At 33.6% G+C, this 121,896-nt stretch overlaps 13 protein-coding genes, 1 non-coding gene and 4 pseudogenes across 25 annotated transcripts; 9 read left to right on the top strand and 9 right to left on the bottom strand.

Moving 5' to 3' along the window:
* Positions 1 to 733: 733 nt before the first annotated feature.
* On the top strand, positions 734 to 5,748 carry LOC111285736 (Pyridine nucleotide-disulfide oxidoreductase family protein). Its single transcript, XM_022875322.2, has 13 exons — positions 734 to 995; positions 1,091 to 1,195; positions 1,301 to 1,414; positions 1,509 to 1,562; positions 1,713 to 1,829; positions 2,681 to 2,790; positions 2,871 to 2,944; positions 3,397 to 3,458; positions 3,856 to 4,054; positions 4,249 to 4,309; positions 4,695 to 4,762; positions 4,929 to 5,074; positions 5,210 to 5,748. Exons 1-13 carry the CDS (start codon positions 879 to 881, stop codon positions 5,441 to 5,443), a joined length of 1,461 nt encoding a protein of 486 aa, XP_022731057.2. The 5' UTR covers positions 734 to 878; the 3' UTR covers positions 5,444 to 5,748.
* A 7,609-nt stretch (positions 5,749 to 13,357) lies between these two features.
* Positions 13,358 to 16,253, top strand: LOC111285891 (auxin-responsive protein IAA27-like). 4 transcript variants are annotated; one of them, XM_022875542.2, is made up of 5 exons: positions 13,358 to 13,995; positions 14,717 to 14,946; positions 15,146 to 15,287; positions 15,596 to 15,657; positions 15,920 to 16,253. In XM_022875542.2, the coding sequence occupies exons 1-5, from the start codon at positions 13,526 to 13,528 to the stop codon at positions 15,955 to 15,957; spliced, it is 942 nt and encodes a 313-aa protein (XP_022731277.1). In that variant the 5' UTR covers positions 13,358 to 13,525; the 3' UTR covers positions 15,958 to 16,253. The 4 variants fall into 4 exon arrangements, with proteins under 4 accessions (XP_022731277.1, XP_089619360.1, XP_089619358.1 ...); XM_089763234.1 differs by having other exon boundaries at positions 15,841 to 16,253; XM_089763232.1 differs by having other exon boundaries at positions 14,714 to 14,946.
* Positions 16,254 to 17,055: 802 nt separating this feature from the next.
* LOC111284510 (DNA-directed RNA polymerases II and IV subunit 5A-like) lies at positions 17,056 to 19,649 on the bottom strand (annotated as a pseudogene). The gene is made up of 4 exons (XR_016343284.1): positions 19,290 to 19,649; positions 18,994 to 19,173; positions 18,165 to 18,278; positions 17,056 to 17,349 (listed from the first exon to the last, which is right to left on the bottom strand). The product of XR_016343284.1 is annotated as a DNA-directed RNA polymerases II and IV subunit 5A-like (transcript).
* Positions 19,650 to 19,797: 148 nt separating this feature from the next.
* On the bottom strand, positions 19,798 to 26,506 carry LOC111284509 (polyprotein of EF-Ts, chloroplastic-like). The gene is given in 6 exon segments (XM_089763235.1): positions 19,798 to 20,080; positions 20,082 to 20,676; positions 21,002 to 21,713; positions 22,215 to 22,472; positions 23,095 to 23,176; positions 23,179 to 26,506. Coding segments are annotated over 6 exon segments (3,252 nt in total). The 5' UTR covers positions 24,742 to 26,506; the 3' UTR covers positions 19,798 to 20,038.
* A 7,397-nt stretch (positions 26,507 to 33,903) lies between these two features.
* LOC111286152 (protein SPEAR3-like) lies at positions 33,904 to 36,082 on the top strand. 2 transcript variants are annotated; one of them, XM_089763392.1, is made up of 5 exons: positions 33,904 to 34,306; positions 34,456 to 34,566; positions 35,325 to 35,395; positions 35,487 to 35,571; positions 35,685 to 36,082. In XM_089763392.1, exons 1-5 carry the CDS (start codon positions 34,100 to 34,102, stop codon positions 35,799 to 35,801), a joined length of 591 nt encoding a protein of 196 aa, XP_089619518.1. In that variant the 5' UTR covers positions 33,904 to 34,099; the 3' UTR covers positions 35,802 to 36,082. The 2 variants fall into 2 exon arrangements, with proteins under 2 accessions (XP_089619518.1, XP_022731709.2); XM_022875974.2 differs by having other exon boundaries at positions 35,484 to 35,571.
* Positions 36,083 to 39,214: 3,132 nt separating this feature from the next.
* LOC111285702 (aldehyde oxidase GLOX1-like) lies at positions 39,215 to 41,469 on the top strand. Its single transcript, XM_022875270.2, has 3 exons — positions 39,215 to 39,669; positions 39,763 to 39,923; positions 40,014 to 41,469. Exons 1-3 carry the CDS (start codon positions 39,256 to 39,258, stop codon positions 41,206 to 41,208), a joined length of 1,770 nt encoding a protein of 589 aa, XP_022731005.1. The 5' UTR covers positions 39,215 to 39,255; the 3' UTR covers positions 41,209 to 41,469.
* A 2,733-nt stretch (positions 41,470 to 44,202) lies between these two features.
* On the bottom strand, positions 44,203 to 45,241 carry LOC149518615 (uncharacterized; annotated as a pseudogene).
* Positions 45,242 to 45,370: 129 nt separating this feature from the next.
* LOC111285511 (uncharacterized) lies at positions 45,371 to 46,361 on the bottom strand. The gene is made up of 2 exons (XM_089763230.1): positions 45,766 to 46,361; positions 45,371 to 45,492 (listed from the first exon to the last, which is right to left on the bottom strand). Exon 1 carries the CDS (start codon positions 46,257 to 46,259, stop codon positions 45,780 to 45,782), a length of 480 nt encoding a protein of 159 aa, XP_089619356.1. The 5' UTR covers positions 46,260 to 46,361; the 3' UTR covers positions 45,371 to 45,492; positions 45,766 to 45,779.
* Positions 46,362 to 47,774: 1,413 nt separating this feature from the next.
* On the bottom strand, positions 47,775 to 51,672 carry LOC111286156 (putative lactoylglutathione lyase, chloroplastic). 2 transcript variants are annotated; one of them, XR_016343283.1, is made up of 9 exons: positions 51,291 to 51,640; positions 50,796 to 51,000; positions 50,535 to 50,659; positions 50,297 to 50,361; positions 49,953 to 50,165; positions 49,756 to 49,803; positions 48,770 to 48,877; positions 48,497 to 48,689; positions 47,775 to 48,192 (listed from the first exon to the last, which is right to left on the bottom strand). XR_016343283.1 is itself a non-coding variant. In XM_022875977.2 (9 exons), the coding sequence occupies exons 1-9, from the start codon at positions 51,436 to 51,438 to the stop codon at positions 48,151 to 48,153; spliced, it is 1,095 nt and encodes a 364-aa protein (XP_022731712.2). In that variant the 5' UTR covers positions 51,439 to 51,672; the 3' UTR covers positions 47,775 to 48,150. The 2 variants fall into 2 exon arrangements, 1 of the variants encoding a protein (XP_022731712.2); XM_022875977.2 differs by having other exon boundaries at positions 48,497 to 48,637; positions 51,291 to 51,672.
* Positions 51,673 to 56,139: 4,467 nt separating this feature from the next.
* Positions 56,140 to 63,458, top strand: LOC111284726 (protein phosphatase 2C and cyclic nucleotide-binding/kinase domain-containing protein). 2 transcript variants are annotated; one of them, XM_022873608.2, is made up of 15 exons: positions 56,140 to 57,609; positions 58,060 to 58,191; positions 58,272 to 58,499; positions 58,592 to 58,717; positions 59,188 to 59,250; positions 59,529 to 59,611; positions 59,982 to 60,213; positions 60,326 to 60,642; positions 60,882 to 60,945; positions 61,060 to 61,126; positions 61,412 to 61,689; positions 61,804 to 61,869; positions 62,031 to 62,152; positions 62,499 to 62,655; positions 62,738 to 63,458. In XM_022873608.2, exons 1-15 carry the CDS (start codon positions 56,566 to 56,568, stop codon positions 62,981 to 62,983), a joined length of 3,225 nt encoding a protein of 1,074 aa, XP_022729343.2. In that variant the 5' UTR covers positions 56,140 to 56,565; the 3' UTR covers positions 62,984 to 63,458. The 2 variants fall into 2 exon arrangements, with proteins under 2 accessions (XP_022729343.2, XP_022729342.2); XM_022873607.2 differs by having other exon boundaries at positions 60,882 to 60,963.
* A 1,077-nt stretch (positions 63,459 to 64,535) lies between these two features.
* Positions 64,536 to 67,014, bottom strand: LOC111285964 (E3 ubiquitin-protein ligase ATL42 pseudogene; annotated as a pseudogene). The gene has a single exon (XR_016343282.1). The product of XR_016343282.1 is annotated as an E3 ubiquitin-protein ligase ATL42 pseudogene (transcript).
* Positions 67,015 to 67,809: 795 nt separating this feature from the next.
* LOC111285793 (ninja-family protein mc410-like) lies at positions 67,810 to 71,297 on the bottom strand. Its single transcript, XM_022875396.2, has 3 exons — positions 71,171 to 71,297; positions 69,094 to 70,189; positions 67,810 to 68,576 (listed from the first exon to the last, which is right to left on the bottom strand). Exons 2-3 carry the CDS (start codon positions 70,061 to 70,063, stop codon positions 68,068 to 68,070), a joined length of 1,479 nt encoding a protein of 492 aa, XP_022731131.2. The 5' UTR covers positions 70,064 to 70,189; positions 71,171 to 71,297; the 3' UTR covers positions 67,810 to 68,067.
* Positions 71,298 to 72,198: 901 nt separating this feature from the next.
* On the bottom strand, positions 72,199 to 73,333 carry LOC111286747 (putative B3 domain-containing protein At4g03160). Its single transcript, XM_022876921.2, has one exon. It carries the CDS (start codon positions 73,267 to 73,269, stop codon positions 72,571 to 72,573), a length of 699 nt encoding a protein of 232 aa, XP_022732656.2. The 5' UTR covers positions 73,270 to 73,333; the 3' UTR covers positions 72,199 to 72,570.
* Positions 73,334 to 75,778: 2,445 nt separating this feature from the next.
* Positions 75,779 to 79,005, top strand: LOC111284633 (sugar transport protein 14-like). Of its 3 annotated transcripts, none has more exons than XM_022873414.2 (5): positions 75,779 to 76,021; positions 76,176 to 76,420; positions 77,238 to 77,560; positions 77,642 to 78,271; positions 78,376 to 79,005. In XM_022873414.2, exons 2-5 carry the CDS (start codon positions 76,279 to 76,281, stop codon positions 78,820 to 78,822), a joined length of 1,542 nt encoding a protein of 513 aa, XP_022729149.2. In that variant the 5' UTR covers positions 75,779 to 76,021; positions 76,176 to 76,278; the 3' UTR covers positions 78,823 to 79,005. The 3 variants fall into 3 exon arrangements, with proteins under 3 accessions (XP_022729149.2, XP_022729150.2, XP_022729151.2); XM_022873415.2 differs by having other exon boundaries at positions 75,784 to 75,872; XM_022873416.2 differs by lacking the exon at positions 75,779 to 76,021 and adding an exon at positions 76,022 to 76,092.
* A 175-nt stretch (positions 79,006 to 79,180) lies between these two features.
* CAF1 (RNA-binding CRS1 / YhbY (CRM) domain-containing protein) lies at positions 79,181 to 82,372 on the bottom strand. Its single transcript, XM_022873413.2, has 5 exons — positions 81,422 to 82,372; positions 81,169 to 81,296; positions 80,810 to 81,035; positions 80,585 to 80,712; positions 79,181 to 80,470 (listed from the first exon to the last, which is right to left on the bottom strand). The coding sequence occupies exons 1-5, from the start codon at positions 82,230 to 82,232 to the stop codon at positions 79,469 to 79,471; spliced, it is 2,295 nt and encodes a 764-aa protein (XP_022729148.2). The 5' UTR covers positions 82,233 to 82,372; the 3' UTR covers positions 79,181 to 79,468.
* A 2,754-nt stretch (positions 82,373 to 85,126) lies between these two features.
* LOC111285943 (uncharacterized) lies at positions 85,127 to 88,855 on the top strand. The gene is made up of 4 exons (XM_022875657.2): positions 85,127 to 86,554; positions 86,642 to 86,772; positions 87,371 to 87,719; positions 87,915 to 88,855. Exons 1-4 carry the CDS (start codon positions 85,481 to 85,483, stop codon positions 88,581 to 88,583), a joined length of 2,223 nt encoding a protein of 740 aa, XP_022731392.2. The 5' UTR covers positions 85,127 to 85,480; the 3' UTR covers positions 88,584 to 88,855.
* An 8,038-nt stretch (positions 88,856 to 96,893) lies between these two features.
* On the top strand, positions 96,894 to 98,540 carry LOC111285489 (ethylene-responsive transcription factor TINY pseudogene; annotated as a pseudogene). Its single transcript, XR_016343281.1, has one exon. The product of XR_016343281.1 is annotated as an ethylene-responsive transcription factor TINY pseudogene (transcript).
* Positions 98,541 to 113,716: 15,176 nt separating this feature from the next.
* Positions 113,717 to 113,798, top strand: TRNAS-GCU (transfer RNA serine (anticodon GCU)). The gene has a single exon. It is a non-coding gene; the product is annotated as a tRNA-Ser (tRNA).
* Positions 113,799 to 121,896: the final 8,098 nt, after the last annotated feature.

Below are 121,896 nucleotides of genomic sequence, written 5' to 3'. Positions count from 1 at the left end.
ACATTAAAATTTTATTATAATTAAAAAGTTATTCATGATTTTAATATAAAAAAAAAGGATATACATTTTAATTAATTAATCTCTAACTATTCAAATAATGATGTTACTACTTCTTTTTTTTTTTTTTGTAAGACCATACAATATCTTAACATGTGAAAGTTTCTTGTATATTATTATATTCGTGACATAAATATGTATTATTAGTCCAATTTGATACAAGATGTCATTATTTACATTTGAATCTATTTTGACTTTATATATTTAGAATTATATAATTAGAAGCTATTTTTCACCATAGGATGCATTTTCTTTTTCATTTTTAAAGAAAATATATATTAATTATGAATTCACATATATAATTTTATGCAAATTTAATTATAGTTTTGAAAGAAGTTGGAAGTGTTTTGTTAGATTATTATAAGACTAGTCAGTAGTTTTATTTATTTTAAATAATTGAAAAATATAAAAACTAAAGTTTCATAAATGGTAGTAGATTTTAATATTTGATTTGAATATTGTAAATAAAAATATTTATTATTATTTTTTATAATTAAACCTTAAGCTTTTTCTGTAATAAATTCATTGTGCGGTTTCTTTTAGAAAAAAGAAAAACCTGGACCAATTTCAGTGGGCCATGAGAGGCTGGTCTAAAACCCATAGATCCATTCAAGTTGACCCAAAATCAAAAGAAAAACCCAATTCTAACATCGGACCATCAAACCCAGGTCGGAGCTCTTTCTTTCCCCGGTCCTGATCATGAAGTTTGAAAACCTAGAGCCGTACAGCTCTCTCTCAAAACCTCACTTAAAACCTCCATTTCCATTTTCAATTTCTACTCTTTTTTTTTTTTTTTTTTTTTAAAGAAATAACAATAAAAAATGGCAATTTTTGGATCAAGAAGATTTCTGTCACGAAGCTTTTGGAGCCTTTCTCCTCATCCATTACGTGTTTGCATCGTTGGAAGCGGTCCCGCCGGCTTCTACACCGCCGAAAAGGTATTCAACTTGCTATCACTAAATTATACGCATTCTAAGTAAGCTTAATTGAATTTAATTTAGTTAATTTTTTCTGATTTGAGCTAAATCACCAGATGTTGAAGGCGCATCAAGGATCACAAGTTGACATCATCGACCGATTACCTACGCCCTATGGATTGGTACGCTCCGGCGTTGCACCTGATCATCCTGAAACTAAGGTTCGTTCTTTTTCTTTTTTCTCTAAGTGGCCCTTTTTTTGGGGGGGGGGGGGTGTAGAATAACTTTCTTATTTAAACTGAGTTTTGGTAGAATGGTTGCAACAGAATGTGATTAACCAATTCTCTCGGGTCGCGCAAAATGGGGGGTGCTCGTTTTTAGGGAATATCGCTCTTGGATCTTCCGTTTCTCTCGCGGAGCTTCGGGAGCTTTACCACGTTGTAAGATTTTAGAGTACTGAATTTTTCTTTTAGGCTGCAGCAATTAATCTTTTTTTGTTCCTTAATTTAGTGAATAGTGAATTTAATTGAGCAGGTGGTGCTGGCTTATGGCGCGGAAAGTGATAGAGTTCTAGGCATTCCAGGGGAAGTATGTTCAATGGAAATTTAGAGTTTTCTTGATACAGTTGAATGGTTAATTGTTTAATGATTTTGTGTCTCTGAGAAATTGTATTTTTTTTTTAAATGAAGCCGTAATGGTTCTTGCTCATAAACTTTTTGATGTAAATTTTTTATATAGGATCTGAAAGGGGTACATTCAGCTAGAGAGTTTGTTTGGTGGTATAATGGGCACCCTGATGGAAGAAACCTGAACCCTGACTTGAAGAGCACTGATACGGCTGTTATACTTGGTCAGGTACTTCTTTTTTTTTTATTTTTCTTTTATTAAAATTGCTATGAAGTTAGCTTGAAAGCGTTATGACAACACTTGGGCTGGTCATTTTAAGATTTTTATTCTCATTTAAGTAACAAAATTCGGGAGTAGTTATTCAAGTCCAGTTGGATAGAGTATAGTCTCAATTCACGGGGAATCAATGACACGCAAAAAGGATTTGTGAGGCATTAGTTAAGATTAAGGGCTATTGTTATAGAGGATTTGGCCAGTGGCAGATTGATTTCAAGTTTTCATCAAATGAGATTTCTGCAGTCATTCCATGTTCAGGTATGCCTTGAAGGCTTTCACTGGATATATTCAATGAAAATAATCAGAAGTTATGACTCCTATATATGCAATCATATTAATGATATGAACAGAGATCAAGATTTGGGTTAGGAAACAAATTAAATATTTTGGTAAGTTATATCCAAAACTCTCTAATAGTGACTGTTGTTCAAGGCTGCTCTAGATGTCTTATTATCTGCTGAGGATGAATTCTACGTGTAAGATTTATGCAACTTTCTAATTTTGGCTCCCTGGAAATGACTGGTTTGTTAATTTGTAAATTTTTTCTTCAACCATGAGTGAAATGAAGACTCTTTGTAGCTTCACATGTGGGCCTTCATGTCATATTTGGCAGTATTAGCATAGTGCAGTTTGAATAGTTTCGTGCTTTGCAGGGATGCCAGCTAGGCTGGTGTCTGTTCACACAGCAATGCAAATCCATTATTTTCAATGCTTTTCCATTTTGCACTGTTGTGGATGGATGTGATCCCTGATATGTGTGATAGAGTATAGATAGCTGTAGGTATGATGTATTTATTTTTCAGGGAAATGTAGCTCTTGATGTCGCTCGTATCCTTCTACGACCAACATCTGAACTGGCAACCACAGATATTGCCAGCTATGCTTTGACTGCTTTGGAGCAAAGCTTTATAAGGTTTCTTCTCATCTTCCTTTAAAGTAATTGCATAAATCTGTTAGCCATTTATCAGATCTTTAAACTGACTACTGTTACAGGAAAGTATATATGGTTGGAAGACGTGGACCAGTCCAAGCAGCTTGTACTGCAAAGGAGCTCCGGGAAGTTCTTGGTAATTCCTAAGAGTCTGGGGATGCTTTTTTATTCTTAATCACAGTATCTAGAATGTTTAAATAAGGATATGCTGTTTGGCATCCTCTTTGAATTGATGGTATTGGCACTTTTGCGTGGAGACTAAGGAATATTTGTCAATCTGAAGTTTGTTTGGGACGTGGAGTTCTTAAAGTTGTAGTTATTATTATTTTTTTTAGCCAATAAGTTGTAGCTTAGTATGACCGTTGCAGTTTTGCTGTTACCACAATGCTCCATTAACATTATTGACAGTCCATGCTGAGTAGTTTGTAATCGATCATATCATACTTATGATCATTTGCAATATGACTAATTACTGCATTCCATCTTAGGTCTAGGGATTATTAATACTTTCAGAAAATGCTGTTAGCGGAGTACAATATTGTCCTAAATCTCCAGAATTTAGAGAAGTTTTAACCCTTTTTTTGGCAGGTATTAAAGATTTATGCATTCACATAAAGGAAGCAGATTTGAAGATAACCCCAACAGATGTGGTACATCTTACCTTCTAATGCTTGCCAGTTTTTGAAACTAATGTACATCATGTTCTTTCTAACGCAAAGAATGATAATGATTGTTGGTATTTGCCATTTTTAGTTTTTTTTTTTTTTTTTTTGGGGGGGGGGGGTGGGTCTTGGGCTATGCAATGAGAGGTATCCTTTTCATCCCAGAGCCCTTCCTTCTTTCCAATGTTTGAACTTGAGGTCTCCAAGTTGAAAGTTCCTTGTTCTAAAATTTGGGTGTTCACAAGGGGACATTATTAGGTCATTTTTTTGCCACTTCTTGCATAATTATTGTAAAAAGAATATCTCCTATCCTTTTCCTTTACTTCATCATTTTTAGTTCTTTCTATTTATGTTTTCTCCATCTACGTGTTGTCCTTTTATAAAGGAAGAAATGAAAAACAGTCGTATTCACCGGAGGATTTATGATTTACTCTCTAAGGCAGCCGTTGCTGGACCTTCCGAACCTAGTTCAGGTCGACGTGAACTTCATTTTGTTTTCTACCGTCAGCCTGCTAGATTTCTAGAATCATTTGACAAAATGGGATATGTTTCTGGGGTACACCTTGAGAAGACAGCTCTAAAAGGTATCTCACTCTCTTTGGCTCTCTGTCATAATTTTTGCAGTATATATGCTTTCTAGCTCTCTCATATACAAATTTATTAACCACTCAGTATTGAGAGATCATCTTCATGGGTCTTTTCAAGGCTGTGAAAACACAACTGAAATGATTCCATTAAATAGTTTGGTAACTTGGTCCTTTGTAACTTCATTTTGTAGGTACTGGCCCTGGAAAACAGATTGCCGTGGGTACTGGACAATTTGAAGATCTTTCTTGTGGGTAATTTCTTTCTTTTTCAGTTTTTTCTCGTCCCTGGATACTTGGCTTTATCTTTTAATATACATTTCCATCTACAATGTTGATGTTTTGCTCAACTCTTTTGAGGAACTTGCTTGCGGAGATGTTTTTAGTATCTTTTATTCCACTTCCTGTTGTTCAATATTATGTGACATGTGGCTTGCTGATTGCTTGTTCAAAGGGCTAATGGTTTGGGTTAGAATGAGTAAAAGACCCTTGTTTATAGTGATATGACCTGCTTTCTCACTTAGTTAAACAACGAGTTGTGACATATTGAAGAATTTCTTCTTCCCTCTTTCGGGAACCTCAAGTTTGAATTCAAGTAAACTGGGTTATGGTACTGTGTAATAACATGTTCTTCTTGCAGGATTGTTTTAAAGAGTATTGGCTATAAATCAGTGCCGGTAGATGGTTTGCCATTTGATAATCCAAAAGGTAAAGCAAAAGAATAGCTTAAGTAGTATTATTTCCAACTTCTTTGTGCGATCAGCTATATACCTTATACAAAATTTCTGTGGCCAGCTCAAGTCTTTCTTAACAAATGTGAAGAGAAAAGAGAAAAAAGCTTGCTTACTTCTAATCTCATGCTATATTTCTCCAGGTGTGGTTCCTAATATTAAAGGTCGAGTTCTAAGTGATAATTCAGGAGATCCTACATTACTTGAGAATGGCTTGTATGTCTGTGGATGGTTGAAAAGAGGACCAACAGGCATTATTGGTACGAACCTTTACTGTGCCGAGGAAACTGTAAGTTCTCTCATGTTGCCCAAACAGATACTTTGAAGTTTGTTTTAAGGACCAGGAACAGCTTTGTTGGTTGTAATGTTTGAGCATCTTACCAAGAGGTACATGTGGTTGCTAAACGCACCATTGTAATGGTAGGTTGCAAGCGTTTCAGAAGATCTTGAACATGGAGTCTTAGCATCAACAGCCAGCTTGCCGAAACCTGGAAGAGATGGACTCCTCCAGATTCTGGACAACAGAAATGTCAGAGTTGTACAATTCAGTGCTTGGGAAAGGATTGACGAGGAAGAGAAGAGACTAGGGAGTTTGAGAAATAAACCCAGAGAAAAATTGACCACATGGGAAGAGCTACTGAAGGCTGCCTCTGAATGAATTAGCACTTTCTCTAGAAAAGCACGCATCCTTTCACGTAAACTTTTATGCCATAAGATTCATTTTGGTGAAAAGGTAAACGGAGAAATCTGTTGTGCCTTATTTAAGAAAGGAAAATAAATTCTATTGTAATTGCCCCTTGGAATTTGTTGGGCTTAAAGGGAAACCGGTTTTTCATTTTTACGTAGCCTTTTTGAAACAAAACAAAAAATGATGTGAGAGGGCAGAAAATGAAATCCCTCAACCTACAGCCATTACATTGAATTGTTAAATGAAATTTGAACTTTGAAGTTTATTCCGAATTATATATGGATTTTTCGTGTACAAAATTGTCGACTGGTCTCTTGCTTGCTGAAGGTAAGAACTTGCCATCCAGGTTAACGAGGGGTTGTTCCATGGCCAATTTGAGATGGTCCTTTATTGGACCATGTACCCAGCCACCTCTTTTCTCAAATCTAGCCCAAATTATTGGGCTATGCACTGGGTAATGTTTTCCGATATTTTTTTAAACAAAATTTTGCGCCTTCACCGATTGAAGTAATTTACAAGTTTTTTCATGGAATGGTTAAGATTTCCTTAACGTGATAAGGCCGTAAAGAAGCACGAGTCACCAGCTTCCAGTTTAATTAAATTCATTAAGTTGTTTGTTCCAATTATGCCATTTCTACTCCAAATAAGGTCATCCCGGCTCAGGCCGATGGTTCGTTATTCAGGTTGGGATGAGAGTGGTTGCCAAGGCTAAAGATGGAATATCAGTGTTAAAAGTATTGCCCGGATGGCTGTACATTTTATCAGTGGTTAAAAAAAAAAAAAAAAATCAGGGTGGGACATCCATAATCCATATCTAACAACCAAAACGTCCGGAACAATTTTAAAAATCTGCATTGCTTCTGCCAATATGGCAGCTGATTGAGATAGAGCAATTAAGGCCATCTTTGATCATTGTTTAGCGATTGAGAGAGGGGTTGAAGCCTAGATCTATTGAGAGTTTGCATTGAATTGCAGATAGAGCATGCTTTTTGTTCTTTTGATACTCTCTTGGATTATTTGAAGACACTTTTTATCTCTGCTTTTCTACTGAAATTTGCCTTTTTTCTTTTTAATCTTTTTTGGAAGAATCAATTATCTTCCAATTCATATTATCGAACCACATAACTAAGAGTAATCTTTCTTTAAGCTTCAAATGGAGGAATGATATATGGCCTCAACTCATAAGGTTGATTTTAAATGGGTTGACTTTTCTATAATATGATTAATTGGAAGTGAAAGCAGAAACGACCCTTTTTTTTTTTTTTTAGCTTTTAGTCAGATACATCTCTCCTTCCTTCCTGACTCCTACGTGTAACTGTGACATTTGCTTCACCATTTTAACAGCCAGCTAGATCCCTTCCTAATTTGGTTTTACACTAATTGGTGCTAAGACTTCTTTATTTCAAATATATTTGTCTATCAATGAGCCAAAGTCCAACTGACAATTCCTTTTGGGCAAAATAGATTGTGAACAAAGTCAAATCCCACCTATGTTTTTCAATGCCAACCACTAGCCAAAAGCCACCATCTCCAGAGTGATTAGCTGCTCAAAGTCTTCCGATATATACTATGCAGAGTTGTACACTGTTATGGATCTTATCATGAGAATTGAGAATTTAGAAGATTGAAGATTGAATTTCCAGAAACCTCAGGGCTCCTGATGTCACATCACCCTGTCACTTATTGCACCAAAAAGGATTCCAACTATATCTTCCACTAAACAGATTATTACTAAAAGCCTTAGAACTGCAAATTGAAAGAGACTTCCCTTTTTGGGAAAACAACTATAGTTTTCCTCTTCCCTCTCAATTTACTCTACCACATGGTTTTAAATTATTAGTCGGCTAAAATGTGAAACGATACACCTCCCAATATCTCATTGATTCTTAATTTTGACATTATCGTATTGTTCGTGAGTCATTTCATATATTTTACAGTTCAAATGTCAACCCAATTTTGATCTTTCTAATTCTTTTATTTTAAATACGATCATTACAGATTTTCCTGTCTGTACTATAATCTATTAAATGCAACAATCAAACAAACGTGATTCTCATATCCAATCTCAGACTCTCGATTATAGCTTCTAAATAGGCAAGTTGAATCCATTGTTCTTGTTTGTTGCTGTTGTTGGGCTCAGTGAGAAGGGGAGAAATGAGTTGACATTTTAAGCATCAGTTAACTTAAGACATTTGCATATCAAAGGAAAGGTCTCGTTTGATGTCAAACTCGGGTCATTTCTCAGCCAAGAGATTTTAGATTTCTTGATTCTGATCTGATTCTGTTGTCACAAAATGTAGCCACATATTATAAGGAAAATAGTACAGTATTTACAAGAAGCAAAACATTTTTTCCTTTCTTTTTTTTTTCCTAGTAATAATTTGATTGCCTATATATGAACAGGACCTGATAGGACATGTTTGCCTGCTTGAAATTAACTTTTTTCACGACAATGAATTACTTAACTAGAATGACTAGTAATTAAAATATTGCACTTATTAGACTGTTGGGTAATCCTCTTTTTTTTTAAAAAAAAAACTTTTTCTATATATTTACTTTACGATTGAACTTTTATGCTGAATTCTTACTGCCATTTTGTCATATAGCCAGTAGTAGCCAGTGTGATTCTACTGTCACCACCAATTATTATTTCATGATTTCTCCATGAAAGCGAGCACTGACATGTCTTTTGATCTATACTTCTGGCAACAGTATCTTAAAAAACCTTCTTTTCCTGCTTTTAAATTATAGGGTTTTGCTCTATTAATTTTTATCATAAAAGTAATAAAAGAAGCCATAAATCCATGAGATTCTTGTCCAAGACACATGCTAGCCATGGCTTGAATCTTCAATAAACCAATGCAGATGCTTACTATGTGGCCAAAATGGTTCAGAATCAGCTTGGATATTTGCAGTTATGGAGAACAGCTATCATAAGTTTTCAATCACAAAGAAAACCTTAATCAATATCTGTATCGATTGTTGTTACATGATGAGGATTCAAGCCTCCTCACTCTTAATAATTCAGATGATGCCTTTGGGGGCCCTTTGATAGAAAGCTAGTGGAAGTACGATAAAGAAACTGCAGGCTTTTGCCGTAGTCCCACTACCTAGTGGTTCTAGGATTGATGCCAAGCTCCAAGTACTCTTGTCTTCAAAAGACTCACTGTTTCAGTAAAGGGTATGAAGGGTCATTGAATGTCACAATTCTTGGATGAATTAAGGGGTACTTCTGCCTTATTTTAGTCCATGGAATTGGAACCAATTCCGAATCTTTTTCTGCATGCGACCTTTCAGGGCTGAATCTGATCTGCTTGAGAGAAACTGAAGATCAGTTCATTTCTTACTAGAATCACAGTTGCCAGCTAGAATATTAATAAAAATTGGCCTAACTATACCATAATTGGAATGGATTCTTGTGGTGATAAACTTGTTTACCCTGATAATTTTCAGCAGGGAGCATCTTGGAGGTGCAGTGATCGGTAACATATGGTGGTGGGGTTCCATGGTTCAATATATAAAAGATTTAGTGTCTGGTATGTGCAGCTGTTGTTATTATTCATAAAGGGTATGATGGTCTATTCGAGACTAAAAAAAGTTAGTGATTCCTCCCCATATATTTAATCAAATCCTGCATGGGGTCGAAGGGTCCTGTTTGAAGATTCATGTTGTCCCCTATCCCTTACCAGAAAAGTCTTTGGTCCGATTATGACAACCATTTTCACTTTCTGGAGTTGGACATTTTCTAAAGCTTCTGTTTGCTTCTTGTAGTTAGTTTTTAGGTGTTTGGACCATGATTCACTTGAAATTACGTTAAGTAACAAAGTTTCAGTAACGACTACTTTATCAGCTATTCACAGGGTTTCTTAGTTTTTCTCAAACTTAGGTCAATTTGATCAGCTTGGTCATGAGGTATGGTTTCAGGCAATGAGACACTCGACCAGAAATAGACCACCTTAATGTTCTCTTTCTGTCAGAGAAAGAAAATGATTAAAGGGATAGTAATTGCTCATGTCAACGTTTCTAGAATCTGAATATGTATTTATGTCAACGTTTACAAATTAAAAAATTCACTGAGTACAAAATTTTAAGGAATAACTTTTGGAAAAACAAGTCAAATCTTCGAATCACGTACACATAAAAAATATCATTAAAATCCAAACTTAAATCACTTTTTAATAAAATTAAGTTACAACTTCAACTTCATTCACTGCAAAGCAATAAAGATAAAAAAAAAAAGTTGTTGCGAGACTAACAGACATAGGAGTCTATAGGCTATATATAGCTTTTGGTGGGGTTCAGACTCAAAACTCTCAAAACCTTTCTCTCCTATTCATCAAACAATTTGGGATCAGTAGTTTAAACACTATGGCCATGATCTCCTTCGACTATGACTGCCATTACTGAATAATAATTGATTGAAGGGGGAAAAAATTTTATACCAGAACTAGAATCCTGGTGTGAGTGGAGGTTAAAAAGCTTTTTAGCTTATCGCATTATCCTGTTAACCACATGGTTTCCCTGTAAGAAAAAAAAAAGTCCATGCCAAAGGGACAGAGGACGCACAAAATGCCCACTACCAAAGGAAAAAAAACATTTGGTTAGGAGGGATATAGTTGAGCTTGGCCAAACACAAAAGAAAAGCATAGATGAAGGAGCCAGCCAATGGGCTCCTATTTGGTGGAAGTGGGCTGGTTCCACACCCACGCTTAACACTGCTCCCTAACCCTAACACCGGCTTGATGTAGATGTGGTCTTTTCTTTTCTTTTATCTTTCTTTTCATTATGCTGATAAGCATGGCTAATTATGGAAAGGTGGGCCCTTTGAAGGACACTTCCCAACAACGTAAAAAGTGTACGATGACAATTGGCAGTTGGCCATGGATAGGCTGGTTTTTTTTTTTTTTAAGTTTTGGGCTTTTGCAGTTGAGTTGGGAAATTTTTGTGATTTCTGACGGCAAGCTTGAAGCGTTATCGGCTGGAGGGCTGCTCTAAGTCTAAAACCTATGAATTAAGACAAGTTTTTATTATATTATAAATTAGAATTGAATTTTATTAAATTTTGTTAGTATACTTTTTTATTTTTATAAAATTTAACAGGATTGATAGAACTTTATTATTTTCAATAAGGAAATATTTTAATTTTATTGTTTTATTAAAAATTAAAGATAAATAAAAATATAATAATATTAAATAAAATAAAAGCACAATGATAAAATTTAAATATTATACGTTAATGATGATATCGTAAGAATTTCTTCCATCAATAATTTAAATGATGCATTTAATTATCAAGAGTAGCTAAGTGTTGGACAGGGAAGTAACCATCTTCAATTTGTTGTTTGATATTGCTGAACAGCTCTAAAGTTTTCTTCTTTCTTGTCTGTCTACATTGCTTTGGGACATCTTCAGATTTGTAAAAAGTAGGTTAAATTGTTTGTTTTCGAATCTGTCAAACAAAAAAAAAAAAAATCAGACAGGTACCGCAGATTTGAAGACGGTGCCAACATGAAAAACAAATCTAGATGTGGAGCCAGGAATTTATTTATTTATTTATATATTTTTACTTTTGGAAGATCTTTCTCTACTGTCATAATATCTTGGCTGTCTGATTAATATAAGTTCAAGATGTTGACAAATTCTGAGACACTGGGCGAAGTTCAAGAAAGTCCATTTACAAGCCAATAACCAAAAAAACTGCAGTAAGTGTAGTAGGCATCACAGAAAGAGAATTCACAAGTTGAAGTCCATCGATAGTCACCATTGTGCTCTCTGACCTACTCCCAACAGTTCATAAAACAATATATACAGTTCGTTTCGGTTTAATTTTGAATAAAAATTTTAATTAATGAACATTATTTTTGCTTTCTAAAATTCAAATCGAAGCCAGTTAAGTAGATATAAAAATTGAATCGATTTCTAAATTTTGAGATTTTTATTTTTTTACTTTATTTAAGTAAATTTATAAATAAACGTTATTCTCTAACAATAACAAAATACTATAAAATGCTAATAAAAACATAAAATTAAGTGTGGTTTGGATACTTTTCATTTATTTTTCATTAAAAAGCAAATATCAAACCCTTCAATTATGAACCACAAATCAAACCAAACAAGCCTTTTTATGATTCGAACCTAACACTATTATTTTTAGGTTTTTTGCTTAGTTGAAAGTGATTTCATGGTTATTTATATATAAAAAAAAAGTAATTTAATGGCTTTGCTCCATTAACTCCCGACACGATGATTAATCACATACATAACTATGTTTATAAATTTTCAATCCATGGTGGTTAGCACATGTAGTCATAGCAAAAACAATTTGCAGAGGGTAAATTACGAATCTGATTATGTTTGTGGGGACTGGATAGGTTTTTTAAGTGAAGAATATCATAGGCTCATACAAAGAGCAGGCCAGGAATAATTTGCATTCCTGGAAATAATTTATACAAAATTCAACTATAAATGGTTTTTTTTTTTTTTTTTTGGCACCAAAAAGACTTTATATCCTTGGTAGGAGGGATCAAATTATAAGGATTTTAAAATTGAGTCCTATTATACGAGGATATAATTTAATTTTAGTTTTTTTGTTAAGTTATTTAATTTATTAATTGGTTTCTAATAACGAATGTAATAATATCATATTTGTTGAAAATTGTTCGATTACATTGTAATTTTCAACTTACAATATAATGCTCATAAGAAAAAAGATTTTTGCTAAATTAAATTAAAATACTATATTTTGAAAGTAACAATTTAAATAAAAGTTCTTACAACAATAATTAAGAAATATATATATTTTAATTTTCTTAATTAAATATTACTTTTTAAATTTGCTTGAAATAAATAATTTATTTTATTCTAATTTTTAATAATGCAAAATAAATGAAGAATACTGGATAAATTTTGCAACACTAGTGTCAATTTCTCAATCCAATTTTCTTATTATACATTATTTATATGTTAATATAATTATTTTACTTATTATAAAAATTACAATATATATTTGGTTAAGTAATGAAAATTTCGAATAAAACATTTTATTTTATTTTGTTTTATTTTTGTTGAAGTGAAAAATCCAAAGATTTGCATGAGACCGACCTACATCCAAAAAAAAAAAAAAAAGAGAACATAACAAATACAAAAACAAACACAAAATATTTTTGAACAGAGTCACTTCTCTTTCACTTCCTCACCACCAAAACCTTCAAACTGCCGTTTTACCCTTTCGTTTCAGCCTCTCTCTCTTACTTTGCCAGCTTTTTTTCTTTTTCCTGCAATCCAAACACCAAATCAGCCAAAAAACCACCAAGGCCAATTTTTTTTATATTTATTACTATTATTTTTTCACTTAAAAATGTGAGCAGTTTTGGCCGCTTAAAGAGTAACACTTCACAACAAAAGCAAACAGCCTCGTCCTTTCCTTTTCTTTGATTCCGTGCGGTTTTCCTCTTTCGATCCTCTCATCCAAACGCTGTCTGAAATAGGGGTGCACTTTAACTAAACCCTTGACACGTCAGATTAATGACGGTGCACGTTAGTACAGCCGGCGCATTTTCATTAGCTTATAATTTATTACAATTAATTTTTTAAAATGGGTCATTATTGGAAAGTTTGCCGGAAGGAGACTTTCTGTGACGTTGTCGGAAGTGGTTCCTCATATAAAAGCCGTTTTATATAAAATTTAAAAGTGCACAACTTAAACAAAGAAAGCAAGTCTTTTTCTTTTTTAAGAAAGTACAAATAAACAGTTCCAATTCAACTGGATTTTTACTTCACTTTATTACAGTGTAGAGACTAGAGAGCAAAGTAGATTTTTTTTTTTTTTGAGGAATATTTTTTGTGTTATTATAATTTATATAGAAACAAAAGAGAGTATCTACTATATACCCGAAGGCCAAAAGCTTACAAGAAGCCCTTTTTTTTTTCTTTGCTTCATGATCTAACCTCCAATCTTTCTCTCAGTTACTCTAAAGAAAACAAAAGTTTTTTTTCCCTTGTTTTTGTTTTGTAGTTGATCTCTTTCTTTTACTTCTTGATGTTCTCTTTTTGATGTCTAAGCCCATAGAGCATGATTACATAGGCTTGTCAGAGCCGCAGCTTCCTTCAATGGAGAAAAGCTCTGATACTAATAACAAAAAGAATGCTTTACACTTAAAAGCTACTGAGTTGAGACTTGGGTTACCCGGGTCCGAGTCACCAGAGTGGGATGATCATGACCATAACGTGCTTTCACTGAAGACTTTTGTTTCAGGGGCAAAAAGGGGTTTTTCTGATGCACTCGATGGTGGCGGCAAATGGGTTTTTTCTGGGGGGAGTGGAGGAGGATCTGAAGGTTTGTTTTCTCCTAGAAGTAGCGGTAACAATAATGGAGGAAAGGGTCTTTCCGGGTCGGATTCAGGTTTGGGTGGTCCGGTTTTGAAGGATGGAGCAACTCAGAAGCCAGTGGTGGTTCAGGAGAAGAAGCCTCAGGCTGCTAGTGGTGCGGGTCATGGGAATGGGAATATTGCCCCTGCGTCAAAGTAAACTTACTGCTTCTTTTTCTTTTATTTTTTAGAGGACAAAATCTACTCTTCTTTGGTAGAAGGAGAAAATAAATGCTGTTGGTAGAAAGTTTTTGACCTTTTTTCTCCCCTGGATTTAGTTCCTTTTATTATTATTTTTTTGGTTGCTGGATTGTTGAATTTGGTGGGCTTTCTTTGACCGCTTTTTTTTGGGGTTGGTGGAGAAGATCTTAGGAAAAATGAAACTGTGATTATCGGTTTCTGTAAAGGAAAAATTAAAGAAAATTATCTTAATCGGAAAAAAGTTGATAACAACATTTTCTGGGGTAAGCAGTGGAATAAGGCCAAAAAAAAAAAAAGTGAACTCTGAAGAATTAGTTCTTTCATAATCTAGATGCTTTAGCAATTTTGAAACTTTTGATTGGTAGTATAAATCAATGGTGTTGTAACTTGTAAATATTAAGAATCATTGTAAGGTTGATCTCAAACAATTGAGTTGCTTCATTTTCTCGTTCTTTCTCATTTGTTACTTATGATTTGCTTGCGAATTGAATTTCTTCATGTTGGTTTTTACCTGCTTCATATTTTTGTACTGTTTAAACTTGTCTCCTCTGTACTTCTAATACAAGAATATATTTGTTAAGTACCATGCTTTTCTGGTGTCATAATTTCAAGTCATGTACTCTTTTGGTCTTCAATAAGAAATTTAATCCCTTATCTTCCTATTCATATTTAGCAGGGCGCAAGTAGTTGGATGGCCACCAATTCGCTCTTTCAGGAAGAATACAATGGCTTCTCATCCTCCAAAGAAGGATGATGATGCCGAAGCCAAGTTGGGATCAGGATGTCTGTATGTCAAAGTTCGTATGGATGGTGCTCCATACCTGAGGAAAGTTGATCTCAAAATCTATGGCAGCTATAAAGAACTCTCCTCGGCACTTGAAAAGATGTTCAGCTGCTTCACGATTGGTAATTTTCCTTTCTAACCCATCCCGTATGTTTTTTTTCTTCAAATTGTTTTTAATAACCCTTTTGTCTTAGTTATGTGAAAATCTACATGCATGCTTGAAAGGATCTGAATGTGATTGTAACGATGCATTAAATTGAAATGGCATGTGCACACCTGCAGGAATGAGTCTAATTTGTGGTTTCTAATCGACTGGTTCAGGTCAGTGTGGTTCTCATGGAGCTCCTAGCAGGGATGGGTTGAGTGAGAGTCGATTAATTGATCTCCTGCATGGCTCTGAATATGTACTCACGTATGAAGATAAAGATGGTGACTGGATGCTGGTCGGTGATGTTCCCTGGGAGTAAGATGATTTGCAACTCATGTTAAATAGCAAATGAAGGAAAATTGATTGGGTGAATTGAAAATCAGTCAAGCTTTTTTGTATCAGATTTTTTCATGGAAAATTATTGATTGAAATTTGAAAGTAATTATAGAAATATCTTAAGTTAGTTTTAAATCTTTGATTCGCTGATTTTATCCAAGCACTGTCTTCTCAATCATATAGTGGTGTTTTAACTAAATGCTTCATATTTCAATATTGATAAATGTTCCCAGAATATAAGAGAAGCAAGAACATTCCACTAATATAAGTATCCCACTCTGTTGCAGGATGTTTACTGACTCTTGTAAGAGGTTGAGGATCATGAAGAGTTCAGAGGCTATCGGTCTAGGTATGCTATAATATGATTTACATTTCTGTGGGGTTATCAAAAGGTTTAACCAATAAATTCCACTATGTTCTTGTTGGTTTCGGTTGCCTAGTCATGGAAAGCAAAATGGCCACCATTTTTATATGCACGTATGGAACGTTTGTTGACAATGAGATGTCCTGAAAATTTTGTATTGATTGTCAGAAATCCTGTTCCTTTGGTTACATGATGGTGATTAATGCTGGAACAAGCAATCATTAAACACATGTTTTGCATTTTGCAGCCCCTAGGGCTATGGAGAAGTGCAAAAATTGTACCTAGACGATTTGATGTTGCTATAGGTACAGAGGAGAAGATGGAAGTTGCTACCATCTGAATGTTAAAAGCTTTTTACTGTTCCCAAAACTGCGTCTTCTGTTTCCTGCTAAATATGTTTCTAAGCATTGAAGACTTATGTACTTTATAAGAGCTTAGATAAAAAAAAAAAAAAAGACTCCTAGTAGGCAAGATTTACTATTTGAGACATTTCCAAGTCTATAGGTTTGTTTCCTCCTTCGCGTTTATGTCATGTATTTGATTGTTGTCTCTTCTGAAGGCTACTTTGTTTCATATGTAAATGGTTTGCTCTCTCTCTCTCTCTCTCACACACACACACACACACAACAAAAGAGGGAAATTTTCTGATAATATTCATTTGATAAGTTGTCAATTGTAGAAGTTGACCAAGTTAAAAAGTTAAAAAGTTAATGTTAAAAGCTTGGTAGAAACATAGATTTAATGATAAAAAGTTAATAAAATTAGAAAAAGCATGTCGTCAAAAGAGGTCAGATGTAGTTTCTCTCTTTACTTACAATGTGTCTTGGGAAATTGCGGTTTGGTTTGGTTTTGTTTGGTTTGATTTCGTGTGTTTGGGATCTCTGACGTTCTTTAACAATTGATTGGAACGCTCTTCTTCTCCACCTCAACTATGCGTAAGAAAATGCAGAAAAATGGGGAAGCTCCACTTCCATTCCTTATCAACAATAACATCAATGAAGGCGATCACTGCCGTTTGCATGAACTGAATCGTTTACCACGGTGGCTAATGCTACACTAAATCAATAGTTGTTCGTTTGTGACAGAAAAATACTCCATCCATGGCGATAGGCCAATTCAAGAACATAGCAGTGAACTGAGCACAAAAATCATCCATTCCTTCATCTTTCATTGACCTACAAGCTTGAAGAACCCGGTTGGCAATTGTGCCAAGAGGTTCAAATTCATTCATGTTACCAAAAAAAGAATTCTTTTTTGAGGAATTTCAATGAAAATTGACAATTCTAAAATGATAGTCATTTGGTTTTAACGGAAACAAGAATAGAATACACAGGAACTGGAACACAAAGAAACGGCTAAAAGAGATGAAACTAATATCACAAGTGAACAAAACCCAGAATTGCATTCAAACTAATTCACTCTAGCATCACAGTTGTCTTCATGCCCTAACTACAAAATCAATTGGGTTTTGAGACCACCGTCCAATTTCATAGGAGTAGTTGTGCCTTTGATTAAATGCTGCTATCCAGGTCTAAATAAAGTAGGGGAATGCTACAGGAAACATGTTCAAAGAACATATCTATAGGTGACATAACGACCAGCAGTCTCACTAGGCCGGATTATCTTCACCACTTGCCCACGCTTCAGCCCATAGTATCTTGCGATTGGATCACTCGCCTGGATACGAGGCAGCAATCAAACCATCCCAAAAACATAAATGATCAGAAACTGGTGGGATTAAGGAATGCGTGCGCAAAACTGACACCCCAAGCTTGCATAAGAACAATGGCTGTCTTTTTCAAATAGTGATAGATTTTCATTTCCCTTCAAATTAAGCAAAAAAAAAAAAAAATGAAAACCACCACAACACATGTCCATCAAAAACACAAAAGCTAGCCTTAAAACAGCATCTTCTATGAACCGATATCTAAAGAATCGCATTGTCCTTGTACACACTTGTAGCTTGAAATTATCAAGACACTATTGTATAAACTAGCCTAATAGTCATTAAAAAATTTTAGTCCTAGAAATGTCTCTTTGCATCTAGGGAAACCATGGTAGAGAGCAAGTCAGCGATCTCAATTGACAAATATACACTGAACTTTAACAGGCACAGGTTTGCTCAAAGCTCTTTAGAATTTGTCTAAGTCACTGGTTTAATTTTACTATGCTCCAGTCATTTATCATGGAAAGTTTCTACGGTAACCCAGTCCTACATCAGTTCACTTTTGGCACTTGGCCAACCAACTCAACACATGTAAACAAATCGTGCTCCTATTAGGCAGCTCATGTTCCAAGTTGAGTTGCAATGATTCTACAAAGCAAGATTTTTGTAGCTGGTGGTTCTATACTTAATTAACGTTCACAGAACATATTATATGAAGTAACCTTGCAAAAGAACAAATATCATATAGGCAAACAAAGACTTGTGCAAACACCTTACAATACTTGAATCTATCAATATATAGTTATTAAAGTTACTGAATACTGACCTGCGTTTCCTTTACAGCATATCTTTGCAGCAAAGTCTTTTTCTCCTCATTAGCAAGCACCTGATGCTCAGGAACAAGAGAACGATCTTTTACATTGACCAGGAGCTCTGATTCCTACACTAACGAAGATCAAAATAAGAATCACAAGAAGATTAAAAAAAAATGCACGTGTGATATTTGGAGAAGCAGATTTCAAGAATAGGAACGTCCGAATCCCCACTTGCATTCGAATTGATTTTGTGCCAAAAACATGACTTACATCAACTGCTGTCTTTATGATACCGAAAAAAGATTTTATAAAAGCAACATCTTAGAGGCTAAGCAAGGCCTAATTGTTAATTTGTTTGACCACCATTCAATCATCCTGTACACAAATCCATACAGTTCAACAAACTACATAGAAAATTGGGTATCAGGAATTCCAAAAAAAAGGCCCTACGACATTTAATTACATGTCATTGGAAAAAAGTTGAATAAGTCAATAAAAAATAAGATAAAAAAACAACCTTAAAACATCAATGCTTCAGTATCACATTGCTATAATAGGACTGCACTTTTCTCTGATGTTTCATCTGGTGATCCTATCCATTCAGTCTATCCGTTACACCAACCTTTATTATAGTTTTTGGCTATCATATTGCAAAGCTAAGGAAAGTAGACTTAATTAGATAAATCGTTGGCCTCAAAGCTTTTCATAATAGAAGAATATACACCAAGAATCACATTGAGAGCAATTGGTTAGTGCAGGTCCTTGATTAAGAATACTATCAGTAAGCATGATGACAGCTTAAGTCGAATCCACATATCAATAAAAAGCAATAAATTTAACCTGGAAAACTTCCAAATGGAATTTTGAAGAAATTTCATTAATACAAGTCCGAGCAAAGGGAGTCAAATTCTGTTGCACAACCAATATAGCTCAGAACACATTCTCCGATTTCATGCAGTTGGTATACGTCTTCATTGTCTTGACACCGACCTTGGCTTCATCAGGAAAGAAAACATAGATCTAGCACACAAACATTTAAAAACCCGTAAATTAATAAACAAATGAAGACCAAAATACATAAGCAACAACAAGTTTGCTATAAATTCAAAAGCAATTGAGAAGTATTTAGGGGAAACCTGATCAGAGTTGTCATTTCGCTTGGTTTTATTGATAACAAAGATCATCCCTTTTCATGTTTTCGCCGTATTTGGAAATGAATTGTTCTTTGGACATGTTAATCTCAAAGTCTCCGACAAAATAACCTCTGTCTTTCAACATCTGCAAAACAATCTTTCGGATTCGAAACAACCTCTTGATTCATCGTCAGATAGAGCCATTTTTCGCTCCCTACTAGTCCCAACATTGGATTAATTGAAGTTAACTGAGAACAAAAATGAAACTCTAATTCTTAAAAGGGCAAGTAAATATAAAAGCAAATTACCGGCGAAAGAGATCAGATACAGCAAGAGCAAGAAAAGCAGAATCCCTTCTGTTCCGGATTAACTCGGCTGTTATTTATTTGTCGACTCAGCGATTTTTCCCCGAACTATGATTTTTATTTGATTTGATTTTTGATAAAAATGTTAGTATTTTTTAAAATTATTAATTTACCTTTGAACCTGACATTACCTTGTATTCATCTTAATTTGAGACAGTAAAATCTCTATAAATCAATATCTAAATTAGAGAAACTGAGCCCAAATCTGACTTGGGGTTGTCAATGATGTAACAATCATATGGATTCTCAAAGTCAAATCGTTGGACATAATCTCTGTGAATAGCTTTGGGGGCCATTTAAAGTGAAACTCGCTTAATCATATTAAAAAAAAAAAAGGATCAGGTTATCGTCTCGTCCAAAATTAGCTCCAAATGCTTCCCACTGATATCATGCTTCAGTTCCTGTTTTAGTGTCTTCAATTGTCTCTCTCTCCAAGCGTAAATCGAACAAACCTTCGGACTTCTATGTTCTCTCCAAGTGCTGCAACAGTTTGCTTTACCAAGTCTTTAACGAACACACCGTCATCCTTAATGAACGGCTGTTCCAAAAGGGCAAGCTCTCCAAGCCTTTTTGAGACCCTCCCTTGAACCATTTTCTCCCTAATGTTCTCTGGTTTTGATGCAACATCTTCCCTCTGCTTCTCAAGCTCTTTTTCTTTACTCACAATGCTTTCTGGAATGTCTTCAATGCATACAAACTGCACCTCTGGACAGGCCACAACTTGCATTGCCAGGTCATCCACCAACTCCTTGAATTTTTCGCTTCTACCAACAAAGTCGGTCTCACAGTTCACTTCAATTAGTACTCCAATCCGAGAGTCATGAATGTAAGAGCCGATTCTACCTTCAGCAGCAAGCCGGCTGGATTTCTTGTCAGCAGTTGAAAGGCCCTTCTTTCTATGGTATTCCTGAGCCTTCTCAAGATCGCCTCCAGTTTCAGACAGAGCTTTCTTGCAGTCCATCATTCCAGCTCCTGTTTCTTCACGTAGCTGTTTAACAAGTGCAGCAGAGACTGCTACTGTCGGTCTGCAAAAGAGAAATGAGTGAATATAAACCATGAAAAATTATTGGAATAGAAAAAAGGGCTACATTTCTTTTCTACAAGTATTTCTAGCACACGTGCAAAAGGCCATCCAAGTGAACAAACACAAACAAAAATGGAAAATTTTGGCATTGTCCGATTAACAACTGATTTTCTTTCTCAAACCTACTGCCTAATCTACCAAACATATATACACACTCAAAAGAGCTGTGTTTACTACATAAATACTTCAGAAATTTAAAAGTATACACAGTGTTGACCATAATGATGTTGTATTAGTAAAAAATGAGAGCCATGGAAAACAGCCACTTCTTATCAGTTTCCTTGGCTTCCGCTGAAGCCGATTGCTCTTTTCCATCAGTAGAAACAGGTTTTGCCGCAGTTTGGGCAGCCACTTCAGCAGCAAAATCCTGGCTTTTCTTCTCCAGTCCCTCTCCAAGATTGAACCTCACAAATCTTTTCACTTTTATATTTTCTCCAATGGTTGCAATAGTCTGCTTTACCCAATCTTTCACCACCACCTTATCATTCTTAATGTAGGGCTGCTCGAGTAAAGCCAACTCCTCAAGCCTCTTCCTTATCCATCCTTCAACAATCTTTGATCTAATCTGCTCTGGTTTTGATAAGAGATCTTCCTTTTGCATCTCTAATTCTCTTTCATTGTTTACAATCTCATCAGGAATATCTTCTGGAACAAGATATTGTACTTGAGAGCAAGCAGCAATCTGCATGGCTAGATCGTCAACAAGCTCCTTAAAAATGTCGCCCCGGGAGACAAAATCTGTCTCACAGTTAACGTCTACTAGGACACCAATCCTGCTATCATGAATGTAAAAGCCTATTCTTCCTTCAGCTGTGACTCGACTGGCTTTTTTATCTGCACTTGCCAACCCTTTCTTGCGAAGAAACTCCTGAGCTTTAACAATGTACCCTCCAGTCTCTGAGAGCACTTTCTTGCAATCCATCATTCCTGCTCCTGTTTCTTCACGGAGCTGCTTTACAAGAGCTGGTGATATGGTTGCTGCTTTTCATGCATATGAATCAATAAATAGAGGAACAAAAAATAAATGTCTTAAAAATGTAAATATCTCATAAAAACACAATTAATATCATGAATGTTTCAATACACACACACATTATCCAAATTGAATGTCCACATTTGGCTCGGCATAATATTTTATTAAAATTGTTTGACTTTAAGGGTTTTATATTTAAATTTTTTGTGACATTGATGTTTAATAGTTTTTAATGTCAAAAGGTTATTAAAAAAAAAACACAAAAGGGGGAATGTAGAATAAGAGTTTTAGTGGTTCAAAGATAAAAAGAGGGCATAGTTTCGAAACAACTCAAGATGGAAGAGTGAACATTCAATTTGAGACGGAGGGAGTATATCCATATTGAAAAGCACAGACAAACAACAAATTTAGCAGCTTTAAAGTGTCCTTTCAGGATTAGAGCTCAATTCAAAAGTTTGTAAGATGCATTTAATGGGAAGAACTGCCAAAATAGATGAAGTATAAACCTTTAGTCACATTTTCCTTACGGGTAGAGCCATTTGAATCAGTAACCTCATCATTCTTTTGAGGAGCAGGTTCTGCCTCTTCAACTTCTGAAATGGAAGGAATTTCACCCTTACAAGCTGGTGTCTCTATATGCACTTCATCCTTGGTATCCTCAACTTGATTCTCTGCTTCTTCAATTGCTTCACTTCCTGAAGACTTTATCTGATCATCAGCTGATTCTAGAGATGGATCAGAACTTACATTGTTTTCCACTGTATCTGCACAAAATCGGCAATAAGAAATACGTAGATCTGAAACAGAGTGAATAAAAATAACATATCCTCATTTTCTCTAATTCTTTTCACAAAAGAACTGTTGCTTAGTTAGGGATGACAACTTTTATAGCATAATGGAACTCCAAAAAAGAAAAACTAGTCATTCTATTAAATTAAAAACTGTACTTCTCAAACATTGATAAAAGAAAGAAGGAAATGAACAAATGGAATTGAATATGCCTCAACTCTCGAGGGGTTCAAGAAAAAAAATGGTACATTATGAAAAAGGTTGTATTCATTCTATAACTACTCATTTAATAGAACCTCGAGCTGTATCCCTCTTATAAATTATCTCTTGCCAACAAACATAGGCTAACAGTCTGAAAATTAGATTTTTAGCCTTCATCAATATTGCACAAATCAGACAGCAATGCCTTGTATGTGTGTATGTGTGTGTGTGTATTTATAAGTGTTTGGATAATTAGTAATGCCATGTATATTATATGCATATTATACACAGAATCACAGATATTCTGTTTCCAATCATAATTTTGGTGCAGACTTATGAACATATGGTATGAGTTTCTCACAAAATAGGTTTGCTAGCAGTGTCATGGATATTTACCTTCAGCAACTTTGGAATCAGGAATATCTGGTTGTACACCTGTGCTGGCAACACTGCTATTTTCATCAGGAATAGCTCCAAGCCTCCAACTTCATCTTGAACTGATGCAGGAGGAGTTATATCCTCAGCTAGGGGTGTTTCTACTTGTTCTACTTGTTCATTAGGAATAGCACCAGTTTCTTCATCTTGAACTGATGCAGTAGAAGAAGTTTTATCCTCAGCTAGGGTTGTTTCCACTTGTACTTCATCTTTTGCCGTGGAATCTTCACCAACTACTGAATTTTCTGAAGTCATAACTTGATCAAGTATCTCTCCAGATGATGCAGCTGTTTCATCACTTTCCACCACATCTACTAAAGGAACTTCTACACTACTTTCAGGAGACAAAACTTCAAAACTCTCCTCTGTTTCCTTGTCCTTATCAGCAATATCAGCTACTGTATCTATTTGCTTTTCAACCATTTCATCTAGAGCAGTAGAGACGGTGGTCGTCTCCTCATCAATACTTGTTGGGTAAACCTCTATTTTCTCTGACTTTTCTCTCTGATCCAAAAATGCAGCAATCTCCTTGTTCTTATGGAAAGCCAGCACAAAGGGATTTGTTGCAGCATGCACCACACCTTGGCTGAGCTGTGAGTCCAACTTGTCATGAGCCTCATCTTTCTTCATCGTCAAGGTTACTTGTCTCCTTTTGATGTGCAACACACGGACTTTGACTTCTTGGCCAACCTGCAGTGATGAATCTCCCATACTCATAAGTCCATCATCAGATTCTTCTGATGTAGGCAAGAATCCTTCTTCCCCCTCAGGAAGAGAGATGAAAGCACCAGACCTAGTTAAATTCTTCACCGTCCCCTCTATGTCTTGTCCCTTGACAAATTTTGAGCTTTTCACCTCCTCCTTTCTCTGGCTGGACCTTGAAGAATTCTTCCTGGCAGGCCTTGCCCTATCAGAAGTGGCAGGACCATCTTTCCGTGGCTGGTGCTTACTAGCATCATCATTTTCACGAATGGAAAGAGATATCCTCCCACTCTCAGTGTTTACTTCAACCAACCGCACCTTCACCTCTAGCCCAACAGAAACAACACTTGCAACATCCTTAACAAAGCTATCACTCAACCAGGAAACATGCACCAGTCCATCTGTGAAAGCTCCCAAATCAACAAAAGCACCAAATGGTTGGATCAATCTTACTTTCCCAGTAAACATTGCACCAGGAATAAGCTCCTCATTCTTAACAGGTGGCATCTCACTTTTTCTAACAGGCCTTGTTTGTTTGGACTAAGTTGGAGCAGGAATGGAATCTTTGCTTGTAGAATTTTCGCTTGTTTCAGATTCCATTTGAATTTCTGAGCCTCCACTTGAAACTTCTACCACAGGTGAATCAGATTCCTCCACTGGTACATCAGTCCCTGTGGCTGATATATAGATTCCAGGTTTGCTATGTAAAGCACACCCTGTTCTGTATTGTGGAAATGATGTAACACAGGTTGACAGAGGTATGATAAATCTTTGTAAGGGTGAAGCATATCTTGTGTGTTTCCTTGATGAACTGCATCTTGTTAAACTAGTGTTCTTCCTTACTGAAAAGGCAGCTCTGGGAATGAGTGTAATGCTGCTAATAGAACATGGGATCACGGGAGTCATGTTGACTTGAGTGGCAAAAGTTAAAGTACAGTCTACAATAAAATAAGTGTTCCATCAGTATTTTCACCTGCAAGAACAAGAATGATGTGCTCAAACACAAAAATTTCCCCTCAGTTTTTTGTAAGGCATGAGATGTCCAAGCACCAATCTTGCTAAAACCAAATGGTTAATATCTTCTATAAATGTAGAAAGCATCAGTAATTTAATTCAGCAAACAGAAATTTCAATAACAGGCATTATTCTGGTGATTAAATTTGTTAAACAAATCAAATTTTCATGTTCAACTAAAGGCATGATATGCTGGGCATACAATGTTGCAAGTGTGTATTAGCTGTTTTGCAGAAAATACATTAGTTCCTGAAAATTAAGAGAGGTAGAGTTGGCGGATAATCATGTTTTTTTTAGATATTTCACAAATCATTGAAAGTTCAAAATGCCAATTACCTTTGACAAACAGATTCTCAATTAGGCATCTTCTCTGTTTATTTGGCCAAAATCATAAATTTAAAACCACAACAGAAGCAACTTAGCATCTTTCATCTAAGCGTTCTGGCAGCTGGGAAAAATCTCTCTTTTCAACAACAAACTAGACTTATATCCCATAACTTTGGGGTCGGTTGTATAAAAGGCCAAAAAAGGAATCATGTCATAGTTTTGAATCTTCTTGCGCCACTCATTTCTATCAAAAACAGCATTTTCATCTACTTCCTTAACCCTCATGTCATTTCATGTTACTTACATCTATGTCTTTTGAGGTCTACCTCTAGAAGTTTTGGTCTCTCCTAAATCTAGAAGCTCATTTCTTCTATTTGGTGCACTAATAGGCCTACATTTCACATGTTCAAACTAAGAAAATAACATCAACTACAAAGAGAGAGAAATTCGACAAATTTTCTTTTAAATGGGATCTCAAAGCAAGAAACAATAACCAAATTATAACATTTTGCAATTAAACAACATTGTATGAACTAGCAAACGCACTTACCCTATAGGAAAGCACTAATCAATGAGCAATTCTTATAAAGTGCATTATGAACCAAAAAAACACTTATGATGAAAATAAACCAAATCCTGCTTAACAGAATGGAAGAGTTCCTCATCAGTATCCACTTCGTTCACTGTTTTTTCACTTTCTGGATAAATGGTTTTTTTTTTTTAACTTTTTGTTGTCATGTCACTGTTACATTAATAGGATTTCACTCCAAAACTAAAACCCAACATTTCCCTTCCAATTCAACAAACAAGCAAAGCAAATTCATTACCAGAATACCACAAAAACTCAAACTTGCCATGACTCCTGCCACAGAGAACCAAAGCAGAGGAAAAAAAAAAAAACCAACAACAACCCACATTAGAAAGTCGCAGAAAAACAAAAAGCAACTTCAAAACCAATGACACATTGGCTTATAATCAAGCAAAAATTCTACATTTCTGAGAGCTAAAGCTTTCTGGGAATAAGTTTCAGAATGAACTAAACAGTTAAGTATCAGAAAAACCCAAGGTACTGTTTGGTGATAGAACTTATTCATCATCAAAAGAAGAAGATAGGGAAACGAAAGGTGGGGCTTTAAATCCTTTATCTTTGGTTTCAGTCATGGATAGAAAAAACCAAAAACACGATGAATATTATGGTCTCGGCTCTTGAACAATTTTTTTTTTTCTCAGCCTTCAGTTTTTGATTGGCTGAAAAGTAAAAAGCCAAGCTGGTTAAGATGGAGTTACATTTATGGGGCGCTGGGGCCTACATTTTTTAGTGGGCCAAAGACAAAACCCAAAAGCTTTTCTATTAGATTCTGAATTGGTTTGGACCTCAATTTATTATTATTTTTTTAGAGAGAATTGGACCTCTACTTCAGTTTCAGATGCTTTGCTTTTTCTCTTGGGCTATTTCCATCAAACTCACAGTCGTATATATATATATATATATGTATATATGCCCAATCAATTAAAAATTCAGTATTTGACAATATGTGATGCCTTGCATTATAATATGTATGAAATCAGAATCTCTTCATGTACTTTTGATGAGTTTTTAGAAAAGAAAAGAAAATTGTCTGGTATGGATAAGAGTAATACTATTTTTACATTCAATTAAGGAATACATGGGTGGCAGAATCATATATATTTGAATCTCTCTTTCATCAAAAAAGAAAAGAAAAAGTGTATCTTAAGATGTGAAATAGTGGTAAAAATTGTATTGCTCTCATATTAACTCTACCCATTACTATTATCTTGTCATTTCCTTTCAAGTTCACCACAGAAAGAGGGAATTTGGTTCAGTAAATTTGTATCAACTTTTCCAAGGGCAAGGAACAAGATAGAGAAATTGTAATTAGCTTTTGTTTTAAGCAATGATATTGTTGTGGCTAGAAATTGATTATACGAATCACATCAAAAGCAAGATCTGCATACAGTTCATGGCGGAAATTCTTTAGAATCTATTAGCACTATCAAATTAAATGCTCACAGTAGTTACCAACAACAAGCATGACCACGAGAAATAAGAGACATGAAAAAGGCCAGCTGACTGTTGATTTAATTTCTTCAGAAATGTCAGTTCAAAACAACATCAACCCTTTTGTTTTCAGTACCTGTGTTCATTCGATCTGCCTTATGTCAGTCAGGCCAATCCTTAAATATATGGCCTAGCTAGGTTACAAACTGATGGACATTTTCCACATCTTCCACCTTTTTAACAGTGATGACAATGGCAATATTAAAAAAGAGAGTTAATGCTAACACTTTCTTGACTAACTAATATTATTTTTGTGAAGGATTTAAAACCCTTTGTGTTATCTAACACATTTATTAAAAAAAAATGGTGAAGAATATGCAAAGGTGGAAGTTGATCAACTCATAAAAGGTAGATAAATATTATTTGTTATTTGCTCACATGCATGCATGCAAGCTAGCTAGCTTTTTGCACCTTAAAAACAGGTGTTGGCCAGCAGAAACCAAATTCCTAACAGATTCATCATTCAAGTATAATAAACTAATAATGGGAGCATGGGCAGAAACCATAAACAATATTTCACCCCTAGGAGGCTGGAGGAGGAATGACCTCATACCTTGCATAACACTATTGCTGCAATTACATCATATAAAATTTCAAGTTTTGCTGAACAAGGAAAGTTAATAAATAGGGCTGATACTCCTTTTATTCCCAATGCTAGAAGGCTGATCGGTTTTATATAATTCTACCCATGTGGGAAGGTGACAAATTGTGGCTCATATTTTATCAAAACTGCCTTCATTGTTCTGATCATCTTAATTCTAGTTAAAGGCTTTGTAAACAGAAAAAAAAAATCCCTTTAAAAGCTAATAATGCTAATCTAAATATTAACATTTTTCTCCCAATAAAAACAACAATAAGAACATATCTATTTAGATCTTCACATGTGCTGGTAGAAACTTGAATATTCACCCTGCCTTTTTTCAAATTTTTATTATGAGAACTTGAAAATGTGATTAAAAGAAAGGCTAAGGTGGACTAAGAGTAAAATACTTCATCCATTTATTATCTGATTAAACCAGCTTGTTTATGTTTAGGCACTATGTATATAATTAACCACACTAATTGACAGTCAAGGAAAAAACCCAAGTTTTTTCACAAAAATATTGACTTGTTTTCCAGAAACTAATTAGATGCCTATACTTGAATAAGTAAAACAAAGCTAAAAAGGCTAGTTGGATACATCTGCACTTTAAAATTTTATATCAAAGCTATCAAAATATATGTGGTGCTAAACTCTTTTCAATATAATAATTAAAACTCACAATTGAGTATAAATAATGTGTATTAATCTTTTTTGAAGTATTATTTCTTAACATAGCTGATTGACAATGCAAATTTATTTTTATAATGGAAGAATGATCATTACAAGGAAACAGTATTTATTGGAATTTTAAACCAAGAGATTTGGGTAATCCTTCTGGATTTCTGAATCAAACAACATCAGAAAACCATATCCAAGATAGATCATATAGGAGCATTGGGGATGTTGGTTTATGAATGGTATTTTCAATTATACAGGGAGACAATGAGGACCGAATGGGGCCCTTGAAAAGGGTTTTCTTTCTTCCCCCCACCAATAGGCTGCCATGCATCCAAAGAAGCTAGGTGTTGAATTTCTGCAGCATCTGCCACACTTGGGTCAGGATCTCTCCATGCAGTTTCCAAGGTACCCCCATTTTCCAGTTGTGCCAGCCAACACCATCACCTTAATTATACAATTCTTATAAGAGGCTTGTTGCATTTAAAAAATATGCCAAAAAATCTTCCACCTAAGTTAACCATGGATTTAAGGATTACTTTTCCTTGGCTCAGCTCTTTGCAAAACTGATTAAAGAGATCTAGCCAGGTATAAGGTTTATAAACTCAATCATGCAACTTCATTTTTTCAAAAATTAAAAAAGCATGAGATCTTGGCCACTACCTAAAGCATTTCGCTATATATTTTTGTTAAAAAGCACATGATCGATCCACCAAACCATAAGCTGTACAATTGGTTAAATATAATATAGCATTCTACAAATGCAAATATTGTGGATAATTTCTAATTTATGCATAATTGCAGTAGCTGGCATTGTACATAGCTAGGAATCTTAACAAGGGGAAATAAATTTAAATATATAAATATATATATATATATACCGATGAGTATTAAGGTATGGTATCCGTGTGATATTAATTATATAGAAATCAGACTCTCTCAATTAACTCTATCAAATGTACATGGAAAAAGAATATTGTGGATACTCAGCATTAAAAATATATAGCATTATCAATTTCTTAATATGGCTATATATCTGATGAAGCTCAAAGGTACATAAACCTTAGTATCGGTGAACCTCAACACCTTTATTTGCTACAAGATCAAACCTCAAGGAGAAAATTAATTTGTAACACATTAAAGACATTCTCTACATTTCAAGAATTGAGTTCAGATTTTGTTACTGATACATTATAGTTTATATGAAATTTAATCCATGAGGTATGGTTTGATATATCAGAATATACATTTCATATTAATATCTTTATCTTGATGCTACATAGCTTGCAGCTCTTTTGGAGCCAATACTTTGATTGGAGGAAATAAAAATAGAAATTCTAAACTTCCCAGAAGTTACGTACTTAAAGTTACAATTTCCTACTTTTTTGCAATGAACAACTGATCATCAATATCTCATAAAGGGGCTAACTTTTCATTTTCAACATATATATATATATATGTGTTTTTTTTTAAAAGACTGAAAAGTTAAGAACAACAGATGTTTTATTATAAATATGGTACATATATCTTTCTGTGAAATAATAGGGCATGCATGATATTTTCCTTTTAGTGTCAAAGAAAATGCGTCTGTATGCACTTTTTCGAATGGCAATTGAAAACCCATCTGCATTAATAAACGACGTCCAAATACATTGTTGTAAACAATACAGTTTAAATAAAAAAAAGTTCAATTATATATATACACTAATTGAAAGTATGGAGCACATGTATATCATAGTCGCTGATGTTGGATCAATCTTTTTTCCTAGAATCTTAGAATATTCTTTTCTGCACATATGATTTATATATACCCTAAAAGCTGAGATATAAGACTCTAAACTAGAACAGCATTTGGAACAAGTCCCCGTGTACCATTTGAGAATCTCATGTATATAAAATGGGATTGAGGCTAGCTGAGGTGTGATTAATTTGATGATGGTGGGGGATGCTTCTTTGGCTTTATAACTTGGCTCATCTCTAATAATGACAATAATAAAAAAAAGAACTATACAAACAGACAGAGCGATTTGCTAGGGATTATATTTGGTTCGCAAATCGTGTGAAGTAATTGCAAACTGTAAGGGTTTTGCATGTGCCCACAAATCTATAGTAGATATGATATTCTCTACATCTCTCCCCACTACACTTTGTCTTTGTTTTTTCTTTTATTTTTATCATTGCTCTAACTCCATCACTCATCAAATCACACCAAATCAACATATATAATCCCCTGTTTTATTCTCTCTTTTACATTCTTAATTCTGTGTTTATCACTACCATTTTATTTATCATTAATATTGTTAAAATTATATGATTATATGGATTATATAATAATTATTACAATGCGGTTTCAAATATTAAGCCATCCCCCAATAACAAAAATATATTATGGCTTAGATTAAGATATTCACTCATATGTCAGTTGCATGTTTACTTCCTCATTACAATTTAGCCTATAGCAAGTATTATATATATATATATATATATGGTTTATTATGATTGTTGACTTAGACTAATTGTGGTTTAAAGGAAATCCTTGCGTCAGCATCGAACGATTCCACGTGGCAAAATCTCGTGAATCCATGGCCAGTTAGAAGTCACATTGTTTTGAAACGGAAAAACCTTTTTGTTTTTTTTTTTTGTCTGAATCATGTGATTCACGACATGGAATTAAATAAGTATAGTCGAAAATGATAATATACCAATTATATATCTTATTAAGCAAGGCAGCAATATTTTTCACAGGGTTTTGCATCAAAGCTATAGCATCGGTAATCCAATAAAATTTAAATTATTTATGGACCTTATGCAGAGACCACTAGAATAACAAATTCGGAAAACAAAGCAAGTGTTGGATTTATGTGGTACGTGTTTTTTAACCAAAATTTTAGGATGTTTCATTAATAATAATCTCTAAATGACTCATTTGTTACAAACATCTTAGGGCAAAAAAAAAAAAAAAAGTCATGGGGAGATGCTCAATTGTTAGTTTTATATAATTAACAAACCTTTGGATTGGGATTCATAATTTGACCTATGATTCCACGCCCCTATTTGATTTATACTTGTAAAACTCAATAACAAAACTTATCTTCTTAATTAATATAATATATTTTAATAAAATCTCTTACATCGATGGATGGCGTAACATCTCCTTCGTTCAATTTATCTACACTCGAACATTTAGTTCAATAACTAATATATAATCTCTTTATTAAAGCTAGGTTTAGAGTTGGAAGGATTTGTGATAATCAGTTTTAAAAAGCCTATATAGCTAAACTCTTAAAGTCTCCAAAGCTGTGATGAGTTTAAACTGTGGGTATTATTATAAGAACTTTTCCTGGTGATGCCTGATCACCTAAACTGATTATATTTTAGTGGGGGAAAAACAAGGTTTTGCCTGCATTTACCCAGCAAATGCCATAGTTTGGGAGAGATTTATTGGGGGGGTTTTTGGTAATTGCAACAGTTCACATGTGTATATAAGAAAATCGGAAGATTCTCACTTTCCACCACACACACAACTCATAAAATATGACCCACAAATCATGCGTTAAACAGCTCAATTAGATTTGGTCCCCTTTTGCCCTATTCTAATTAACATCATATCTTTTGGTCAAATTGGCCTCAATATTTACAATTAATTATTATTTTCACAAATTTATTTTATTAATTTTTTTCAACAAGGAAAAACTAGCAGTGCTTGATTTTTTTTTTTTTTTTGAGAGTTTGAACTCTTTTGAGAAATAATATATTTTACATTAAAGGCCCTTTTATTGAAAACATTCAAAACAAAATTTCGAGATTGATACCAACTTTGGATATAATCCCAAGAATATATATCTTCAATTTCTCCTCAGAGAATCCCTGTTAAGCAGCAAACATGATTTCTAGAATCTATAATTAAATGTCATTTGGTCCAACTTTATATTAATTTTTCCCCTAAACTTTTATTTTTATAGTTTCCTTTGCTTAATAGATTTTTTTTTTTACATTTAAGAATTTTTTTTTATGACAAATTAACATATCCATTTACAAGGGATTTTTTTATTTAGAAAATTTTTACAACGAAAAATTTTAAAAATTACAATTAAAAAAATTAAAAATAATTAAAAAGACAGTCTAGTTAAAGATTTTCACATGTATCAAATTCAAAAAAAAACTTTTTTTTTTATTTTTAAAAGAAGATATCGAATCTTTAAAAAAAAAAAAAGTTTTGCACTCCCAAAAGAAGATAAGATATAAATCAAATCTAAAATTCTTACATGAAGAACAAACAAATAAACAAATGAAATTTATGTTCAAGTAAATACCTTTTCTGCCTTAACTTAGAAAAAATTCTATCAAAATTTCTTATTAACAAAAAAAAAAAAAAAGGAAATTCTATCCTTACCTGCTTCTTTAGGAGCGTGGCATGCACTCTTGTAGCATCGGTGAAGTTGAACTTTGAAGCTGTCAAGTATTTCAACGTACTGCAATTAAGCGTAGGGTTAGAATTTTATTTTATTTTATTTTTTTTGGCTAACGCAAGGTTGAACGAGCCAATCGCTTTCAGGTTTAAGGTAGCGTCTAATATTATATACTATTAAACATATTATGATTTGTATTAAAAATATTTTTTGATAATTAAAAATGAGTCAATTGTAAAAGTTAAGGGAGCAGTTACGAATGAAAATTATGGCTTGAAGGTAAAATGATCGAATAATAAAATAATTATGTGTTATTCACAAAGATATCCTTAATTAATAAAATTTTCTCTGTATTTATGTGTATCTAAACAACTAAAATTAAATTTCATAAATAAAAAGTTTAACACAAATAAAATATTATAAGTAATTATATACGAAATTAAAATACAAATAAGGAATAAAAATATCTAACTCAAGGGTTTACAGATCTTTGAAGATGTTTTGAATTTTCAAAATAAAAATGAATTCAGTGCTGATAAAAAAGTGTTCTAAAATTTTTTTTATACAACTTAATATTAATTTACTTGAATAATAATGAAAATAACTTATTTTTCTTTCAAACATTATGTCCTTTTAGATATTTTAAATTTTCATAACAAATTTTCACAATAATACTAAACACTCAAAAGTATTAAATCACAGGTTTTCATAGCAATTTTTTTAAATAAAAAATTTTTCAATGGCAACAATAATGCTCAACTAACTTTAAACCTTCAAAACCAATTTAAAATTACCAATAATTTAAAGATTTTTTTTGTATTTGAAGTAATAAAAAATTAGAAAAGTATTTGAAAAAACAGGCAAAAGAGAAGTAGTGGAAAAAAAGGAGCATAAAATCTATGTATATATAAAGATATATCTCTAATAAATCTGTACAAAATCTGGTCCAGCGATGCAATAATTACTTAGGTCCAAAACAGCTTAAAAAGGGCCAGTGGAGATCTCTGATTCCTCAGGAGTTCTCTCTCTCCTTTGCCAGAAAGTTTGCCGCAAGGAGAAAGCTTGGGATTTGCAAAGCTAAACTGTATCTGTCATCTCTTCTTAACCTCTTTGTTGTTGTTGTTATTGTTTCTGTCTCTTTCTTTGACATATATTATCATCAATACAAAAGAGAAGATGGGTAGCAGCTATTTTGGAGAACCAAACATGGGAAATGAAAGAGGAGGATCCTCGTCGTCTTCAAGAAAAGGGAAGAAGAGTAATCCAGACAAGCCTAAGCAACCCCAGAGAGGGCTCGGAGTTGCTCAATTGGAGAAGATCAGATTACATGGACAAATGGGTTCTAGCTACCATCCTTCACCTTACCCTGGAAATTTGAACCAGGTAATTCACTTTTCACTCTTTTTCCCTCTCTTTTTGGCCTTCCCTAACCCTTTTTTGGGTTTTTTGTCCTGTATCAGACTATCTGTGTGAAGTTCTTTTTTATCTGTGTGAGGAATTTGATGAAGAAACAAATGTTTGTGGACATGCAGGAAGACATGAGAGTGCAGACAGCTTATTCATCTATGGCATCATCATCTTTTTCATATTCATCAACCTCATCAACTTCCTCAGCTTCTTATGGTTTCCACCCCAGCATGATGGTAGGTGAAACCTGTGCCCTCTTTGTTGTCTCAAAGAGTAGTACCATAAAATTCCTTTTTTTTTTTTTTTTTTTGCATTCAAAAAATTGATGGGTCATTAATTTTGTGCACCTTTGACATGATTTTCTGTCACCCATTTGCAACTGCTGTAGCCTAATAAATGATGAGCTATGTACTATATATTGTACTGCATCTTATAGAGGTGAAAACATGGCAGAACATTTTTGGTGGATATTGCATTATATATGTTTTTCATCATCATCATCATGATAACAGCATCCAAGTTTTGATGTATATACAATTTCTTTCTGATATTTATAATCAAAATGCTCTTGTTTATGGATATATGTCCTTTGAAGTTGCTAATAATTTTGCTTACTTCTTGGTGCTAACCCTAGATACTAATTTTCCCCAAAAAACTAAATCTTCACTTACTTCCTATTGTCATCCTCAGTATTATTAATTATACGTAAATGAGAGCAAGAAGAAAGGAAACTAAATTCGGTTCGGTTTAATTTTTTTTCGATTTTTCATCTTTTGATCTAAAATTCAATCTAAATTTAATATATACATTTAATATCTAAACTTAATTTAAACCAAATAACAAAAAAACCAATTCGAATCAAACCGAATACTACAATTTTGAATCGATTTTCAGATTTCTTAATTTTTTTTCTCACCCCTATGTATTAGTAATTCTCTATATAATCTTGAATTGTAAATTTCTAAAACAATTAAATTTACATGATATGTTACAGATGGGGCTTGGGGAATATGATCAAAGAGCAAACATCAGATATGGTGATTCCCAACTTATTACAACAGCAAGGTGCATATATTTAACTTTCCAGTTTCTTCTTAAAAGAATGCCCTTTTGGAGCACATTAGATTTCGATTATGTTTCCAATTATTTGCAGCAGTAGGAACTCCGGCAGTGGCATCTTAGAGAGTCAACATTTGGCACAACCAAACATGACCAGACAGCTTCTAGACCTACATGTTGAGGTTGCCATTCACATCCTTATGTAATTAATTGTTGAAATGAATGCTTTATGGTATGTCAAGATTCTGTTTTGTATTGAATTTATTTTTTTTTTCCTTTTCCTATATGCTTATAGGATTCACAACCAACTAAGAGCAAGAAACACCGGAGCAACTCATTGGGATCCGGCAGTCAGAATTCAGAATCAAGTGACACACAAGAGCTAGATTTGGAGCTCAGACTGTCATTGTAATCAATAATTTTTCTGCCACTTAGTTGCTTGGAATGCATTATGCTTCCTACCTTAGAATTTTAGAATTGTAAGCTCGAGATAAGCAGTTGGCCTTGCAATTTACATGCAACTTGAGCAAGTTGATGAACTTGTTGAATTTCATTTGAAAGGAATCTTGTGTAACGAAAGGCAGATTGACTTGCTGCATGAGATATAGTGAAAATTTGATCTCTTGTTCATGAATTTTCAAACAAATGAGGATTAAAGTTATAATTCTCACAAATTTCAACTATTTTTAAGGCTAGCGGTCAGATCTAACAGTAGCAACTTCTTGAAATTAAATTAAATCCCATAACTAGTCCTGTTATTACTTTATTAAAGAAGGTAAAAGGAAAATTAAGAATAAAACATGTCAAGGGAACTGTGGTCAATAGCCAAGTACGTACCAAGTGGGGATTAAAGCTTCTCAAATTAGATAAAAGTGATCATCATGGACAACTTTGGATGTCTTTCGAATCATTTTCTTCAAATTGATGAACTTACTATGTGGCATTGTTGCAAGCAACCGACCTCATCGTCAATTAGGTGCTTTTGCCTTTAGACCATGAAAATGAAACTAAAACCAAACCACTAAAAAAGGGTTTTGTCAGACAAGAGAAAAACATATCTTTCTTCACTTAAATAAAAGCGGTAGGAAATACTATAGCTGGGAATTTATGAGGAGCCAATTAATTGGTATGCAAGAACTCGCACTTGGCAAACAAAAGAAACGTATACTTAATTTTTCTTTGTATGGAGAAATATAATTAATTTGAATCTCATTGTCATAAAACTATGATTATGATTATATCTATGAATTTTGAGATTTTATATATAGGTGGTATAATTTACTGAGTAATTGACAGACTAAGGAAAAAGGTGAACAAGTTTACCCTAGGGAATCGATACTTTCAATGTTATGCAATAAGCAATTTTTTGCTTTGCTTGTGGCTCCCAGCTGCATTAAAAGTTTTAGTTTGGTTTTGGTTTGGAATCTTAGTTTGATTATTATATGATTTATGTATGTGCTTTGAACAATGAAATCTTTATCACATAAAGAGAGTTCTAACCATAAAAAAAAAAAAAAAAGATTAATTTTGAAACATTTAAAAAATGAAAAATTAACAAAACAAATGAGACGGAAGAAATATATATTTTATCTTTTATGATATGTGTCAAATCTTTAGCAATGCCCACAAAGAGATACGTGGCTCTATTGTTTGAGAGGTTCAGTACGCATTAGTGGAGTAATTTATATTCTTTATTTGAAGTCTGTAGACTAAAGAAGTATCCTTTTTAGTTTGGAGGGTGAGTTTTCGATCGTAAAGTTGCCTAGTTATTTCCTAGATTCAAGGCAAACTCATCACTTCTTGCATGATTTTCATCGCTTTTCCTCTTGAATTATGGCATAGAAAAGTAGCTAAACCCAGTTAGACTTCCCAGCTTGGTAAAGATTACATGGTTAATTTTGGCAATCGAGTACCATAAAATATAGGGGTTATCAAGTCCTAATGTTGCATTTAATGTTTATATATAGATGCCTCTTTTCCATGTTTCATGTGCCTGTAAATCATGTACAAATTAATTCTAATGCTTACATTAGCTATAAAATGATGACTTTATCAAGCCTAGATATAAAAACCCTAGAAAATTAGCTAGGGTTTCTGTATCTTTCTTTGTTTCTTTAATTTTCCCTTCTTTTTTGCTGAGTCGAAACGTAGGATTATGTACTCCTATGAAAACAAGTGACCTTGACGTGTTTTGTCTGCTCTCACTATACATAAAGTTGCCTACTTTAATATGCAAGCGTAAAAGCTATGAATATACCCCCAGAAAACAGCTCTGTTGATATGTCAAATCATGGAAAAGATACACAATCAGCCATCAAAGACCAGAAAAGCTTATGCTCAATATTACTTATGGGTAATATCAGATCATTCATTTGAACCAAATCACTATCTTGATGGGGTTAATTTTATCTTATCTTGCCAGCAATCCAAGGTGATTGTAGTTAAATTGTACAAAATTAAAATTATCACTAATGACAATTAAAGCGAAGAGATTGGACGAAAGGACAGATATATGTATCTAGGTGTTTTGGCATGGCTTCGGCTTGGATAAAGCGCAAGCGCAGTTGCCCACTTTTTTCATCATGAAAGAGAGAGAATTAACCAAAGATTTGTTGATTATAGTAGCCAATTACACTTCTTCCTTAAAAGTGAAACACGAGAGAATTAATTTACAATAAATTCCTTTCCCAATCAAGAAATTAAACAGGACATCTTTGCGAAATGAACCTTTCCCAAACAGGAAGCAGCAGGGATATGTGTCCCTCTAGGTGAACAAGAAAGGACCCGATTTCATTGCAAAGCCAATATAAATCCTCCACTATTTGTTTTTCAATTTTATGATTTCTTGTCATTAGTCTTTTTCACTTTACCGTAAAGAGAGCGTGATATCCTAAAAGTCCAATGGTCATTATTGCAAAAGCGAAAAGAAATTAGAGTGCCCATCAAACTTTTTTCATTAAAATTAGTTAATTTGTAAGAATTGGCTTATGAATATTTTTGCTGTTGGGATTAGTTTCAATAATTCCAAGTCTTACAAAGAGAATTAGAGCTTGTGCAATGTACTAAGTTGCTACAAAAATTGTTGGTCCTATACATACATAGTTTCCTGTAAATCCTGTCTTTCCTCATAGTTTTCAACCCTTTTGCCAGCTGAGGAATTAATGGATTAGCTGCCAATATTAATTCTTCCTGCTTTAAGAGGGGGCTAATTGGTTTTCGCTTGGTTTGCCATATATCAGAAACTTTCTAACACATTGGGAAAAGTGGTTCCTGGGCGTTAAATAACAATAATAATATCAATAACGTTCCTGCTATGTAAAGGCCTTAGATCAAAGTGAATGAAAATCAGTCAAGTTCAATTGTGAATTCAACAATTCTAGGAATCCCTTATGTAGGTTGAGAAAAACTGCATAACCACACAGTAGAAATTAATTTAAGTCCCCAATAAACAGAGAGGCTTGCCCAATAAAACCCCAAAAACCTCTCAACAAATTGTTAGCATTAGTTGGTATGTTTAAGTGTTCTAAATATGTGAACTGTTATTTTAATTAACCCCTGAAATAAGTATATGACCTGTTCAACTCTTTCCCAAATTAGGCTTCTCCAGGGCAACCATTGAAATGATAAGGTGTTCCTATAATTAGCTAAGCTAGCTCCTTATTTGTGGTTCCTGATCTAAACAAGGAGACAACGGAGATTGTCCGAGATTGACTGAAACATTTTGGAAAATTAAAGTCATGGATTAGAAAGATGCGGAGAGGAATGAGGGGACAGGAATTTGTAAGCAAGAAAATATATAAAGGAGGAAGGAGCCTGTATAGAGACGCCACAGCAGGGATTCGAAAAGGTAAATAAATTCTACAATCATGACGATGTTATGGAGAGGCTTGTGTATTCTACCTCTCCTTTTTGTCTCAGGGAACTGTCAATTTTTGTTCCCCTTTCTCCATCAGTTGGATAACCCTGTAGGCAACGTCCGCAAGGTTGGTGTCTCTGCTGACAAAATAAAGAAGAAAGGCAACGCAAATGGTAATGCTGCTGTGACTAATTACAAGGGCAAGTGGGAGATATTTACTAAAAACTCCGGCGTCTCTGCCATGCACTTGATCTTACTTCCCAAGATTGACCAGGCTTTGATGTTTGACGCCACGGTTTGGCAGATGTCAAAACTAAAGTTGCCTAGCCCGCCTTGCCGACACATCGAGGGAACCAATGAGGAAGACTGCTTTTGCCATTCGGTTCTCTTGGACATTGAGACAGCAAAGATTAGGCCACTCAGGGTACATTTAATTAGCTCTTAATGCTTTCCTATTTTTTCATAAATTTATGGTTCCTTCGATAAAATGGTTTTTTTAACATTTTTCTTGTAACAGTTGAAATATGACACTTGGTGTTCATCTGGTGCCCTTGATGTAAATGGACGGTTGGTGAGCACTGGAGGTTATAATAATGGGTCAGATACTGTCAGGATTCTCAACTTATGTCCTACCTGTGATTGGCAAGAATATCCTGGTGCACTTGGAAATGGAAGATGGTATTTAACTTAAATTGTACATTAATTTTTTTTTGTTTTGATGTCTTTTCGAAGTTGAATCTGAGCTGTTTTTGTGCATTGCCATTGAAGGTATGCAACACAGGTAACCTTAGGAGATGGTAGATTCATGGTTTTTGGTGGTCGTAACTTCCCAACATACGAATTCGTTCCACCAGAAGGGCAACGCAATGCCAAAAACCAAGTTTTCCCTTTCAAATTCCTGGCAGAAACCCACGATGCGGTGGAGAACAACTTGTACCCTTTTGTCTATCTCTCAACTGATGGAAACCTCTTCATCTTTGCCAACAACCGTTCCATTCTGCTCAATCCAAACACGCAGCAAATCATCCACGAGTTCCCAGTTCTCCCAGGCGGTGCCCGCAACTATCCAGCGTCGGGAAGTTCTTGTCTCCTCCCGATTACACTTCAACCTGACGAAACACGTAAACTCATCCCTGCTGAGGTCTTGATATGTGGCGGTGCATCACACGAGGCATTTGCACTGGCAGATTTAAAGCGCCCGAAAACGTTTCTCCCAGCCAACAAAGACTGTGCCCGCATAGATATCACCAAGAGGAATGGAAAATGGAAGATCTCAACTATGCCATCTGCTCGTCTTATGGGAGACGCCGTTGTTCTTCCAACAGGAGATGTGCTTCTCATCAACGGTGCCCAGAGTGGTTCTGCAGGATGGGACGATGCAAGGGACCCAAATTTCACCCCTGTCTTGTATCGTGTGAGGGGAGGAGGTGGTTCCAAGTTTACAGAGCTTAAACCTTCACAAATTCCCCGTATGTACCACTCATCGTTCGCACTTCTTCCTGATGGAAAAATCCTCATAGCTGGTAGCAACTCAAACGCGGGATACGTAGAAAACTCTCTCTTCCCCACTGAGGTCCGTGTAGAAAAATTCTCGCCACATTACTTTGATCCAATGTTGAAAAAGTTTAGGGCAGAGATCATACTTGAAAAGTCCGCCAATCAGATAAATTATGGAAAGAGATTCGTGGTGCAAATACGTGATGCTGATAAGGCCCTGGATGAGCAGAATCTCCAAGTAAATATTTACTATCCGGCTTTTACAACACATGGTATCTCCATGAATCAGAGGCTGGTTCAATTGGGAATTGTTCAAGTGATCAAAAACGTTGCCCCAAGAACCCACAACATCGTTCTTCAAGCTCCCATCCACAGCAACATTGCTCCTCCTGGTTATTACATGCTCTTCGTGAATTTTAATGGGGTGCCTTGCCGCCGTGCCATGTGGGTTCAGCTGCTCCCGTAGGTCACATTCTCATCGTTTCAAGCTCCAGTTTACCGAAGATTTCAACAAAAGAAATAGGCTGATGAAGAATGGAACGCCTCACCAACTAATTTACTACTCTAAATTTATTGATTTTATGTAAATTATGAGTCGTAAGTTGTCCACATTTTGTTATAGCCAAGTGTAGTACAGGTTGTTGAAATCATATAATGTGGACAATTTTTCTTTTGTGTGTGTGTGTGTGTGTTTCGGTACTTCTCAATCTAAATTCTTTAATTATTTTTTTGGGGCATTTTCTACAATTGACATAAGACTATATGTTGGTTTGCTCAAACATCCACGTCGCCAAGCAATTAGAATTTTAAGGGAGGACGGCAGACAAGTGTTGCAACGGAAAATGAAAAGCTGATGACATTAATTAATATTTAAGATTGTCAATAGGCGTGCACGACTAACTTTCGTCTAAGATTCCCAATCGGTCTGAATTTTTTATTAAAGTCGAAACCAAGAAGAAGAGAGACAATGTTGGAATTCTAAGTCATGTTTTTCACTCAACAAAACCAGCCGCTATCTGGTTTGGCCCTTGATTATTTCCAATATTAGTGGCATGCACGACGTTTCATTTCTCTCCCTACTCCCTTCGCCTACCAACTGACCTTAATTAATTCACTTTATGCTTAATGATGTTGTGGGTTTAGGGCTAAAGTCTCAACATTAATATATTTCTGATAAACATCTAAATTAAAAGTAAGTTCATAAATTACTAGGAAGCCAACAAATACGCGCTCGATTTCTCATTTTAGTTTGTGCCCTTTGCGACTAAATTCACATTGGTTTTTCTTTTGGACATAAATTCTCTTGTAGGTTTGTCAAATTTGACTGAATCTTGGTTAAAAAATGACAATTTTGCAATACAAATGGCCAATGGGGAAATACTTCTCCTGCAAATCCTTATGTGACTTTGTCAAAAGTTATAACTTAGTAGCATCTTTTCTTGTAATTAAAATACCCCAAAAATACAAGTTTAAAAAAGTCGTATAAGATTTCACCAAATGATAACATATTCCTTCTCTTTGCTCTCAAATAATTTTATAGGAGGGTCAAAAACGATGACAAGTTCAACATATTTCAAATGTTGATTAAAAAATTATAATACAATGTTCATCTTAGTAAGGCACGTTTGCTGAAACAGGCTATATAAAGCCATCGAGAATAATGGACAAAAGCATCCTTTTTCAACGATATTGGTTGACAAATACGGACAGAGCCAGCTTCTCCATTGCAGTTGAAAATGGCAAGTTTACAAGCTTTCTTGTTGGCTCTTTTCATTACTGCAGTTGCACTTAATCAAAGTTTAGTTGAAGCAAACTTTTCCAAGAGCATGTACATTAATTGGGGTTCTTATCATTCAACTGTTTCAGGCAATGGTGACGACCTTCAACTTGTGTTGGATCAAACTTCAGGTAAACCTATTGTCCGACTTGCGGTAAATTTATTTCTTCCTATTTCCATTAAAAGATTCATATGCTAAAGACAAACAAACAATACTAAACTGAAACATATTGTTCACTCTTTTGACATTACAATGCTGCCATTGAGTTTTAGGTTCTGCTGCTAAATCAAAGAGGGCATTCTTAGTTGGAAGCATTGAAATGCTAATCAAGTTGGTACCAGGAAACTCAGCTGGAACAGTCACAGCCTACAATGTAAGTGCAACAATGCAAAGCTAACATGTCTAAATCAAATAAAATAGTACACCGTAGCCATCACATTAATTTGATTATTGTCAGCAAAGCTTCTATATTCAGTTGTCTTTTATCCTGTTAAAACAAGTCAAAAATGAATTCCTCGAAGAAACCACATTCAACAAGATCAAGAGTTGGTAATAAGCATTCAAGTTGAAAGCAACTTAATTGCAACTAAATGCCTTGAAGTAAAAATATTCATTCACCGAATCAATGACCACATAGATGGAATTAAACCTTAAGTATATAGGTCTTTAATTAAAGCACAACTCAGGAACTATAAAGAACAGAAGAAATTTTCATAATGAAGAACATAACATTGTAATGTTTCATTCTTAAATAAATAAACATAGCTGTCATCTACTGGGGACAAGCATGACGAGATCGACTTCGAGTTCTTTGGTAATGTTTCTGGATAACCATATATTGTTCACACAAACATCTACACACAAGGGAATGGAATCAGAGAACAGCAATTCTACCCGTGGTTTGACCCAACTGCTGACTTCCACAACTACACCATTCACTGGAATCCCACCGAAGTCGTGTGAGTTAACTCCCCTTCAATTATACTAGATTATCATGTGCCTTATCTCCAAATATGTTCATTAGAAATCTCGTTCAAGCAGATAGCAAATGCATGCTACTTTTCTTCTATTACTAATTTTTCAGTGAATTACAAGACAACAACAACGTACGATTAAAAATCTTAATGCATTTCACTGTTCTCATGAAACTAACCAAAACGTACATGATGGTTTTAGGTGGTACATCGACAACCTGCCTATTCGTCTTTTCAGAAACTACGAGAAGGAAGGCATTGCTTTCCCCAACAAGCAAGGAATGAGGGTACAAGCCAGTTTATGGAATGCGGACAATTGGGCAACAAGAGGTGGACTCGTCAAGATTGACTGGAGCAGTGCACCTTTCATTGCCAGATTACGAGGGTTTAGGGCAAGAGCTAGCAAGTGGGATGGACCAGTGAGTATCAATCAATGTGCCTCCAGATCCCCAGCTAACTGGTGGGCTTCCCCTACTTACAGCCAGTTGAGCAGTAGCAAGATGGGTCAAATGAAGTGGGTCAGAGATAACTTCATGATCTAGGACTACTGCAAAGATACTAAACGATTCAATGGACAGATGCCTCCGGAATGTTTTAAACAGCAGTTCTACGTCCCCAGATGATCAGAAACCAACCTATATGAAGACAACTTGAAAAAGTTTCTAAAGGGTTGGAAATTCTGAAATCCCATTTCTTTTCCGAAAATAATTATGTTTGATTGAGTAAATGTTGTCTGGTTTATTGTGTTTCAATTGTATTGCATTTTCTTCATCAAAATGAAACATAATACATGTATCGAAGAGAACAATAACTTCATGTTTCCAACTAAATACAATAACTGAACATGAACTTTTTAAAAGTTATTACAGTCTTACAGAGAATAAAATGCAAAGCACATGCAGATCATGTGATACAAAGCCAAACACCCAAAACAATAAAACCCGTACCCAATAGAGCATGACCAACCGGGGTCTCCTCACCCAGGAGGATTTGGCAGCAAACGTCGTCGCATTGGTGACGGCGACCGCGAACGAAATTGGGGCCTGGCTTAAGATAGCGAAAAAGGTGGCGGACGCGGAAAGGTTGATGAAGAAAGGAAGCGAGTATTGCCAAAAGAAAACGAGGGCTAGTCAATTGGATCATGAATTTAGGAGCTTTCGGCCGAGTTTCTGAGGTGGGTTGACTGGGGGTGGAATGGATTTGAGAGATTGGGCCTAGAGGACCGTGCCCCAGCGCATTGCGGCTTTGGTGGCGTCCCAAATTAGGTCCATTGCCAACATTTTCTCCACTTATCGATCATTGTTTCTGATCTTGGGTTGGGCGGGGCTTTTGCGCCTAAAATGCACCAAAAATAAAGAAGTCTTGTAAGAAGCTGACTCCAATGCACGATAAAACGTCTTCGTTTTTGTTGTAAGAATGAATGACTTTTGTTTAAGTGGACTCCTACGTGAAAAGTTTGAATAATATTTAGGTAACCAAAGGTTGATAAAGTTAAAATTGTAATTTAAGGGTTATCATTTTTTTTTATCAATATATATACAAGGCATAAAAGAGGATATTTACAAATCCAGCAAAAAGATAAGAAAAATAATAATGTTATTAGTTAAATAATATTTTAAATCGGACAAAACCGAATTTAAACTTGAAAAACTTTATGCAAGGCTGGGCCCGACTCGGATGAAACCCAATCCTTCCGACCCTTTGACCGGTTTAGGAGATATAAAGTATAGAAATATGAGAAAACCATATCAATTCTATGCAACTGTCATCCACGTAAATGTGTTGGGTAAAAGTAGAAAGTAAGATGAAATCGACAATAATTAATGGTTAAAAACTTACAAAAATGGGGTTAACTCAAATGATAAAGAAATATATATCTTTTTTAAGAACTATTTTCTGTGCTTTAAAATTTTGAAATGCATGGTAGCATCTGTGTTATTAATTTCATGTTGATTTTGGCAGATATTTTATCCTCATAACCGTCGGCTTCGTTTACACCTGCTGGCACCACAAAAAAAAAAAAAGGGTTTTTAGTTATGTTTATTCTTTAAGAACGTAGTTAATTGTAAATTTATTGCTCTTTTAAGTTTTATATGCACATTATATACTCATTCATTTCTTTGAGTTGTTTTTTAGCCTATTGAAATGCGAGCGGATATCAAGAAACAGGGAAGAGATAAAAAGTATTACGAAAATATTATCATTTTCAAGACATTTCTTTGAGATTTTGAATCATGGAAGACAAAATTAACATTAATGGGTTTAGCATACCAGAAATGATATAGCTAACATCCATTTCTGCTTAACTCTTTCAGAACAGTCACGACTTTGGCCAACACAATCCCTGGTTCCATGCCGTCAGCTCCAACCATTCCTGCCAATTGTTTGAGTTTCTTCCTTGTTCCCTCGTCATGGAACAGATTATTCAGGCACTGCTCATCGTCTGAAACATCACTAACTTCATCTCTTTGAAAACAAAACAATGATTCAGCATCAGATTTCACATCATCAGAGACATATTCTTTAAACCCCATCGAGTCATCATTCAAAGTATCCAGATCAATCAAGGATTTGGTTCTCTTATCAGCTCTAGTATTTTCAAGAGCATCAATAGCCTCACGCTTCAAACGATCAAAGTTGATATAATGGCCTTGCGGTCTGGAGCAAAAGGCTGTGATGAAACGGTTGGAACGGTCAAAGATAAGGTATTGCTGCTTTTCGCTTGAGCAAAACTTTCTATCATCAGACTGTTTTCTAGCTGCCATCGGAGTTTTCTACCCTCTACTGAGCACTGATTTAGAAAAATATGGAAGAAGATGGTTTTTAAAATAATTAGGACGAATGTCTTTGAATTTGCCTTAAAGAAATAACGTTACAAAGTCTGGCAGGAAATTAGTAGTTAAAACTCTAGCTTGAAACTGAAAAAGTTTAAATGAAATTATGATAAAATTGAACAAGGCTGAAGTTTCGGGGTTTAAATGGTACATATGTTGGAGTCATTAAGGGCCTAAAGAGGTTTAAATAAAAAACCAATTGCTTATCAAAATATTCCTCTTACAAGAGATAAATCCAAAATTGGAAGAACAGAGATATCTGCCAAAAAAAAAAAAGTCCATAATTTTATTTATCCAAATAATCCAATAGACTCCCTTCAATTGTCTAATAAAAAAGTATACAACTGATAAGCTTGTATGCATTATATTCTTGCATCTCTGAATTTACGCAGGGAGCATGGATGGTTCGGGACTAGTGTCAGAACACTTCAAACATATACATGGACGAGGTGATGTAATATGAACACTAATTAAATTTAAAGTAAAGTGATTATATTTAGTGTATAAAATTCGATAAGATAAGATAACATAAAATTATAAATTAAATTAAATTAAATTAAATTATCTATCTTATGTTATATTTGGTGTGTACAAAAATTAAAAATAGATAATATAAAATTATAAATTAAATTAAATTATATCATTTTGTGTTATATTTGATGTGTGTAAAAATTAAAAATAAAATAAAATATTATTTTACTATTTATTATATTTGTTATGAGCAAGATTAAGATTAGGATATGTTGATATTTTTCATTGGTCAAATTTTTTCTTTATATATTAATTTGATTTTTATGTAATCACAAGTGATATAATTTGTCAACTATTTTTTTTTAGAGATCATCTATCAATTAATTCAAAGTACTCAAATACCTTTTTAATTGATAAATTCTTTCAACAATTTTAACTTAAAAAATACTCATAATAAACAAATAAATACATCAAATAAATAATAAATAAATATAAATTCAAATAAAATTATATATTATTTTATATTAAAAAATTATTAAAAAGCTTATAGCTTAGAGTTTTAAAAATATCAAAGTTTTAATTAAAAAATTATAAATTATAAATTAGCAAAGTTGGAAAGTTTGAGAAATAAAGAGTATTTTTTCCTCGGAAATAAATGAGTTTTTTGTATAGATGAAGAGTAAATAAAACTTAGAGAGTGGAAAATATTTTCAAATATTTAATAATTTTAAATTTTAAATTTAAGGGTAAAATAAAAATATTCATTATTTAAAATTTTTTATAAATTATCTAATTGTATGGATTGAAAACAATCCCCTATTTTTTCAAAGAATGAAGTTATTTTATTGATATATGATATCTAATTCTTTTAATAATTCAATCTTTTTATTTAAGTGTATAACAAAAATATGATAAGATAATTAGTATCTTATTTTTCAACTAATCTTATATACCGTATCCACTATGTATTAGATTTCAGTGACAAATGTTTTGATAAAGTTTTCCTTGAGACGCAAAAACTTAAGAATCAACAACCTTAAACACAAAACATTGCAAACATATTTATCACGGTACATTTTGCATGCTTACATTCATCTCCTAACAGATAGCTGAATCAAACACTAGTGTTCTGTGATAAACAATATTTTGTTGAAACAAAAAGTGAAAGATAACCAAACATCTCAAGATTTCTTCACTTCCGCTGAGCTAATGGCCATGCGATTGTCACTATAAAAGATTTATCTACAAAATGGAATTCGCCGCATCCTCATGGGGAATTTCTTCCATAAATCCTTTCAGCTCAGATTTGGATTTCAGTGTGAAAAGGATAGTATTAGAATGTGCCCAAAACTCACTCCAACTCCTTGAGGAAATCAATACTATCAACAAAAACCTGCAGAAATTAAAGAGCAAAGTGAGTCAATTATGAAACAGAACACGAAACACAAGTTGACTCCTAATCCTCAGCAGAAACAACTAAAGAAAAAAATGATGCATTCATTAAAAACAGAAAATTTTCTCCATAAAGCTAATAAAACTCATGTTGGATCAATGCACATGAATGAGCAAACATTCTTGATAAACTTTTTTTTTATTTGAGATATTGGTGATATAGTTGAATGATAAACAATTAAAAAGTAAAAATTTTCAGCTCTCAGATGACAAGCATCAATGTATAAAAGCTTCGAAAGGCATACCGTCTTCCAACCATCAGGATCTAAGCATGCAGTGATCTTGGTGTTAATACCAGGTAAAGGTCCAGGTTCCCGGGTAACTTTTCCACCGAAAAGCTTAACTACCTCTGCAGTTTTATAAACATCATCTGTGCCGATTGCAATCTGCAGGGATGCAAGCAATATGCCTTTACTTTGTTCCCATGTGTAAGATACACTGCATGCAGTTACATTTAGCAAACAAAACAAGAAAATCATTTCAACATTAAAGTGAAAAGAAAGCAGAAATATTTCTACCTGAGCATAGCCATTTCCTTTCTCATAATCAGTGACTCCATAGTTGTACGTCAACTCAAGCACAGCATTTTTATCTTCAGGCCCATAGCCCATCATGGCTATTGTATACTAAAAGGAAAAATTATAAACTAAGTCAGTGCATATATCTGACATACCAATTACTAGAAGGTTCACAAGAATACTTTCATCAATCAAACTAAGCAAAACAAAGAAACAAAGAGCATGAAGACAGCAATTAAGGACACACAAGAAAGCACACATACAAACACAGTATATGCATGTGTCCTTTGCAGCCCTTTAACAACCCCCACCCCTTCATTCTTCTCCGACATTTGTTTCTCTTTTCACTTTTCTTCCCAGAATACACATTTTAACTGGTTCTATCTGCCATATGGAATAGAGGTGATGCAGGACAGCTTATGGGGCTAGGATTTTATGATAACAATAATTTGAAATTCTTAAGAAAAATGAATAAAGAAAAGAAAAACAGAAAAGAAAAGACAACCTACGCTTCACACCTAGAGTTTCTTGATTGCTTCATAACCAAGAAGAAAGATAACCTAAGCATCATATCTAGGGTTGATTGCATCACACAATCTGAATAACAATAATGCTAAAACATTCTCATAATCATAATCTGCCTTTTAAAAGAAAAAGTACATTGTTTTTATATAGGCTACTAGCCTATTACCAACCTTAATCCTAAAAAAGAACTAGAACTCCTATCTAATGTAGGACTTTAGGAAAACTTTTAATAGAAGACTCATGAACTTAACTTAAAAACAAACAAAACCTAATAGAATAAGAAAGCAAACTAAGATACAAAACCCTAATGTAAATGTAAAATACCGAATATAACCCTAAATCTATAAAATTACAATTAAGCCCCATAAATACAAAAAGAGTAATAAAATAAAACCTTAAGTAAGCTAATCGTACTCTGGATCAGCTTACTAGGGTTCTGAATCAAGGGGATAGTTTTTTACCTTGTACTCTGGATTATCTCGTGTGCGAAGAAGCTCCATACCAAAGGCCTGTAACAAAAGGAGATGCAGATTAAGACCTACCACGACTTAAAACATAGTAACCCACCCCCAACCCCCCCCCAAAAAAGGGCAAATCCATGTAAAAGACTGTAAATAGCATCAGATATCATTGCCCAATGTTCTCCACCAACTCTCACCTTCTCATAAAAATTTATGGAGCGATCAAGATCCCCGATACGAAGCATTACTTGGCACAAAGGTTCAGGGGTAGGCCCCCTTTCAATTAGTTCAAACTTGTAACCGTCAGGATCCTCAACAAATGCAATTACAGTAGTACCACCTTTCACTGGACCAGGTTCTCTGGTTACTTTTCCACCCTTGGCCTTTATAAGTTCCACGGTCTTGGCAACCTAATCCATGGAGCACATAAGCATTCAGCTTTGAAAAGCAGAACCTAGCAGTTCTAAGATACATAACAGTATCATTTTGTTAAAAATGGAAAAATGTAATGCAATTTCTGGAAGCCAAAGTTCGAGCTTACATCCTCAACAGCTATCCCAAAGTGACCAAATGCAGTTCCAATGTCATACTTGTCAACTCCATAATCTGGTAGCACCATTCAAGGAAAATGAATATCCATGGGACCACAGCTGAGCTCATATATAATGTCTACTCTAATATTCACATGTGGGAATGAAATTTTTCATAAATAGCTAATTACTTACGACATTCAGATTTATCATAGTTTAGAAAAGCAAAAGAGTAGTCCAATAGCTTACTGTAAGTGAGTTCAATAACAAAGTGAGAATCTTCAGGCCCATATCCAAGAAAGGCATTTGTGTATCTCTCCTCTGGTATGTCCCGTTTCCTCAACAGCTTCATTCCCAGGCACTCAGTATAGAATCTGCAACCACCATACATTCGAGTTAAGTTCAAAGATTTCAACCACAAGATTGTTTAAAAAGAATAGATGTGTGCGCAATCCATTCAAGAGATTAACAAATGAAACAAAAACAAGAACATATCTTGAAATGACATACTTGATGGTTCGGTCTAAATCCCCAACTCGATAAACAACATGAAACATTCTTCTTTTGTCCTTTTTAACCCACTCTAAGGCAGTTTCCTGGGCAGCTGCCGTGCTTGCCTGTACCACATTTCTGACCAGAGGCATACCTGCCCTGCTTCTCTCAGCTCTCAACAGCTTGGAAGCTTTCATACCAAAGAATTGCAAATGTGGAACAGCTGGATAAAATTTCAAAAAACATATATTTATATCAAATCCATCAAAGTCATTTCTTTCACTCCATAAAATTCAGCAGAATCTCTAGATATTGTTAAGTTCCTTAAAAACACTCCAAAATGAATTCCAGTAGTTCAACCAAATTGCCCGTTTCAATCTAATTCTTCGATCGGCAATTAAATTCGTATTTAACTAAAGAAACTAGTACAATAAAAGTAAGTAAATTATAGGGCATACAAGGGAAATAAATTCATAAAAAAAAAAAAGAAATAAACGGTGGTTACTGACTTACTGCTGCCAAGATACGAGAAAAGGAGGCGTCGAGGAAGGTGAAGCGGAGAAAGGGAAAGGCCAAAACGCGTAGTAGCAACGTCATCGGAGAATCTAAACAACGAGAGCGCAGGCCGTATTGAGGACGCCATGGGAATTATCCTCACCATCTTCGTGAATTTCTATCTCTCTCTATATAATACTAATTGCTTTTTTTTTTTTAAATAATAGTAATAGAAATCTAAAGCAGTGGTCTGTCTCCTCTGAACGTTGAGTCTGTGATGTTTGTAACGGCCGTCTGTGACTGTATCTCTAGCGTCTCTCTCTGTGTCTTTCTCTCTTTGTCTGTGCAGTAAGACAGGTTGTGAATTTGCGATGATATAAGTTTTGTTCATCTTTAAGATGTGAAAAACAGTCATAATTAAATTTAAAAAAAGAAAAATGCAAAATGCAAAATATTAAAAAAAGGAATAAATAAAAGAAAACACAGCTATTGGACGTGAATGCGTGATGGCTGATGTTCTTTTGATTCCAAAAAAGCCGTACGATTGGATGGGGTCTAAAACAATAATTTTTCCCTTTTAAGAGTTAATAATAATAATTGAACAAATAAGCATGGTGAAAATTGGAAGAGGAAGAGCCCAATAAAAGAACTCATGAAATATGAGAGTAGTCGGCCCATGTCATGGACATAGCCCGTCTTTTACTCCATATTTAGCCCTAACGGTTGGACAAAATAAGCTGGCCCAACAAGACTATATAAACTTAATCCAAATTTAGATTAATTTGATTTAAAAAAAATTGAAGAGACAGCTTGGTAGCTCCTACAAATAATAATCATGCTAATAGAATCGTAATTAAAGAATTTTATTTTTTTATTTGAGATTATAAAAATTTAAATTTTAATCATTAAATTGAAAGATAAAATATTTTATTAATAAATCACATAATTATTAGCAATTAAATGATCTTATTATATATATCTTTAATATAAAATTCTAATCAAAATACTAACATTGTAGGGATATTCTTTTTCTAGGATGTAATAGTAGCCATTTCTTTATTTTCAAAGCAATGATGATAATATTACCAACACTTAATACAGCATCAAGAAGGGCCACAATCATATATTTCAATTTATGTTACACTAAAATAAAACACAAAGCACTAAACCCGAATATCCCAAACAAGTCAACAATTTGTCTAATACATGTCTTAACTCTAACGTTACACTTTCCACTCAAAATCCAATAAATTTTTATGCTAAGAATCCTTAAAACTGTTCGAAGGCACAAAGTTTTCGGCAGTTTTGATAATATCCTGACTGTATCTGGACATTTTGTTCATTGCTTAAAAGGCCCCACACCGAGTTCACCTAGCCAGTGGCTACCCAACCTATATAATGTTTGTTAAGGCCCCCACTTTGTAAGAGGGGCCAATTAACTAATCAAAGGTTCAAATAATGAGGGTTCATCCCACGCTGGTGAGCTGACGGGTGGGCGGTGCAATGCAAAATATATATATATATATACAATAATAATGCAGACATTTGGTGAATTGTTGTGGTTGGTTTTTGCCTAAAAGATGATGTGACATGGCCAACAGAGAAACCCAAAGCTGGGTAGGTGGGACTGTGGGAGAGGCTAGAGAAAAAAAAAAAAAAAAGCTAAAGGAGGCGTTCCTTTGTTTTTCTTGCTTGTTTTTTATTTTTTATTTTATTTTTTTGTGGTTGTCGATGACATGCTGTGGCTTACTCCTTTTTGATGGAGAAATTAAGCAACTTGGCTGACTTGGATTTTGTTGTTGTCAAATTATTGAGGCAGTTAGCTACTTACTTTTCCATAATAACTAATGAAAGATTTCCTTTTGCTTGTGAAAATTCTTCATTCATTGGAGGATATGAGTTATGTTTGAAAATGATAACTATTTTGTGAAAGCCTTGATAGTTGGCAGGACCAAAACAATAATAATGATCGGATTATAATTGAAGGGTGAAATTTTACAAGTTTATAAAATATTAATTTTTATTTTTTTATTTTTAATACACCAAATCATCAAATAAAAAAAATAAAACTTCTTATGTCACATAAATATTATTTTAATTTGATTTTTCAATATATTTTTATAAAAATCGAGCTTAATAAAATATTTAAAATATTAATAATTAAAATAAAAAAAATTAACTACATAAAAATTATATAGTACTAATTATTTTCTGTCATCTTTTTTTTATTCCTTTATTATTGATTAATTAATTAATTTAAAAATGCTCAAATAAATTTCAATAACTTCTCCTATTCTTTTGACCTTGACCTAAAAAAACAGGTGAAAAAAAAACTTTTTATGACACAACGTCTTGCTTTATCTTTGCAACTACTACTAGTGGTAGCTTCTTTGACTCTTTCACTCTCGCCAACTGAGATCACCATCCAAAATGTTATACTGTTGCAACCTAATTGAAAAGTCACTGTTTATTTTTCTTACGGAACAAATTGAAGGAAAATGTAGAAAATCTTGACTCCCACAAACCTCATTTCTGATTAGACCATCAAATCTTTTCTTAACCAACCCATCTAATCAACCAACCTTTTTCTTTCTCTTTTGGAGATTGATCGAGTGAAGGAAAAAACGACCACGTCAGGAACCAAACTCCCAGACCAAACAGGTTAGAGTATGGTTCAGTCGGAAACTCTTTTTCTGGGTCAGGTCTGGGGACATCAGATTGAGATAACGAGGGACCACTCTCGAAAGAAAAAAAGGGGCTTGTGATAATTATCCAACGTGGGTAGCGTTCTCAATCGCTTTGCCACTTCCACGACTGACGCCTGTGCTCGAACCAAATCCGTGATTGTTCCATGGAAGGGAGGATTCAGGTCCAGGTCACACAGATTTGGAGGAATTTAAAGTTTTTCAACTTTAAACTCCCCCATCAAAAGTATAAGTAATAAAAGTAAATGTACACTTGTTTCATTTTTTTCTCCTTGAAAGAGATGGAGAAATTTGCTTGTTTTTTTTTTTACTTTAACAAAAAGGGCTACGACAGTAGAGTTTTGTTGTGGAATAGTTGATGGTTACTGCACCTGCTTAAAGATTTTGGCTCCCTCGTTTGGTCTGTGTCGTGGGATGGTGGCCAATGGGTCTTTTTGTACATGATATGTCTCCAAATTAAAAATTAAAATATAAAATTTTGTGTGTACAAATGTGTGTATGTTTTTTTTTCATACTATTATGATGTAAATATGCTATAAAAAAATTATTTCGAAAAATATTTTAAGTGATAAAAAATTTTATCACTCTTTTACATGAGACTTGGATTCTCCCCAAGATAATAATTTAATCATGCCAATGATCTAAAATTATCACTGCATCAAAATTTCAAATTACAATCAAATACAATAATTTAATTAATGTAAATAAATCACTTGGAAATTTTAAACATAATCATCTATTTCAAAATCCATTAATTAGTGTTCATACGCTGTAATTAACAAAAAAAGTAAGCAAATTTCATCCAAAATTATTAGAGGTACTAAAAATTTTCCTTTTAATGCAAACATAATGTTGGATAGCTCTTCCATGGCTTAAATTTAAAATCTAAATTATTGGACTAGATATTTTCAACTACTCGATGAGTTATACCGACTTACGAAACATTCTAAAGGAAACCCATTGAAAATTTTCCACTTTGCATACTTCTATTATTGTCCTCAATTGTGAAAAGACTTGCCAAATAGAGTAAGACTCGGTATAATTCAGTAGGATGATAATGTTATTATTAGAAACTTTGCTCATTGTCCCCATTTCACCATTTTTTTCAACCAATGTTCAAAAAAAAAGTGAAAAAACTTTTTTACCATTATATCCATCATGCTTTTTTTTTTTTTTTTTTTTTTTCTAGTTGAAAACTATTACATATCAAAATAATTAACATCACTAACTCGAAACATTTTATTTTTCATAATTTAAAAATATAATGTAAACAAAATAGTGATTTTTTTTAATAAAAGAATATTACTTATGATTTATAAGTATTACTCACAATATCAATTGTTTAATTATTTATATATATTTATATGTTAATATATTTATAATTGTAAAATTCAATGAGGGATGTAGCATATAAAATTTTTTTCATGTATATTAAAAACATTAATTTATATATATAAACTCCATAATCTCTTGGAGTTTAAAATTTTCATCTCAGTGTATAAATATGAATTATAAATTTACAACATATTTTTTTTACAGTAAAAATATAAATACATTTTTACACACCATGTTAATTTTTTAAAATTTTAATATTAAAAAGATGATATATGTATTTTTTATTATATTAATATTTTTAATAAATATGTATTATCTTTTAAATTTTATTTGTAAAATTTAAATTTTCATTAATAATAAATGAAATATTTTTTTATAAAAATATAGCGAACACATTTTCTTTAATTAAAATTTAATACACTTCATAAGAATATATTTTACATAAAAAAGCAAAAGACAGAAAAGATCACACGCTCTCTGTTAATAGCATAGTTACAACCTACAAAGCCTAGGACAAAACAAGCGCGTGAACACACCCACAGCCGCAGAAAGAGCCGTTCTGAGCTTTGTGACACTGTCGTTTGGTCCAACTAGGCGCATTACGCACCCCTAACTTTAAGCTCCACCTCCCTGTGTACCTTACGCACTACGCGCTTTTTAATCTCGTTACGCTAACATACGCTCTGTCATCTGGGTTAGACGGTGAGTGTCTTTCGAGTAATGAAATGAACTGAAAACTGAGTCTCTCTCATTTTTGTTCTCTATTTTTTGACTTTTTCACTGTTCTATATTTATATAATAATTTAATAATATTTTAAAACTTTTTTATAGTAATTTTTTGTGTCAATGCTTCGCTTTTTTTTAATTTTTTCTCTGGAACGGTTTCTCAGAACAGTAGATCGCGAATTTTCTCTATTTTTTCTTCTAATTTCATTTCAGTTACAAAATTCCGAAAATTCTTTCAAAAAGGAACGTCAAATCCGTTAAATTTTATCTAGTTCAAATCTCTTTCTCCCTTTTCCTTCTAATTAGAAGCCGCCATTTACTGCGTAGTCTGAGGAGATTGAAACAAAATCACAAAATTCAAAATCCTTCGCATTTTCGAAAATTATCTCCGTTTTTTTTTTTGGGGGGGGTGGATTTCGACGCAAAGAATCGAATGTCCATTTTCCAAACAGCGATGAAATGAAATATTTGGAGATTTCGGAACCTATTTTCATCTCCAACTCTTGTTTTTAAAACAGTTGAGAGTGATGGGCTGCGTCTACTCGAGAGCTTGCATCGGCGAGATTTGCGTGCCGAGAGATGCAAGAATCAAAGAACCGCAAAGCGCAAGACCAAACGCGGCAGAGATTGCCGTTTTCTCGCCCGCATCTTCAAACGAAGACGAAGAAAACAGAGACCAAATCCACTCTCAGTTAAGCTTGAACCGAGCCGGTGACCCGGAGCTTGGCATCACCCGCCTCTCTAGGGTTTCGGCGCAGTTCCTTCCACCGGACGGCTCCCGAAACGTTAACGTTCCGTCAGGCAATTACGAGCTTAAGTATTCTTACTTATCTCAGAGAGGTTATTATCCAGATGCTCTAGATAAAGCTAATCAAGACAGTTTTTGTGTCCACACTCCGTTTGGAACAAATCCCGATGATCATTTCTTCGGCGTTTTCGATGGCCACGGTGAATTCGGAGCTCAATGTTCGCAATTTGTGAAAAGAAAATTATGCGAAAATTTATTAAGAAATAATAAATTCCACGTTGACGCCATCGAAGCTTGCCATGCCGCGTATTTGACGACGAACACACAGCTACACGCCGATAACTTGGATGATAGCATGAGCGGAACGACGGCTATAACGGTTTTAGTTCGTGGTCGGACGATATACGTGGCGAATTCTGGTGATTCAAGAGCGGTTATAGCGGAAAAAAGAGGGAAAGAAATCGTAGCCGTTGATTTGTCGATTGATCAGACGCCGTTTCGAGTTGATGAGCTGGAGAGAGTGAAGCTCTGTGGAGCGAGAGTGCTTACATTGGATCAAATTGAAGGGTTGAAGAATCCGGATGTGCAGTGTTGGGGAACGGAGGAAGGCGATGATGGTGATCCTCCGAGGCTTTGGGTGCCGAATGGGATGTATCCTGGAACGGCTTTTACGAGGAGTATTGGGGACTCGATTGCTGAGACAATTGGTGTTGTGGCGAATCCGGAGATAGTTGTGTTGGAGCTTACTGAAGATCATCCTTTCTTTGTGCTTGCTAGTGATGGGGTTTTCGAGTTCCTTTCTAGTCAAACTGTGGTTGATATGGTACGTTAAGGAATCATTTGAATATATGAAATGCTAATTATTAGTAAATAAACTGAAGCTTAGTTGTTGCTGTGATTACATGTTTGGGTACTAGTTATATTGTTGGTAGATTACTTGATATTCGGTTGAACTGGGATGACTACTTAGGAGCTGTCATTCTGTAGATACAGTTTAGATACGAGAAATTTGTATTCATTGATTATACAAATCAGGAAAACACTTTACTGAAGTACACTCCTTGAATTTCTGTTTGTAAAAGGTTTGATTCTTTCTTATCTTTTGTCACTTGTATGTCTATATATACATAATGGTATTTCTTAATTATTTTCATCATCTTTCTATGTAGATTGTTTTATCTGTTCTTATCCTTAGATGTACAATTTGCTGCCAAATTTTAAAATTTCCATATTCTTTTCTTTCTCTATCAGTAATTGTCTTTAATATTTTCAGGTTGCAAAATACAATGATCCTCGTGATGCTTGTGCTGCAATTGTAGCTGAATCTTATCGACTTTGGCTTCAGTATGAAACTCGTACTGATGATATTACTGTCATTGTTGTGCATATTAATGGACTAGTTAGTGTAAGTGAGCAAGCTTTTTGCAACAGATGCATTTCTTGTCTTTTCATTGTTATTTACTTCTCATTGGTTTTTCCCCTTAGGCTGATGGTGAATCAGCTAAACCTTCTACTATTTTACGGCCTCCTGTTCCTCAAGTGTTAGAGGGGACAGGATCAGAATCTCCTTCAACCTTTAGCTGGAGCTCTAGGAACCACCGAGCAAGGCATGACTTATCACGGGCTCGTCTTCGTGCTATTGAGAGTTCATTGGAGAATGGACAAGTTTGGGTTCCACCACCTCCAGCTCACAGGAAAACTTGGGAAGAAGAAGTAAGCCTTCTATTATATTCTATTAGTTTTAGATACATTAAAGGGTTTCCTCTCATGACCATGCTAAGCTGTTCTGTATTTATGTCTTACAGGCACATATAGAGCGGGCATTACATGACCATTTCCTCTTCAGAAAACTAACTGATATGCAGTGTCATGTTTTATTGGATTGCATGCAAAGAGTTGAGGTTCAACCAGGGGATATTGTGGTTAAACAGGTTAGTTATTCAATTTGCACCTTAATTTCATTTATTGCTACTATATCATGTAACTCTGATGTTCTCTAACTGCATGAGCAAATGTCTGGAAACGATTTTACTGCTTCGTTGCTGTCCTATAATTATTAATAACGCAAGCAAAGATGCCACTGTGGTAGTGATGAGTAGCATATTTAATGCTTGAAGCACTTGCCAGCAGTAAATGCCATGAATAAGGTACTGATAGTCAAAATTATTAGGTGTTTAAGGTCAAGGATTTGCTTCCTGCACATAAGAATGCTTTCTGGGTGCCAGTTTTGGTTTGAAATTGAGGTTTTCTTTCACAAAGCTGAACCCTGGTTCAACTACCTTGGCTTCACATGCAAGGAATGAAGGAGCTGATGTAAAATACAAGTTGGAGATGGAGATTTGACATTGTTAAATAGAAGTTAGGAGTTAGGACCCTCCCTAATTCTTGTTATATTTTGCAGGGTGGTGAAGGTGACTGCTTCTATGTTGTTGGAAGTGGAGAATTCGAGGTCTTCGCAACCCAGGTTTGCTTGTTTTGATCCTTATATATATATATTTATTTATTTTACATGTTATTTATGTTAAACCTTTCAAAGCTCTTGAGGACCCAAGCTTGTTTTATGAGATTTAAACTTACTTTTCAGTTCAAATGTGTACGTTACTTGTTGTGGCTCGAAGCTCAATCTAGTCATGTTCTAATTCTCTGTTATCACTTTTATGTGTTATTGATGAGTTCTTAGTTCATATATAATTGTTTATTTTCTGTGAGATTTAAGTTTTTCACCAGAAACTATACTGGCAGGAAGATAAAAATGGAGAGGTGCCTAGGGTTTTGCAGCGGTATACGGCTGAGAAGTTATCATCGTTTGGGGAGCTGGCACTGATGTATGTGTTGTTCTTTTTTCTTTCTCATCTCATAGTAAATAAAGAACTCTTTAATTCTATTTTTTGAAGTTGACAATTTGTTTTGCTTAGTGAAAATTGAAATGCACATTTAAAAATCTGGTAGAGAATTGATGCTGAGTAGCAAACTAAAATTAGAGTACATGTTACTGCCATTTATATGGAGTAGTAACAAAGCACTAATTTTCTAAATTTTCTTAATGCCAATCATTCTCTATTTGGGTGAATATTTAGATTTTCTTAGATACTTGTGAAATCTGTTGGTTTCTTGAGAGTCAGGATATTTTACCGCTCTTTCTGCCTAAAAATGTGGTACAACTTTCCCTGATAATGTTGTTCTGTTGCTATACAGGTACAATAAGCCTCTCCAGGCCTCTGTGCGTGCTGTGACAAGTGGAACTCTTTGGGCCCTAAAACGAGAAGATTTTCGTGGAATTTTGATGTCTGAGTTTTCTAATTTGTCATCCTTGAAGTTGCTTCGCTCTGTAGATCTTCTATCGAGGTTGACAATCTTACAGCTGAGTCATGTTGCAGAGTCTCTTTCTGAAGTTTCCTTCGCCAATGGGCAGGCCATAGTTAACAGGGTAGATGTTTCTCGTTCCTATATCATTTTTCCCTTTCTCTGTATTATTTTTTTATAGTGTACACTTTTTGGTTCGCATTCTTGCATCTTATATTTCTCTTGCATATCTGCAGAATGAAGGCCTCTCTGCATTGTACGTTATCCAGAAGGGCCAAGTGAGGATTACTTTTGGTATGGATTTGTTAAGCAATCCTAATGTCCACAGTCTCAAGTCTGATAACCCCAAAGAGGATGATGATCGACAAACCAGCAAAGAATTGTCTGTTGAAAAGACAGAAGGGAGCTATTTTGGGGAATGGGCCCTTCTTGGTGAAGAGATGGGTTCCTTAAGTGCAGTTGCTGTGGGTGATGTCACGTGTGCTATTTTGACGAAGGAGAAGTTTGATTCAGTCGTTGGTCCTTTGACAAAGCTTTCCCAGGATGATCAGAGGTATGTCTTTGTCTCATGCGCTCAAAGTTGCATCCCTTTTTTCCTCCTTTTTTTTTTCTTGTTAGGATGTGTTCCATTTTATATTTCACATCATCCTTCCATTTTAGATTCTGTATGTAAGCTTTTAGACTTCTCTACCTGGAAAATAATGGATTTTTTTAATTCTTTTTGTTCTCGTTTGAATGTTTAATTCTATCATTGAGAATGATATTGTTGTTTTTGTTGCCATTTTGGGCTAGAGAATATTCTCCAGATGTGCTCAAAGATTCTGTCAAGGAAATTGATATTTCAGCTTTTGCTAAAGTTAGCCTCTCTCAATTGGTTAGAAATGCTTAGTTCTGCCTCTTCCTTGTTAATATTTGCAAAATGTTATCAGCTAGAGACCTATCTCTGAAACTCAGCTAATGTCATATGCAGGAGTGGAGAACATGTTTATATTCCACTGACTGTAGTGAGATTGGGCTTGTACTTCTAAGAGACTCAGGTTGGTTCTTTCTTGTATGTCTCTGTATTTATTTTTACTCAGCAATGGTAATTTTAAGATTTGCCTTTCCCTTCTATAACAAATATAGGTATAAACGTTAATTGACATGTGATATTTAAACTGCTTTGCATGCTAAAATGAAGAAACAGGTTTAGGCATGTCAGGTGCAATATGAGATTTTAGGGAAATAAGCCTGTTAGGTGCTATGTGGTGATTTTAAGGGAAGTTTGTCATGGATCAAAAACTGATGAAATATTCCTTTGTGCAAAATTGATTGTTTACCAGAAATTTTGCTTAGTTTGAAGAGGTTTTCAAAGCAGAAGGTCAGAAAACTAGGAAAAGCAGCACAAGTTTTAAAGGAGAAGGAACTGATGAAGAGTATGAGTTCTGCAGCTTGTGTGCCAAAGGTGCTGTGCACTTGTGCTGATCAAGTGTATGCTGGAATTTTATTGAATACATGCCTTGCCTGCCCTTTGGCTTCAATACTTCACACCCCTCTAGATGAACAATCGGCACAGTTCTGTGCTGCCTCTGTTGTTACTGCCTTAGAAGATCTACATGAGGTCAGATTTCTACAAGCAGTCATTTTCTTACACTTCATTTCCTCAATTCTTTATGCATCTGTTATTTATTATAGTTTGTCTTTTTCAACATCCATATTTCATTTTGAATTTCAGAATGGTGTCCTTTACAGAGGTGTATCTCCAGATGTTATAATGTTGGACAAAACAGGCCATTTACAGGTTGGTGCCATTATTTGTTGAATTTTACATTTTGTTTACATGTATATTTAAACTGATATTATTTTATATATGATCAAAAGTTTCCCCTCTTTTTACTCATGAAGGGTGCCTAATCACATGATCTAAGCTTAATTATTTTGTTTTGTTATGCTGCTTTATAGCTAGTCGACTTCAGATTTGGGAAGAAGTTATCTAGTGAGAGAACATTTACAATTTGCGGAATGGCAGACTCTTTAGCACCAGAGGTGGTTCAGGGAAAGGGCCATGGTCTTCCTGCTGACTGGTAAAATGCATCCTATTCTCCTTTCTTCTGTTTTGTCATAAACCTTGTCATGCTTTATTTAGCATTTAAAGGAACATAATTGAATAATTTGAAATTGCAACATTGCTAGCTTGCTAAAGAACCTGACCATTAGTGTTTTCTTAGCGCATTAGAAATGTGTTAACACCAAGGGAATGTTTTTGTTGGCTTACTGAAGGACATGATATTTTGGTGAGGCGGTGGGTCTTAATTTACTATTTCTTACCAATGGGGTTAAATACTAAAATGTTCTGTGCAGTTTAATGCATCCTTCTTCCTCTCTGCCCTCTTCTATGGCATTATGTCTTTCCAACTGTTTAACTTGCAGGTGGGCACTGGGAGTCCTGATCTATTTCTTGCTGCAAGGTGAAATGCCATTTGGATCATGGAGAGAAAGCGAGCTTGATACATTTGCAAAGATTGCAAAAGGACAGTTTATTCTTTCGCAAAATTTAAGCCCTGAAGCAGTTGATCTAATCACTAAGGTTTCTCTATTACCATTACTTCTTAAATACCTCATTAAAACCATAGAATCCCTCACATGTTTGCATTAAAATAACTTTTCAGTTACTTGAAGTTGATGAAAATATAAGACTGGGATTCCATGGTTCCACTTCTGTGAAAAGTCATCCATGGTTTGACGGTGTTGACTGGAAAGGGATCAAAGATTGGAGTTTTCCTGTTCCTCACGAGTTAACTTCCCGTATAGCTCAACATTCGGAAATACATTCTGATGATTGCCCTGTTGCTGTTAGTTCCCCAGCTCAAGATATAGCAGAGCTCAATGTTCCGGAGTGGCTTGATGAATGGTAGAAGAATGATCTATATGGTTTTCCATCATTCTACTTTTTGCCAATGGTTTGGTAGTGGAGTTCCATTCCACGTGGTAAGATTGACTACTGGATTATCGGAAACTGGACAGAGAAATCATTGCAGGCATTAGATTGCTCATAATTCTGTGATTTTTTTGATGCCATTAATTCATAGTAGCATTGGAAGAAACACCTCAATTAGGTGATTGTGCTGTGTTGCCAAATTAGCGATCTAACCAATTCAGTGGATAGCTCAGTTGATAGGTTTTTGAATTTTAAAATCTTCAATTTTTTACATATTTCCCACTTTTGTAAATATGTAAATGAGGGCTCCCTGTGATTCAAGATTTCCACCTTTCTTGCGAGTGGCAGTCGATAGTTAATTGATTGGCTTTGGCCGTTTGGGTCATCATAGATGTATGGCACGTTATGATATGTTATTTGATATAAAGTGGGGATTGTTTTGCATGAAACAACTGGATTTCAAATAAATAAACATCAATGGTGGAATACCTTTGCAAGCAATATGAATTAGAGAGGTCAATCATACAGCAGAGATGCAGTATCTATGGTGTTCAAATGACCCACTGCCTCGAATATTTTCAAACGAGCAGTGATGCGCTCAGGTTGGTTTGGTATCTGAGTGGCTTCATCTGGTCAAGGAGTTATGGACAAAGAAAAACAGATAAGCTGGTTTAGTTTGGTACTAAATGTGATTGATTTTATTATATCAAGTGGTAGAGAAAAATGTGCCATTGAAATAAATAGCATGGAACCTTCAAAGATGCCATAGATTCAGCAAAGCAGGACAAGGAGGGAGTCAACTCTTACTGCTGCAGATCAAGTGTTTTTTAAGTAGATACTAGCTCTTGAGCCAGCGATTTAGACAGGCAAACAATACCAAAAAAGGGACTGAATCTGAGAAGACGCCGCCAATATAGATTTTTTTTTTTGGTGGGATTATGCCAATTGACCCAAAGAAAGATGACCGCTGATTGGCAGTGAAATTACATTGTATTTTTAAAGTGAAATGAAACTATAATGTTATATAAATAAAGGACAAATATGCGGCCATTGTTGCAAGTTGACTATGAAAGCTTAAAATATTTTGCGTAGTTTTTTCCTCTTTTTTAGATGTGGGGTAGGGGGGGGGGGGGGCGTTATGTTAATACCGTAATAGCCCAAGAATTGAACTAGTATTTTGTGCCATATGTCCCCAAATTACTAGGAATCACAACTGTTTGATGTATGGTGAGGCTGAAAATTGTACTGTATTTTGAGGTAATTTAACCTTTTGAAATTTCATTATTTTTTTGGGATGTTACTTGAACAAAAGAAGTGGTATCATTGGCAGATTTGATTCTCAAATCCAGCTTCCTTGGTTCTGCAAATGAGGAAACCTTAAAAAATTAACATGCTTAATTCAGAAAACCAGGTTGGCGAGCAGGCTGCTTGTGCTTATCTTCCATTAATTATAATGCAGAAAATTGTATTCTTTTTCAAATATTAGCGGATAAGAAAACATCAAACATAGCAGAAGATGAAGTAAGAAGGTAGCTTTTTGGTTGCTGTTGCTTATGTAGCAAAATACAATAATAAAATGGAATGGATAAATAAATATACCTGTCACTTACTATATATGGCTTTGGACATGTCTTTTACAGAAACAAAATCCTCAAGAAAAAAAACAAAATAAACAGACTGAAATTGGTGTTAAATAACGGAAAATAATCAAAGGAAATGTGTAGCTCTGCCTATTGAAATTATGCGTAAAATGCAATTATCTACATGAAATTTTCTACTTCAATCAACGGATTCAAACATCTAAATGTTGTGTTTTATCCTGAGATTGTTGAGACCTTTCTTCTTTATTGGCAAACCATTGGACTGTTCTCCTAGCAATTGGCAACCAAAGCCGCCTTATTCTTTCCTCCTTTGTGTAGGTTTCAGACAATGAAGATTCACTTTTTCTGTTTCTTGTACTGACATATCTAAACCTCGATAAAGCAGTGATCTCAGACATTGATCTTTTCTCAGTTTGATTAACAATCCTTGATGTATGAGTCAAAGTGGTTGCAGAATTTGATGTTGAAGGAAGACCAGCAGCTGAAACTGGGTTGGTTTTGTTAATTGAACTAACTTTGCTCTCAAACAATCTCTTTATCTCCAATTCCTTATTAATCTTCATAACTTGCTCGTTTTCAATTGGTCTGGTTTTTGTAAACTTCTCATCATTTATTTCCAGGGAAGAAAATCTGTTGCTCGACATATCATTAAGCATCTCAGAATTCAAGAACATCAGGTCTGAAGAACTAACACTGCTCCACCGGTTCTTCAAAACTAAATCAGATACAATGATCTTGTGATTGAACTTATGGAAGACCTTCCCATCATCATCATCGTCAGCTTCTTCTTCTTGAATTAGAACTTCACTTTCGATCTTGCCCTTTTCAGTTTTCCGGAAACTGCTTCCAATGCTGAATCTTGGTGAGCCATGATTCTCTTGCTCTCTCTGGACATAGAGCTCTATGTTTGAATCCGCTCTTAGTTCAGATTGACTCGTTGACAACCGCATGCTATTTGAGTATGCAAAGATTGTTGGGTCCTCAGCGTTGATCTTCTGTCTGCAAAGTGGGCAGCTCGAGTGCTTCTCTAGCCACTGATCAATACAATCAATGTGAAAGGCATGTTTGCACTTAGGCAGCAACCTTAGAATTTCAGTATCTTCAAACTTTGATAGACAGACTGAACATTCAAGCCCTTGTTTTGATCCTTTAAGGGAAGAGAATTTAAAGAACGGAAGTGATTCTATAACTTTCTTGTCAATTCCAGAGAACCGAGAGCTTGTTCGATGCAGTATTCCAAGGTGATGATCACCATGAACTGTTGCCCCCCTGTGAAAGAATTTGGCATAGACAAGCAGGAAAAGTGTTAAACCAAACATGACACAGAGAATACCTATGACAACCGCAGGGCTTGGTTGGAAATTTGAAGCAGCATCTCCTGAAGTTGCATCATTCCCACTAGACGGTTGTGCATCGACAAGGAAAAGCAGGAAAAAAAGGACTAAACTAATCACCCTTAATCGATTCATTGGAGGATTTGTATCTCAAAATTCCAGGAATTCTAATGCTTTACTGCTGGTATTTCACCTGGAAAATGTAAAATTTTCCCAGCAGAACTTTTAATAGTCCATGTGGGGGTAGTTTGATATGGGTTTGTTATGCATGGTCCTGACTAACATGTCACTCCCCCAAAAGGGTATCCTTCTTGTTTGTCAGTTTGCTTTCTTTCTTTTTAGGCTGTATTTGCAGCCCATATTTTATATTGCAATGGAGGTTTTTAATTGTGAAAATTTCAGAAGTGATGACATGGTGGAGTGGCTTTTGATAAAATACAAATTTTGGCCTCTAACCTGGTGGGCTTAAATTTCTTGTATAGCAATACAAAAAAAAAATATGATGTCATCCATGATAACAAACTAAAAAGGTTTTGTTTTCCATTACATTACATGTTTTCTAACTATATAAAAACATCATTGCGAAACTTGCAACAGGTAATGCATTTAACATTTTTAGTGAAAGCAGAGATCCAATTGAGGATGAGAAAATCTTCTCAGATCAAACTGTGTGCCTTATCATGAAACCAAATAAATTTTCATCAGATAAAACTGTTTGATATTCCCTTCGCTTCTATAACACGAGGAAATATTCACTTTATTTTCTCAAAAAGAAAAGGTTTATCCTTCCTTGTTGGCTGTGAAAGGAATATCAAAGATCCAACCGAGTCTACTTTTGACATCAAGGAATATCAAGGCCTGCCAAGGGGTTGCGTCTAGTCTACTCTGCTTTAAGTTAGGTTGTTTTAGGTGAGCCCATTAACTGATATAGCCAGCTAAAAGACTCAGAAATCCATTATCAAAATTTTCGTCTAATATATAAACACCAAGTCAAATGGGAGAAATTCTTGGAAAGTCATGGTTGTATCCTACTAATCTTCATTAAACCAACCTAGAATCAGACAAGCCAACCTTTCTGATTGATTTTTAAAAAAAAAATCACTGTCTAAACATGCATGAACTTTATATAATTTATATATGTTTACTAAATTTGGTCTTCTTTAAAAAGAATATAATATTACATTATGTATGCATGCACATGTATATATAAAAATGTAAAGGAGCAATAAAATATAGGTTGTTTTTAGTGAGGCTGTGATGTTTACTTGGAGTCATGACATAAGAAAAGGAAACTTGAAGAAATCCATCTGCTTCTCCAACTAGGAACTTAATTTCTGTTTCTATTATTGCTTAAAAGCACTGGATGATGACAAGAATACGATTACCAGTTGGCTTTGAAGAACCACACCCTGTCTGTCAATCTGAAAATGAATTCTATGAAACAGTTTATGCTGAGATGAGATAATAGTAAAAAAAATATAAAATCCTATCTCTTAGGCAGTAGGCTCCAACCTAATGGTTGTATGCCATAAAACTTGGCTGCAATGTGAAAAGTTTCTAAGGTATAATGCATTTAATTTCCAAAGTCACGACTTCTTCACTTTAATGACTGCTCAAGATTGATAAGGTGTGAAAGGATAATATGAAGCTGGTGAATGATGAATCCAATCAGATTATAGCCCTACCGAACCCTTTAAATAACCATGAACTCCTCATTCTGCCAACTGACAGCATACATGTTTAGCATTCAAAAGTAGTATCATAAAAACCTAAGACATCCATATATACCATAGTGGTTGAGAAATTTCCTTTTCTGCGGTATGAGAGAGCATGTCAGAATCTCAAGCTTAAACTGCTGGCAAATAAAATACAACAAAAAGAAAATGCTTTTCTCAAGGAACTGCTACTACAGAAGTAAAATGGTTTAAACATTGCTATTTGACAAAGAAAAGATGCTAGAAATTATTACATACAAATGCAGTATTTAACTGCAGCAACTAATACAACCGGAAGGGAAACAAATAACTAAATTCAGTGAGTAAAGGACCCTCACTAGTGTATTCAAGGCCATAGCAAAGTCATACTTGAGACATGTATGTTATGGGGCTGAAGAAAGATTTTACACTTCAGCTCTGAGCAGAGGCAGCAGGATTGGTACTAGGAAATGTTGCCAAACCATTGTTATTATCTGGATTATCTGGATTGGTGCACTCTGCACTGGCATGCCGAACAAACTCTTCAGGGGACATGTGGGTACCATGACAAGCACAAACAATCTTTACCTGATTTGCACTGAATCTGTAAGTAACGCCAGAAATAGTTCTACCGTGTGGGCCAGTTCCTGTTGTTGAAACCCATGGTAAATTTGGATAAGAACCAGATCCCCCAAATTTCAGGTCTGCAGCAATACCAGGTTTTATGGCTGAAAAATCATGAGGTAGGCCTTCTGCTGTTGGTCGATCAGATGCAGCATTTGCTCTGAGATTCATGCTGCTTCCTTTTACATCTTCCTCTGCCTGAGTAGAGAAGCCTTCCTCTGTGGCATGCCGTTCACCTTCACCTTTGACTCGTTCGAATGTCCTGCCATCATATTTTGCAGCCTCAGAGGAATTGAGTGCAATTGTATGCGTGGAAGCTACATTGAACAAAGGGAAAGTTCATTAACAACTATTGGCCTTGATGATAATAACATGAAAGTAAAATAGTATTCCTAATTAACAAGTGATCAACTGATTATTAATGCTAGAGGTCAAAATAACATACATATAAAAAATTTGAAAATCATTGGCAGCATGAATCTGAAAAGATAAATACTTGGAATTCAATGCTGAAATAAGTATAATATAAAAATTCCTTCAAGGTTCTTTGTACTAGGTTATACCAAGACAGACGGACAGTAGCTCAGTTTGCTTTTGCTTCAAGAATATTCAACAGCACTTATTAATCTTGATTTCTTATCTGGGCAAGAAAGTTTCAGGATGCACAAACTATATATCATTCTTTTAATATAAATCAAGATCACGATAGATCAGAGCTCTCCATAAAGAGTAGAAGAAACAGATAGTAGCATATTTACAGATCATACCATCCATTAAACCCATTAATTGCCCCTTCCTTAATTCTTTTCTCCAAGCACAGGGAGAAAGAGATACCTTGTGATATTTTCAATCCATCACTGTGCTTATCTGGATTAGGTAGACCTCTGCCAGCATATGATGGGTGGACCTCTGGAGGGAGAGAGACCATTCCCCAGGGATTATCCTTATCCAACAGTGGAAGTTGGACAGTTGAGTAACCAAACATAACTGGCAAGTTTCCAGGATTCACAGGCTGGACCCCAGACCGTTCACTATTTCCAGTAGGCATAATCTGTATCATGCCAGGTAGTATGTGACCTGATGAACTGGGGGTTCCAACAGAGTTGGAATCCTTCATAGTTAATGAGAAAGGTACATTCATGACAGTTACGGATTGAACTGGGAATGGGTTGCTATAAGTCAAGTTTCCAAGCTTAACCTCGTTAGGCACCTCAGAAGAACTGCTAACTCCAATAAATCGCTTGGCCCCATCATCATGGCGTGAAACCAACCTTGAGGTCAAACCCTCAACTTCAGACTCTGCCACGTCTTCATTTTCAGCAGTGGAGCCATCTTCTGTCGTTATGGACATATGTGATGTTTTGGACTTTTCATGAAAATCAGTATGATGAGCATCTCTTTCAAGCTTCTTTGGATTGTTCATCTCATCAAACAACACCTTACGTTTACTACCTACTTCTGACCACTTGTCTTCTTCGATTTCAGCAGACCTTTTACTGTTTGTATCCCAGAGACCTCTACCATTCAAGTTCGCAGAAGCTTCTGCATCACCAGCAGCCTTGGAAAGATTGTTAAAGATGTTTTCTGAAGGTTTCACTGGATCAATTCTCTGAGAACCCACAATGGGGTCCTGTTTCTGGCTTCCAGCTTGAAGAAAGTTTTTAAAGTCATCCACTATTTTGATGCCTCTATCGCCTTCTTCTGCCCCAGTATCTGAAGAGCTACTAATTTTGCCTTTGGATTTGGCAGATGATGCACCACAAGAAAGACCCAAGCTAAGCTCAAGGCCATTATCATCCTCCATTCTATTGATTCACAGTATATTCCTGTGGTTCAAGTATAACCTCTGCTAATCCTCTCTACAGACCATCCATCATAAAATATGTAATACAACCTCAACTCATGCTATAACCATCTTAAACTTAAATGCCTGCATTAAAGTCACATTTATCAAGAAGGAGAAAAAAAAAAAAAACTTAGTTCCAAATAATATTACCACATATACAAATCTTAAAAATCAAACAAAAATCATTAATCTTTGGAGATGGCCTCCAAAAAGAGGAACTTTAGGCTCAATCCGAATTCAATCTACCAGAATTTAACAAACCCATTTTCATATTAGTCTTACCAATCTCTAATGTTAGAAAAAATGGTTAAAGGAAATCAATGGAGAAACACAAAAACAAGAATATTATGGAAGCCAAAGGCTACCGAAAGGATGCTGTGATCAACTAGTAAATCATCACATAGATTTACAGAATTCTGACTACTCTAAAGTCTACACTTACCAAAAACTTGAAGAAAGCAGTACAAAAGATTACTATTCAGAAACGGAAATAGGTGACTACATAAAACAACATATAGAACTGTTACTCCAAAAATATCCATATGATCCAAGAGCAACAACAAGGCTCCACTTATTCGCCAAGTAAAGCTAAGAAAAACAAATAAATTTTAAAAAAATAGAATTCTCCGTGATAATAGTCCTGAAGGAAGTACAAAACTTAACTAATTAAGCTAAAAAGTTTTTTTTTTTTTTTTTTGAGAGGAAGGAGATGGGTCAAAAGAAAAGAGCATGAGACCAAGAATCCTGTATTTATTTATTTTCCATATTCATTTATCAGCATAAAAAGGTAAATCCAGATCCATTCTTAACCAAAATCAAGGAAATCAAAATTAAAAAAAATGAGCATATTAAGAAAATAAAATCAAACCCAGAATCAGTTTGGACTAAAATTCATAATTAGATCCAAACAAAACCAGAAACCCATTTTCAATAATCAATAAATTTCATCAAAACACTCCACAGATTCAATAAAAAAATTAAAAAAAAAAAACGGCAGAAAACACAACACTTAAGAACTATATATATGAACAGTAACATAGAGAGAAGAGAGAAGGAGGAAGTTACCTGAATGAAGACAGAGAAGATCAAAAGAACCAAAGCCAAGGTTGTCTCTGCACATCACAAGCATAGGTAAACGAGAGCAGAACACTGAAAAATGGCAGTAAATGTTCTAAATTACCTGCCATGTGATAATCGTGTGTGTGTGTGTGTATATATATATATATTCGTATTGCCGCTATCATACCATACATATTTTATTCTTTTATCCCATGTCCAAAATCTTTTAGCTAATTTCCACTTTTGCCCCATCCTCTTGTCTTTGATTTCACTTTTGTCCTCCAGGCCCAGTTCATGTCAAAAAATGTTTCAGATTTACTTTGTTGTTTAAGATACACTGGACTAACTGGATCATTGTTGATTGTTTAACTAATTAAATCCCAATCTTAGATTATCTAAGCACTACTTGTAGTAGGTTTTTTTTTTTTTTAATTACTAAATTATATCCTAATCTTACATCATGTGAACAAGGATTCGGTCTCTCTCTCTCTTTTTTTTTTTTTTTGTCATCTTTCTCTGTATAGTTTCAGTCCATACTCTTTTTTAATGCACATGAAGCAATATAAGAGGAAAAGAGGAGAGTTAACTTATGTTCATTTGTTCTGGTCTATCTTTACAAAGATTTATAAAGAATTTATGAGTTACTAACTCCAAACAGCATTGAATTGAGTGCAAAAATCTAAGCCTTGTAAGACTTTCCCATTAAGGGGCACTAGTCCTCAGCAACCAATCAGGGGTTAGTAGAATTTAAAAGGGAAAAAAAATACCCATTATCCATTATGCTAAGCTGTGTAGTTAATAGAATTTAAGTGCTAGATTGAATCAATATGTTACTGATAAAGAAGCATGCAAAATCAGATTTACTAACTAGATCAGAAACAAGACAATCTTGTGACAGAGATGCACATTATTTGTTATCTAGAGCGGGAAATAGAACATGAGCAATTTCTTGTTTTTCACAAATGATTTGTGCTAACCAAGAGTAATAAGATAGACATTTCAGCCTATATTATTAATGTTGTTGCTGCAGATTAATTACACAAGAGGATAGGCCAGTAACTGAAATGTATCATAAACAAACTTACAACAAGCATCAAACTATGAAAATAATAATAGTTAGTTTAATTGATATATAGAAATTCCAGAAAGGGTATTCCCCTTTACCATCTTTCCCCTTAATATTTCCAACATACTTTATATAAAATAAAATACTCCAGGCATTATGCCTTGCCTCTTCCTAATCCTAATATACCAAGAAACTAGTGTATATAATCAACTCTAGTTCAGCCTTCTCCTCTTAATATTGCTTCAAACGCTTGCAACTTCCTAATCCTAATATACCAAAAACCAGCACATATAATCAAAACCTGATACAAGACTGTTAGCATCTCAGCTCAACGTCATTTCTATTTCAGCCTTCTCCTCTTAATTGCTTCAAACACTTCCAATCTTCTTGAAGTGATCACAAAGCAAAGATCATCTGTTTGAAGGTTCCTAAACACCCACAATGTAACAAAATCTTGGTGTGCAAGTAAGCTATGATCATTGCAAAAGTTAATCCAACCTTCTTTGAGGACATGAAGTTTGAATGACCAAGTTATAAACGTCATTGGGTACTCTTTCCCATCTGCATCATAAACTTTCACTGGAATCCCTTCACTAGAATCCTCTTCTTCTTTCAACAATGGCATCACAGCATGTGCCACATCAATTTTGTTGATTGAAAGCCTGCATTGACTAACCTTCACATCACTTTCAGTCAGCTGCTTCTCAAATGGTTTGCTGCACCTTCCAATGAGGTCATTAAGACATGGCACTGAAGGGATATCTGGTGGAAAGTAACTGCTTAAAGGCAGGAATAAATTTGGGGTTCCAGGCAGATTTTGTGCATTGACTCTTTCTTCAGTTAGATTATCTGACTCTTTTTGCGCTTTGGGTTTGTCTCTTCTTGCTCTTATTTGACGAGCAAACTTGGTTTTCATCCCATGCAAAGCCAACGCATTTTCACTGCTTAATTTCTCATGCTTCAATGAAGCAACACAAAGAGCAGCCCAGTATATCTCCTTGTATTCTTCTGGACTCTCTATCCCTTTCAACTCCGCCATTATTCTTCCTCCTATGAAAAGGAGGTAGTTTTCTATGTAGCAAGCTTAGTCAAAACATAGGATATAGGCTATAAAAAAAGTTTAAAGGCTAAAGAGCTTCTAAACTAAACAAATATATTGATTCCCGGCATAGGGTAACCAAAGAAAACGGATTTCCCAAGAAAATTTGCTTGGGGCTCAAGTAAAAGTTATTCATCAATTGATATACTAATGATGGGTCTCAACTCTCAAAGCTTTGTGAAGGCTGAACCCCTATTTTGCAAACTCTTGGCCCAATCTTGTTTAAGGCCATGATTCAATACGCTACCAGAATACTACTAGAATTTCGTGCATGTACTTTATTAAATAAAAAATTTAAAAAAGATGACTAGTTTTTTTTTTTCAAGATGAAAAGATATACATATTTTTAAAGTAATGTTATTTGATTTTTTTATAATTTTTTCTAGTATAATTTAATTCATGACATTAAATTCAGTCAAAAATTACTTTATAATAGTATAGATTTTACTTAAAACAAAAAAAAAATACATGAATAATATTAAAATAGAGATTGTTTATTTTTGCTAGTAGTAGGGATAATTTTATCTTGTAGATAGTAAATTTTAATTTCTTTGACAAAAAAAAAAAGTTAAAATTCAAGCTAAAAAGTTGTCGGGTACTCATATTGTCGAGACATAACCATGAATTTATCCTTTTGCACCAATAATTGGACCTTCCATTACCATCGTATTTGGCAAATGAAAAAAAAAAAACATCACATCATCATTGCTTTTATTTCTGCCCAAATAATTTTTGTTTCTTAAAATTATTAACATTTTTTATTTTTCATGCCATTGTTTTTATTTCTTGACTTTTTAATTGTTTGGTTTTCATATTAAACAATATTATAGTTTTATTATGTACTAAAAATATTTATTATCCCTTTATTTTCACCCAAATTGACAAAGTTTATTTTTCAAAAGAGAAAAAAAAAATTGACTTTTGCAAAAAGTTTAAGATGAAAATACTTGAAACAAACTCTTTGGTTTTTTTCCCAAACTTGTTGAGAAGTTAGAATTTGATGGTGTCTTCAAATGAAATTAGCAATGTTAATTTGCATTTTTTACCATGATAAAGTCATGATAATATAATATGTTCATTCACACCTTGAAACAGAAACCTAAAATTAACTAACAAGCCTTAATTCCTGATCAGAATTTGATGGTGCAATTTGCATGAACCAGGAACCCACAACTCTTTTTACAAATCATGTTAAAGTTGTGATAACAAGTTTTTGAAAATAGGCCAATGCTATTGAAATTTCTTTCCTTCTTCTCTCCTCTATGTAAGAAAAAAAAAAAAAAATATATATATATATATTTACAAAATTAAATAAAATTTACTCGCAATATGAAGTTGAATTCTTGAACTTGATTTATTGATCTAGAATAATAATAATAATAAAGCGTGGCATTGAAGGGTACTATACTGGCTGGGCTTTGGGCGGTGTTTCAATGACGAAGCAAAAAGCAGCATGCACGAGGAAAATGTTGACAGATAAGTTAAAGGCAAGTTGGGGTCAAAAATGGAATTTTGTCACTCCAACTCTACAAATGGATAAAGCTTTTCAAGTTTGTGGAAAAAAATTTCTTTCAATTAGAAATAATGAAGCAAAGATGTAAAGAATTGAGTCTACGCAGCTCCAATGCTTCTATCTTATCCTAATTATAACACTTTGGAAAATTATCATTTCAACAAGTTTTTTTTAAGGAGAAAATATAAAACTAATAATTAGTTCAAAGCATGTAACCAGATTTTTTCTATCAAAAAAGGAAATACAGTTATCACAAATTGGTGCAATTGGGAGCATAAATTCTATAATATATAGATATAATAAGATTAAGAGTTTTAACAAAAAAAAAATTATTAGCACTACATATAATTTTTGTCATTTATCTATTTATTTATATAAATTAGAACAATTATTTGGTCCGAATTTTATTTAATTTGATATATATGCATGATAATAATTTTTTAAAATATAATAAAATTTTTAATTTTAATAATTAAAATATAAGTTAAAATAATTTTAAATTAAAAAAAAAACATCCTTATCAAATTGGTCCTCAATTAACGCATTGAAAATTGAAATTACGGGGCGGAATTGGCACCAAGTGAAGTGAGCAAAAAGTCAGGTAAGAGAATATTTTATTTGTCAATTTTGTTTTGTCATAATTAAATAACAAACAAAGGGCAAGTGGACAGTTGAGAAAAGAAAATTATTAGGCTTTTGAGCAGACATTTGACAGTGAATTTCATTCATATATTTTCATGTGCCTTTCAATTAATTAAGCAGAGAAGAAAATTACCACAAAGTGATAAGCCTCATCTTTTGGAAATTTGTATATTTTCCCCGTCAATTTTTTTAAGTTGGAGTCAAACTTACGTCTCATCAACCTCATCCCTTTCCAACCTTTCGTCTAGTCGAAAACTTCAAACTATAAACTGCTTTGATTGGACTTTTTTTGGTGGGATGTATTTGTTATCTTAACCAGTAACAAATTCCAAACCAGTTGCTTATTTGGTAAAGATTCCCATATACAGGCTGCTTGCCTAAAATCAGGGTGAGATGTGTTGAATTTTGGTTCTATATGTACCAATTCTGAGCCAATAAATTTACAAGCAAAGTCAAGGCTGAACTTGGATTTTATCACGAGTAAATAGCTAAAATTGGCTATACAAAATACATAAATTGATTTAAATAATAAAACTTGTGAGTTTCAACATACAGCTACTCTTTGATTTTTTTCTGTTGTCTACTAGTATGACGACTGGATATATAAAGTCTTCCTCACATACTTTTCCTGCTTTCTTTGCTTTATAGGTAGATATTTATTTTTTTATTAAACTAGTCTTCCTTTCATCAGGTTGACACTGGAGCCTGTAAAACACTTTCTGCGAGAACCAGAGTTCTGTTAGTGCATTTCAGAGGGTGCTAACAGGGAATACAGAGAGAGGAAGGGGGGAGATATGGCTGGTGGAGGGTTTAGCGATAAAGCGAATTTGAAGAGAGCTCATCTCTATGAATACAAGATTACCAATTATTTTCTCTTTGCTTGCTTTGTTGCGGCTATGGGAGGATCCCTTTTTGGATATGATCTTGGTGTTTCTGGTGAGTTTTTTTTTTGTCTGATTCACTGTTTTTTTTTCTTCTTTTTGTCTGGATTCTGTTCATTTCATAAATATTAGCAAATGTTGAAAATTCTTTTTGCTTTGTATCTTATCTTCCAGATTTACTAATTTGATGTCCATAAAGTAGTATCACGTGCTGCAGTTTGAATAATTTTTTTCTCCGTAGTTGTGTTTAAGCAACTGTAATTCAATGTTATCATCAAGACATGATTATATTTATTTTCAGTACCAAAAATTTTTTACAGTTTTTTCATCATTTCATTTATTAACGACCATATTGATTAAACTTTTTTTTACTCAATATTGGAGAAAAGTTTTTCTCAATAAAAATAGAGAGAGAAAAGGCAATAATTTAGGATTTCATTTCCCTCCAGGACTCTACTAGAATGGTTAACCAGAAACAAGAATTTTTTTATTGCAGTTCTGCATTCCTTCAAATGTTACAGAGGAATATGTTCTTGAGGGTGTAGGCTAGACTTACCAGCTTTTATTCAGTTCTTCTCTTTAATAATTTAACTTAGTTTGTTTCATTGCAGTCACCTGATAGAGTGCATTTCTTGATTTTCTCTGTTTCCTTTTCCATCAAAATGAAGCCTTGAGAGAAGAGTTGATCCCTCCAAATTTCTTTAATCTTCTTATATTGTTGGACAAATAGGATGCTTAAAATACCAAACTTTTCAATTGATCAATATCTTTTCTCCCTTGACAGATTATGTACTTTTTATTTTATATTCACTAAGAGGACGATATCATGCTTATTTCAACGTGATGACAGTTTACCTTAATAATGGCTGCAGGTGGAGTGACTTCCATGGATGATTTCTTGAAGGAATTCTTCCCAAAGATATATAGAAGGAAACAAGCACATCTACACGAAACTGACTACTGCAAATATGACAACCAGCTCCTCACGCTTTTTACTTCTTCACTATACTTTGCGGGCCTCATTTCCACATTTGGAGCCTCCTATGTAACCAGGAATAAAGGACGTAGAGCCAGCATCCTTGTCGGTGCACTCAGCTTCTTCCTAGGAGGAGTCATCAATGCAGCTGCAGTGAATATCGCAATGCTCATCATAGGACGCATTCTTCTTGGTGCAGGCATTGGATTTGGCAATCAAGTAAGGCCATAGCTCCTTAACCTGAAAAAAATTATGCTAGTTTCCCAAGTCACTAACACTTTTCTTATGCTAATGATGCAGGCAGTTCCCTTGTATCTGTCAGAGATGGCTCCTGCAAAGCATCGAGGAGCTGTGAACCAGCTATTCCAATTGACAACCTGCCTGGGGATTCTAGTAGCAAACGCGATCAACTACGGAACAGACAAGATTCATCCATGGGGTTGGAGATTATCTCTTGGCTTAGCTACAGTTCCAGCGACACTGATGTTTGTTGGGGGCCTTGTGCTTCCAGAGACGCCTAACAGTCTTGTAGAACAAGGCAGATTAGAAGAGGCCAAAAGGGTGTTGGTAAAAGTCAGAGGTACCCCCAATGTTGATGCTGAATTTGCTGATCTCGTTGAGGCCAGCGATGCAGCACGGGCCATAAAGCACCCATTTAGGAATCTTCTGCAGAGGAAGAATCGTCCCCAGTTGGTACTAGGGGCTTTGGGCATCCCAGCTTTCCAGCAGCTTACCGGCATGAACTCCATTCTCTTCTATGCTCCTGTCATGTTTCAGACCTTGGGTTTTGGCTCAGAGGCATCCCTCATGTCCTCTCTCATAACTAGTGGAGCACTTGTTCTTGCTACATTCATTTCAATGGCTTTAGTGGACAAATTTGGTAGAAGAGCATTCTTTTTGGAAGCTGGTATGGAGATGTTCGGCTATATGGTTAGTTTGAGAAATGCACCTGCTTTTTTTCCACTTTTCTGTAACTAATTAGAAGGCAACATTATTTATGTGTCTGGATGTAATACTTTGACTATCTGATCCAGGTGGCTGTGGCCATAACTCTGGCGTTTAGGTTTGGAGAAGGAAAAGAACTCCCTAAAGGCATTGGTTGGTTCCTTGTGATTATCATCTTCTTGTTCGTCTTAGCTTATGGAAGGTCTTGGGGTCCTCTAGGGTGGCTGGTTCCTAGCGAACTCTTCCCCTTGGAGACTAGGTCAGCTGGCCAGAGCATGGTTGTCTGTGTCAACCTCCTCTTCACAGCTTTGATAGCGCAGTGCTTCTTGGTGTCACTTTGTCATCTCAAATTTGGAATTTTCTTGGTATTCGCTGGCTTGATATTCATAATGAGCAGCTTCATTTATTTCCTCTTACCTGAGACAAAGCAAGTTCCAATTGAGGAAGTCTATCTTCTCTGGAAGGATCATTGGTTCTGGAAGAAATATGTTGAACATGATGAGCGATATGGATTTCAGAAGCCACCAACAGTGTAAAACACCTCCAAAAAAAATGACCTTTGTTCACATTCTTTGCTTTCAAGATGTTAAAGCTGCTTGGATTCTCTGATAAATAATTTTACTGTAATTTTTAAGAGGTTCCGTAGTCAGAAGTGACAGATATTCATCTTCTTAATTATCTTCAATTCCTAATCTCAATCTCTTTTAAGTTCGTATTTATATTTAGTCTCCCAGCATGTTAAGTTCACTCATAAAACTGATGTCATTAAACTATTTTGCCCAGAAGGTTTGTAAATGCATTGCTCTTTTCCAACTTCAAATTACAGCATTTCAGTGGCTTCTGCAATCCTATAAGCATGAAAAAATTGAAAATGCAAGTTTGGCTAGTAACAGATAAGGGAAAGAGAAAATCAATACGAGGTCTTGTAATTGTAGTAGAACACAAGCAACAACCTAAGCTATGTAATAAGGAGTAAATTGAAGCATGAGGAGTTAATTCTTCCACAAAAGGAAATCGTCTTATGACAATTTCATAAAAACATATCACAAGGCTCCCGATTAGGTAAAACTCCTGGGGAAAAGATGAACCCAATGCAATGAACAAAATTGGGTGGTGTGTGAGCAGGGGAAGAACTCGTGCTATAGAATGCGCAAAGTACATCATTGAAAGCGCCAATGTAGATTAAGCTAATAGCTTAGCAAGTTCATCAACTCCCAGGCTTCCTTGTGGTACTACGTCCAGATGATGTACATCTTTGATTCTTTGAGTTTTAGTCGCTTGCTTCTCATTTCCTCTCTTATAGGGAACTGCTCGCACTTCTTTCACTTCCAAATCCCCAGGTTCATGCATTTCATTCTTTTGGACAGCCACCTTACGAGAATGACGCCTAAAAACTGGCCCAGGTGGTGCAGACTGGGCAAAGGCAACAGCCCTTTCATATACTCTGTCAGCATCCAAAGCAGCATCATCTAATACGACTGCACACCCGCTCTCAACAGCTTGCTTCATCAGAAGCAAAACCCTCTCAGTACTAGGTGCACTCATTCTTGCTGGCCCATTAATATCTTGTGAAGCTTCAGCAACGTCTTCCAGCTTGTCATGATTCAGCGAATCCATAATAGAAGACACTGACTGGCTTAGAGTACTCTCAGGACTTAAAAAAATGATATCACTTTCCAATGGCATAGCTACCGGCTCTTCACTTGCTATGCCAGAATTATCCTGTATTGGCTCAGGACCATAGGCCTTGCTCATGGTTTCAGATTCACCATTGGAACATTTGATATCACCAGAGACAGTTGTACTTCCAGAGGTATTCCCTTTGCTTTCTGACTCATCACTGGCATAATCTATCAGATCTAATGTTGCTTCAGTAGTCTCCATTGTAATTGGCTTTGCATTGAGAGCTGCATTTGTCCAGTCATTTGCAACAGAGGACTGTCTTTGCTCAATGCTAATATCTTGAGAACTTATGAAGGTTGGGCCAGTACTAGCTGTTTGAACATATGGTGGAGATAATTCTTGGCTTTCCAACTGTCCAGTGATGGATGTTGCACTGGCCGCATTACTTTTCTCAACCCCTGAGTTAAATGCTGGTTTTGGGAAGGATGACTTCCAATTTCGTCCTCTCCACATTAGTATGTGTTCCTCTTCAAATGAGATTAGCATGCACGGGACCAGCTCCTGCAAATAAATAATTCAGGAAATTGAATTTAATATTCTCTAAATAAAAAAGGTTTCATTTATATTTGAAAGAGTTATAATAAAAAAATATAAACTCTATAAATTATACTGAACCTTAAGTTTGGCACCAATTTTCTTATAGTCGCTTCCCTTAATTCCTTGACAATTAATCCGGACAAGTTCACACTCTTCAAATGCCTCCCTAACATTTTTTACGAGGTCAGCATATACACCATTCTTTGCTGCAAATACACAAAACATTAACTTTAGATTTCCACAATCGGCAAATTTGAAGCATTTTTCCTATAATTTCACTTTGCGCTGTCAACAGCAGCTTACCAAGTTTGCGTATTGGCGTTAATATCCTTCCCTTCTTTCTCATCTCAGTCACTTCTTCCAGCGTTAGACCTTCTGGAACACGCGGAACCAACCGCGGATACACGGGGGTAACAGGTTTCCACAGCATAAGAGGGAAGCGAGGACGAGTTTTATAATTATAATTTCTACCTCGGAAAAGGAATAGCACGCCTCCTCTTCTGAAAATAACTTTCCCTCCTGTTCTTTCCTGCAAATCGTAAGTAAAGTGATAACAATACAAAAATCAAACAATTCTATCGACCAAGATTTCTCATAAATCAAACAACAACACAACTTTAGACAAACCAATCTTAAAAAAGAGTAACAACGTAAGTACAAACCTCTAACTGCTCACACACATTGTCCATATCGACTGTACAAACTCCCTTGCATTTTATCTTACAAACTCTTCGCCTTTTCCAATGAGCATGTATATTATCTAACATGTTGTGTGTCAAACCATCCCTACCTAAACAAAGGGGCCAATGAAGTATAATTCAGATTAATGAATAAATTTCATAACCAATTAGTACGTGAAATTCAATAAATAAATAAAAAGGGATTTAAATAAAAAGAAAATAATCAGATTATTACCCATATTCAACTGTCGTTGTGACTTCAAGCAACTGTTCACCAACTCCTTAATCTCCTCTGCATTCAACGGCTCTCCCAAAATCTCCTCCCTGGAATGGACATACCTTGGGCCTGTCCCAGGCAAATATGGCCCGGGCTTCTGAATGGGCTTGACCCCTTTCTTATTAGGCCGAGGCAATACAAAAGAATCGAACTCCTTCATCTTTTTCTTACTGGGCGGCAATGGAGCCCGGCCCGTCCATGGCCTAGGCATGGTCGTGGGTCCAAACGGCGAGTACGGTGGTTCCCTAAGCTTTATCGGCTGCACTTTCGGCGTCTCCGTGTAACTGTACTTGAACTCGAACGGAGCGCCGTCGATGACGAAAGAGACGCCATCATCCCCGACGGAAACATTCGCGGGTTTCTTATCGAATGGTGTGGGTGGTGGAGGGTTTGCTGTTTTGGAGAATTTGCGAAACGCCGAGTGGTTTAGGGGTTTGGAGTACTTGGATTTCTTGCCTGGAATTGAAGGCCTGGAGGGAGAGGAAGGGGAGCCAAAGGATTTGTAGGTTGGTGGTGGTGGTTTGGCGGAGGAGGGTTCAAAGCTGGTGGCAATTTTGGTGGCGGAATCCCAGCGGCGGTAGCGGCGAATATCGTCTTCGATTTCTTGTTGGGTGCGTTGGCGTTGGTTGAATTTCTCGGCGTTGGCGTTGTTCCAGCGGGATAATCGGATTTCCGTGGGTGGACGATGGGCAGGTTCGTTCGGGTTAGGAAAAGGGTTTGGGATTTGTGGCGCAAAAATTGGAAAGGAGATGTGCAATTTTAGCGCCATCACTTTCAGCTTTCATTTAAAGAGGGTAAGTGAACAGCAAGCACAAAAGAAATAGTCTTGTCGAATCCTGAAAGAAGATGACTTCAACGATGTCGTATTGACATACTTTGGTTAAGAACAGAAAATATCTTGTTTGGTGTAGGGAAATGGCGGAGGGATTGGGGGCTCCTCTTATAATGGCTTCATTGTAATATTTGGTTAGAGCGAGGGTAATTAATGAGCATGGGTGAGAGTGTGAGAGTCAGAAGTTCCCGGTGAACTGAAGTAAAGCCTGATCGATATTGGAGGACACTCTTGAGTGTTTGACCATGGAGAATTTACATAGGTAAATTCCCCTGTCACACTAAAAGGTCAAATCTTTTGCAAGCACTTTCTTTTTCTTTGGATTTCATGGAACATTCAGAAATATTGGTACATTTTCTGGGTTACAATTCTTTTTATCTTACAAGTGTTGTAGTTTTACCCAAATGAATAGATGATCTATCATTACGAAGAATAAGCCCTGTCTTTTCTCTTCCAAAAAAACAAAAAGAGAAATTTTCTGTTTAGTTCGTAATTGGTTCATTTGTTTTCTTGGTTTCTTTCCTTCTCTCATATGTTTCTTGCTTTGATAATCTACTGGTTGTTTGAGTATAATGTAGAAATTCCATTAGCCACGCAGACAAGATTGAACCCTTTTGCTCATTGTGGTAGTTTTGCTAATCTACACAAACAATTGCTTCATGATTCATGGGGTTGCAAATGTTGAACTCTGGCTTCTTTGTACTGAGTGAAGCTTTGTTTTTATTTGCCAGGTAGAGTGCTTGTTTCTGCCAATGGCTATGAGAGATAGGGCTTCAAGATTCTAATTTTTGTTTGCAAGGTAATTCATCTGCAGTTATACCATTTTAAATCAGCTGTAGTTGCTGCTTAAGGCCTACAAAATTTGAATTATATCAGTATAGTTGAAATGAAGGTGGATGATACTGTTAAAAGTTCAGTGAACAGCTTGAGAACCAGTGGTGGTGCAATAAGGCAGTAGGTCCATTGTCGTATTTAAGCTTGTTTCCATGCGCTCCCTGATCGAAGCCAATGCAGTAACTGCTGTCATTCATCAATTGTGAGCATTTGATTTTTCAACTATCTAGCTTGCTCTTAAAGTCTTTCTGGTGTAAATACGAGGATGCTGTTGTATCTTAAGTTCTTAACCAAACTGATCATTCGCTCATGTGGGACAGTCAAGCAAGGGAATTTAATTGATTTAATTGTCTTTTTCATAGATGTTAGACGAGCTTTGATTGATGAAGTTAGCATATTTAGTTTGCTAAAACAGTCTAAACATGCGGCAATTCAGATAAAATGGCCTTTTCTTATCCAGCAAGATTATTTAGTGGATGTACTTGTTAACTCTGAAGGAGAATATAATGATTCCACTACACCTTCTTGTAGGACATTAAAACTCGGTTTGCCATTATTTCAACCAGTAATTGAAGGCTGCCTGTTAATAGAATAGTAACAATGAATAAGGATTGAGGGTGCTTATTGATTTAGCAAAGGTTTTTTTTTTTTTTTTTGACCGAGGAGATTCTTGTAAAAAAGCATGAAATCATACATTAATCAATTGAAATAAGAAATCATACACTAATTAATTGAAATAATATGTAAAAAAAATTAAAAGATATAAAACCTCTTGAATAAAAATTTTATAATCGTAATAAATTAAATTTTCAAATATTTATTTTTATCAATTGAATTTTTATTAAATTAAAACTTATTAACCGTCAACCTTCATTATTTAAAGATTTAATTAATTTTGAAGTAAAAATTTTAAAATTTAATTTATTATAAATAATAAAATATCATAAATTTAAATAATAATCAAATATTTATTTGAAAATTTTTTCGACCCTTTCACCAAAAAAAAAGCATTAACGAACCAATTAAATCAAATGTTGGAATATCGGTAAAGTAAAAAATAAAATAAAATTGTGGCAATTTGGAAAAAAAAAAAAAAAAAGGGATTAAGTAGCAAAGATATAACAAAACAACAGTGGGACCAGCAAGCACTATGGCATAGGAAATAATATCCAACTGGCTGGAGTTTTTTGGCAAGCTTGGCTCGTGGACCTCTTGGCAGAATGGTGGTAAGGCCTACAGCCTTAAAAGTTAAACCTATAACAATAAATTATTTATCTCTTCGGGCAAACCATTTGAAACTTTACCTAAAACACATTATTTATGTACTACTTTCATTAACACTATTGTTATAAACAACTTTAATAAATCCTTCCCACAAAAAAAAAAAAAAAAAGACAACTGTCAAAAGAAAAAGGAACTAAAGAAATTAAAAGGTGTAGCCATGTCCAAATCCTTTGAAAGACAGACCAATATTTAGTGACAAAAGAGTGTTTAAGCTTTGCTGTCATCATTAAAAAATCACTATCTTCCTATAAAAATATTTATTAACACAAGAGATTCGTGTATGATAAAAAGAAAAAAAAACTTTGAACCCACTAGCACCATACTCAAAATCAGAAATCACCCTAGAGTTGACAAAAATTCAGATAAACATAGACAAAACTACGTCGTTTTACTTCCCAAGCCCTCCTCTCCATAAAACTTTAACCTTAAAGCTGGAAGCTTGACCTTCAGCTTCCACTTTGTTGTAGTTCATAATCAATAAAAGCTTAAAAAAAAAAAAACCTATAATAATTACAGGCTGACAATGTGGAATCATTTAAATTTCTTAAACAAAAAAACAAAAATTGAGAGCCTTAACAATATTATTATTATTATTGCAATTAAAAATAGATTTTTTTTTTTTTTTGTATTTTTTCCTTTCCTTCTTATTAAAAAAAAAAAAAGAATCCACCATTTATGACTTAATAAATAGTATAAACCCACCATTTTATTCCCTCTTTCTAAGGGAATTTTTGGTTACTAATAAATCTTCCATGGCCACAACTCCCAAAAAAAAAAAAAAATCCCATTTACTTTTCTGTTCTGGTGACTCTTTAATTTGCTCTGTTTTCATTTTCGTTTCTTTTCACTCTTACAACAGTCAAACCTCACGTAAATTTTCCCACCGACAAGACACCGAGGTTTGAGGTTTTTTTTTCTTTTAATCCTAAATTTCGTGTCTTTTTTTAACGCTATTTGGTAGTTAATTCATTAATGTTTATTTTCCAACTGTATACTAGTAAGTTGTTGAATCAAGTTTGTGTTGTAAAGCCTTTCTGGGTGTTGGTTTGTTTAGGCTTGTTCTGCTTATGGAGTTAGTTAATGGATTTAGAAAGCTGTTTGGTAATGAAAATAGGAGATGGGTTTTTTTAGTTGCAATAGTTGCTATTACTCATTTATTGTTTCAGTCCTTTTTGCTTCCATATGGGAATGCTCTTAGGTCTTTGTGGCCTGGTAATGAAGATTCAATAGAGAATAGTAAAAATGTTATTCTTAGAGTAAAATCGTTTGCTAATTCTGCTATGGTTCGTGATCCTCTTACCATTACCATCAACGCATCTGATATGAGTACAGGGGATGTTGTGTTTAATGTGGTGCTGAAAGATGGTAATAGTTCTGATTCTAATGTTGGTGGAGATGTTGGAAATGGTAGCGGAATTATGGTAGATCATGGGGAATTGAAGAATGGTCTTGCATCTGAGGGAATGGAGTCGGATGGTAGAAATAAAGTTGCTGTGCATAGAAATATCAATGATGATCATGCATCTGAGAATGCTGAAGATCTAAATGAGATTGCTGTTTTGGATGATATAATTCGAGATCAAGATAACTTTCCTTTGGAAGATGTTGTGGAACCTGTCCATGTAGTTTTAGCTAACAAACTTGCGGAGAATGATGCAAGTCAGAAACCAAAAGAATTTGGACTTGTAAATACAACATCAGAAACTCCTACCTTGGAATCACCTATGGTATCTTCATTGACAATGGAGTCAACCGATGATGCTGGAAATGGCTTTACTCTGGAGCAGGTTGTGAAACATGGTCAGGAAGTCTCAACCGGGAAACTTCTTGAGAATAAGACAAGTCCGACACCTAAAGAACTTGGCCATGTAAATATCGCTTCCCAATCTCCTACCTTGGCCTCACCTGTAGCATCTTTAATGGTGAACAAGACCTATTTGAGAAACTCAATTTCAAATGGTGGCCCCTCTTTACAACTGACACCTATGCAAAGTGATCATGTGCCGTCAAAAAATAATTCTCCAATGATTGCTAAACCAGAGAGAAAAAGGATGAAATGTGAAATGCCACCCAAATCAGTGACTACAATAGATGAGATGAACCGCATATTACTACGCCACCGCAGGTCATCCCGTGCAATGGTAATCTATTTTTTCATGAATGATTAAACATTCCGTTTACTGCTATATTTGCTGAACGTAAATAACTTTGTTCTTATGTGATTGTAGAAACCACGGTGGTCTTCTGTACGTGACCAAGAAATCATTGCTGCAAGATCGCTGATTGAGAATGCTGCTGTCATAGTCAATGATCAAGAACTTTATGCTTCTCTTTTTAGAAATGTTTCCATGTTTAAAAGGTAAGACTACTTTAAGCATAGCTCTGGATGTTGACCTTCACAATTTTCTTTTTGTTGAGTTTGAACATGAATATGATGTGACTGTTGAATTACTTTCTCTTTGTTTTATTGTATTAAATTAAATCAGGCCTGCAAGTTAGACTTGTTGTATCGGCTTGACCATTGGACAAGCTGTAGTAAATTATCTTGCAATGTGATCAGGCTTAAATTGGAGTAATAAAACCACCCTTGTTCATAGTTGGTTGTGATAAGTTATAATCTGGTATCTTTTATTGACATTCTAACCGAGGTATGATTAAAGATGTTTGCTTGTGACTTGTAAATCAGTAGCATAATATATGGTTCAAGTTTGATTTTAACAATCCTTCTGCATTTATTGTAAGCTTGAAGACCAAACAAATAAATGGCTCAAGCAAAACGTGTCATCTCAGAACTTCTTCAGATTTACTATTGTTGTCCAACTGCAGATCTAATTCTCTCAGTGCTTCCATATTTGTCTGTACATATGCCTTCAAGCAGTTTGTCCCTTAAATATTACTGCCTGGTTCACTTTCAGAAAACTGTTATGATACAACTCACACTTGCTTGCACTTTGCAGGAGCTATGAGCTCATGGAACGCATACTCAAAGTTTATGTCTATAAGGATGGGAAAAAACCTATCTTTCATCTGCCGATACTTAAGGGATTATATGCCTCAGAGGGATGGTTTATGAAATTGATGCAAGGGAATAAGCGTTTTGTTGTGAAGGACCCTCGAAGGGCGCATCTGTTTTATATGCCATTTAGTTCTCGGATGCTAGAGTACACCATTTATGTACGAAATTCTCATAATCGGACAAACCTAAGCCAATATTTGAAGGGTTATACAGAAGGTATTGCTGCAAAGTATCCTTACTTTAACAGAACAGGTGGGGCAGATCATTTCCTTGTTGCTTGCCATGATTGGGTATGTTCTTCAAGCACCATCCGATTTTCTCGCTTTCATCCTATAACTTCCGTGGAGCAAATTTTTGTTAAAATGACCAAGGCAACACTATTTGCAGTAGTGTCTGTCTGGTCTTCAATACTTTATTCTAGACAGTTTTTTGTACGTATGCATATTATAAAATGTCATTAAAATATTATAACTGGATTATCATAGGCTCCATACGAAACAAGGCACCATATGGAACACTGCATTAAAGCTCTCTGCAATGCTGATGTCACGGTAGGCTTCAAACTTGGGAGGGATGTTTCTCTTCCAGAAACATATGTCCGATCTGCTAGAAATCCTCTTAGAGATCTTGGAGGAAAACCACCTTCTCAGAGGCATATTCTCGCCTTCTATGCTGGAAGTATGCATGGCTATCTGCGTCCTATCCTACTGAAATATTGGAAAGACAAAGATGATGATATGAAGATCTTAGGTACAATGCCTCCTGGTGTTGCAAGCAAAATGAATTATATCCAGTACATGAAGAGCAGCAAGTACTGTATCTGCCCGAAAGGTTACGAGGTCAACAGCCCACGGGTAGTTGAAGCTATCTTCTATGAGTGTGTTCCTGTTATTATCTCTGACAATTTTGTGCCACCATTATTTGAAGTTCTGGATTGGGGGGCATTCTCGATAATACTTGCAGAGAAAGACATTCCCAACCTGAAAGACATACTCCTATCAATACCAAAAGAGAGATATCTTGCTTTGCAACTTGGTGTCAGAAAGGTTCAACGGCATTTTCTCTGGCATCCTAGGCCTGAGAAGTATGATCTCTTCCACATGACACTTCATTCAATTTGGTATAACAGAGTCTACCAGATAAAACTGAGATAGCAATGTTAGTTTGCATTTAAATTTTGAAGTAATGCAATGAGTGAAGACGCGAGTACGAATATGTTAGGCCTGAAATAGAAAAAGGGCTGCTTCTTCTGCCTCCTTACTCACTCTGTCAAGTTGTATAAAGTTTCTGTCTGAATATGACAAACAAGACGAGGCACTTGTAATTGAAGTCTGAATGATTACATCATCCATAAAATGTACATGTACTGTTGTATCATTTCATTTCTTTTTGTAAAAGAAGAATAAGATGCTATGTTTTTCTTGGATATGTATAGAAGCTAATTACATTTTTCAAATAGGCACCACTGCAGGAGCTATTGTTGTTGTGAAGCTCTTCCTTCTGATTCTTATGCTTATAATCCTTTTTCTTCAATTTAAACTTGCTGTTCAGAGACATGATATATTTTCTTGTCATTTCAAGTTTCATGGAGAACAATTTGATGGCATTTGTCCACGCTTACCAAGAGTTTGTTACCAATACGCCACGTGTGCATCATATAGAAGATGTGGGCTGCGTTTGAGGCTTTCGCATTCAGAAATGGAAAACACATGGCCCAGGCCAATTCATTTGTAATATATATTATCTAGTTCCAGGTATGAGACTACCCAGTTATCATGGCTATCTCGTTCATATCATTTGATATAGGTTTGAGCATGCATTAATATTGCTGATCAAGTTGCTTCCAGGAAATTATCACAAGAAAAAAAAATTAAGGAATGAGCTTCTTCAAAGTGCATCACAGTACGTACCTGCGTACCTTCCTGCACGCATTGCTGTCTTGCTGATATGCTAGCGGTTGGTTATCCTAGTTTAGTCTAGTCTTTATTTTGTACTTGGCCTTTGGCCCCCCTTTTTACCAAGAAAAATAAAATGTACTATATTGCTTGGTGACGTATTAGCACTGAGGATGTCAAAAATGAGATGCTAAAAGAAAGCGTCCTCTTATCTCTCTTTCCTCTAAGAAGCAACGGTGACTCCTGGTGTCCTTGAAAAAAAAAACCCACTCATGCTACAGCTCAGGCGGAGCTCTCTCAACCTCTCCCTACTAAGTTTGGGTTGAGGAATCTGATGATTAATGTTGGTGAAGCCAGAAGCCTGGTACCTCTAGTATAAATGTACCAATTTCTGATGCCATTAGCTGTACATGCACTTCACTTGCAGCTAAATATGGGGAGAAGAGTGATGGATTGGTGACATGCCGTGTTATGCTGACGCTTCCAGGTTCAGTTGTAGTCAGATCAGAGAGGAAGCTTGGGTCCTTGACCATGCATGCCAGATAATATTGGTTTAGTCTTCATGAACCTGGCTGGCATACAAGAAGTCTAAGTTTTGCTCTTACTTGTCCAGGTGGTATTATACCACATTAATAAATATTTAATTTTTTGTAATCTTATATTTTTTCATCTATTATCAATTGATTTTTCGTTGAATGCTTAATATTATTTGACTTTTAATTTTTTGATCTGTACTGCTAATGCTATAAGGTTGCAATTCTGCCATATTTATCATTTAAAAGGTGTTGATGATGCCTGGCATTAATGGCATGAATTTACTACTTAGAAGTGGAATAAAGTTGTGGTAGGAGGGTAAATTAATTTCACTTTACTTCATATATTTCTGCAAAAAGAGAAGCTATAAAGTATCAAAACTACTCCCAATATTGTAAATGACAGCAGCTGAAATCAAATTTACTTGGAATCCACAGCATTCACAGATTTATTCTAGACTACCAATTTGATGAAAACATCCATCTTATCGCATCCATCAGTTCCAGCAAATGCTACCTGTGCCACTTATTACTACCATTATGACCGACTGAATTGGCAATGCTGCTATCCTCTGCCTTAATTACCCATCTGCGCTCTTCCAATTCACAAACACAAAGTACTGATAACTTATTTTTCTTTATTCTTTCGAAAAATGAATAACAACCGTTAGATCAAGTCCCGGTTATTCACCGAGTACGAACTCGTGTCCTGAGTGGAATCATAGGCCCTGATGGACTGGTTTTGATTGCATTAATGGGATTCAAATATGATGTGAAAACATCAAACAAAGGGTACAAATTGAAGCCTCCCCTTAAAAGAAACAAGTACTGGACAAACGATTCATTGTCTTCAAATATGGACCTCAGTAATTTTCCATCAATGAAGGATTGAAGAGGGCCCCCCACAATCAGGCTAGCTGTATTGCTTCCGGACTAGTACATGGTGAGACCACACCATTGCTTCTCCCAAAATTTTGAGTTGTGGATGTCAAATTCACATACAAAGCCTGCTGCTGCTGTGATACATAAAAATAACCAAAAGGACTGAGGATGGTTCTTTGGAAAATAAAAAATTATTACAATTTTCATATGCTGTGAGGTTTCATATTCATATATTGCATATTGGTGAGTGTATGGTCCACAATAAATGATACTCTTAGTCAATAGCCCATAAACCACGTATCGGCTGCCAAGTCCCAGCAATAAATTTGGTAGGCCCAAAAGTATCCCCAGCCCATTAATTATTCTTATCTAAAAAGTAAACCATGAATATTCTTGTGTATAAAATATTGATAATTTGTATATATTTATTATATTTTATATAAAAATTATGTATTATAATTTTTATTAATATAAAAATATTAAAAAAAATTTTATTTTGTTAAATTTATTCAAAATTCTTTTAATTTTAAATCATATCATTTTTATATTTTTTATTTGAATAATTTACATATTTTATTATTATATTCATTTGAAATTATCAGATTTACTTAAAAGTAGTCAACCACTAATATTTTACACGATACATGACACGAATTATCAAGTTTAAAATAAATAATGACTAACTCAAGCACTAAAAAGCTTCATTGAAAGAAGATTGCAATTATAGCCAACTATTAAATTAACCTGTCTTTGGTAAAAATTCTAAAAAAACTTTTTTATAAAGTGATCAGATATTAAATCATGGTTTCGAGTTTATATTCCAAGAAAATATAAGCTCAAGCAAATGAAATTGAACAATATATGGTATCATTTTCTTTTAAAGACTTTTTTTATTAGGATTTTTAGTACCAATTTAAATTTTTTTAGTAGGGTAAATGAAAATTTGAAAAAAAAAAAAAAGTTCTAATTGTGCATTCATTATCCACAGAATCAAACTTTAAAGACTAATTAAAGATGGTAATTAAAAATACTGATTTCGAGTAAAAAATAATTTTTTATAAAAATTATATCCTCACCTAAAAAAAGAAATACCCGATAGCCAAAGTGTTTGATAAAATTAGCCAGCCAATTGTCGACCAAAACCGTATGGAAACCAAGTGCTCAAAATTTTCCTTAAAGTGTGCATTGAAACGAATTTATTAATTTCATCAAATTCGAAAACTGATCTGTACTGGATGGAGGATTGTCCAACTATATCATTGCTACTTGATCGAATTGGCACTTTCAGTAATGGAAAGCAACTTTCTGTCAAAAAACTCTTAAAATTCAATATTGCTTTTGACAGCTCATATATGGTACGGTCTCGTGATATAACGTTGTATGTGGAAAAACATGAATTTAGATAAGAAAACGAGGGTGCCGGACAATAATTTAAGTTTTAAATGATTGTCCGTAAAATAGTGTTAAATTAATGTTCATGAAATTTCGATAAAATTTTTAAGTGTTTAATTAAGGTATTCAAATTTCATAAGAAAATTTGTACACATTATGTAAAATCCAACAAAGCATTCAAATGCTCATTTTATGATATTCGGATGTTAAATGCAAATTTTCAAATAGGTTGCTTTTAAACTTGGTCATTTAATTTTTAAAAAATGATATTTATTTTTTTAATTTTCACTTCAAAAACTAAACATCATTATTTAATATTTATACATATTACATTAATTATAAATTTTGTTTTCATAAAATCATTAAAAATACTTTAAAAAAACATTTATTTTTTGATAATATATACAACATAAGTTAATCATAATTTAAATAAGCTTTGAAATAATATTGTTTTTGCTTAGTCTATGAGTCAGTATGAAATAAAGAGAAACAACTAAATAAAACTAGTAAGCAATCGTCTCTTCACGTCGAGTGCTATAATTAAATTTATAAAAAATTAAGAAATTTCTAATAAAAATTGACGAGTGAGGCAAGTAAAAATTTTAAAAATATATTTTTATTATTGGATCTATAGAAATCAACAATTAAAAAAGTGTAAAATTAAAAAAAAATTACATTATATAAGTTAATCATCTTTTATATAAAAATATATAAGTAATAAATTAAGAGGTGAAATAACTATTTGAATTTTGGAAATCAATGAAAAAGAGTCATCTAATAAAAAAATATAGTACGATCATAAAAAAAAAAAAAACAAAATAAAATTATTTATTTATTTTAAAAAATATATGCATTGTTTGGTCCTTGAACACTGCTATAAATCATGAACATTATTTATACCTAATCAAATTTTTTGTTCAATTAATTGAGGAAATTAAAAAAAAAAGTATAATTGATTATAATGAAATATAAATAAAGGCCTAAATATTTTTTGGAAAGCACATTGCTATTTATTCAATCCAATAAAGCCATTTAGGAAACCCATACATTAAATACCTTACACACAAAACAAGTAAGACCCCCAGCTCAAATTCACACTCAACAAACACCCAATCTAAATTATATGAATAGGTGTCAAACACTCATTCCTTATGAAATTCTTTTAATATATAATAGTATTGATGTTACAAAACTAACCTTCTGAATCAATCTCTTCCAATCATGTCATTATCACATTAGAATAACTCAAATGTTCAATTATAACAAATGAAGATATAATAAAATGATAATGAGACTAAATTAAATAAAGGATGAAACAAGTCGATCATATCAACTTTCTTAAAATGCTACCATCTATGATTACAACCCTCTCAAATGTATTATTATTTCAAGGATTCTCTAGTTGTAATTTATTAAGTTAAAAAATGGGGGATCGTGGTGGCGAAGCTCACTCAAAACTTTGGCCCCTTTCCCAAACCAAAAAAAAAAAAAAAAAAAAAAAAAAAACTTTGTTTTTCTCCTAATAAACCATTATTTTCAATAAAATGTTAAGTACACAACAAGTAGATTATCAATTGTGATTAACTGCTGACCAATCATGCCCCATAAACATAAAATCACATAAAGATTTCAGCATTAATTAAGGGACATATTTAGGTCCCTTTTAGTTATATGAATTAATAATAATGCTAAATTCGATCATATTATCTTGAGTTTGAAATTGATTATGATCACAATGTCAAACAAAATAAAATTGGCCATCAAAAAATTTCAATTGCAATGAATTTACTCTTGAAAACAAAATAGTTTTTCCATCACGGTTGTAAATCACAATTGCAAAATCAAACTTATTCATGATATTTTCTTAAAAAGAAAACAAAAAAAAATAAAGAAATTAAGTGGAGAAGGGAGGCATTCAAAATTGTCTAGATAATAATTGGAGAAAGATTTATATGAAATTTGTTTGATGAAAATCATGAAATTTTTTATTAAATTCGATTAAATAAAATTAAAAATCAAAAGATTGAAATCAAAAGATTGAAATTTCTTATTATATAGATAAAATATGCAAATTTTGAAAAAAAAATTAAAATTTTTTATATGTTTTTTAAATAGGTATTTTTAATAAAAATTTTGATAAAAATTTTACCATTAAATAAGTATTAATCAAATTTAATTATAAACAACATTTTTAATCATTTTTTTACATATTATTGATATTCTTTTTAAACAGTAGTGAATCTTGACATTTGATTTTGGAGGGACCTATTAAAATTATATATTTTTTATTTATTATGTTACTTGAACTCGAGAATCAATGTAGATATAGATGCACATATATGCTCTTTTTAAATTTTTTTATATATTTGAGCTGTCCAGCCTCTATAATCATATTTTTTGCAAATGTATTAAACATAAATAGTTAAGGAAAAATGAAAATTTAGAATAATTAATATAATTTATTTGAGATTTTATGAAGAAAAAAAATTAAGAATGATTATAAAGTATGAAAAGAGTATAAGTGTTCAGTTAAAAAGAAAACATTACATCTTTTGTACTTGGTTAAAGACTTGAAACTTTATTAAGAGAATTAAAAAGTTAATTTATTTCTTTAAGTGTACATGAATATGACTTGATATTTATGATAAAATTATTTAGTTTAGGAATTTGTGAATAATGATTGTGAATGCAATAAATAGAGAAATTATAATATGATTTTAATTTCTCTAAAATAATGATACATAAAATTAAGTTAAAATAAAATTAACAAATAATAATTTTAATTTAAAAGTCAATTTAATCTAATTTAATATAAATATATAAAATAATTATAATATGTAATATACACCCGCCATTGAGTCATAGAATTATCTTGCTAAAATAAATTTGTTTTAACAAAAATAATTGTAGAACCTTCACAACTATCCATGTCAAATACAGTCTTATTATCATGTTTCAGATGCAGATACTATTTTTTGTTTCTAATCTATTTGTTTTGACATAGTATACTTATTAAGGGGTATTCAAAATATTTGGGGGCCAATGCTTCCTGTGGCTCTACTTACTATCCGTCGTTGTATTTAAAATCTATCATCTATCAATTTAAATTTTTTATTAAATTATTTTTAATAAAAGAATTTTACAATTTTCACCAAAAAAAATTGCGTATAAGTTCTTTCTTGATAACTGAAGGTTTGTGAAGAATTCACCGTCTCAACCTATAAGGTTGAGAGAACCAAGAACTTCTGCAAACAGTAAGCATGCAGAGCGCCATCATCTGAATCACCGGGACTCTCAATCATCAACACTCTCATATATGATATGGGGCCCAATCCAAATGCAGTAACGGCAAAATTTGTTCTAATTAGCTCAATATTTGTCTCCAAGGAAAAGAGTAACATAGATTTTCTCACTATTGAAAATATTCTTTTATTTACTACTCTCAAAGAGCTCGGGGAAAAAAAAAATCGATTGCTAGGAAAACTTCTAGTCCTTGTATTTATATCAGTATTAAAGTAAAATATCTGGTGTTTGGCTCATTTGATGAAGTTGAGTTTTAGCTGTTTGTTGAATCAATGAAAAGTGCAAAGCATTTTTTTTCTCACCCCCCCTCCTAAACCTGTACAATATGCATATAACTTGTTAAAAATTTTCATGAAAAACAAACAAATTAAGTGGGAGGGGGGGGGGGGGGGTTTGGATTCCACAATTCCATCGTATTTTTTAGTATGATGCAGTTGAATTCATTATATTATAAGTTAAATTTAAATATTAATTTTAATAAAATTTATTTAATATAAAATTTTTAATAAAATTTATTCAATCATAATTATAATAATTTTTTAATTACAATCATAATAATTTTTATGTTTATTTTTAATTTTACCAAAATTAATTTTATCATCTATTCAAATAAACTCTAATAAATCTCAATACTTAATGGAAGAGGATAAGCAAAACTCAAATGATTTTTGTGCAACACTATTTTCTTTTCCTTCAACATCATTGTCTTGAAATTTTACATAATTCTAGAACAACATATTAACAACTAAAAATAAAAAATAAAAAACCAAAAGTATGAAACATTAATGGCAAAACAAGGATAGGAGAGGAATGTGGCAAAGAGAAAAAGAAAAGGCAAAAGATAGGTGTGGGGTAAATTAGTGAATCTGCTTAGGGTTGGTGAGGAACAAGAATAGTATTATTATTGTCACTAGACGTATTGGACAGGAAATATTAGGTGAAACTAAAAAACTAAAAACAAAATCGAGTTTTTATTAGAACAGTTAAATCCTAAAAAAAAAAGGTTTTCCTCTTGAGTGGAGTTATATATTGTAGAAAAAACAAAGTTTGGTTGAAAAGCTTATTTGTTAGTATGATGGGAGAAGCTTTCATCACTATAAACTGCCCAAAAACCCTAAAGTAAACTAAACATTTGTAACTAATAAGTAATGCTAAATGCCCCAATCTAGTATGGAGAGTAATTACTAATTAGTAACCTCCCCGCAGCTTCCTGAGGCCGGCAGCTCTGCCCCACCCTACCCTCTCGCCCTAGGACGACCCTTCCGGTGGACCCTTTGACACCCCTAAACTTCTGTGGTGCTCCCTTATCTCTCTCCTTTAATATAATAATAATAATAATAATATTTTAAGACTATATTAAGTTTAGTAATGTGTTAATATGGGTAAATGGAGAGCCGCATCATTAATAGGGGATGATAATGAGGTTAAAAAGGCCAGGTCGGTCGTGTTCGTGTGTGTATCAGTGTGGGGATCACTTAAGTGCACCACGTTTCCTTCGATTTTTTGTTTGCTCTCTCCCCTTTCCTTTCCCTTACTAAAACCCCCCCTTGTCCTCCCTCCCTTACTCTCCTCAACTCAAAGTTCTCCCTCTCTTCTCTCTTCTTACTCTCACTTCGATTTCCTCTCACTCTTCCTTCCGCTGAAATTTACAACAAAATAAGAAAACCCACCAAGCAAAAACCTTAACTTTCCCGATACTCTGTTCGTAAGCTTGTGTACAGTTGCTTGCTTTACATAGTTAGCATTATTTTGAATAGGTTTTTTAAGTGTTGGGGAAAACCCTGAATCAGAAACAGCCAATGGGTGACTCACCAAACTCGGAAACCGAGTCTAGCACTCTTAGCAACAACTCCTCTGCTTTTTCTCCACCTTCACCATCCTCCTATGGTGGTAAAACGAAAGCGGATACTGACCCGACACCCGACCCGAAAAGGCAAAAGCGTACGAGGGATAGTAGCAAGCACTCGGTTTACCGTGGGGTGCGAATGAGGACATGGGGCAAATGGGTATCCGAAATCCGAGAGCCCCGGAAGAAGAACCGGATCTGGTTAGGTACTTTCTCGACTCCCGAAATGGCGGCTCGTGCCCACGACGTTGCAGCTTTAAGTATCAAAGGCAACTCGGCGATTCTCAACTTTCCTGAACTCGCCGGGTTGTGGCCCCTACCAACTTCCAAATCGCCCCGCGACGTCCAAGCCGCCGCTGCTAAAGCTGCCTCAATGGAGTTATTAAGTAATACTAGTACTAGTAACAACATCAACGCCACGTCATCATCATCGTCGTCGTCAGCTTCAATATCATCATCATCGAATGTAGATGACGTGTCGACACCGGAGGAGTTGAGCGAGATAGTAGAGTTGCCGAGTCTAGGGACGAGCTACGAATCGGCTGAGCCGGGGAGCGAGTTTGTGTACGTGGACCCGGTTGATGGGTGGCTTTTCAATCCCAATTGCATCCCTTGGTATTATGAAGAAACTTGTGGGTATTTTGGGGAAGAAATTTCAATGCAAATGCAAGAAAGTGTGATTACAACTGGGTTTGGTCCATTACTATGGGATCATTAAGGCATAGTACTCCCAAAAATCAAAGCGTGTTCGTTTTTCTTTAAAAAAAAAAAAAAACTCTTTACAATCTTTATATTACGAAATTGTCCTTTTTCAATATTTTTTCTCTAGGAAAGGGCAAAAAAATACCTTGCTTGGTTATCAAGATGTTTGTACTCAGTTGTGTTTAGAGTTTTGGGTCTGTTTTTCAGCAGTGGTCCACTGGGGTGAATCAAACCTTTATAAAAATGGCAAATTTAGTCAGAGACCTTGAGCTTTGGCATGCAGTTTGTTTTGCTTGGATTGGTTAAAATTTTCTACTTTTTAGAGAAAGAAGAATAATGGATGTGGTAAGACATAAAAAAAAAGAGGTTACAAAGCTTGAAGAACAATTAATCCTTTTTTTTTCCCAACAGGATAAAGAAAAGGTTAAAGACAATGCGTGGTTTTTTTTTCTTGTAAATCTATATTTTTTATCTTTGTTTGATGATCTTTGTTTTAATGGTGATTTCGGGATTGAAGTGTTTAGTAATTAAAGCTCATGTATCTTTCTACTTGGAGTTATTCAATTTCCAAGACACTTTCAATGAGGTTTTGATAAAACCATTGTATGTGTAAAAAATTTTCACTTGGGGTTATGCATACGATGTTCGTCCTTAGTTTACACACCCTGGTTTCTGGAAAGTGTTAGTCCTGGCAAAATAATGCCTATCTGCCATTAAATTGATTAATTGAATGTGCTTTTTTTTTTTTTTTTGCATTAAAAAAGGAAAAATGCAATGTTGAAAGGAAATTGTGATGTACAATTTAAAAGATTGATAAAATTCGTTCTCTTTCCTTTCCCAAAAAAAAAAACAGCTGCTGCTGACAATAGATATTTGTTGCCATATTAAACTTTTTTACAAAGAGTGATAAGTGAGTTACCAAGAATCTAGATCACCCAAAACAAGAGGTTGGGTACCTTGAAGATTTAAACAATCAAACTAGTTAGGAAGCTTTTATTTCATCTGTCCCAATCTGGCAATGGAAATTGAAAACTCATATAACATACAAAATAATGGTCGGGCTTTAGTTGGTTTAAAGTTCTCCTAATATACATTCTCCTCTTAAAAACATAAACCTAACTCTATGGAGCAGTAAAATGGGGGAAATTGATTGTTCTTCTTGATTATTATAATTTAAAAAAAAAATGAGAGGAAAATAGTATAATAAATGGTCAGTTAGAGAGGCTTATTCCTTTTGACAGCTGCATTTCAACCACCATGTTCGTATGCTTCTCTCAGGTCCTTACAAATTGTATTTATGCATTTTTTTTCGTTCTGATTCTTCTCTCTCTATGACCATATATGAGAAATAATAATAACAATTATTAGTAATACAATTAATAAATAAATTTGTGATGTAGGTATGATGCCAAAAGAGAGTACTGCCTTTTGGCCACTTACAATTACAAATTTCAGCTGACACCATATCATATTATTATAGTTTTCTAACAGGTTTGTTAGGATTTCATTTTTGTTTCCTTTTCCCCGGCCCTTCGACTGTTCTTGGTTGCTATCTTTTCCTTTCTTTTAATCTTTTTTTAGATTGTAGCTTTGGTTCATGAATGCCCCCCATAATAATAACTTCGCATCTATACTTTGAGATATTCTCTTACCAATTCGAATGACCAGGGAAAAGGAAAAGACAGGTGCATACTTTTATCATTTATTCAAATGTTCGGAGGTGTTGAACTGTTCAAAAAAAAATAGGGAATCGAATTACAATGGGAAGAAGGTATAGTATTTTCCATCAGGCAGGCGTATGGTCATGTGAAGTGCCAAAGAAACAGCAAAGTCCCATGTATAATAATAGTTCACTACTGGAAAAGTTTGACCAATAATTTACAAATAGCCTTTGGCAATTACGTGTATTATTGGGTGCTGAGCTCAACAAACAAAAAAGAAGAAAGAACTAGAATTGAATGCTAGTACAAAACTCATGTCTTCATCTCCATTCCACAGTTTCCTCTAATTTTCTGGCAAAACAAAGTTGTTCTGAAAATCATTTCATCAGCGTTAAGAAAAGGGCAATGCTTTCTAATTCAGGGCTGGAGGTGCTGAAGCTAAACAATCAGTCTGAATTACTGCACAATAATCCTTTTTCCAACAACTTTGGTGTCCTTTTATTTCTTCCCTACATACTAAATATCTAGCTCACAACAATCAGCTACTGCATTAAACTTTTTGTCATTTCCTGTCTACTAATCAAGTCAAGTCCCAAAGTGCTCGCAGAAGAAAGGGCAAGCTTCGATGGATCACTACTTCATTACGAAGAAAACTTTTCATTAACTGACAAACACCCCCTAAAAAACAACCAAGCCCACTTTTCATTTCCTCCTCTAATATTTTCTCTGCGCCATACCATGGCTTGATCTCCACCTCCGGAAGTTGTCTTATTTTTTATTTAAAATATACAGAAAAACATTAAAGAAGTCAAAATTCCATGACCCATTGCTTAGCTGGAAGATGTGAGAGCAAAGTCAAAAATATAAATTTTTGGGACCCCATTTTGCTCTCACTATATATGTCCTTTGATAATGATATATCTTATATCTTGCATTTTTATTTTTGTAAAAAAATTAATTATTCCTACTATATTTTTTTATGTGGTTGGAAATTGGGAAGAGACCTCAAATCTAGCAATAAGATCACATTAGTTTATTTTCATTTTAATGCTGGACACAGCAGAAAAAAAAAAATGAACTCAAAATTAATGGATCGATTTTCGATAAGCTTAGTTGCTAAGTAATATTATAAGTTTTTTAATCTAAAATTTAATATAATTGATTTAAGATTAATTTTAAAAAAATAATATTTAATAAATTTAAAAGGAAAAAATTATAGTTTCTGTTGCAGTTTTGTGATTTTTTCCCGTAATCAGTCGCACGTGCACTTTTTAATTAGATGGTTGACCTTTGGTTTCGAAATGGAATTATTTGAGAAACACAATTTCAAGCATTTTTAATTCTTTATTTCTTTTTTTTTTTTATGTTCAAATTCATAGAAAACTCAAGAATATTACAAGTACTAATGTATGATTTCTTAAATTTTAAGAATCAAATTTGTTATTCCGAAGAATGCTGTGATCAGATGTGATCTAGCTAGCTAGCTAGCTACAAAAAAATCTTGCTTATTTGTTGCGTTAAGGTAGCAAATTTAAACATTAATCAGTGCCATAAGACAAGAACCGACCGCGCTAATCATGTGTTTGATTATAATAATCATCGTTCAACGAAGACCTAACTTAGAAGCGCGACAAATTGGATGTTACTTCTTTTCATTGCGAAAAAAAATGTCGAAGTTAATGACCTTTTTTTCATGATTCTTAGTCAATAATTTCTAATAATCAATTCCTAATCATCGTGCTTACATATGAGCAGAACCCTTCCTTTTCATTTTTATTTTTATTTTTTGGCATGCTTCACACAATCAACTAGAAGGTTGGATGAAGAATTAATGATTTAATTTAGTAAATTTATACGTAATTCTTAAAAAATGATTTTCAATAAATTTATAATTTATAATTTTTTTAATTCTCAAATTACGCCATTTTGTATAAAAATAAATGAGGATTATTTTTCAATTGATTGCGTGGCACATGCCTCATCAGTTCATTGAATTATAAGAATTAACAATATAATAATCCATTAATCAGATATACTAATTAAAAGAAAATAGAAAACCCTAGTTTAACAAACACGTTGTATATATTAAATATATATTAAACAGAAACAATTATAGAAATTCTCATTAATACAAATTTTATGCAAATGTAAGCGATTAATATCAGTTTGATTTCAGACTGAAATTAGTATCATGTACAAATTATCTAGTAATGTTCCCCCTGCAAGTTTGGATTCTTAATCTTAATTTGTTCTCTAACAGTTTGATTGACCAAATAAATTGGAGCTATTCCCACATTTTTTAAAAAATAATACAATTTATGCACAAGAAAATAAATCAAGAATAACGAGATGCAATTGGATGAAATAATTAAATGATTTTTATAATTTTTTTTGTTGAACTATATATTGATGATATCTCATTATATGGCTGGAATTTTTAGTAGGCTTTCAGGGTAGTTGGTGGTTCATTTGGAGACATCCCCTGCCTTACAACCATTTTTCTCTAGAAATGTGACGTTTATTAAGTTGAGTTGGCACAATGGAAAGCTGACTATTAATTTAATACTCATATGAAGGTAATTTTAGTTTTATAAATTCATTAAATTTAATATAGATAAATTTATTTAAATCGATTAAGAAAATATATTAGAAAAAACTAAAATCCCAAGAGCTAATATATATGTTGGAATCCATATTTTAGCTTGTAATTAAGAAACCTGATTTTCTTCCATAGTCACACTCTCTCATGACTCAGTAAAGTACTGTTACATAGCAATTAGCCTACTGACAGGGGTCGAAACCAAATCCTCTAGGTAGAGAAAGAGGTCATCATCGAAGTTAAAACAGCTATATCCATAATCTTGTTCTTATGTGTGGGACTGATCAGAATCCCTTCTAATTTCTTGGTTGTTGCTGTTATTTTTCTCAAACCTGAAACAGGTTCCAGATGCATTGCAGGACAAAATATGAAACCCATGTCTCTCTTTCTTTCTGTTTTTCTTCAATTGAATTTGGGAACAAAATTGGTGTCTTTAAAGGCATTATCATATAATATTATCTGCTTTGGATAGTCTGAAAACGTTAGGTGAAGTGGATATTGGCGCTGCAAAGACATTAGCCCTGTCTTCAGCCATGAATAGAGCATCTCACCAGCCTTCTTTAAATTTTGAGCAGCTAGCTATATATTATCATTATCAGTTAGTTTAGTGAAATTTGAGGAATAGAAAGCTTTCTCCTTATAATCAATTCCAATGTGGTCCAAGTTTCCCAATACTAATTTAAGAAGGTTTGGTATTGGGTTTTGGATTAACTTGAAAACTGCTAGCTATTATTCCATTTCAATGGATTCCAAAGATATCTAGGCAACAAGTGCCACAAATTTTCATATATAGATTAATTATATACTTTCACCAACTCCCTTGAATGAACTACCCCCCTTTTATATAGATTTTCTCAATGTATCAAGAGAAAACATGACTTTTAAACATGTAAATAAATCATAACCTATCTATATTTGTGGGCTAAACTTGCAGTAATTAATTACTACATAATTAAACAAAATTCGTTGCGGCGTCAACTAATGATATAGATCGAGGTGGTTTAATTTTAAACCAGGAAGGTACCAGTCTCTTGGCAAGAGATGCAGGCTGAGGCTAAGGAGCTAGGTTGGGGACATTTGCAAACAATATTAGTCAGGAATGGTGGCAGTCCTGCCTATATATACTGGTGCTATTGCAGCACTACTAATTCTTTATATTTTTGTGTGTCTTTATGCCATCTAATTGTATAGAATAGTCTTAGACTTGGAGTAATCGACTCAGCATAATGCAAACTGAATTAAAGATTAATTAATTGGTTGATCAGCCATTTAAATATAGATAGAGATCAGGTAATAATACAATACTTAAGGATTTTCTTGGAGTTGGAAGATTAATTTACACTAAAATAACTGTGTAAATATTATAAATTTAATTTTGATTCAAAAATAAAAAAATATGTAATTCTTACATTAATACAGGTGGATCTTATTAAAAAATCATAATTGATATTATGATTTTTATTAATGGATTAATATTAGAATCATCAATGATAGAAATTGAAGTTCAATCGTCCAAATTGAACATCTGATTAAAAGTGATCATTACCAATTTGGGCTTTTAGCATGGAAGGAAATAACTTAAAATTCTTGGCCTTGTAGATATCGGTTTTGTCTGAGTCTACTATCTTCAGTTTTAATTTAATATTAATAGTAATAACATTAATAATGATAATAATAATATCGATTTAATTAAAAATTAAAAATATTGTAATAATCATTAAAAAAGTAAAAGAAAAAACAGAAAACAAAGGGCTGGTATGGGGTCGTTGTCGCCCCTGTCCAGCCTTTTGCCTGACTCCATCTGATCTAGCCACCCTACCTAGTCCCATCAGACCATTAATCCATGTGACCAAACTGAACAGCCCTCAGATCAGACAGCCACCTTTACGGTCGTTTCTACAGCCATCCCTACAGACCTTAAGACACACATACTGACACAGATCAGACTCTATAAAAAACCCAGCTTCATTCCCTTCTATTCTCTCTCGGACACTCCTAAAATTCCCAAAAACGTGAAAACTCCCATACCTAAAAAATCCAAACACTGCTCCCTGCCACCTTCAAAAACCCCAAACTATTTCACAACCAAAATAATAACAAAAAAAACAACAAACAAAAGACAAAAACAAAAATACAGTTTTCCCCATTGGGAGGAACCCAGGGCCGAGCCACTTGCACCAAAGAAAAAGGCATTAGTTAGTTTCCAAACAAAAAAAGAAAAGAGGAAAAAAAGAACATAGAAAATTTCAAGCCCAGATCTACGACTATCAGGGCTACTTCTCATGAAAAGGACGACAGATTTAAACTCAGAAGGTCAAAAGGAACCTTCTGATCAATTTTGAAATTTTCGGTCATCGACGACCATCGTCAATGGTGACCTAGGCGACAATCGGCACAACGGTCCGACGACTGGATGGCGGGAGATCTAGAGCTTTTCCTAAAGCTCTGACCCTTTTTTTTTTGGAACAAAAGAAGAAATTTTTTTTTTTAGTTATATATAAAAGCCTAAAGCCTAAAACGACATCATTTTGAGCGTAGAATGATCCACGCGTGCTTGTTACCCAATTCAAGATCCACACAAACCGACCCTTCAACCCGTTCAACCAACCTTGAATCGGTTTAACTGAACCATGCGTTGACCATCACTTAACCGATTCAACTGAACCGCTTATTGAACCGCCCCTGTTTTCGATCCAGCCGAACCGCCATTAACTGGTTCGATTCAGGTTTTTTTTTTTAATTTTTAAAATTTTTTATATATTATTATTTTTGTTATTTTGACTTTTTTTTATAAATTTGTACATGATAAATTTTAAAATTTTTTAGAATAAATATTTAATTATTTTAATAATAACAAAAATGAAAACAAGTAAGATAATAATTAAAAGATATATATATATTAAAAATACTTAAAAAATAATAATAATCTAAAAAATAGTAATAAAAATTGAATTTAGTTTTTATTTTTTTATTTTATTTTCTCTACTTAAATGTTGAAGGGAATAAAAACACATTTCTAAAAATAATTCTACCTAGATGTTGAAAAATTATAAAAAGAAAATTAATAAAAGGTATAAAAAGATAATAATAATAATAATAATAATAATAATAATAATAAAAAATTAATGTTATTGTTAAAAATAAGTTTTCATAAAAAGGAAAATATATGAAAATTTTTAATAAATTTTCAAAAACCATAAAAATCGAACTTGTTTTGAAAATTCGCCTAGATGTTGAGGATTTTTAGATATGTTCGCATTTTCTTTAAATCCTAAATTAAACCCTAAATCCTTAAAACCAAAACTTCAAACCACCCTAAAACTGAAACCCTAAAATCTAAAATCCTAAACCTTAAAATCCAAAACCTTAAATTTTAAAATTATGAAAACCTCAAATTTGGTACAAAATCCCGAATCATTGCCCAAAACTCACAAAATCTTAAAACCTCGACCTAATTCTATACTCAAAACATTTTGAAATTTTGAGGATACGTGCGAAGATCTTAAGTAGAGTAATTTATTCTCGAATACTGCCTAGATGATAGGGTATTTAAAAAAATCTTATTCCATTAAGTTTTTGTTATGAGTCCTTAATTCTCTTTAACAATGAGGTTTATTATTGTTTAATAATAAAATAATAATAATAATAATAATAAAATGAGATCTTACATATAAATAGTCGCATCAAAACTTCGCTTAGATGATAGAGAGTCAAGATGGTCTCATTATTTTTAAGAATCCAATTTCAAATTTGCACTTCATTATCATACACAGCATTTATTAGCTTACATACATTTATTTGTTACTGTTTGCACTTATTTGCATTTCTTTTTCTTTAATTGTTAATTGCTATATGATAATATCATCATTTACTTTTTCCTACAAAAATATATTTTTTTTAATTTACTTATTTTTAAAATTATGATATTAAAAAATAAAACAAAAATAACATTCTAAAGGAAATAATTCTTAGTACTCTGCCTAGATGTTAGAAAGTCACCAATAATTATCTTTTCACAAAGAGTGTTATTTTTATTTTAAAGAGTATTTTATTTAATCTTAAGCGAAAATAGTTATTTTAAATTTTGCCTAGATGTTGAAGAATTTTAAGATAATTCTTTAACTTAAAGATTTCTTCAATATTCCGAAAAAAAAATTTTAACCAAAATTTATTTTTTTTTAAAGTGAAGGGAATTAATATTAAATTTCAAATTGAAATTATTTTTATCCAACACCGAAAATAGCGCGTAATTAAATGGTACCAATTTATGGGCGTTGTGAGAGTGCTAATTTTTCTCTACACGTAATTGACTTCCAGACCTAATATGATTTTTGTAGACCGAAATTTATCTTTTTAATAAACTTGAAACCCATTTTTATAATTTTATTAAAAAGATAAACTTTTGAGTGATCAATCATATCTTAAAAAAGATTGATGACAATTTATTTATTTTTTATTTTAAAATCTTTTATGTTTGACAATCTTAAAATCGTTATGATATATTTATAATAAAAAAAAAGAACAAAAAAAAAAAGTAACTGTTGTTTGTTCCTAAAGTTAATTGACATTCTCTAATCAGAACATTTTGATTTGAACCGTGAACAAATGCAATACCTCCATTTATAAAGCAAATAAGTATTTATTGTTATCATTACTTCTGGCCCAAGAGATCAGTTTTATGTTATTCCTTTTCTTCAATTTGATCCAATGTATGAAAAGTGATCAATTTTGCTTTCTTTTTATTTTGCTTGTCTTCTCAGAGTAGTTAATGTATATAGCCCAAGCTTGCTTTTCTAAACTTTATTATTGCTTAATCCTTTGTTTAGATTTTGCCAAAAGGTTTTTGTCATTTGTCAACTTCACAGTTCAACAGTTGCTATCCTCCTTTTTGTCTGGCACTTGGAAAAACCTTTTTCAAGCATAAGTCATTCTCACTAATAATATCTAGCACCCAATCTTTTTCTATCTGCATTATAATTGTATAACCACTAATTAAAACTATCAAGTATTAATTATTAAATTATTGTATTTAATATAATAATATTTTTATAAATAATACGCTAACTAATCTTAAAAAATAATTTTAAGTCATTAGTTGTTAAAATTCAAACTTTTCTACGCAAAATACTCCTCCTTACATGAATGTCAATTTCACCTTGCTTTTTTAATAGTAAATAATTTTTAAGCTTTATTCAAAATTTTTTTTGAGAAGATTCAATTAAATTTAGATATGTTAAATTTAACGAATTTATGAAAATAAATTTTCATAGTCTTCAATTAATTCAAATTCTAAAAAGAAAAAAAAAAAAAAAAAAAAAGAAGCCAAAACTATCTTCCTACTTGATTCGATATTCTTTAAGTAATTTCACTTTGCTTTTGAAAGATAAAAATAAAGAGGGAGAGCTAATAAAGTCCAGTAATAGCAAGGTATTAAAGAAGATCCAAAATCTTCCAAAATTAATATTGTAATATATACATACATACTTAAATGATTAAAATTTTGAAGTATATATATAAAATGAGCTTTGCCTGCTTTCCAATTTCCATGCACATTGTCCAAAGGGAAAATTTTTAGGCAGCAAAGTCAATCCCTACAAAAAAAAAAAAATTATAGGAACAGAATCTAGCAATCCTGATTCTCTCAAATCATCGCAAACTTGAAAGGTACAGGAAGATAGTGCTCGTTTTTTACTTTTCTTTGCCACGTTTACCATAAAGAAAAGCTTTTCTTTTATATCGTTTCCGTTGCATTAGCATAATAATCATGGATAACTAATTTTATCGTTTTGATTAGTATAAATTAATGGCAAATTTTACATGTGTTACACGTGCTTCGTAAAAAAATAATTTTCAAACACTGCAATTTTTTTTTTACTCACTTGGTATTCGTTTCTCCACGAGTTAAGATTTTGATTTGAAGAATTTTTTCTTTCTCTAACGAATGTGTCTAAATGTACAGAAGAAGAATTGAAAAGCAAAAGTTAGTAATTTGGAATTCAGAGATCTTGTTCTTGTCATCCTATAAAACAATATAATCCATCCCTTTTATAAATCATTTCTATTTTTTTTTCAGTCAAAATTTTTATTATAATTTAACAATTGATATTTTAAATATTTTATTAAACTAATTTTTTATAAAAATATATTTGAAAACCTCATCATTCAAGATTTTTAAAAAGTATTTTTTTTTAATTTTAAGTAGTAATATATTTAAAATAACACAAAATCAAAATAAAAAATTTTGATCATAAATCCGATTAGCTAATTATGTCATGCCAATGATGCAATATTTGGCTAAATAGGCCGACATTGTTAAACAGGGAGTTCAAATAATTTTATTGATTAGACAGAGGCAACCTTTAACACCTGTTGTTGCAAAATTTGCAATGACAAAAGACAAATCATAAAAAAAAAAAAAAACCAATTGATTAAAGACTAAAAGCCTATCAATTATGCTGCCAATGCTGGTCGCTTTCCTCGAGTATATTGGTTTCTTTCTCACCCATCAGTTTCCTGCAAACTGCTGTGATTTTACTTAAGCTTGTCTGTTTCTCTCCGATTGGTTTATTTTCTATCGTTCCACCAATGTCCCTTTCCCTCTTTTTTAAATCTGTCCTTTTGGTTTCTGATTGACAGTAACACTTTTGATAAACTGATAGTGATCAAATTAGACCACTTTTGTTCCAAGTGAAATAACGAAGAAGCAGATATCTTTTTGGTCATAGAACAAGAAAGAGAAATGAAAATACATTTGGTGGCATCTCTTATCCGACATAATCTTTTTAACACCTCTTTTAACACCGATCATTGAATTATAAGTGAAAAAGCTTCCCAAATACACAGCCAAAAAGAAATTAGAACAATAAATTAACTTAAACATAAAGGAATCACATGAAAAAAAAAAAAAAAAAAAGGTGTTTATTAAAAATTTATAGTATAAGAGTGTCTATACAGAATATCACATGGGATGAAGCGGCAAGAAGGAGAGGCAGCGCCATCGACGGGGGAAACGTGATTTAGGGTGGTGGACGATAAGCTGTCACTGTCTAAAATGACCCAAATATATCCAGCAAAAACTGAACCCACCCCTCGGCCTCATCTTCTGGCCGCCCTATTTCTTTTTCAGTCTTTCAACTTGCCTGCTTGGTTGCTTTATGGCTGGTCCTGTGCCGTCCTGGCCTGGAAATGGTGAAATGTTTTTTCCCAAAGGGTCCTACTTTCTTGGCTTTTCTCCTTTCAAGATTTGCGGCTGTCTTACGGAGAAATTAGCTTTGACTACTTTTGACTTTGAACCACTTTGGTTTTGGTTTTTCATTCTTTGGGGCTTTCGAAAGATGAAAAAAATTCAATAAAAATATGGGCTTCTGATGAATTAATGACATTATATATGGCCCAATTTTTTTATTATAATTGTAATTTTTTTAACTTGTAATTTTATCAAAACGAATTGGGTAGTGTTTGAAGAAAAGATAAATAACTTAATTTTAAAAATATATCTTATAAAAATTGAAAATCCAAAATACCTTTATTTTATTATTTGATATAATGATTTAATTTTTTTTATTTTAAATAACTAAGTTGGTATCACTTGATCCAATGACAAATTTAGTCAACTTTTTATTAAATATTATAGATATTAATTTTTTTTCACTTTAGGTTTATAAACTCAAAATTTATTCCAACTAAAAAAACTAAGAATTATGTGTGATCTCAAATAAACTATATATAAGGAATGACAGATAATTAGCTAATATAGATATCTATGATTAAAGCATCCCATACTCAAAGCCCATAGCAAAGGAATTGTTATTTTTATTTTTATTTTTTATAATTGATGTTGATAGAAATTAAAATTTGATTATAAAAATTAACTATTCAAAATCTGTTAATTTAGATAATTTGGATTTTGCTGCCTAAAAAGTTTATAGACGCAATGTCATCATCAATCATTGCCTTTTTATCCATCATTGTTATATATACAATTATACAAATTTTTTTAATCTCTATTTATAATATATATGAAGGCGTGATAATTAAAGGATTAGAAAATGATTTGTTCATTAATCTTATTTTGGAAGTTCTAATTAAAGTATGTATCAACCTACAATGTGTACAAGTTGTTTTCATGTATTTATTTTATAGTGATAGAAAAAGGAAAAAGAAAAAAGAAAAGTGAAATGTCCCATGGTTGTGTTTTTTTCACATGTTTCTCGTTTTCTTTATAATCTTTTACCTTTTTTTTTTTTAATAGATGCCGGGTACATCGAACAATGGACAAATAATCATAGCTTGAACCTGACAGTACCGACCTCAATTGCTAAAATTAAATTGGACAATGATAAGAGACATGTAACAATAAAAAAAAAAAAATGATGGTTTTCAGAAGTGTTGGGGAGGTCCTACATGTGTAATTCATGACATCAACTGATTTTGCAAACAGTGTGCAAATTGTGCCCTAATAGAAGCAATTTTTGGTTTAGAGAGATCTAATTAAGTTCAATTTACATAACTTTCACTATGTAATTCATTATTTTTACTTTACAAAAATTCAACAACTTAAAGGTACGGAAAATTAAGGTTATAAACATAAATAAATTAATTGAATTAAATTTTGAATTTCAAATATAATTTATTTCAATCATAATAAAATTGATAAAATCGATTTTTTTTTGCTAAGCAACAATGGATATCTTGAGATTTGTTCAATATATTTAATTTTTTCAAATTGATCCTAACAAATTTATTTACGTCAGTAGATCTAATGAATTCATAAAAAATTTAATAAATTTATAACAAATTTATATTTAAACAACAAAAAAGAAATAGTTTTTAATAAATTAATTATGCAATTATTTGTATCCAGTAAAAAATGATTTGGACAAAAGAGCACTGTAGTAGGAAGTTAAAAATATTTCTAGATTTCTAATATATAAGACTATCTAGAGGTCGACAAATTAAAATATAGTATCTACAAAGATAATGTATTTGTTCACCTGTCATTATTAACCTTTTTATAACATAAAAAGATACTTTCTTTCACGTAATAAAGTTGTTTGAAGTACAAAGACTATTTTTTCTATACCAATAAATATCATTGCAAACAAATAAAAAATATTAAGTATTTCACATTTTTCTCGATACATACAACTTGTTCTTTTTTCTAAAAAATAATGTATGCTATGCTTTTTATAAATAATGAACCCACCAAAATCTATAATCAATTTTCAAACCCACCATTTTTTTCCACCAAAAAAAAATCATATGAATGCATAATGTAAGCCTAAGTTAAAATCTGGAGCTGATTGTACCTAATAGTATTATATTCCTTACGTACATTACGATGCATGGAAGTTAAAGCCGTATAAGGCTGTCTGAAATTGAACAATTTTGGATTGCCAGCCAGGCTTACTTGATTTTGGTAGTCTTTAGTCTTGTGATGGAGCTTGTCACCAACCACGGAAGGGGCATGGAGCCCATATGCCATATTCCTCCCAAAAAAGATTTGACATAAACTGCACAACAAAGCTTGAGGATAATGAAATGGACTACCACTTCTCTTCCATGGCTACCTGCAGCCTAGACTAGCCTAGCAAGCCCTCAAATTACACCTATAAGAATTTGCCGACCTAATTAACCTAAAAAAATCAATAAGAAAACCTCTTTCATATATCATGATCATATAATTAAACCTACCCTGAATCCGTCGGATTATTCGTAGTCACATCACAATCTCCACTAATTGAATTTCTTATTCTATTTGTTTGTTTGTCGTTATTGTAGTGATACAGTACATGGAGTAATTTTTTCTTGGGCAAATATGGTGTCAAAAGTTTGCCTTTTTCCAGAGAAAAAGGTTCGGTGGTGGTGTCTTGGTGTAATGGCGAGGAACAGAGGAGGGGACTCGAGGATTTGCGGCGTCAGCAGATTCTTAGACAAAAATCTTTCTTCTAAATGAAAGCTAGCTTGAAAAGTTCCAAGAGGACCCCAAGTTTCTTAATAGCAGTCGCATCCCACTCGTTGCAATGAGCTTCGCTTAATCATCTACCCTTTTGTCTTTGGCGGAACAGATTATCATGGAGAGAAAGTATGGCTAGGTGGGGGAGATGAACGAGGTGGGGCGGTCTCTTTTTTTTTTCTTAAAGAAAAAGCCAATATATGTTCTTTTCTCAACAGTCTAAACTGGCTGTCCCCCAACCTTTTTTTTTTTTTTCTTGTCAGGACAACAATATTTCGATTTTGTTGTGAAACATGAGTATTATAATTTCTCATTGAATATCTGCAATGTAAGGAAAAGAAGCCAAGGAAATTTTTGTGGTTGAAATGAATACAAGTTCGATTCTAAGTTATCTCATTGTTTTAGCAGTGGCTAGTCTATGACTCCGGGGGTCAAGTAGGAGTAGGAGACACCGAGACAGGAGATGGGGATATCCCATGTGAACTTACGATTGCCCATGCTCATAAAAAAACAGCATCTATGGCAGATGAAACTGTTCTTTTTATCTGTTAAAACTGTCTTAAAACAATCAACATCATGTCTATTTCTGCATATATGGACAACTGAAATTATTACGTTTGTTATTTTTCACCTCATAATTGTTTAGAAGTTTTGACTTTAAGCTTGTAAAGTGTTAAAAGATTAACAGATTGATTGATGCTTGTTTGCTCCAAAATTTTCGGATACTGTCTGCAATTTTACTTGCCTGGGAGGCTAGAATTAAGCAGGGGGAAAAAAAAGTTTGTTGTTGACGATTGTGAGTAATTACACGAGAGAGAAGAGGAATTGGAGTGCGAGCTTGAGTCCGTTTCGATGCTTTTGAGAATTTTAGACCCAAGCCAATAACCAAGTTAATAAAATTATTTCTTTTGTGATCCAAAAGCCCAAAGGTACTTAAGTACTTAAAACAACCCAAAAGCTCTTCGTAGGAATGTGGGTTTTTCAGAGGCCTGGGGAAAGTATTTGTACACTCAAACTATCCCTAAAGTTACCAACTCATTGGTAGGTGTTGAAGAGAAAATCGAAATACTAATTGCTTTATACTTTGCATTTGGCTCACTTGTGCTCTACCAAAATTGGCAAATCCAACCCATTCTTTCCTTGGAGTGGGACTAACAAGCATCGCAATATAATTTTAGACTACATGAAAATTGGCGGTGCTCTTACATATGCATGCATAAGCTTAGAAATTAAAAGGAAACATTGAGCTTTATATAATGGTGAAAAATCATACCCACCTTGGAAATTGAAATCAAAGTTCTTTTTTTTTCTGTTTTACATTGCTGATGCAAGAAGAAATGGCACAACTTAGAACAATCTCTTTTTTTTTCCCTTTGCCATAACTCATGTAACTGAAAACTAAGCAATATGGAAGGATAGACCTGTTTCTACATACGGTCTTTGATGTTCGTTTAGAAGTCTCTGAACAGGCCCAAAGAAATAGACTCTTTTAAAGCAAAATAAAACACTTCCATCAAACGTCGCTTTGGCCGAGTGGTTAAGGCGTGTGCCTGCTAAGTACATGGGGTTTCCCCGCGAGAGTTCGAATCTCTCAGGCGACGGGTGAAGTTTTTACATTCAGGTCAATTCAGAATCTGATAGTTTTTCCATTCATCACTGACCAAAAGAATCTCCCCATGGAAGCTTTTCTTTTCTATTAGCTTTAGAGAACATGTCCATATCCCTTCCTCAGCATGTTCCCTTGCCAGTCCAGAAAATGCAGATGTCAAGTTGGCGTTTGAGTAATTGAGAATCGAGTGCAATGAGATCTGTTTTGATCTAGTTCTCAATGTTGATAACCAGTCTATTTTGTTTCAAGAAACAGTGCATAGCAACCCTTCACAAGGAAATTGGTGTAGACATCGAATTTTGTTCGAGTCTACCATTTTCAGTTCTTGTTTAATAATAATAATAATAGTTTAATTAAAATTAAAAATTAATTAATTAAAAAATTAAAAAAAAAAAGAGAAGAGAAGAAACAAATAAAAAAATTCAAATGGAAGAAAAAACAAAGAGGTAATGGTTAGTGCTAGTGGGTGCCGTGCATGGCACCATTGGTCGTTTGTACCTCCTGTCTTAGCCATCATGCCACCCTCTGTCCAATCCCCTCACTAGAGCATTATAGCTCCATCATCACTTCTTATTTCCTAAACACCTAGTCCCTTTAAATGCTAAGCTCAGACACACCCAATGGAGCTCTCGAACAAATACAGAAGCACCAAGCACCCACACCCAGAAACCTCAGTTCCCTTCCACCCAGAAACCCACCTCACGCTCACAGTATACCCCAAAAACCCATACCTAGAACACAAATAAAAACAAAAAAAAAAAACAGTCCCCGCTGTAGGCGAAGAACCATCAGGGCCAAAAAAGCTACCTGAAAAAAGAAGAAGAAGATAGAAACTTTATGTTTCTAGTAAAATAGACACCAGATCTGGAAAGATCCCGTTGAAGAGAGCTTATTGAATTCTTTTTGCCATTTTTCGATCAACCGACGACCTCCAACGGTGACCCCAAACGGCGGCCAGCATGGCAGCCGAAGGTCGGTCGTCGGCAGACCTTTAGAGCTCTCCCTAGAGATTTGAAGGATTTTTTTTTTTCTGGAGCATAAGAAGAAATGAGCCAAAAAACTTTTTGAGCTTATATAGAGAAAGATAAAGCCTAAAATGACGCTGTTTTGGACCAAAAGAGGATCCATGCGTGAACCTAGATCTGACCCAGGATCTGTGCAAATGAACCTGTTAACCCGTTCTTTTAACAGCCTCTAACTAGTTCAGTTGAACCGGATCAGACCGAACCGAATCTTCGAGTAGGTCGAACCAGCGTTGACTGGATCATTGATCGGTCCGATTTTAGATATTTTTTATTTTTTTTTTAAATTTTAAATTTTTTATATATTATTATTTTTGTTATTTTAAGCTTTATTATTAATATTTATGCATGATAAAATTGTAAAATTTATTAGAATAAATATTTTACTATTTTTAATAATAATAAAATAAAAACAAAGTAGGATAATAACTAAAAAATATATAATAAAAATGCTTAATAATAATAATAATAATCTTAAATAATAATAATAATAATAGAATAATTTTTTTTATGTTCCTTGCCTAGATGTTAGAGGGAATACAATCGTGTTTTAAATAATGATAATTTCATCTAGATATTAGAGAATTATTTTTTTTAAAAAAAATTATTAATATTATTAATAATAAATTTTCATTAAAAAATATATGAAAAATTTTAATTAATTTTCAAAAATCATAAAAATTGAACTTACTCCGAAAATTCGCCTAGATGTTGGAGATTTTTAAAGATGTTCGTGTTTTTTTAAAATTAAAAAAATCTAAACCCTAAAACCATTAAACCTTAAAATTGAAACCTTAAACCGTCAAAACCCTAAAACTAAACCCTAAAACCTTTAAACCCCGAAATTAAAACCCCAAACCTTCAAAATCCTAAAACTAAAACCTCGAACCCTTAAATTTAAAATCCTAAACCGTAAAATTTAAAACTTTAAAATCCAAAATTTTGAGAACCCTAATTTGGTATGAAATTCTGAATCATTGCCCGAAAATCACCAAATCTTAAAACTTTGACCTAAACTTATACTCAAACTATTCTAAAACTCTAAAGATACATGCAAAAATCTCAAGTGGAGTAGTTTGTTCTTGAATGCCGTCTAGACGATGAGGCATTTAAGAAACTTTATTTCATTAATTTTTTCATACGAGTCCTTAATTCGTTTTAACAATAAAATGATATGCTTTAATAAAAAGGAATAATAATAAATTGAGATCTTAAATATAAACAGTCACACCTAAGCTATGCCTAGATGTTAGAGAGTCAATGTGGTCTCATTATATTTAAGAATCTATTTTTTTAAATTGCATTTTATCATCTGGCATAATATCCATGGGTATACATGTATCATTATATTATTGTTGATGCTCATTTTGTATTTCTTTGTTTTTAATTTTTATTTGTTACTTGACGATACCATTATTTGCTTTCTTTTATAAAATGTTTTACAAGACAAAAAAAAAAAAATTTTTAAAGTTGTGATGTTATAAAATAAAACAAAAATAACATTTCGAAGAAAATAATTCTTGGCCCTCTGCCTAGATGTTGGAGAGTCATCAACAATTATCTTCTATAAAGAGTGTCATTTCATTTTAAGGATTGTTGTGTTAAATCTTAAGTGAAAAATATTATTTTAAATTCTGTCTAGATGTTGAAGAATTTTAAGATGATTCTTTAATTTAAAGATTTTTTCAATATTCCTAAATAAAGAGTTTTAGCAAAATTTTATATTTTCAAACGAAGGGGATTATTATTAAACTTCAAATCAAAACCATTTCATCCAACATCAAAAATAGCGTATAATTAAATGGTACCAATTTATGGGCACTGTAAAGGTGCTAATTCTTTCCAATGTGTAATCGACTCTCAAATCCAATCTGATTTTCGTAGATCAAAATTTATCTTTTTAATAAACTTTAAACCTGTTTTTATAGTTTTATTAAAAGGATAAACTTTTGGATAACCAATCACACCCTAAAAAAGATTGGTGGTGACTTCTCTTATTTTTTCTCAATTTTAAAATTCTTTTACGTTTGGCGGTCTCAAAACTGTTATGACAGCTTGGTGACTTCACTGAAAATTTTTTAGAGTTAAGTCAAAACTTTTAATTATGCGCTATTAAAAATTGTTGGATTTAATCGGTTTTACTTGACATTTGATTTAATCCCCTTTAGCTTAATTTCTCAAAATATATATAAGTTAATAAATGTAATGAAGTGTATGTTAGTTATTATTTTATTTTGATTTTGTGTTTATTTATGATATTTTGATTAATATGTTATATTGTACACTTTTGCATATACACTTAGATGCATGAGCTCTAGATCCGGTCTCCATCATTTTAGGAGGAAGTGAAATAGCTACGCTCTCGTGAGATGATAACCTTCGCATTTACTAGCAAAATACTTTCACTCAGATTGAACCTTTTCTGTTAGTAGCTTATAATGGATGAGGATCGGGAAGCCTTACTAATCTATAATAGACGATGATCTAAGGAATAGTCTGGGAACCTTAGATAAATAAATCCCAACTTGGCATATTGAGAGCCATATGAAGCCTGCATAGGATAGAGCCATCCCATCTTTTTAAAAAATTACCAAAAGTTAAGACATTATACATTATATTATTTTGTTGTATAGTTGTTATAATATTTCTCTTACTTGTTTTTTTGTTTTGAATTCTTAAGTCACTCTACTTTTTTATATATTCTTTGATTGTGTGCATTATATTTTAAGATGTGGTATTTATTTTAGGTCATTCGTTAAAAAAAAAAGGCAAAGAAAAAAAAGAGTTCTCATGAAGCCATTAGTGATGTTAATCTTTTGAAAAAATCATTTAGAAGTCCAAAGCCATGCCATTTTTGTTTCTTTCATAAAAATTACCCAAATTAGGACATGTAGGGCACTTAGATACAGTTTGTGTTTAAGGGTAATAATAGTGTAAATAAAGTTAGGATAAACAAAAAGATATGAAAAAAAAGAGAGGATTTGGATAAGTAAGAAGGTTTTGTTTCCTTTTTAGAATTTAGTCATTCCATTCATCATTAGGTTGGTTTGTATATTTTTGGGTTATTCCATCTTTGTATATATCTTTGCATTATTATCATATTCAAGCATTCACAAACATGTTACATGCAAATTAGGAATTATACCATTCATTCAATAAGAATAATAGCATAAGCATTATTGGTGTTAAACCTTTGAAATAATATTATTGTTAATGGGTATAAGAAGCCAAAAATATAAAAGATCACTTAGAGGCTCGAATTAGTGCGTTAAAATGAAATCAAGAGGAGTTTGGTCATGACATTCAAAAATAACTTATTGAGTTGATGAAATCGTGGATAGATTTAAGAAATTTATTTTGACACCTTTTCAAAAAACTTTTTACCAACTTCAGCCCAAATGAGTCTTATGAATTCATAGAGTCATGATCAACCGATTTTCACTGGGCATAGTACACTTTTAAAGCATGTTGAATCATTCAATGGTTTAAGCAATAATAAAGGTCTTGACAAGATCATAAAAGGGATGAGTGATCTAACCATTTAAGGGTCTGAGCTTCAGAATTTGATTTTCAAGATGAGATTACCAAGTTTCGTACAACTTTCGCTAATTGTTCCAACTTCAAACTTGCATGCAAATCTTTCTCATAATTGTTTTCGACATTCTTTCCAAACATCTCTGATTAGACCTAAAAAATTCATACAACCTTTAAGAAGTCCATATCTGAACTAAAATCTTCGAGTTTTCCTTCCCCAATCACCTGTTCAGCCAATTGCTCAAGTCTAAACCTTTGTACCACTGTCAAATCCTAATACTCTTAATCAACCTGTTACAAAAAAATTATCCAAGAAAAAGAAAAAGTGAGGCCCTTTCCCTATTTAATTTTTTTTTTCTTTTTTTCCCATCTAGTTGAGAGACACCTTACTTTTCCTGTGCTTTAGAGCATTTAAAACCTTCGTACCTAAAATAATTTGACCCAAATGCAAGATGCGAATACCATAGTGGGAATACATGATATTTTATTAAGAATTGTAAGGGTTTCAAACATAAGATATAGTCATTCATAGATACGAAATGGTCTGATATAACTACAATAAGAGATTAAAAGATCTAGGAATAATGAGAAAAGGATGATGATAAACTTGGATAAGACTTTTGTTTAAAGAGGGTCTTCAAGTGATAGACTATTCAAAAATAAAATAACTTATGAATTTTTTTTATTTGAAATTTTTTTATGTTGACATGACATTATCTGTTGAACCTAGATATGTGAATTATGGTTCATCTTTCATTTTTACCCTTTTACCAATTTTTGTAGTCTTCACTAAAGAGTTTTGTTAGTCGTGCATTCACTCATTCATTTATTCATTTATGCACTCATTCATTCATCCATTTATGTATTCATTCAATATAATGTAATTCTCATGTGCTCTAAAAGAAAAATTTTTTTTCGAGAATAATCTCTATGATTTTTTTTAAGGATCTAAAAAATATAGATCGATTTGAAAAAGATGGAGAAGATCATCGATGGACAATGTGCTCAGGTAAATAATCATAAAGAATGACTTGGCTTAAGACTCATAAAGGAAAAATAAGGGAATCCAAATGAATAGAAAAAGTATAATCTCTTGAAAAAAAAGAGTTCGAGCTATTGAGGGTAAGGATGTATCTTGTGATGTAAAAGAATTTCAACTAGTTTCAGATGTGGTTATTCCGCTCAAGTTCAAGGTTTCAACGCTTGAAAAGTATAATGGAATTGGATGTCCTAAAATACATTTGGCTCAATACTGCCATAAAATGGTTGGATATGCTAGTGACGAAAAGTTGTTTATTCATATCTTTAAAGAAAGTTTGACTGGAGCAACAGTTAATTGGTATTATAGTATGAAGAGCAGTCAAATTTGTACTTGAAGGGATTTATCATGGGCGTTCTTGAAGTAATACCAATATATGTTAGAGTTGGTCTCGGACTGATTAACCTTTTAAAATATGAGAAAGAGCCCTAATAAGAGCTATTAAAAATATGCTATTAGATGGAAGGAAATGGCATCACAAGTGCAACCCCCTCTTACCAATAGGGAACTAAATTTTCTATTTGTGGATACCCTTCTTTTTTCCTATTTTGATAAGTTGATCAACAATACTTCATTAGAGTTTACGAATTTATTGTTTGCTATACGCAGAATTGGGGATGAGATAAAAAGAGAAAGAATTATAGATGTTAGTGATCAAAGGATGAGAGATATTTTTGCAGAACAATTTTAAGAAACAATTGTTAAAGGGTAAAATGAGAGAAACTTCACTAGGAAAGAAGAAGATTTAATAGATGACTATTCACAATGGTCATCATATTATCCTCAATCGATATTTTAGATTGGTGATTTTTTCCAACCATTTTATCTGTGTGCTCTAATTCTTTCACCACAAACAATTACAGAACCAAAGATCAACTTAAGCCATTCATGAAGCCGTAAGAAAAAAAGAGTCAAAGTGTATCAGTCACATCTAATATCTTATGTTAAGCTATTTACCTTACTGATCAAGAATTATACGATCTCTGTTGTTCCTGCAAGACCCAAAAAGCTTTCGTACCCAAAGTGGTATGATCCTAATGCTAAATGTAAATTTTATGATGGAGTTAAAGGGCATTCCATAAAAGATTGTATTACCTTCAAAGATACAGTTCAAGCTTTGATTGATGCAAATGTTGTAAAGTTTAAAGAGTTGATTGGTGGTCTTGATGATTGATAGTAGTAGAGTTGTAAATTAGTGATGCTAAAGTTAAAGTATCATGTGGGAAACTTTTATTTATGTAACTTTGAATGTCATCTCAAGAGTAACATCATGATGGTAAATTGTTTTGTTAGGTTCAAAGGTTTGCATTGCATGAGTGAACATTGTGCATCATAGTGTTTTATGGTTATATTATCATTTGAAGTCTTTTATTTTGTATAAGTTGTTGATATATGGTTGGTTTTCTTTATAAAAAATTAGTAAAAAAAAGTGAAGATGTTAGATATGAATAAAACCCCTACGTGGTTAAGTACATAGGCTATAGCAATGCCTTAAAAAATAAAATAAAAAAACAAAAAAAAAGAAAATTTTGAGTCGAAGATGAGTTGGCGATCACTATTAGGAATTTTCTAAATACCTAAATGCCAATTTTTTTAAATCATTCATTTGACCCTATTCTTCAGCCATAACCCCTTGACAGCCTTGAATTTGAATTTGAATTTGAATTTGTGAACCTTGCTTTCACCTTATACTATTATTATATCAAAAGGTGATATTCTTTTCTAAGGCAATGAACAATGAAACATCCATTGAAAAAAATGTGTGGTTCTTAAAAAATCAAGTATATATGATATTTTTAAGAATTCAAATGCGATAATTTGATGTGTCAAGATTATGCTATAGTTCTAAAAGTTTCAAAACCAAAATTTGTGAAATGAACTCAAACATATTGACCTTTCAACTCTTTACCCCAAAATCAACCTGGTCCTTTGTCCTTAGGACATTTGTCAGAAAAGAAAAGACTTCATTGTCTCTAAGATAACTTGAGTTATGATCAATCTTTTTGTTTTCTTTTTGTGAAGTAACTTAGATCATCTGATACTTTAAACAATTTTAGCTCACATAATCCTTTCTTAATTCATTCCACATAATCCTTTTCTTGTTCGTTTTACATGACTATTTTCTTTCATTAAGGGTGATATATTAAAATAAGACATCTTTCATGAAATGCATTATTGACAAAATGAATTTAGGTATGACTTATTGGGGCATGTTAAAAAAATAAAAAAAAATAAAAAAAAGAAAAAAATGGTTATGACATCATGCACTTAAAAAATTTGAACAAATCCAAATAAAATCTTGACAAAGTCAAAGTTTCAAAAAAGGGATGAGAAAAAGCCTAAAATAGAAAAAGCAATAATTGAAAAAAAAACATAAAAATTTTTAAAATAAAAACCTTTCTTCAAGTTCATTTTCCTAAAAGAATTACTCTTCAATTTAAGTGCTTATGCTTGAAATGACAAATGGTCATCTTTCATTATCTTTTTACAAATAA

This window comes from Durio zibethinus, chromosome 6 (genome assembly GCF_047325235.1).
Source record: "Durio zibethinus cultivar Kanyao isolate XHJ-2024 chromosome 6, ASM4732523v1, whole genome shotgun sequence".
Lineage (NCBI taxonomy): Eukaryota > Viridiplantae > Streptophyta > Magnoliopsida > Malvales > Malvaceae > Durio > Durio zibethinus.
This window is presented reverse-complemented; position numbering and strand designations above follow the sequence as displayed.

Coding starts and splice junctions, on each gene's coding strand:
- LOC111285736 (XM_022875322.2), top strand. CDS start 879: ATGGCAATTTTTGGATCAAGAAGATTTCTGTCACGAAGCTTTTGGAGC. Junction 2,791..2,870: donor TTGGAGCAAAGCTTTATAAG/GTTTCTTCTCAT, acceptor CTACTGTTACAG/GAAAGTATATATGGTTGGAA. Junction 4,763..4,928: donor GCCATTTGATAATCCAAAAG/GTAAAGCAAAAG, acceptor ATATTTCTCCAG/GTGTGGTTCCTAATATTAAA.
- LOC111285891 (XM_089763232.1), top strand. CDS start 13,526: ATGTCTAAGCCCATAGAGCATGATTACATAGGCTTGTCAGAGCCGCAG. Junction 15,288..15,595: donor GTCGGTGATGTTCCCTGGGA/GTAAGATGATTT, acceptor ACTCTGTTGCAG/GATGTTTACTGACTCTTGTA. Junction 15,658..15,919: donor TTCAGAGGCTATCGGTCTAG/GTATGCTATAAT, acceptor TGCATTTTGCAG/CCCCTAGGGCTATGGAGAAG.
- LOC111286152 (XM_022875974.2), top strand. CDS start 34,100: ATGGGTAGCAGCTATTTTGGAGAACCAAACATGGGAAATGAAAGAGGA. Junction 34,307..34,455: donor ACCCTGGAAATTTGAACCAG/GTAATTCACTTT, acceptor GTGGACATGCAG/GAAGACATGAGAGTGCAGAC. Junction 35,396..35,483: donor CAACTTATTACAACAGCAAG/GTGCATATATTT, acceptor AATTATTTGCAG/CAGTAGGAACTCCGGCAGTG.
- LOC111285702 (XM_022875270.2), top strand. CDS start 39,256: ATGACGATGTTATGGAGAGGCTTGTGTATTCTACCTCTCCTTTTTGTC. Junction 39,670..39,762: donor CAAAGATTAGGCCACTCAGG/GTACATTTAATT, acceptor TTCTTGTAACAG/TTGAAATATGACACTTGGTG. Junction 39,924..40,013: donor GCACTTGGAAATGGAAGATG/GTATTTAACTTA, acceptor TTGCCATTGAAG/GTATGCAACACAGGTAACCT.
- LOC111285511 (XM_089763230.1), bottom strand. CDS start 46,259: ATGGCAGCTAGAAAACAGTCTGATGATAGAAAGTTTTGCTCAAGCGAA.
- LOC111286156 (XM_022875977.2), bottom strand. CDS start 51,438: ATGGTGAGGATAATTCCCATGGCGTCCTCAATACGGCCTGCGCTCTCG. Junction 50,660..50,795: donor GATTTAGACCGAACCATCAA/GTATGTCATTTC, acceptor TGGTGGTTGCAG/ATTCTATACTGAGTGCCTGG. Junction 50,166..50,296: donor TTGGGATAGCTGTTGAGGAT/GTAAGCTCGAAC, acceptor TCCATGGATTAG/GTTGCCAAGACCGTGGAACT.
- LOC111284726 (XM_022873607.2), top strand. CDS start 56,566: ATGGGCTGCGTCTACTCGAGAGCTTGCATCGGCGAGATTTGCGTGCCG. Junction 59,251..59,528: donor TCGAGGTCTTCGCAACCCAG/GTTTGCTTGTTT, acceptor CTATACTGGCAG/GAAGATAAAAATGGAGAGGT. Junction 60,964..61,059: donor AAGTTAGCCTCTCTCAATTG/GTTAGAAATGCT, acceptor TGTCATATGCAG/GAGTGGAGAACATGTTTATA.
- LOC111285793 (XM_022875396.2), bottom strand. CDS start 70,063: ATGGAGGATGATAATGGCCTTGAGCTTAGCTTGGGTCTTTCTTGTGGT. Junction 68,577..69,093: donor TGGATTGAAAATATCACAAG/GTATCTCTTTCT, acceptor TGTTCAATGTAG/CTTCCACGCATACAATTGCA.
- LOC111286747 (XM_022876921.2), bottom strand. CDS start 73,269: ATGGCGGAGTTGAAAGGGATAGAGAGTCCAGAAGAATACAAGGAGATA.
- LOC111284633 (XM_022873414.2), top strand. CDS start 76,279: ATGGCTGGTGGAGGGTTTAGCGATAAAGCGAATTTGAAGAGAGCTCAT. Junction 77,561..77,641: donor GCATTGGATTTGGCAATCAA/GTAAGGCCATAG, acceptor CTAATGATGCAG/GCAGTTCCCTTGTATCTGTC. Junction 78,272..78,375: donor TGGAGATGTTCGGCTATATG/GTTAGTTTGAGA, acceptor TATCTGATCCAG/GTGGCTGTGGCCATAACTCT.
- CAF1 (XM_022873413.2), bottom strand. CDS start 82,232: ATGGCGCTAAAATTGCACATCTCCTTTCCAATTTTTGCGCCACAAATC. Junction 81,297..81,421: donor ACAACGACAGTTGAATATGG/GTAATAATCTGA, acceptor CCCTTTGTTTAG/GTAGGGATGGTTTGACACAC. Junction 80,713..80,809: donor AACGCCAATACGCAAACTTG/GTAAGCTGCTGT, acceptor GTGTATTTGCAG/CAAAGAATGGTGTATATGCT.
- LOC111285943 (XM_022875657.2), top strand. CDS start 85,481: ATGGAGTTAGTTAATGGATTTAGAAAGCTGTTTGGTAATGAAAATAGG. Junction 86,773..87,370: donor AATGTTTCCATGTTTAAAAG/GTAAGACTACTT, acceptor TGCACTTTGCAG/GAGCTATGAGCTCATGGAAC. Junction 87,720..87,914: donor TTGTTGCTTGCCATGATTGG/GTATGTTCTTCA, acceptor GGATTATCATAG/GCTCCATACGAAACAAGGCA.